The 144,179-nt window shown below is 40.8% G+C and overlaps 4 protein-coding genes and 1 long non-coding RNA gene across 16 annotated transcripts in view; 2 read left to right on the top strand and 3 right to left on the bottom strand.

Annotated features, from left to right (window-relative positions):
- kcnq1.2 (potassium voltage-gated channel, KQT-like subfamily, member 1.2) overlaps nt 1–20,217 on the top strand; it is a 176,037-nt gene extending 155,820 nt beyond the window's left edge. For both annotated transcript variants that reach the window (XM_026175315.2, XM_026175314.2), the window contains one exon: nt 18,214–20,217. In XM_026175315.2, coding sequence (XP_026031100.1) covers nt 18,214–18,360 — 147 coding nt within the window. In that variant the 3' untranslated portion in view covers nt 18,361–20,217. The remainder of the gene's footprint in view (nt 1–18,213) is intronic.
- Nucleotides 20,218–29,030: 8,813 nt separating this feature from the next.
- Nucleotides 29,031–32,734, bottom strand: cdkn1bb (cyclin dependent kinase inhibitor 1Bb). The gene is made up of 3 exons (XM_026177059.2): nt 31,942–32,734; nt 31,598–31,716; nt 29,031–30,367 (listed from the first exon to the last, which is right to left on the bottom strand). Exons 1-2 carry the CDS (start codon nt 32,381–32,383, stop codon nt 31,604–31,606), a joined length of 555 nt encoding a protein of 184 aa, XP_026032844.1. The 5' UTR covers nt 32,384–32,734; the 3' UTR covers nt 29,031–30,367; nt 31,598–31,603.
- A 1,436-nt stretch (nt 32,735–34,170) lies between these two features.
- Nucleotides 34,171–39,349, bottom strand: yars2 (tyrosyl-tRNA synthetase 2, mitochondrial). Its single transcript, XM_026175313.2, has 5 exons — nt 37,450–39,349; nt 36,910–37,077; nt 36,583–36,738; nt 36,141–36,311; nt 34,171–34,502 (listed from the first exon to the last, which is right to left on the bottom strand). Exons 1-5 carry the CDS (start codon nt 38,235–38,237, stop codon nt 34,343–34,345), a joined length of 1,443 nt encoding a protein of 480 aa, XP_026031098.2. The 5' UTR covers nt 38,238–39,349; the 3' UTR covers nt 34,171–34,342.
- Nucleotides 39,350–41,254: 1,905 nt separating this feature from the next.
- On the bottom strand, nt 41,255–127,031 carry pparab (peroxisome proliferator-activated receptor alpha b). 9 transcript variants are annotated; one of them, XM_080303798.1, is made up of 10 exons: nt 126,713–127,031; nt 102,912–102,980; nt 95,490–95,567; nt 85,479–85,612; nt 58,148–58,397; nt 55,821–55,984; nt 51,806–51,944; nt 46,482–46,681; nt 43,412–43,865; nt 41,255–43,315 (listed from the first exon to the last, which is right to left on the bottom strand). In XM_080303798.1, the coding sequence occupies exons 5-10, from the start codon at nt 58,353–58,355 to the stop codon at nt 43,071–43,073; spliced, it is 1,410 nt and encodes a 469-aa protein (XP_080159924.1). In that variant the 5' UTR covers nt 58,356–58,397; nt 85,479–85,612; nt 95,490–95,567; nt 102,912–102,980; nt 126,713–127,031; the 3' UTR covers nt 41,255–43,070. The 9 variants fall into 9 exon arrangements, with proteins under 9 accessions (XP_080159924.1, XP_080159925.1, XP_080159926.1 ...); XM_080303799.1 differs by lacking the exon at nt 95,490–95,567; XM_080303800.1 differs by lacking the exon at nt 102,912–102,980.
- On the top strand, nt 96,825–110,871 carry LOC113026475 (uncharacterized). 3 transcript variants are annotated; one of them, XR_013910082.1, is made up of 3 exons: nt 96,825–97,260; nt 108,079–108,197; nt 110,172–110,871. It is a non-coding gene; the product is annotated as an uncharacterized LOC113026475 (long non-coding RNA). The 3 variants fall into 3 exon arrangements; XR_013910080.1 differs by lacking the exon at nt 96,825–97,260 and adding an exon at nt 105,571–106,097; XR_013910081.1 differs by lacking the exon at nt 96,825–97,260 and adding an exon at nt 106,132–106,473.
- Nucleotides 127,032–144,179: the final 17,148 nt, after the last annotated feature.

The following is a 144,179-nucleotide window of genomic DNA, read 5'->3' as shown; positions in this document are numbered from 1 at the left end:
TTAAACGTGTTACACTTGGTGTTATGGCGTTAAGATATGTTACTGTCCTCATTGCAGACTTCCATGGATCAGAGGTCTCGTAGTTTAATTCCCTTAAATGTACATTACTATCTGCTAATCAGATTGACTCATACAGCACATCTCTTGCAAGTGTATTTTGTAATTCGTATTTTCATTAACTCAGAGTGTGTCTCAAAGTGTCTTCTTAGTTCATATCCACGTCCTGCTTCCAATCTTGTAGCATCCTTCCAGGTATTTAGTTGATGGTTCACTAGTGTTCCTGCAGGAGTAGTCCGGATGTTAAGGGTTGACAACAGAAAGGTTAATCAGCATCAAAGCTCAGACCCTCCGGCCTTGTTCAGAACCAGCAAAGCATGCTGCTCTCTGTTTTCACAATACGTCCTCACTGCCATTAGTGCTGTGTCAGCAGGCAAGGCCTTGTATATGTGTACGCAAGAGAGAGAAGAGTTTCAATTTTCAGGAATAGAGAACGCACACCGACACGCTTGCGTATTCGATGGTATGAATTCACCCAAACAGCACTTTCGTACAGTCTGATTAACTACGTCCTGACTCAGGTTGTGTTTTGAGGAAGTCGGGCCTGGTGGACCCCATTGCTTACTCATGCTGGAAGTGACAAAACAGAAGTGTCCTGTTCACTGAAAGGCTAATATTCCTGTTGTCCCCCATATAAGGCTGTGTTCACTTGCTTCCTCTTATTGTGGCTTTTGATCCACTGGTCGCCTAGTAAATATTAAACATAGTCAGAGGAAGAAGGAGTGGTCTGAATGTGTGTGTGTTGTGGGATAGTTGTCAGATTTATTTATTTTTTGCTATGATGTTCATCTTCTAGTATTTTTATTGTTTATATGTTTGATCTTGGCTTTGAAAAGGCTGGTGAGCTATAGTTTAAAAGCAAGCAGTTGCATGGTGAGCCAGACAGCAAAGATGCATCAGTAGTGAGTCATCTTACTTGGGGGCAGCTTATGTGGTGCGATGTGTGACCTGTACAGGTCCCTGTGAAAGGGACTGACACTCAGCCACCGTTGTCCAGCTTGGGTGGTTCTTTCTCATTGCATGTGCATACCCAAGAGCAAATTTGCACTACATCACATTAACCAAGTCTTCATATTTTCCATACTAAGTTATGAACACTCAGCCGTGCATGTGGAAGTTTGATTTTCCTCGTACTCTTTTCCCACAAACTGCCCTTTTTTTCTATTTATGGTCCCAGAATAGATTTAGTTTTGGGGGTGTGGGTGAGGGTTGTTTAAGTCAGAAATGAATGTTTCTCTTCTATTTCTCTCACCCTCTCTGACAGTGGACACTTTGTGTCGAGCTTGTGTGTTTGTTAAAAATAGAGTTTACTCAGCAGAGTACTTGAATAGATTGAGCTACCTGCAGACATTTCCTGACTAGAGCTGTATTTCCTACCCTCTGCTAGATCAACAGGCCATCTAAATAGGGACAGTGACCTGTCCGGTCCTGATTGTTTCCTTTTAGGAGGCTGGATCGTTGCTTGATGATGGCATAGGAGGAGTCGTGTTTGATGTTTACTACAAGCTAAAAATACTACCCAGCCGCATTTGTCTGAGGGGGTGGGGGTTCATGTGTGTGTCTGTTGCCCCAAGTCCAACAGCTGGAGACTTGAGAGAGCCTCCATGATTTCTGAGGGGGGACAACAGGTGGGAAAGTAGGCGTGGGTGTCTGTTGTACTGTGCATACTGTGTTTCTGAATGTGTGGAATGATTTAGGTGGGTCTGCGCGTGTGTGTGTATTATGGCAACTATGTGATTATGTGTGCAGAAATATGTGCTTACATGTGTTATTCACACAAACACACTATTAGTTGGATTACACATAAAAATGTCCATGTAATTTTGTTACATATGTACTGTGTAAAAGATCTAAAGGAATCTGCTCAAATGGAATTGGTTAATTCAGTTTCGGCCAAGCACATTTTCCTTAATGATTAATTATGTCAATAAATTGATCTGTGATTTCATATATTTCAGTTGCATTCTTCTCAGAATTATTCATTCATGTTTAAGGAGTGTGTCATGCAAAACCTGGATGTATAGGAAGGCTTGAATTGTCGTATTCATCGTCATATTTTCTTACATATTGAAACTATGGCAGTACTATGAATTAAAATGAACAATCTTATTGTTGATGCCAGTGTAAAACTGTGCAACTTTCTACACCTCTTGCTTTCACCCTGATGAAACCAGGCATTTGGCCTTCCCAAAGGACAGGGCTGTTGTGCCTTGGCAGCTATTCTACTCTGTCCCTCCGTAAAATTCAAGTGGTTACAGATTCCTTTGATTAAATACCTCCTTGCTTGTGTAGCAACAATCAGATAAGGGTTACCATGTAGGGAATGTACATGATGATAACAAGGTAAATCCACCATCTAGCAAGTGTCCCTGGATTATTGTGGGCATACCTGATGGTTACAATAAAGCAGGCAACTACATGCATATGGCAACCACCGACAGATAATTCATGTTTTAAAAATTTCCTTTAAAAATAAAGCCCAACATCTTAATCTTAAGTAAGTAGTTATCATTTAAGCTAGCATTGCTCACCCTCTTCATAATCCAATTTATTTTACTGTACACCAAATACAGTAACATTGTTAAGGCAGAGCTAGGAAGCAGGGGATCTTTGGCAAGCCGTGATGACCGGGCCAAATGTGTGGAATAGTTTCATCTGGTCTTATCAGTTTCATGTTTTGTTTTGTCTGCTGAGCCTGGCAGGCCCAGTGTTGGTCCTCAGTAAAGAATGTATGGGTCGTGAAGCAGAGCCGATGGAGTTATTATGAAATCTGGCTCTGAAATAACATCAACTATCCCTGTTCACTATATCTTGCTGGAAGGGCGTGGTTTCATTCACATTTTCGAATATTTCGCTTTTTGGTTACGTTATTGTTAAATTTGCACAATCCTGAGAACTCTCTGAACCCCGTGACCTCACCGCAGTTTCCCCTCACACCATCGCCGATCACATGTCTCTGAGCACAGTCACTGTCTAACCAGGCATCTGTGGTCTGCATACTGATTCTCCTCAGCTTCCCCATGACATTTGCAGACATCATCAAAACATCACTTCCCAAACGCTCAAGCAAAAAAATTAAAAATATATATGAAAAAATTAAAAAAATAAACCTCTACAGAGTGAGACTTGCCAAACAACACCACTTGGGCAAAATGCCACTGTAACAAAAACAACAGGCCGAGTGCAATGGAGAAAAAGCTATATTTGGAAACAGATATGCAGGCGGCAAGCCGTCTCTTTTTCTTGTTCTGTCTCTAGCTGACTGTTTCCTTTTGAATTTGTGTGTGTGTGTGTGTGTGTGTGTGTGTGTGTGTGTGTGTGTGTGTGTGTGTGTGTGTGTGTGTGTGTGTGTGTGATGGCGACTGTTGTAATATAGTATAAGAGTTTCAATTGCAAGTAATGGATTTAATGCTGGTTAAAAGGGAAGAGGTTTTCCAGGGTCAGCCTGGCTCCAGACCCTGTGGATCAGCTGGCACATTGTTGGGGCTCTGGCTCCAGCCATACGGCCACTGTCTAGGCGGGACAGACAGCTCGTTGAACATCAGGCATGGGGGATTCTCTATTTTAGATACACAAAGCCACTTGTTCTGCACGGTTTTAGTTTTTATTTGTTTTATGTAGTAGAGTGCAGTTTACTGCTATTAAATGTTAGTATATATAGGGTCTGGCATACATATTTAAGCAGGATTTTATGTTTTTATCTTCTGTATTAAGCACAATGAGTTTAGATGTAGTGAAATGTGTTGTATAAATAAAAATGAACATTGTCATACAATTTACAACAAATTGATTATTATTGATTGGTTATATATTGGTTTAATTTCAAACATTGAAATATAAATAATATATTTACAACAGAATACATTTAAATCTGAAAATAAGTTTCCATGAATAAATCAATATACATATATTAAGAGATAAGTTTTGCACTTATTTAGTCCTACTCCCCTTAATACTATTTTGAAATTTCCAAATCAGTGTTACTCCATATAGTATATAATCTACACACACAATACACACATAAAACAATATATACCTCGTCAACCAGGATAACAAACTCTATTTTTTACATTGAGCTAGATACCCTGTGATTAACAATCTCCTAAAAGAGCCAATCAAGGGTGTTGAAATGTAAGTAGAGGGAAGAAAGAAGATTGTTACAATGTCCCCAAATGTTTTGATCAAGTGGATATGGCTCAGAATGGTACAGCTACTAACGTAGATATGTTTTACTTTCATATATAAGTAGCTGTGTAGGAGTCGACTTTTGGACTTCTGTATTGCTTGCCGAACACCATACACATAGGCTTGTCTACGAGCACTGCTTCTCAACCATGATCTCAAACATATCTTTATTTGTTGCTATAGAAAGTTTAAACATTCTTTAAAAATTATCGACAGAACAACAAGACGGGGAGATTCGAGCACATAGAGATCCACCTTTGATTCCTTTATAGTGGGACAATGAAGAAAGCTGGAGATGGAGGGTGCCCACTTGAGAGCCTCGACCTGTCAGCCATCTGTCAATCCCAACTATAGGGCGAATCTCCTTAACATCACTACTATTACTAGGAATTTTAGTTTCCAGGTATTTATTTAGAATAAAATTGAAATAAATAAATAAAATCGAGTGCCTCCACTAGCACTATAATAGTAAAGAGTAAAAGAATCATTAAGTTTATGCTGGTTATCTGAGGTTTCAGTGCTACTGTATTTACAGATGCTCTATGTTAGTATTTTAGCTCCTCAACAAACCTGCAGTGTGTGTTTTGTCGAGGAAAATTATTTTCTGTGCACAAGACAAAATGCCATCTATTTCAATAGTTGCCCTCAACCTAGACCAAAGTGCTGGCACGCCCCCTGCCATTTATAATATCAGGCTGACTGGCCTATTGATGATGAAAACAAAGCCACAGTGTGACTGACCTACAGCAGTGGCTGTAGTAACATGGCACCTCCCTGGTGACTGACGATGCCACGCTGGCTACCACCACAGCCTGGCACAGAAGGGGGAGCATGTGTGTGTGTGTGTGTGTGTGTGTGTGTGTCTGTTTGAGGGGCTTGAGGGTCTTTTGGTAGTTGTGGCAGCTGGTAGTGAGAAAGGCGCAGGGGGTAGGGTGGGTGGGTTTCCCTCATTTATAAAGACACTCCTGTGTGAACACTGTGTGAGTCCACACCCTGGATGTATGCAGTCGCATCCAGAAGCCGACCAGCAGATTACCTTTAAACACGCAAACGAAAAATCCTTGCTAGAACTCTCTGAGGTTCATATCCGTATGTGTGCATGCGTGTTCCTCCTCTTCAGTAGATCAGTGTGGGTGATTCAAAGATTTGTCACCTTGAGTCACTGCCTGACTGCTGGTGAAATTTAGAGCAGCGTCGTGTTATTTAGCAGAATTCTTTTTTTTTTTTTTTTGCTCCAAGGACACTATGAAATGCCATCAAACTTTCCTGATAGAATCATGTGATGGCTATTCATCATCCCACATTAGAGAACAGTAAGATGAAGAAATCTTAGTGTTTGCGTCATGGTACGTGGCGAAATAATTCCTCAAAAGGAAGAGGCCTCAGAAAACTGGAAATTTTGTTTCCAGACAAGCACGGAGTTATTTGTGTTATGATCAAACATGAAAAAAATTACACTTATATGTTAATTTTTTTGTTTGCTTAATGTAAACAAAACGTATTCAAACATGCTTGCAGCCATATTCTGTCTTTGTGGGGGTCACCACACTGGGGACCAGTTAGGAGCAGATCATATCCAGCTGTCTCTGAAGACAAATGGTCCATCAGGCAACTGCTCACTCCCCAAACCTGTCCTCTAAACTCCCCCCTAGCCTTCCCCCTCCCCTTCTTCAAGGGTATTTACTTGACTTTATGTAATAAAAATCACTGTGAGTGCCTTTATCAGTTTGGTCACAGGATTAGCATAGGTGTGCGTGGTGTTGGCTCCTGCAAGCAGATTGGAGCAGCTTTAAGTGTTTCTAGATGGACAATATTTTGCTTTATGGGTTTCACATGTAATGGACATTTGAGGGGGGTTGTTTTTGTTTGTTTGTTTAACATTTGTCCCAACTCCAGCCTTTGATAGGTATCATTTAACATTCCACAGATTTTCATAGAAAATTGAACTTTCATAAAAATGAGACACAAACATTAGTCAAAGTAAAACCATTACTTTGTTTTCTTTCCATGTTTAAAGCAAAATATTTAAAAGAACATAAGCGCTTTTTTTTTTCTTCTGGCCCGTTCTACTCTATTTAAGCGCTCATTACTCATTAGTACCATTTTTTCAGTGTTTCAAATATCAACATATTCTCAGTCACACATTATGTGACCTATGAATCACATTTTTTTTTCAGCCAGTGGAGCAAAACCCAGACCTGTACTCCTTTGAGCTTCCAGGAGCAGTTTAATCTCTTCACAACTCATAATTCATCTCAATGAGTTTGTTTATGCTTCGCATATATTTTTTTCTGCGCGTAACATTCCCCTGACCCACACAACTCTCAATGGCGAAAACTCTAACGTGCCTCAAACGTGATATCAAAGCCTCTCCCACACTAGAGCGAGCGATTTGATTTATGAATTTTTTTAGCCTTTGTACAGCATGAGAAGCCCGTCTGTGTTCCCCACCAGACGTGCTTATATGGACACACTGGTGGATGTACGCTAACATGTGCATGTGCTCATGTGTGCATTACAAACATATCCAAACAGAATCATCAGTAAATCAAGTGAAACACCCGCTACGTTTCAGCGCACAAGCGTGAGCGCTGAACAACAGAGAGATCAAAAGGGGAAAAAAGAAGCGGAGGGGAGGAGTGGATGCAGGGGATTGTACGTCCTTGTGAAAGTAGCCCTCAGAAACAAAAGCAGCTTTGAGTGCGCACCCACTCAGAAGAGAGATTAGCCAGTACACACACCCCTCAACACACCACCACTATCACCAGCAGCACCACCCCTGCTGAAAAAAAAAAAGAAAAAAGCTTTGGCTGCAGTTTAGCGGCACGTGGCGCAACCCTTGATACTTACCATGTGCGTCAGGTGCTCTTGCTCGGTTTCCTGTTCTTTAAAAACATACCCACCATTTCCCTCTTTCTCTCCCTCCTTCCCTCAGCCAAAAGCAGTCCATTCACACTGCACCCATCCAGCCTTGCCCGTCATTTCTTCTTACTCTCTTTCTCTTTTTCTGTCCATCTCCTTTCTCCTGCTTTTACAAATACAAAGAACATATTGTATCTGCCAGCGTTAAAGTGAATCCATTCTCTTTGGCAGTGGCCCAGCCGGTGGTGAATCTGAGCTGGGCAAGCTCTGTTTTCCAGTTGGCACCAAGGCCACTGGTGGAGCAATTTGGTCGCTCATTGGGTTGGTGAATTTGAATCTAGCTGACACATTGGTTTGGGATTCATTCATGCAGTCTGTCATTTTTGCTCTCTCTTTCTCTCTCTCTGTCTCTCTTTTTTTTTCATTCATCTTGCAAATCGTGACCTCAGTTCATCTCTTATAAGGATTTTGAAATGTATGCTTTCTTGGACACCGTCTTTCTTTTCACAATGTGTTACAACATATAGGGATTTCTGGAGGATCACGAGCTCCTCGGGGTTGTACGCAGTTATTTACAATATTATTCAGTTCTCCAGGGCACGTCTATAAATGGGTCACATGAATTTAAACCCAACACTTTCACAGATTCATTGCATTAGTTGGTGGTTTTCTGTTGCCTTTTTCCATCTGATTGGAAACCAGCCTGTTGAGCCTTCAAAAAAACACAGAGGAAGAACATTTTAAGGTCATGGTACTATTCAGATTTAGTTGTGGAAAGTCTTGGAGAAGGTTATTGAATTTTACATCAGGGCCACATCAGCAAAATGCAAAACCCAGAAACACACGCTTTTGAATGTACTAAATAGAGCTTGTAATTACTGAAATATACTTACTATTGCCACTCCTCTTAACACTCCACATAATCCCGAAAACATTGCCAAAGCTGCACAGTTTTGCACAAAAGTCCATATAAACACGCACAGACACAAACATGCCAATAATGAGACACTATCATATTTCGTAATCATAGTTCAGGCCCAGAACTACCCTCTCCTCAGACATGACAGAGCCCAGAAGATGAGTCAACACACTCATACAATAGCAAAAACAAACTGGTGAATATTTGAAGTTTGTCTGACTGTCTCTCTTTTCTTTACTCACTGAATTTGATTCCCCTTCCTTTAATAGCTGGCTAATACTTGTCTTTTTCTGTCAGTAGTTCTCTTTTACTGCATGTGTCTGTGTATTGTTGAGGGTAGAATGTGATGATAATTCTGTTGCTTAGTTTTTTAAGGTAGCTTCTGTCGATTTAGGGGAATTGTGGCTTTTTTTAGATCAGCATTTTTTTCAAGGTGCTTTCAATAATGTTATAGTTAGTATCCTGATAAGATTTAATGTATTGTGTCTCGTACATGACATGTTTGTGTGTGTTCTTTCCTGGAGACAAAAAGCAGCTTATGTCCTTTTTTCATTCTGTATGAATTTATAATCTCGTTTTTTCTTGGCCTTTTCAGTTTCTCTTTCTCACCTCTGACTTTTATTCTCCATTCATTCATGCCCTGTCACATTGATGATAAAGATGACCTATGTGTAATGCTAGCTTATTATTGGCCCAACAGAAAAGCCAGTGTATGCCCCCTCTGCTGCTTTTCTGCATTGTCCTTTGTGTAAAGACAGAAATGCTGGAGCCTGTGTGTGTTCATATGTGTGTGTTTGTGGTGTAGGTGAAAGACAATGCACACGCAGTTTGGGTGAGCTGCTCAGGGTATCAATAGAGACTCTGAGAAATTCACCTAAACTGACCCATTGTTAATGTTTGCAAATATACAGTACACATTACAGTACACTACAGTATACATTACATTTTATGAAAACAAAGTTATAAAAATATTGCCAAATGCTGTCCTCAGTGTTAAACTTGTATGAAAAATATTCCAAAGTTGACATTTTAATATGGTTAATGTGGCATTTTTTTCTGATTAACAAAACTAAGTGACAACAGCAAACAGTAAAGGTTAACTTTAACTCATAGGCAGTGTAAAAGATGGATATAACCACTGTAGTATGTCACACGGGGGTTTTGCTCTCTGTATTTTTAAGCTCAAATGCTAGTATTTTGGCTTCTGTCCTGTTGTTGTTTTTTTTGGGGGGGAGACTGAAATTAACTTATATGGATTAAACAGTCTAGCTAACTTTAGCAAGCTACATAGAAACTGTGCAGGTGTTATTGTGCAGACAAACATATCAGCTAATTATTGCTCCTTTTCAACTCACCTGTTTTGTTAAACTGGATTTGATGGTTCAAATTTTCACAATGCACGATCTACTCTAAATCACATGTTGCCCAAGGTAATCAGTACAAGAACAAAGTATCTGTTACGATGATAAATCAGACAGGTTTTTCTGTTTGCTGATGCTAGCTCTGTTTCTACACCATGTGGGACTGATCTCAGAGCCAGTTACAACCATTGTTAATAGGAGATAAGTCCATAAAATAGAGACACACTACAGTTTCTAATGGGATCCAAGACAAGCGTACTTCCTGTACTTAATCGTGACCACAAGACAGCAGTATTTTAAAGAATAGATAAAAAACCAGGCAAGAAGCTTTATGACAGAACACTGTTTGACATGAAAGGAGAGAGATCACTTTCACTTAGGTATGTTTTAATTGACATCAATTTTTAGATTTTACTAGGCAAGTACTGCTTGCCTTGCTTATCCTCACTTAAATACGACTGCTAAAATTTTACTAAAACTTTTACTTGTATCAGGTTGTAAATATGCTTTTTAATACTATAAAGTTGGATCATTTAACATGGGGATTGACTTCTCTTTGGAGGCATTCTCAACAGGCAGCTAGAGGAACTGTAGTTTATGACACTTTTTCAGCTTCGGGGGTTGTCCCTTGCACTTTTTTAATGTCATTTTTCTTCTATAGCAAAAAATGCCACAAGTGTAATCCTGACATATCATCTTTAAAACATTTACATTTGTAACTCGTGTGCTTTTGGATTGATTTCAAGCCATGGTTGGAAACTGGACAACAGAGTGATCAGTGTCATTCTCCTTTTTGCTTTGCTTTAGCTGTGACTTGTTTGGTAGTGTACAGTTATAACAGCGGGGGGGGTTTTTTTGCTGAAGACAAGGTTCACTGTGGCTGAAAGCTGGTAGTGAGTGCAGTAAACAAAAACAATTAGCTGAAATGTGATAAATGTGAAACTAAGAGAGATAGCAGAGTCTCTCTTAGTTTTGTCTCTGCTGATGTGTGTTTATACAAAACATCTTTCACATTTTCTACAATGTATATGGACTAGAACAACTTTGATTGATACAGTTAGTTTTAAATAATATCTTTAATCAAAAATATGGTAAGTGTTTATTGCAGGGATAGACTGTATAAAAGTCATTTTGGAATGTATTTAACTGAGGATGCATTTGTGTTACACATTAAGAAAAGTACTGGCTCCCGGTGCGGTTATTGGCCTGATGTCAATGCTGGACCATTGGTGAGTTTTACACACCGTGCACCTCAGATCTCCACTGCCCCACTTTGAAACTTTATGCAGTCTGAGTAGCTTTGGCTCCTGATAAGTTCCACTTTGCAATAATGCCACTTTCAGTTGAGTGTGGAATATATAGAACGGAATACATTTCATGAACTGATGTTTCAGCTGTGAAATCCTATTACAATACAACACAAAAAATCTTTTTTTTTTTACAAAAATGTGTGAAGGCAGGCTGCATGGTTAGGCGCTTTAGGGCGATCATGGCTCAAGAGTTGGCAGATCGTCTTGTAATCGGAAGGTTGCCGCTTCGAGCCCCGGCTCCGACAGTTTCGGTCGTTGTGTCCTTGGGCATGACACTTCTGGTGTTGGCCAGAGGGGCCGATGGCGCAATATGGCAGCCTCGCTTCTGTCACTTTGCCCCAGGGCAGCTGTGGCTACAACTGTAGCTTGCCTCCACGAATGTGAGAGTGAATGAATAGTGGAATTGTAAAGTGCTTTGAGGGTCTCGAAAAGCGATATATAAATGCAATCCATAATTATTATTTTTTACACCTATGGCAATGGTCTTGAAACACTTGAATTAAAAATTTAAGAGGTGTGGTCCAGTACTTGCCCATATAAACTGTTTATGTTAGGCTTAGGTTCTAAGATTAGGCTCAAAACTTTGCTTTTTGTCATATGATTTGTCAATCATATAGTTAGGGCTGGATCAGGTGACCATAAACCATCTATTTGTTATGCTTCAATAGGCCTAGGCTCCTGGGGGACTTCCAATGGTACCCTGAGCATTTCTTCTTCACCCACCTGTTTCCATTCTGTGTGTTTATACGTCATTGCTGTATTTAATTATTTGTAATCATCAAATTAGAGCCTTTTGTCCTGTCTCTTGTTGCCTTCTTTCCCCTTACCCCATGCAGTTGTGGCTGACAAGCCTATTCTGCTGGAGGTTTCTTCGTGTCAAAAGGGAGTTTTTCCTTCCCACTGTTCCCAAGTGCTTCCTTATAGGAGATCATCTGATTATTGGGGTTTCTTTCCAATTTTGTAGACTCTTTAATGTATATTATAAAGCACCATGAGGTGCCTTTTGTAATGAATTGGTGCTATATAAATACAGTTGAATTGGGTGTTAACGCTCTTTGTTCCACAAGACTGTCAATACAATCTCTTGTAATATGAAAGTGTTTTTGTCGTAACAGTAGTCTTCACAATATTGTTATTATACAAGAGGGTACCTTTTAATTAGGAAAAAAATCAAACATATCCCCTTTTCCTGCCTCATTGAGCTATCATCAGCTGACTTCAGTTTCTGTAGTGGGAAGAGGAAATAATCAGTCATCAAGTTTTTGAGAAATGGAGTTATGAGCAACACTTTTATTTTTAGTCAAGCTCAAACTGCATCTAGAAAAGACTAGAAAAGTCTAGAAAAGACTATCTACTACTGCTGTATGCCAACCCCCAACGAAGCAGCCAAAGCCTGATTTTCAGCGCTTCATGTAGCCTAAGGTTTATATTGTAAACTAATAATAATGTGACAATGAATCTCAGGCTGTGAGAGCAAAGCAAAAGTAGTATAGAGAGCAGTGTAAAGACTTAATTTCTTCAGGGAGTAAATAAGTGACATAATGTATAACTTTTTGAGAAAGTAACAAGTGATTTGTAATACAATACCTTTCTGTAATGACCCCTCACGGTGATTGTTAATGTGCAATCTCAGAAAAAAATTAAACAGCTACTTAAAATCTAGCTTTGTAATTCACACGGATTTAATGGGAATTAGAAATGAATTGTGCTGTGCAGGTTAAGTCAAGGGGTTTTTTGAGGTCAGTGTGGTGGGAAAACACTACATATTCATTACAGCATGCGAGGATGGTGACCAGCACAATTGTTTCCCTCTTGTCATATCTGTTTTTCTGTCTCAGCTCTGGTGCTATTGTCTCATGCAACCAACAGCGTTTCAATGACAGGAATCTTGTTTTGTTGAATAGCGCTGCCTGGACTGACACAGATGCCAAGACATTCCTGGAGCTGGTAGTCTTTCCTTCTTGGCTACTCTACTTTACTCTCCTTCTGTTTTCTCTATTTTCACTCCTATTCCCTCCTCATCTTTCCCTAGTCCTCCTCAAGGTGACTGTCAACGTGAGAGAAACAGAAGAAGAGAACGCAAGTGGAATGGACAGGTTTATATTAAAGTTTTGTTCCCTTCTTTCTTTCTTTCTTTCTTTCTTTCTTTCTTTCTTTCTTTCTTTCTTTCTTTCTTTCTTTCTTTCTTTCTTTCTTTCTTTCTTACTTGTGTGTTAGGGTGTTGAATGCTCAAAGAAAAGCTGTGTACTCGGCAGTCCAGTCAGGATTGCGCAATACAATGTATATCCCAGTGTTGTTTTCCCCAGCTGAATAAGCCACGCCACTTCACAACACCTAATTACCATTCATTACATGTCAAGGTTAGCATACACTCCCTCGTTCGTACGTATCTCATGTCCTTCTTACATTTCCTACCTCCATTTGTCAGTAATCCTGCGATGGTAGAAGTTGGCAAGACTCAAAGAATGCAGCAATAGCAAGCCTGAGCTTTTCTCCAGGCTTTATAAAGTCCCCAACAGATGGCAGTGTGAATCATCCTATCGGCAAAGACCAGCTTGTGATGAGTGAATCATGTATTACTAGACTTCTTCCTATGAAATTGTAAAGCAGACACAAATCTTGTGAAATTATTAATTATACCTTGTAGCATTTTTAAACAAGGTTACAAAATTCTGCTTGAGACAAGCTGCATCTCCAGAAATAAATGAAAATGTAAAAAAATAATGAACATTCAATCAGCGTTAGGCCACATACTATTTGTGGTGAGAAGGCTTTATGAAGCTGACACATGTTAAACCAACATGTGATGTTATCTGTTCTCATTTCCATCCTGGGTGGTTTTTACTGCTCTTTGTGCTGTGGCTCCACTTTACAAGTTGATTGTCTTGTGTGTTATTTTATCTGATCATGAACTTGGTTTGGACCAGACTTTGAATATGGCCACAGGGAGCGAATCATCCTCTATCCTAAGCGGCAGAATGTTTCTACTCCAGCTGCAGTTAAGTCCATAAGTATTTAGACAAACACGCATCTTGTTTTTCTATATTTTTGCCCTCTCTACACTTCTACAGTGGATTTAGCTCAAAGGATCAAGATGCGACCGAAGTGTCGAAATAGAAGTCGCAGGATCAATTGTTGAGTGCGCAGTGCAGTAAAGGCATGGCAGAGGATCTCAAATGAGGAAACGCAGCATTTGGTGATGTCCATGTGTTCTAGACTTCAGGCAGTCAGTGACGGCAAAGAATTTGCATCCAAGTATTAAAAAAATATATAAATGTAAAATTATGTTTGTTCTATTACTACATACTACATACATTTTCCTGGACAGTCTGTTAGACTGGTGACATGACGACTTTTACGACAGTGTTAGCATCTCAACAAGGGCGTGGCTTCTTGTTGGCTCCATTTTTTTTGTTTGTTGTTTACTAGGTGACAAGAGTGGAATTTATGCACATTGTATGTGGCTGTACTTGTTATTGTGTACAAGACAACAGACAGTCCCAGGGGAGGGCAGGAAGGTGGTTCAGGAAGGGTGTTCCTGTGTGAACGGGAGCTCTATGCTCTCCTCACCACTGTGGTTCATGTCTCGACTGATTGTTCTTATGATTGGAAGTACATGAAGTACTGGTGAAAAATAGAACAAAGTGTACCTGCTTTGTTTGCTAACTTTATATAACATCCCTTTGTGTTCCCACAGTCATTGATTTTGACATTTTCTGTAAGTTAGATGATAGTCGACAACATTTACCAATTGCAGCCTTTACACTTTTTTCCTCTCTCGCTCACTCTCTGAACTGGCTCAGTCAGTCAAAGGGACCTCAGTGGAATTCAGGGAAAGCCCTGCTGCTGTAGTGTCAGGTTTGTGACTTATCCCATGTGTTGTCTGTGGTCAGAGGGCGAGGCAGGGACAGCTGGAGCATCACCTGTCACTGGATCGCATTTGTTTTTATGACACAGCAGTGGTTCGATCATGGCCCTAGTACAAATCACTTTGGACACCTATATAAATAATGGCACATTACAAAGTGTGCCACATTTAATTAGTATTTCTTCTGTATGTGCACTGTGACATAAACGAGCAGTGAAGCAGAAGGAACTTTCTCAAACTTTATAACCACATGGATTATTGTAAAGGCTAATGTCCGTATGATAATATGTAGATTCATATGTAAAAAGGAAATTTGTGTATTGAATAACTTTGTAAAAAGGCTTGTTATCATCTCTCATGGGGTCACGTAAATGGTTTTAACTATTATGTTTTTTTATTACACCTCAGCATAGATTCCAAAAGAAAAAACACCTCTGACATACGCTAGTGATATATTCAAACACATGCGCTTTGTCCCCCTCTCACCGGCACCGGCCCCCTTTCGACCCCATAAAGCGCACACATACATAAAGTCAGTTGCAATAAATAGGTCCGCCGTGTTTTGGAACACGCCTGTCTAATTATGTTTTTCTTGTCTCTCTGTGGGTCTCCTGGGCATTTCCTTTCAGATTCACAACAGGAGGAATTCCTGATCCATTTTAAGCTCCAACGAGAATGTTGATAAGTCTGTAGATTACCAGCAAACATGTTTATGATACCCTATTATTCTCTAAGCTTCATCCAGGCCCAGCGCGTGCTTCATCTACTTAGCACAGCTATTTAGGTCATGGGACAATCTCAGAAAAGTCCAGTGGGTGGTGAAATATAAGCAAACCTTAGCAGAAAAGGTCAAAATGAAGTTATTGTTGCACAGTCATACTGAAGAATATTGGCAACACAATTCAGAGCAATTCAAACTTTATGAGTAAGTGAAGGTAGCGCATTGAGGCACGACTGGGACGTTACTATCTGTGTAATCTTTAACTTGAAATGCGTATCATAAATTTAAGGGTAAAGCCATCCTGTCTTGATGTCTAGACTCTTCTGATTTGACAGTGTACAGTTATCTGTGAATTATGGCCATTGCCGTGCTGTGATGTGATTTCACTCTTCCCTGTGACCTACTCTGATATCTGAGATTTACGCTTCCTATTATGGCTCATATTTCAACAACAATAATAGCCGCTAAATGTCCTACTCTACCATAAAAATGTCTCGGCCATCAGACACACACAGTAAAAGATGGGGAGGGGGAAAAAAGGCACATACCCTTTATCCTAGAAAATGCCACTGATGTTATGATGTTAACTGCACAACTGTGCCTTGCCAGTAACACAACAGCGCTGTGCAGAGACCACAGTCTGAATCTGTGTGCTCTGCCTGATGCTTGAGATGCTCTTTGATGTGAGTTGCTGTTTAGGCTTTGATTTATGAAGCACAGTCATTTTCTACAGTTTCTTGAAGACATCTGAGCCATCAGAGGATTTTGGTTTGTGTGTGTATGTCTGTAATTGCTAGATAAGTTTAAAGGTAAAACCAAGGTTAAGGCTAAGAATATGTGAAGATATAATCTATCACATTTACTCACACAGTGACCAGGGCCTTTGTATGCTTTTAGCTGCAGAAGATATCAGGCCTTTATTTGAAGCAATATGCTTATATTTATAGGCTGGCCTTTTTTTTCTAATTCAGGCGACTAATAATAAGATATGTTAAAGCATATAATTTTAAGTCTTGATCTCCTTGTCAAAGTTACTTCTTAGTGCTGTTGATGCTGTGGAGAACGGTGAATCTTTATCAGAAAGAATCTGGACAAGGTGTTATTTTAGCAACAAGCAGATTGGGACAGAATGCTGTTACATGTGCCAGCACAACTGTCATCAACACAGAAGCCCGCTGCACTCATAGTGTCACAGTTGGCCTAGTCTAACACAAAGTTAAATAAAACACAATGTGAGGAACTGAAGTAGAGCATGTTAGGCTTTACACTTTATGCAACTGACTTAAATTCAAAGCTCAGGCTTTATTTCTTAACAGGGCTTTTTATAATTGCAGCATTTGCAGGCTTTAGGGGGCGGGCCTTCCCAACCACTCCAACCGTCATTATCAGACACCCAGCTTTTAATAGACTGTTAGTTTTTATTTAACTTCTGTACTTTTTCCCCTAAGTGTGGCATGCTAATGTCATTAGCAAGCTCCATATGCTCATTATTTCAGTTTAACTTAGTGACTGGGTGTTTCTCATATTTAGTAGAGTATTTAGACACATTGGGAAGCTAACAGAGAGTCTGGAAGCAAAAATTACATTTTAATTCATGCTCATTGGTACTGCACTGCTTAGTGTTATTTTTGACATGCAGAATGAACAGAAAAACATGATCTGTCAGAAACCAAGGTTAGTATTACTATTAGTAGTAGTAGTACTTTTAGAAGTAAGTGGTGGAAAACAGTGGTGAAACTATTTTTGAACCTCCAGCTCCTGCAAATAATTAAAAAGTATAAATAGAAGTTTTTCGTTTTTTGTATGTCCATGGATGGGTTTAAATCCATATTGTTGAATGGGTGGATGACTTTTTGTGTAAAGCACTTTGGGGTCCTTAGGGACTAGTAAAAGCGCTATACAAATACAGGCCATTTACCATTTGTTACAGAAAGAAAATTGCTTATTAATTTACAAATGGCCTGTATTTGTATAGCGCTTTTACTAGCCCCCCCTAGGGACCCCAAAGCGCTTTATCATCCACCCATTCACACACTGGTGGAGGCAAGCTACAGTTGTAGCCACAGCTGGCCTGGGGCAGACTGACAGAAGCGAGGCTGCCATATCGCGCCATCGGCCCTCCTGGCCAACACCAGTAGGCGGTAGGTGAAGTGTTTTGCCCAAGGACACAACGACCGAGACTGTCCAAGCCGGGGCTCGAACCAGCAGCCTTCCGATTACAAGGCGAACTCCCAACTCTTGAGCTACGATCACCCCAACTAGATGTAAGCCAGACAAGCCTATTTTTCATTCTTAATACCCAGTAATTCACAGCCTCTCAGATTCATTTATGTTCTTTTTGTGTATATGAAGGTATGTTTACGAGGTCTTGTAAGTAGGTGCTGTACATACATACGTCTGGATGTGCAGTGCTCACTGCATTTGCATGTCACCAGGCAGTCTGCGGTCTGTTTACTTGTGCAACTCAGGTGGAGACATTTATGTATTCACACCATGGCTAGACTGGCTACGCCCTGTTAGGTCTGGTAGTATCTTAGCATCTGTTGGGTGATACACCTGTGTTTACAGTTGGGAAAGCATGTAAATAACAGTGGCCTTAATGTGTGTGTGTGTGTGTGTGTGTGTGTGTGTGTGTGTGTGTGTGTGTGTGTGTGTGTGTGTGTGTCTGCCCACTTAAGGATCATATAGCTCAACAGCTTTTGTAATGAGTGCCTTTAGCAGGTAGATGGCGACTGGCAGACTAACGTGTCATTATGCAGTCTGTCATTGGGATGACGACTATATTAAAGAGGCAGATGGATATGAAACAAAAGAGCAAACCAAAGCTGGAATTGTTACATAGTGCAGGTCTACACTGTACTTATGTTGCGAGTGTTCATCTCAGAGGTATTCAGCTAACCTAACCTGTTTGGCTTTTTTGCTGCTTTCAGATCCATCAGATGGACGAGAAAATGGACTCGGTTCTACGGATCCTGTTGGAGCAGTTCCCACCCAAAGTAGAGCTGACGTCCAAGCCCTCTATCCGCAGGGTGACCATCCAGAAACGGATGGGTGGCAGCACCGACGAGGGCCCCTGATGTCACAGAGCGGCTCACGTTGGCTACGATGATGTCATCACCAAAGGACAATTAAAGAAGCAGGAGTTCACATAAACAGCCTAACCCCTTATGTGGGGACTTAATAAGGGGGTTCAGTCTTCCGAAATCACCCGTCCCCCCACCCTACCTCTATTCCTTTCACAGTTCCAAATTTTCAAATTAACTTTTGACCCTTGAGAAGAGAACAACTTCTAATTGTCCGCTTAACTGTGATTTTGGACACAAGGGCAAAACAATCACTCGAGTGGGATTGATGTGTGGAAAGCAGACTGACTGGCTGACCTCTTCCTTAGGGTGTATGAGTGTTTTGTTTTGTTTTTTAAGTTTTCTCAATGTAGCTTTGTCTTCTATACTAGTCAGTCTACCCCTGCAGCACAGTCATTCAAGCAGCGACATGCTGCATGAATTTATTTCACTACATTAGCCCTCATAATCGCACTACTCTGTGATGTTAATTTATGTGTGGCCTGTCAGTGAGCTGCATTCCTCTACTGCAAATATTATTCCAAAGCTAACTAACGCCGTAATGAAGTCGTAATGCAATCAAAGCCCTGAAGTTCCCAAAGACATAGGAAAAAGAAACCCAACTCAAAGTCCAGCCATGGTAGAGGAATTCCACAAATCCTTCTGATTACCTTGGCACCACCAATGCCGAGCACACAGTGGAGTTATATCCATAGATACATATCCATCTCGCCTAGCTGTACTCAAACTGTGGCAGGTGTTTGTTGGTAGTGATCGAATAACACGAGGAGGGTAGATGGTTTATCTGTTGACTTTTTCCTACGTTGGGACCGGAGGGGCTGGAGTGGAAGAAATTAAGCTAACCAAATGTGTATGGTCCAGGCTGGGTGGCTAACACGGTGCTGATTTGCAGCTGTGTTAGTGATAATAAAACAGTCAAACCTCTGAGACAAGATCGGACACTGTACAGTCAAGAGTTGAGGCATGATCTGTGTGCTTGCTCGGGGTTTTCCTGTAGGTATCAAGCTCACGCATTTTAACCTTACACCACTGCTAGGATTCTGCAGGACAGCTTCTGTTACCCTCGTCACGGCGTTCCCACTGCTGTATTGCATTTGAGATAAATTTGCCCCATTAAAGCTCTGATTATTTTTTCTCTCCTGAGCTAATTAAGTGTCGAATTCGCGGTAAGGAGAGATTTCTGTCCATAACCAGGTAGTAAAAAAAACACAGTGTAGAATTTAAACAGAACGCTTTGAGGAGCTGGAGCGCTAATTCTGTGTGAAAGCTTTTTGGGAAAAGTCGGCTACCACCGAGGGCGATCGTCTGAAAGATAAAGACAATGCTCTCATTTTGTTTCTACACTCACATTATCTATCTGACAGAGGCCACTGAGGCATGGAAGAAGTAGAAAATAGAAAATAACTCAACTATGGAGCTGTAGTATGAAAGGCCTCCCATAATTATAGCATGCACATTCCTAAAAAGACGAATGCACACACAAAAAGAAGGGCGAACAAGGGAAGCAGAAAGCTCTTTCTCTGCACAAATGTGTGTTTTCTTCTTCTTCTTCTTCTTTTGCAGTGGTTAAAAATGTACTATTATTTATTATCTATTACCTAAAGTGGGTGTAATTCTTCTCCTGTACAGTTTTATAGAAGTTGTAAATAGAAACATTGCCTTATTGTTCTGTATTTATTATAATGTGTAAAAAGAAAAAAGATCAGCCTGGAATATGTCTGCTTGTCTGATTGGTTTAACACATGGTGAGGTTCCTGTTGTCCAGATGGATGGACATGATTGTAAATGATACTCTCACACACCCTGTGCACTGTAGCTCTGCTGTAAATAATAAAACTCCATTTCATTAAAGCTCTGCCCTCCTGTCTTAGTTTGGGAGAATTTGATTATCTCATCTATGCCACAATATAGTTTATAGTTATATAAGCTTATAGCTTATAGTTTTTGTTGTTGTTGTTTTAAGCTAGTTCTTTAAACATCAAGCCGAGAATGGGTCGAGGTAAGTCACGAGCTGACGTTTCCATCCAAATAAAATGTCTCCAAAGCCTCATTTCACTAAATTCCTTTTTAAGCTGCAATCACCACTAAGGAGGAAGAGAAGGGGGAGAAAAAAAACATGACACTTTCACTGTACCTACTTTGAACTTCAATATTCCATAACCCATTGAGCCAGGCATGCAGAGGAAGAGGGAATGCATCTCGTATTACCACTCAATTATATTTTCCTTCAAAGGCCAAAAAATACTGGGGATGTCCCAAGATCAGCACACTTAGATGTGAGATTTAGAGAGCGAGAGAGAGGCTAGAAGAAGGAGGCAGGGCCATCCTGGGGGAAGGGTGGGGAATAGGCAGAGTAAAGTGGAAGAAGGAGGAGATTCAGGAGAACAGCGGGGGCATAAGTGACCTTATGTGAGGCGGAGAGCAGGGGCATTTTCAATTTACCAGAGGGACTACGGGGCGTAGTGCTCCGCTGCTTTTTGTCCTCCTTTGGTTTCTATCACTGCTAGGGGATTTTGGCAGAGAGAGTGCCGGGGGGGGGGGGGGGGGAGGAAAGAAAGCGAGACCCCATGGCTAGCTCCGTCTGCAGAGGCTGCTCTGTGCCTCCCCTTGCTGCTCTTTCATCTCGAGACTAGACAGAGAGAAGAGAGAGAGAGACTCCCACTTCAAAAGGCAGTTTGATCTCAGAAGTACACAGGAACGCAGCTAAAAGAGGATCTGAGGAAGCAGTTTAAAAGGAGAATATAAGGGGCACACTGTCACAGACGCTGGACAGTGAAATCTGGCAGTCCTGGAAAAAAAAACTGTGCAGAGGAGGAATTCAAGGAAGATCATGACCGGACTCTGAGCTGAATCGATGATCCGTGTCGACTTTAATCCCGCCTCCCGACAGAACCTCATCATGCAGCTGAATATGGCCCCGTACAACACAATATCTCAAATCATACAAAAGACTTGCAGTATATTATGTACTTTGTGTCTCAGACATATACAAATATCTGAGGATGAGCATGATCTTCTTTAATAGTGTTCATTTAAAGTAATACGATCTAATGGAATTAAAATAAAATTCCTGCTTACCCAAATCAGGGTCACCAGGGCAGGGGGTAGCCTATCCCAGCTGTCCCCCTGGACAGGTTGCCAGTTTGTCACTGGTCTAACACATAGAGACGGACAAGCATTCCCACTCACAGGCAATTTAGAATCACCAGAATCATCCTAACCTCATACATCTTTGGACTGTGGGAGGTGTCAGAAATTAAAAAATTTCTATCTGTTCAAGCAACTGAAAACTGGGGGGGAAAACAAGCACACTGAAACCCGAGGTTAGATTCATTACTCCCTCATATACTTGACCATGAGGGGCACTTCCAGCACGGTGGTGGTGGCCGGTGACTGGGTGGTGGTTTTCATGCTGGGGCGGCTGGTGGTGCATGTAGGCCACCTGTCTGTAGAGGCCCAGCAGCGCTATATGAAAGCAGATATGTTTCAACAGGTGTGCATGCATGTGTGTTTGTAGTGTATCTTTCAGGATTGTGACAAACAATGTCCGCAGCAGCTGATGCCAGCCACTCTGTCAGGAGTTGTCGCTAAATAAATGGGGCCAACAGTTGCCTAGAGGGCAGTTGCTGTAATTCCTTGCCCTCCCCCACCTCTCAGTCACCAGAGAATATTTTTTGACCTTTAGCATAAAATTTTCTTGGTGACCTAGTCAAGCTGTCATGAAACGCCTGATGTACGCACCCCTGTGATCCCATTAGAGTACAGCCTTTTTAGGAAATGAAAGAGGTTGCTTGGAAGAATAATTTTCATATTCACATTCATATTCATATTGTGTTGTAGAATGATTACTTGCCAAAAAAGTAAGTAAAAACAATGCACATAGCATAGCACATAGCACATAGCACCTCTCTTATTACTTAAAAATGTTATAAGTATGATAAAGCATGCGTAAATAAATAAATAAATAAATGAATCTATCAACAGAGGTTTAAGCACATTACTAGATAACTTGGTGCTGGGGAATTACGCAGTTTCCCAAATATCTAGCTAGCTTAGGCTAGCTTAGCTTAGCAGTTTAGCAAGAAAACAACTACCGCAAAAAATATATTAATGCCATTTGGAAGGTTTTTTTGGTATGGGTTGATGTGTCAGTTTTTACACTAAAGATCACTTTTGTATCGCCCAAACAAGCTCAATGCCCAGTTTATGTGCTATAAAAGCTATGTTCCACACTGTATTCTTCAACAGCTACACTTGCTTCACGTGCTTGACTTCATTCTTTAAATGTTTTAAATGGTAAATGTTCTAAAATGTTCCTTAGGCAGATTCTGCAGTGCAAACATCTCACTTAGCAAAGATATTAAGACTGCCAGTAACACTAAATGAGATACTTTCATTGCTATATATAGCTCACTTACTGCAAATACATGCATATTATGTTAACTGGTGATTCTAAATTGGCCAAAGGTGGAAGTGCAAGGCTGTACCCTCACACGCAAGATGGATAGCAAAATGGATAGCTCTTACATACTGACCCTTTAAGTACTTACTTGTTTCTATCTTTGCGTTGCAGCTGTGTGTTTACATAAGTGATCCCATAATTATTCAGTTGGTCTGTAGGCTTTTCTGCATCCTTTTATTCCTAACTGACAAAACCGTGTTGCTAAGCCGGCTTTCACAAAAGGAACAGATACAGTATGCCCTTTGACCCCTGTTCTGTTTGGTCCAAGCAGGGCAACATTGCCCCATGGGATAATAAATCAACCAGAGGCTAAGAGGTTAGCTCGACCCACTCTGACCTTTGGTCTTATGAGATTTTCCTCAGCCATATGTCTGTGGCTCAGCAGCGGCCCGCCCCTTGCTGTGACCAGAGGAAGGCCGAGCAGCCAACAACAACAAAAGCTCGGATCAGCCCTGTTCAGATCCAAAGATGTGTCTGAGCCGCTCAATTTCACGTCCTGGGTCCAGCCAGTCACAGAAACTCCGCCCAGGGCTGGCTCTGGTAATTGTGACTGGAGGTAATGCGTTGTTAACGGCTGCTGCAGATTTGAGGCGATGTCCAGGCACACTTCCAGGCCGAAGGTGGTGTGTGGGTGGGATGGAGTGGGGATGGAGTGGGGGCGGGCGGGGGGGGGGGGGGGAAGGGGGGTTACATAGGTCATATTATTGGGGACTTTTCTCCAGACAGGGAGAGAATTCCTGGCTGCAAAGCAGAAGGATTTCAGCGGTGCGATGGGGTTTGGCCAGCCAAGGCAGAATGTCCGGCATGGTGGACAGCTGCGCCGCTGAGCTACTGTAACGAGAGGGGTGGGGGTGGGTAGTTGTTGTTGGTGGTGTATTACTGTAAGACAACACATATTCTAAAAGCTTTGACCGTCACTTCATTGGTATGTTTAGATGTTCTGAAGTAATTTTGATTAGCAAGAGGAAGTGAAAACACAACATGAACACCAGAATTATTAGAAAAAATTTGCCTTGCAGTTCTTTGTATCGTGGTTTCACAATTAGACACAATTTCACAGACACAAAGGAGGTGTGGTAGACACAGCTTCTGTTTAGGTATCATCAAATGTATGTCACCCTCAATTTAGTATCATTTCTATTGTACGGCTGTAGCAAGCTGCCGAAATCCCAACACTGTCATTTGCCGTGAGTTAAAATTGAAAACAGAGTGAAGAATTGAATTTTGTGAAGTCAGTGTAACACATCTACAGCTGTGGAAAAGCAAAAGGTGGGTTTTCATATGGTGAAAAATCTGCTTTTCTCATCAAGGTCCGTGTTGAGGAACATGCTCATGCATTCTTATGACAGCAATCTTTTCAACACCATAACAGAACCGTGTAGTGTGGAGGCCCCGTGAGCCTCCTGATGATGAGGGCAGCAGAGAAAGAAAAAAGAAACTCAGAAAGGAGGTTACAAAGAAGTCTGGGTATACGGTCATAAAATGTGGGACGTGTTATCGCAAGTGAAAAGTGGAAAGTCGATGGATTTCTGGTTCGACTCCAAAGCAACACTGAAGACAGTTTTCCACTTGGTGTCACACTTTAACCAACAGTGTTCCCTGTGTCAAAGGTTTAGACATGCTGGCAGATCAGCTTGGTGGATGGGATCTAATTTGATGTATACTGTGGTCCGTGATGTAAGACATATTTTGAGTGACTGGAATTATTGCCCCATACAGTTCTTCAAGAGTTACGCAATGTTGCATCATATGGAAATATTTTTGCATCATGTCAAATACAAATCGCGACCTAACACACCCATGCTGCGATCGACTGTGTTCAAAGCTCTTCTGGCTTGTTTACACACAGTTACTGTACACATGTGTAGTTTTCCGTAACAACTATACATTCTTTTGGGGTTGGGGCTTAAATCTCACATGCTCTTTCACCTCAGTGAACTTCCACATATCGCTGCACACACATTTATTCCTTTGGTTATTTATGGACTGACTTACTCCTTTTACTAAAGGTTAGCAGGTCAACCCAAGTGTCAGTATTATCGATACAAACGCCAATATGGGTGTCAGATCAATACTAGTGCGATAGGATCGATACTTTGTTTATTAAACGTTTTAAAAAAAAGATAGACATCATGAAAAATGTCAGAAACCTTTTGTGGGATTTATAGTCTATACCAAATTTAAGCAATAGAAGTTGACCCAAAGTGTTTTAGAGACAGGCACATTGTACACTCCAGGTCTCCAAAGAACACAGTTTCAAAATACATGAAAAGTTGAATGGTGTTTTGTTGGGTAAATCTTAAGAGCTTTACAGTTTGATAACACCATTGTGTGAGATTCCTTGAGGTCAATGAAAAAGGATCTGATATGAAACTGATGAGAGGAAAGACTGTGCTCTGCACAGATGTTTCAGCGGGAAGAGTCGTCTCGATTTCTCAGCCAAATGCATCCAAATACACCCCTCAGCATTCCTGACAGGATTAGTGCGCCAGGTACTATCCACTGGTCAGAAGAGACTGGGAGAGGGAAAGAGATAAAGAGACTATGAGTGAGCATGCAGCACAGTCTGCTTGTTTTGTACGTCTAATGCTGCGTGCTTTAGCAGATTTCAATTGATAAGAGATAAAGGCTCTTTGATGGGCTGCAGGTGTGCTGCTTTAATGAGCATTACCCCCCGCCCCAATCCCACCCCCCGCCCCAAACTCCCTCACCTTTCTGTCCCCCCAAACTGCGCCGCAGATGCACATCTGTGCATCTGTCATTCAGAGCTCTGCAGTATCTCTGACCTCTTAACCTCTCCTCCCTGCCTCTCATTCACGCTAACTCTGCAGCATGCACCCTTTGCATACGACACCAGAGTATATGACATACTGAAGTTCTGACAGTGCATCTGCTATTCAACGAAGTCGTTTCCCTGTATTAAAACAGCCCTTCCTTGCTCAATTAATCAAATTCAGCAGTCCAAAAAAACAGTTGAAATTCCATCCCGGGCTGCAGCAAACGCTCAGCAAGTAAAGCAATTTGTATGCTTGCAGACTGTTAGAAACTACACTGGAGAAACCAAGAAACAGACACAGAACGAGACAGAGAGATAAATGTAAGGTGTTTGTTTGTGGCCACTTGCTTTCTCCTTATTCACAGCCTAAGGTGCCAGGGGAACAGCTCGATGACGTACGTTGTGGCCTGGGCAGGAAACACAGGGAGGAACTTGTGGCTTTATATTAAGTGCTGGGGCGCTTAACAGGAAAAGATAACCTGTTTCTGTTGATATAGCAAGGAAGTGTGAATTCTTGGCACATGCAAGATGTTGCAGAGAGGAACAGGCCAACGATGCCTTCCACATCTTTGATTGACTGGCTTACAGGAATTTCCTCAAACTCAGTGCGTTTTTTGTTTGGTTGGCTGTGCTGGAGTGTTACGGGAATGTTTTCTGGGACATTCCCGTTGTTGCAGAAAAGGTGTTTCCGACGCAGAGCTGGATGCTGCTGCGTCACAGCGGTCCAGGTGCACCCTTTTTACTGACCTTTTGAATAAGGAACCCTGTTATTCCCTGTCATTTAGAATATATATATTATTTAAGTGTTGATCCAATAGTTTAAACATTAGATTACATGAAATAGCAACAGCATGAGAAGTATGCTACAGATAAGGATGCTCAAGCTGTTATACAATTTATAGATATCTATATGAGAGTTTTACAAACAGTGTAGCATTTGGGAAATGTGTGCAACTTTTACACCAGCATTGTACAAATATACTTGAAGAAATTTGAAAAATGCACCCATGTAATACAAGGCTGGTGTGAATATGTGGAATGATGTCAGTCTTATGCATGCAAAAACACCTGCGACTGTTGCATTTTTCTGGAAAAAAAACCCAACAACAAAAAACTCTTTTGACATTTTTTTATTTACATTTCAGAACATGTCCCTTGAGTGCCTCATCAGCCTGCGTCATTTCACAACTTATAGCACTTTGTTTTTAAATGATCACCCTAACTGTCAAAATCCCATTAAAGCTAATGCATTTTATACATATTATGACAGTAAAAAACTTATTTGGTATTTCATTCATCATACATTTAACAGTATCACGTATATAAGTGACACTGATGTACACTGAGTATTACAGATTGCCTGAAACACAGTACTTCCACTCTTCTGCTCCATCCAATCAATCACTCAACCAATCAGGCACCCAGTCAGCCATTCAGTCAGTTAGTCAGCCACCTAGTCTGTCAGTCAGACACCAAGTCAGTCAGTCAGTCTGCTGTTTGGGTAGGGTGGAGGCTCATAGACGGGGCCTTTGTTTGAGCAGAGAAGCCCCAGACACAACAGTGGCCAGCCCTGGGCTCTTACAATGGCTGTCCACACAAAAGCCCACACACTGGGACAATGGGACAAGCTCAGAGTGGGGGTGCATGGCTGAGCTGAGGTTACCCACCTGCACACTTCAGGAGTGGACCCATCCCCCACACACTTTTACCGTACCACACCACTCACACCCCCACCATCTCTTGGGCACACTCAAATGCACAGCCTCCACCCATCCAGCTTTAAAATGCTCTAAGCACAGGTGTCTTCCTGTGCTGCTCATACAAGAAGGAAGTTGGGAAATTCTGTGCAGTGAAAACATTTAGTGAAGTTACTAGAGGTCAAAGAGCATCTCAGCACAGGTTAGGGCTCCACTTTTAGCATACATCACTCAGAGTGACAAGAAAGCTGAAAAGTACAACATTAAGACACTTCTGTTTAATAGAAACACCAATTTATTTGAAGTAGCATCACCGAGTCAGTTTTCTACTGAGTTTCAGACTCACGACAGCCAGATTGAACAACACTTACTCTGAGGAATTCTCTTTATATTATTATTACTATTATTATCAAGTACTGGATGAAAGTTGGTGTACAATGGCACATATGTGTTGCCTGATAGCACCTGTAAGAACACCTTTCATTTACTAATTCATCCTTTATTTGATCTTTTTCATGTTTCAAGTGGATTACTGTAGGTGATTTAATTACAAAAAAAAAATGCAAATTATAATTTTGACTGATTAAGGGTCAAACCAAATCAATACCTATGTGAATTAATTTTAAACATAAAAGACATAATTATGATTTTTCAGTTCGAAGATTAAAATGTATATAAGTACAATACTGAGCTTGTGTGCACATTGCATTGTACACATTCAAAAAAATTACTTGAATTAAATAAAAATTTATAAAAATAAAATTTTGATGAATTTGATATATTATAGAAGACACATGTATGAAAGAAAAGTTTTTAAAAAAAATCACTCTGGGTCTTCCAGTTACACACTCCCTTATTTTCTTACACACACACACTTTTTATAGACACAGACAGATGCAACTAAGCCCATGTAAATAGTGAAAAAGAAAAAACAAATGGTAATAAAAAAAAATAAAAAAAAGCCTAACAAAACAAAAAACCTGACTTGCCTTGTTTTACTTTGCATTCAAAAGACTCTTGTACTGAGATTAAAAGCAAATGAAAGCCTTACCCATAAATTACTAAATGTTACTGGCTGCAGCGAGTGGTCTGCTTTCCCCACTGTCTTTTTGATTGGATGACTAAAGTGTCAACCTGCTGCTCATAGTGCTGATGGAATTATATTGGGAGTGTCACTGTATTATTCCAGGAAGTCCACCCACACAGCTGTTGCAAATACTTTGTACGTCCCAATGATTTGGGGAATGAACAAAGCAAAAACTATTTTCATCCTATTTTTCTACAAACCAAGTGTGTAATTTACACCGAGTGTAAGAAGGAACCACAACTCATTTTTTTCTTTTTTAATTGATTGCAATACATTTTATAACCACACATTAAAAAAATGCACATCAAAATATTTTACCAGGCTCAGTTTGCAACCTTTATAAGAAAAGAAACAAAACAAAACACTACCAAAAATATGGTTTTACAAAATAAAACAATTATAATAAAGTAAATGCCACTTTGGATAACCGTAATCAAAAACCCATATTTTTTTATTCTACATAAAAAAAATAAAAAAAAAAAGGCTTGACATAAATAAGTTAGTATATTTCTCAGTGTTTTTACAAAATTATGTACAAAGGTACATTGCAAAGATTTACATAATACACAGGCATGGTGACTGCATTCCAGAGACGAGCTGTTTTCTGTCTCCATTTAGGTGTACCCTGGTCTTTTTCAAAAAAAAAAAAAAAAAAAAAAAAAAAAAAAAAAACCACACTTCAGGCAAATAAAGGGAAGCTTTTAGATGCTCATGTGCATCCTCAGCAGGCTAACAACATTGATGAGAAAAGTACAAACATCTCTCGGTTATCACAAAGTAACACAATGTGAAGTCAATTGAAGAGCACAAGCAGTGCTGGCAAATATATTGATGCAACCATGTATTTGGTATTGTAGGACATTCAACCCTTTAACAAAAAAACCAAAAAAAACCCAAAAACAAACAAAACCCCTCACAAGCCTTAATGTTCATCAAACAATAGGAACAGTCAAAGAGAACTCAACCTGTGCAGTTTGTATAGTCTTTGTCCTTCAATATCTGAGTACCTCGCAACTCCAGAGCGTGGGAGGGAAAAAAAAAAAAAAAAAAATCTTATTCCAGGATTAAGCTGATGCTAAAAGCACCTCAATTACAAAATAAATATCAAGGGACTTAAAGACTGTCCTTACACAAATATTACACTTCTTCCTGTTAAACTAGATCGTATAGGAGAATTTACACTTGGTGACACTAGACTTAGCAGAAAAAGGGGGGAAAAAATTATTAAAAATCAAAAAAACGCTACATTTGTACCATTCTTCAATGCTGAGTTAGGAAGATGACGAGGGAAGAAACACTATTAAGAAACCGTAAGAAGCCAAAATTTTTTGTTTTAAATGTAGCAATTAGGGACTGTGTCAACACCCCCCCCCCCCAAAAAAAAAAAGAAAAAAGAAAAAAAATTAAAACAAGAGAACAGCATTTTGGAAACATTTATCAAACATTGCAATTCAAGTCAAATCAAAATTCACACCGTTTTACATAAAGGATTTCTTTTTAAATCATAATGTCTTATGTGCTACATATGGAGAGAAATAATATATGTTTATATATTTATATATATATTTTTTTTTTATTTACACACAGGTAGTTAAAAAAAGAAAAAAGAAAAAAAAAAGGAGCAAAAAAGTAAATTAAACCTAATTGCACACTGCTACATCGACTGCTTTTAGAGGAAGTAACTTTTAATTAAGTGCCAAAAAAATTTAGTGTTTCTATTCAGTGCTTCAACAGCGTCCTTCCCAATCTTCAGGAAGGTTGATATGTTTCGGATGCTGTGTAGATCCTCTTCCAAAAAAACAAAACAACCCCCCCCACAAAACAAAACAAAACAAAACACTAGACTAAAAGCAAACAAACAAAAGAAATTACAAAAAAACAAAAACAAACAAACCCTAAAACAAAACCAAAAAACAAACCAGCCAACACTGAGGTTTCTCCATGTTAAACAAGGAGGGGGGAGGCATTCATCTTCAGTTCTGTGAGACAAAACAGATGAAAGAAAGAAAAAAGAAGCATAAGAGGTTGCAATGATGACACTAATGTGGGCATTGTGCAACAATTTCTGCAAACAAATAAATGAATAAATAAAATAAAATAAACTTAGTGTGGTCTAAGGGGTAAACCTCAGAGCAGCAGGAGACCTGAATGAACTAATTAGTTTTGTACATGTATTAATACATAAATAAAAACTGATATCAAAAAAGAAAACCTGGTATAGTTTTACATTAGCACCCCTATTTAATCATGAAAAGATCTGAAAATGCCTATGAGACAGCCTTGTTTGGGGGTATTTTTTGATTTCTACAATTAAAAAAATAGAAATAAATAAAATGCATTAAATAGAAGTGACCACCCCCCAGCTTTGACAGTTGACATCCTGCCATAACAATGCTGATTGCATGCCTATTGGCCGTCGCCCTGGCCAGTACACACACACCCACACACTTGCTTTCAGACCTGCACGACTCTTCTGCACACTCTCCACCGGCAGGGACAGATGTGTGTTGTAACGTTAGTGTGCAACGCGTGTGCAGCACTGCACAGAGACCAGCCCCTTCCCGTCCCTGCTCTCAGTTGCTGACGTGTTACACTACTACACTGTTGTTCAGCACTTGTTTACAAGTTTCGACGGAAACTCAACGGACTCACCGTGTCAGACAGCGGTTAAATGTTAAAGATCTTTAAAATGTACAGGCATTATTTGTTCGTTTGTTTTTCCTTCCCCTGTTTCACCTCGATCGCAGTGTATCGACAGAGCTCTCTCTGTCCGAGTGGAAAATTAAAAACCAACCCCCCCCCCCCCCCCCCCACAACCCCTTTTACTCCCTCATGTTTCTGTCCCCGCTCATTAATGAATGAGACAGACTGACAGCACATTTGAAGGACGTGCACAAAAGTATGCAGACTGTCAAAGCTGTGTAACATCCAAATCTTATTTAAGTGAACTGAAAGGGTGTTTAAGCTGAATTAGAATGCCTCCTAATGGTTTAAAAGCGGTATCAATTTTTCAGTAAACGAATAACCAGATGTTTTTGCAGATTTACTCGTTTTCCAAAGGTACCCCCAGTTGGGAGATGGAGTAGCCAGTAAACAGCCTACTGTAGTTACACTATGCACAGAGCTTTTTTTTTTTTGTTACGAAATCTTTGCTTTTCCTTAAGAAAAATATGATTAAAAAGGAAAAATATTGCATGAACAGTCTTTACCTTTTCTCACGTTTTCCTCTTGGGACTGGTCTTTCTGGGCGTGTGCTCTGCAGAGTGACTCCGACTCGGACAACTAACATCTGAGCTGCTGTGTGACCTCTTGCTCGGAACAGGGGAGTCTGCAAAAAGCAAAAAAAATAAAAATAAAAACAAAAATTTCGTCATTTCTTAAAAAAAAAATAAAAAAAAGTGGTATAGTGTTGCAGGCAAACCCCACTCTTTACAGTGCTTTTTGGGGCCATGATTTTCAAAATTTTATTTTCGGTGCACAAATCAATACGCGATCAGCTGCGTTGCTCAGAAACAACTGATGTAAACGGGTTAAACTGGAGCGTATGTAGTACCGTGACACGCGTGTCTTTTCCTCAGCGCTGTACACTGTTCCGTGCACTCCATTTGCCCGTCAGCCCTGTCGGGATCTTCGCTCGGAGGCACCACAACACAACTGTGATTCCCGTTAAGATCCACATTGTTATTCCCAGTGGAGCAGACGCCTTTCTTCGTAAGCGGCTGCCGAGTGTAGAAGCCCGGCAGGTCTCTGCAATCCACTAGTTTCCACTCGAACCTGGAGTTGGCCCTCGGCGTGTCAGTGGCGAAGTCGAAGCCCCAGTGGTCGGAGGCGCGCTCTTCCAACTCCCGCAAATGTCCCTTTAAATCCCTCTTTAACTCTTCGTGATCCACCGAGCCGAAGAGGCTCCTGCAGGCTGACGGTTTCGGGTGTTCAGACAGCCGTGAGTCCGTCCGCTCCAGCGTCGGGCTCCCGTTTGAAAGTCGAACATCTGACATTTTGCTCCAGCAAAACACGCAATTTTTTAAAACAGCCTGGAGCGTCCAGTTTTTCACGAGGAGGGAAAAAACAAAAACAAAAAGGCAGCGCACACACACACACACAACACTCAAAAACAACGGTTATCTCCTCGTCGCTGAGAAAGCTCCAAAAAAAGCGTGAAACGCGTTATGCCATGCATATGTCGGAATGCAGACGCGAACAGCCGCCGTGTTGTGAAGCCCTGCGTAGTCTCATCAAAACAAAGTGCTCAGGAACTGAAGGCGCTCTGTCAATTTTGTCCCGTAGCGAGAGAAACTGCAGACAGCCCTTCTCTTTCGCCCAATATGGCGAAAGGTTGATGTGGGGGTAGGGGCATGATTGACATGCTGAGCTATTTAAATTCCCGAAGAGGTCGCTCATTGGTCAGAGTTTTTAAGCCCGCCTACTTTTCTTAAGGTGGACCGGCTAAATTAAGCCGCTCTGATTTCTTTTTTTCTCCTTTTCCCTTAAAACAAAAAAATATCAGCGTGTGAGTGTCATGTATATATGTAACTCTGTATTTAACGTATAATAAATAACTGAGTGGGGGAAGAGGATGTACAAAAAAAGGTTATTGATAATAAATGTTGTCATGGCTGTGCCAAATAAGAAAAATTATAATCTTTGAAATAAAAAATAGCATAACAAATCATTCCTAACAGGTGCAGAACAATTAACTTAAAACAAAAAGAACAAACAAAAAAAAAATTGTGCCAATCTGGCTAATGTGTATCTTTATGACATGCCATTTCCACCAATTATCTGCACCTCAGTGGTTAAGGTCAAGGTCAGCACACATCAGACTCTGTCCACACTGCCACCAGAACCCAGAGCGAAAAAACAAAACAAAAAACACAGTGCTAAAAAAAACAAAAAAACAAAACAAAAAAACCCCACACAGTATCAGAAGTCAGCAAATTTAGAAATTTTTTTTTTTTTAAAAAAAGAAGCCGAAAGTACTCAATGTTAAAGTTTTTCCCCCGACACCTCAGGAAAAACTTGGCAGGTTCGCACAAATCCCTAGCGTTATCCAAATCCCATTAGAAATTACCAATAAAAAAAAGAAAAATATGGAAAATTTTAATTTTATGTTTTTAACCCTAATCTGGAAAAAAGTAGGCAGGGTGTGCCAAAGTGCAAAGCGGTGATTTCTAAATTTACACTGACTCTCATATTGAGGACACTAGATTAAATGTTTTGATCATTACCTGCAAGGAGGAGGGATCAGTAATCTGCTAAAAATGAGCAGATGTGTTGCTTTCAACACAAGTCAGGTCAACAATAATGTACAAATTCCTGCTTTGAATTGAATTTGAAAATAATAGTCCAAACTTCTTTGTTTCTTATTTAAGGCTCTATTTAAAAATGTGATCTTCAAGCAAAAGTACTGTTTGTTTTTAAATTTATCAAGCTTTTTTTTCCAGCTTCTTTTTCTTTATCGTCCAAGTTTTACACTTTTCCACTGAAGGGGAAAAAAACAAACAAAAAAAGCCCCCAAAACAAGAGTGATGTCAAAAAAGATGCTCGCCTCAGGTTCTGATCAAGATGAAACAAATTGGATTTGCTTAAAATAGAAGCAAGCAACCTGCAAGAAATGATGCAATTTAATTTTACTGTGAGCAATTATTTACTTAAGAGGTCACAGCAGGCTATGTGCTGCAGCTGTGGCTGCTGGCTGGCCACCATTAATTCTGGGGCAATGATGCCCCCTAGTGGTCATCACACCGCCTCTCAATGTCCATACAAAGTAACCAGGAAGCAATCGTGATATCAAACGCTTTTAATAGAAATGTTTTAAATAAACATTTAATCTGTACATACACATATTTATATCCAAAAAAATGGAAATGATCCTTCCTGACTCTGCTGAGGTGTAGTCGCCTACCTTCCCAGTTAGTCCATTATAATATAGTGGTCTCCTGCTTGATAAGGCACCGTCAGAGGCTAAGCCACTTGATAATGTAGAAGTTCTTCTTGCCCACTCTGAGCAGCGTGAGTCCATTAGCCAGGATGTGGAGTTTGGGGATCAGTACCTGCTCCGGGTTGTCTGTACGTGTGTGGTTGATCCACACTGCTCCATCTGAAACCATTTGATACCTGCACACAAACATTTACACCATCAGTTAGGACAGGGTTTCATCTTGAAAAAGAAAATCTAAAAGTCATGTGAAAAAGAAAGTACACCCTGTATTCTTCCACAGGAATTTAGAGAGTGAGGAGGATCCAGGAGCTGCTAATCAAATGGACTTAACTGATCTACAAGTGTGAGCACCTCTAAAGGTTTTGGCAGTTTACTGGTCTGAGGCATTCGGGCACATGTTAACATAGTGCCAAGGAGGAAAGACAGCAGTGGCTTTAACAAGGTCATAAGGTCAAATAATTTCAACTCCATCTCTGTACAGTCAGAATGATTATTCACAACTCGGAAACATTCAAGGGAGCTATCAATCCTCAGATAAGTGCACATCCCAGCAAAGGTCAGACTATGCAATGTTCAGAGAAACTCCAAAAAACCCCAAGAGATACATCACAGACAGTAGAGGCCTTTGTTAGCATTTTTAAATGCGGAAGTTCATGATAGTACAATTAGAAAAGAGTTAACAAGTCTTATTTGGAATCGTTACCAGAAGAAAGCCTCCTCTCTCCTTAAAAAACAAGCAAGCTGTCCTTTGAATAAACAAGACCAATGTGGATATATACTTGACCTTCACATTTGGAGTGAACCAAATACAGCAAATCACAAACACCTCATACTGACTGTCAAGCACGGCGGTGGAGGGCTGATGATTTGGGTTCATTTTGCAGTTTTGCATGGCTTGGGTAGTAGCCAGAAGAAGGAAACAACGTACTTTTCAACAACATTTTTGAAAATACGTTAATCTGATCATGACATTTTTATGCTGGTAACCTATAATTATGACACATTTAACTGTTTACATGTTGCAGGGCTGTTGCTACATTATACACCTTAGATGTGGCAGTTATCTTGGCTGTAGCTACATGACAGCAGAGCTAGAATCAAAGAAAACGCTTTTGTTTTCTACAAAAGAAGCTTTTTGAAATGTGGCGGCGTGAATGTGACTGGTTGCTATCGTTGCACTAAAGGCACACATCAAACTGTTACATGGTTACAGGCTGTAGGGGCAGCTGCAACCCAGCTAACACAAGCAATGCTTTTTTTTTTCCTCAGGAAACCAGCTTATGAAATTTGACTGCGTGATCGTGACTGGGTGTTATCGTTACACCTCGGACACAAAGAAGTTGTTGTGGCTACCTGTGAGCGTTATCACTGAAGAACAAAGAGACCACAAACTCCTGCACCTGCTGCAAAAAAACACTACTCTTCAGCACTTGTGTTCTACAGGATAGAAATAAAATAGCTGTGACAGTCAACTCAAAAAGGTTCAGATGTTTTTCATTGAAGATTTTAGCTTCATTTACTAAAAAATTATTTGGTTAACAAAATTCAGCGGGCTGGAGGATAGAAACAAAGTATCGATCTTATCTTGCTACTCTCGTTCTGATACAAATACCAACTTTGGTATCGGTGCTATCGACATTTGGATCAATCCCCCCACCTCTATTTCCCAGAATGTGTAACTGCATTACACACCATACACAAAAGATTACACTGTGGATCTCTGGGTGCATGTATGCTCACACTAACAAGCTCTATCAAAGCACTACATACCACTCTGGTACCGCATTTAGATAAAGGAGAACTGGGGTGCTTACCCTCTGGGACCCTCAGGGATGGCGCCGACCTTGCGGCAGGCATCTATAACAGTTGTCCCCGGCTCCAACAGCAGCTCATGGAAAGGTGCCTCCCTGAAGAGTTCCTGAAGCTCCTCATCACTCATTTCCTCCAAGGCTTGCACGCTGCTGTGATAAAGTGCATTGGTGCATCTGCAATGACGACATTAAATATGACCATTCTGTCCACATGGAAGACAGAGGACATGGGCAGCCACAGCAAACAAAGACTACAGCAATGAGCACTTTCCTCTTACTGTACTGCAGGCATAACATTTTCCACTTTTTGGCAGAGCATAGTCCTGCTGTTCTAAACACAATGCACTTTGACTCTAATAAGTTACAGCGTAAAAGAGCTCTAGATGAGGATTCAAGAAAATAAAATGTATAATTTAGGGGAATAAACACACAGATCAATTCTAACCTCTTTGCAGTCTCCAGGCCCTCCTTTCCATGCACCAGTTTTGTCACTTCAGCAGCCAGTCTTTTGTGGGCGAGGCGTTTACTTGGATCTTCTCTCTGTTGCTCCATCAGTTTCTCTACCTCTGCCAAAGGCAGAAAGGTGAACAACTTCAGATACCTACAAAAAAAAACAAAAAAAAAAAAACAGCCCACACAGTACACCTCAGCATCCTATGACTGTGCACCGAATACTTACTTTCGGATAAAAACAGGGTTGCGATGAGACGTTTGTGGATATTGCACTTTCATTAAAACTCAACAAACATGATCAGCCTTCACTTCCACATACCCTTCCACACTGGCATCAGGCTGCCTGAGAAAGAACTGGTAGAGTTCAAAGGGTGACGTCTTATCTCTGTTGAGCCACACTGCATTGCCTGCAGTTTTCCCCAGCTTGTCCCCGACAGTGCTGGTAACTAACGGGATGGTCAGGCCGTACACCTCCTCGCCGCTTACTCTGGAGAAAAATAACGTTTTCAGTGTTTCAAGGCAGCCTTCAGGGTAAATCTGGCAGGCATGTGTATGTTTTGGTTGGTAGAGAGACAGGCAAAAAAAAAAAAAAAAAAAACCCAACCCAAAAACATCTTGGTGGTATAATTGGGTGTAGAACTTAATGTCTCAAAAAATTTGATGTATGTGCATCTAATGATCAAGAATATATAGTGAATTTGCAGATTTTATAATGGAGTCTGAAATACATGCAGGGTTTATCCACACAAAAATAGCCTAGTCCTGCTTCAAAAGGTGGACTGCAGGCTTATCAGGGACAGGTAATTGTGAATTAATTAGCCCAGTACTGTAACAGTAGTGGGCTTGGAAAAACATTTACTTGTGAATGTACTCATGGCCAGACATCAAGTTGCCCAGTTGGTCGGTGCCTCCAAGCTGAATCTTGCAGCCGTATATTTGGTTCAGGTGGTGGAAGTCATAAGCTTGGAACAGCTGGTAGGTGAACTCTGTCAGGCTCATGCCCTCGGCGCTCTTTAGCCTGGACTGCACGCTGTGGCGGCTGAGCATGGTGCCCATCCTGAAGTGTCTTCCAGCCTCCGACAGAAACCCCACCACGCCCCAGTTCTTATACCAGCTCAGGTTGTTTAGAACAGTCACGGTTCCCAGCGGCCTGGAACCGTCGTGAAAGTGCAGCTCGTGGTTGGTGAAGATCCTCTGAATGCTCTCCCGGATGCTGTGGGTGTTCGCCTTCACCACGTCCGCGGACAGCTGCTCCCGCTCGCTCGTCTTCCCGCTCGGATCTCCGATTTGTGCCGTGGCTCCTCCGAGCACCGCGATCACATGGTGTCCGGCGCCTCGGAAGTGCAGCAGGCCGATGAGAGCGAGCAAGTTCCCCACATGGAGACTGTCGGCTGTGGGGTCAAATCCGCAGTATACCGTCTGAGCACCGGATTGGAGCAGCCGGGGGAGCTGCTCTTGGGCTGCGTTTTCTGGGAATGAGTCTTTCAGAACGCCGCGTTTGTGCAGAGAGAGAAGCAGCCCGTGGTGCGCGGAAGAAGAAGAGTGAAATTTAGACCTGAGTGTGAGGCAAAGAGTGGCCGGCCCGAGAAGATTACAAGAGCCACGCCGCCACACATAACAGCAGATACCCACCATGGACGCAGCCATGTTGGACAATGTGACAAGAACACGGAGGTGGAACTGAGTAGAAGCTTAGGTCGTTTGGTAGGAGCAGAGCGCCCTCTGGTGCGGTGGTTCTCAAGGAAACGCTTGGGTGTACTACCCGCAGTTTACATATACTCATCGTGGGCATGAATGCTGTGGTCAGTTTGGACTTTTAATGATTTCTTTGAGCTATTTTCCCCCTCTGATGCGCAGGGAAGCAAAACAACGAAATGACTTTGCTTGGACCAAGAGTGTTCATCTTTAATATGCACACAGAGGAATTTAGAGTTATAGGCTCTTTCAACAGCCTCTTTGTTGATGTACACAGGACCTGTGTCTGTTCTCTTAGACCAGGGGTGTCAAACTCAACTACACAGTGGGCCAAAATTCAAAACTGGAACAAAGTCACGGGATAACATTAATATTTATAAAAAAAAAAAAATCTTCCTCCAGATATAGGAATGAATCTTTTCTTATGGACTCAAATAAGTTTTGCTGGAAAACTGAATATGGAACAAGCAAAGCTTAATACTAAACAATATATATATTAGCTGTATAATACCAGTAGGCCAGCTCTAATAGTAATTTGGTATGGCTTCGCGGGCCAAATGTAATTAGGCTGCGGGCCAGAGTTTGACACCTATGTCTTAGACGGTCTGAAGTCCACCACAATCTCCTTGGTTTTGCTACCAAGGAGACAGTGTGTGTGTGGTGAGGTTGTTAGTGGTGCACCGTGCCATTAGGTTCTGCACTTTATCTCTGTATGCAGTCTCATCATAACTGGAGATCAGGCCAATGACCGTTGTGTGAACTAATGGTGTTTGTCACACGGGAAGGTTGACAGTCATGGATGAATTGGGCATAAAGAAAAGGCTCAGCAGCAAATCCAGGGTTCTGCAGTTTGGACTACCAGTTTGCTGGAGTTACCCGTTTTAAAATGACCCACAGGATCAAAAGTATACATACAGCTCATCTAATATGTGGTTAAATGTCCCTCAGCAGTCTTGTTGATGGCACCTTGGTTTTGTATGTGCACATCTTGGTGTCGTAAAGATGCATCTGAACTAGAAACCTAGCTCTGGTATAAAAAGTAAATAAGGCAATGTTATAATAAAAATAACTTGCACTGACTGGCGTTACCTACTAAAGTCTGAACACACGATACGTAGCAGATTTTAAAATCACTTTATTTTTAAATCCATTCAATCTCAATTTGTTTCATCGTTTAAATGACTAAATATACATTCATCAAACATTTACAGTATTGTTATCAAGCCACAGTACACATTAACAACACATCGAAAGGGAGACTCCATGGTCTCTTTGCATGACACTACAGCCACAGAAACAAGTTTAACTCAGGAGAGAAAAAAAAAATCACGTTTCTAAATCCTATAACTGCTGCCCCAAGTAAGCCCAAGTTTTTCTTTTCTTTCTTTCAGTTCAGGAAAAACAAAAATAAAGGTAATCTTAATCTGTATTGTTGTTGGTGTATGCGTATTGTAAGGCAGAGCACTCTATACTCACTCCAGAGTGAATGAGGAAGGGAAAACAGTACTGTCCTATATCCTGAGCTAGTTCAACAAAGGAAGACTACGATTCCCTGATAAAAGTTTAAAAGTCCCTTGACAGTTCAACACACAAAAAAACATTCTTAAGGGAAAGCTGACTTTGCAAATTTACATGACATCTTGTTGACATTTTAAGTTGCCTTGTTGATAAAGTTTCTAGCAGTTTTTTTTTTTTATGTTTAACATTTAAAAAGTCTGTATTTTTGAAAAGCAAATCCTTCACTGTTACTGCCCAGAAGGGTGCACATTGTATAGAATGTACAGTGACATTATTTTCCAGCCTGTGGGACCCTTTTGTGTCACAAACAGCTAAATCTAGCTGAAGATGCCAACAGTTTACAAGTGTGTGCGCAAGAAACTGTTTTTATTTTATTTATTTTTTTTAAATCTGGTGTTTTATGGCACACACTAAGGCACACACAGGTTTGTGGTTTTTCCCCGAGCACACCTGGGATGAGCGAGTCCCAGGAAATCTGCAAGGTTAAAAACTGAGCTGCGCTGAAGTGGGTCTGACATTCTGTGACCAGATATATGCAAGTAGAGGCAGTTTAAAGATCAGTAATCTACTTATGGCATAAGAAATGCTTGGTAAGTTATTACAATATAGCAGCGAGTGAGAAAAGTCAGACAAAAACAAAGAGAAAAAGCACGATGAGATCAGAATTGTAAAACAATATACGTGTTTTTCTCATTACTGCAACACATTTACTGCTATAGCATGTGATTTAATGGCAAATTACATTACGAGTGCATTCAGTTTCTCTATAAACCAACAGAGATATTATGTGACCCCCCCCACCCCCCCCAATCTGTGCATATATTACCCCCTTTGTTTTCTTATGTACAACCTGAGATAAAAGCATTAGAAGAAGGGATTAGTACTGGATGATCAGTGCTAAGCTGTGCCTTCACATTTCCTATGAAATGTTTTGTTCCTTTTTACTCTTCATGGTAATCAAAAGGTCACAGAGGTCAAGTTTATAACTAACCACTCAAACGTGTAAGCTAGTGTAGCCCTGCGCACACCACGCATGCTTGCAGTTTAAAATTCTAGTGCTTAATTCGACAGATAAACGAAGTGCAACTTGAAGGAACTGAATGCACATTATGGTCTAGATGACTCTCCATTTCAAAAATTCAGATCTATGGATATGCAGATTACCAGTTGCCCTGTTACACCTTAAGTCTATTTACAATGTACTCTTCAGCTGTGCCATTTCAACTAAACACATGTGAGATTTTGTTATTTTATATATATATATATATATATATATATATATATATATATATATATATATATATATATATATATATATATATATATATATATATATATATATATATATATATATATATATATATATAGTCATACTTCAGTATAAAAATACGATTCGATTCAAAGACAAGCATGACGCATTTAGACCAAAAAAAAAACAAAAAAACAAAAAAAACAGTACATAACTACATTTACTGTAAATGTTCAAACATCTGAAAGTATTCACCCAACTTACGAATACAAAAGTCAATCATCATTAGTACCTTGTTTACCACGAGAGTTAAAAGCTGGGGTGAGCAGTCAGTGTGAAAGCTTCAGTTATGTAAAGCCTGCTCTGATGTTGCGATGTGTTACAAACATAAGGAACATTTCTCTGAATTCAATGATCATTTCAGGACAGTGTGAGTGATGAGGCAGAAAAGGAGTAGCGCCCTCTCACAGAGAGTCAGATGTGTATGATCTGAACTATCAGAAAACTATGCATGTTTTCAGCATTCCCTTAACATAGGTCCTCTGATGTCCACCGTATGTATTTTATATTAAAGGCAGTGTGACAACAAAATGCAGGAGCGGCACTTTCACATGGAAATGTGCCTATTTTGTTAGATAGCAAAAAACACCAAAGCCAGAGAATAACTGAGTAGGAAAAGGGCTACAGACTCATTTTTCTTTTACCTGCATACGTCCAGATTGACTGTCTTCTATAACTGGCCAAGTGATTTCACAGAGAAAACTAAACAAATGAAAGTGTGACAACCTTTCAACTAACAAACTAGATGTTTCACCAATGAGGCCTCATCACTGTGGTTTTCTCTTAGCTGGGAAAAATAAAAACAATTACATTTTCATCAGGGAAAAATGTGCACATAAGATTGTTAAATCTTAACTAACACGTGTGTTATGAGGACCAAACAGACAGTTAAACACAATAACAGAGAGAGAGATTCGCTGAGTGAATTCATGTGTCGCCCGTGTCAGAGTTGTATTGTGGTTAATAACAGTGTTAGCCCTTTAATACCAGAACACACATCAGGAGGGAGTGCTAAACACCTGTGTATGTCTTTTTTGTCCTTTGAAACCTCCATTAGAAAAGTGTCACATTAACATATCACAGGCATGCTTGTGCTTCAGTGCATTGTGGTGCATGTACACAGTGAGTCTGAACTTTGGGCACTGCTACCTAATTTAAAAAAAAAAAAAAAAGCATTCCCAGTACAGTTTGTGGACAACTTAAGCACTAAGTCGTATTTCTTGTTAAGAATATTAAAATAAAAGAAAATAATAATAATGATGATGGCAATTTCTACTGTGTCATTAAGAAGTATGACTTCGGGGACATGACGTACAGATAAAATGGTTATGTTCAGGACGTGACTCCACAGAAAAGCTTGAGAATCACGGTGGCGGGCTGGTGTGCTCATAACCACTGGCTCCTCAACCGGCCACATTTTGGTAGCCAATTGAGGAGAAGCTGCCTTGATTTAAACTGCATAATTGCTGCTGTTATTAAGTTATTCGGGCATATGGCTCGTTGCTGTAAAACATCCGGCTGGAGTGGCAATTATAAAGTTCACTTTTGTTCTTCAAATTAGGGTTACCTCAGGGTTTCACCAAGGAGGCGACCTTACAGACGTTTTAAAAAAAATATGGAAAAAAGAACATTTAGAGTTTGGTCAGAGATTGCATTCAGTGGTGTCTGGACAGGGGCTCAATCAGCTGTACAAAGTATCTTAGCATACATGATTCTTCTGCCTGATAAGGTTCACACACAATGAAGTGGAAAGCACTTTGTCAAATCAAATGAATCATCAGCCTCCTTTTTCTTCACCTTTAGGTTCCCTTACACTGGACAGACACCAAAGCTAACCCTTTAGGGTCAGAGGTTAAGTGGTTCAAACCCAGTATGTGGACGTCTCCTCTTCTTTTCAAGTCCCCGCTCAGAAGGAGATGGTTTCTTGTTTTCCTACTGTGGTTATACCTCCAAAGTCTTCAGTACATGTCTCTGTAGATCTCCTGCAGGAGCGGATGCAGTGAGGTGTCCTCTGTCTTTTTGATCTCCTGCACAAGCTGTGCGTGCTCAGTGACTAACTGCCTCAGGTCAGCTAGTTTCTGCAGCAGCTTGGGGAAGAGGAAAGTGTCATCGGGGTGATTGGCCAGCAGATGGAGCTGCAGGACCTGGACGATGCTCTCCTGCATCACGTCGATGTGTGCCACATTCACCAGGCCTGGCCGGTCTAGCCAAAATGAAAATGAGAGAAACATCATCATCTTTTGTAATGTAAAAAGGATTTTATAGGATACTGAAGAATGCATGCAACAAATTTCCTCACCGCCACAGCAGATGATGGCAGCCACAAAGAGAGCCAGATCACTGTCGTCCAACTCCAGCGCATTAAACTTCATGGCAAACTGGAACTTTGGCTCCATCATGTCGCTGAACGGTCGACGCAGGCTCTTGAGGAATTCCCGGGTGATGAAGCCTGAGCCGTACGCTACAAGAAGCCCGTCCTTGTTCATACTGGAGGCGAGCATGGCGAAAATGGCTTCGTACACTCCGTATTTCAAAAGAGTCACCTGATCGTTGAGGTCCAAGCTCGAGAACCCGGGGACGGACTTTGCAAACTCTGTGAGCTCCGTGACGGTTTCCACCGACGTGCACTGGCAGCAGTGGAAAATCCGAACCTCCACCTCCTTGTCCTTCATCGCTCCCACGGAGCCGACCATCTTGGCCGCCAGTGTCTGCTCTGCCAGCTGGAGGGTCTCCATGTCGTGAATGACAAAAGGCTGTGGATGGTAGGGAAATAAACGTCACTATAAAACTAAAAATATAATGCTTTGTTAAAAATGTGTCTCAGCTGAAATGCAACACAGGTTATAGAAGCGAGAACTGGGATTTTGGCCTGTTAACAAAAGACGATTCGTGACAGACGAGACCTGACATGGAACATGCCGACTCAGCAAACTTGTCAACGTGAATAACTGACTGACTGGAGTGTTTACAGATAATAATCTTCACTGAGAGGAAAGGCTAAGCCTAGAGCCCTTATTGACATCTGAATGTTTTGTTTCCGCGATGACACGCGTACTGTCCTTCATTTTACTGCTACACACACACACCAGCCACATCATTAAACCCACAAACAGGCACAAAGTGCAACAGTGATCATCTCATCACAACGCAATGCTTGAATTCATGTGAAAGTTACTTGAACAGCTAAAACTTACTTAAACTTAGATGCTGATGCACACATTCCACTAATTCCAAATCCGAGTGAACCAAGCGGGGACATGTGGCCCAGAGGATCCGTCGCCAATGTTCTAGTGCCAAAAACCGCTGGACACCCACAAAGGTCCCATATCCATGCCCTGAGTCAGAGCTGTTTCGGTGCTTGAGAAAAACCAGCTCACTATTACGTGCTTGAAGTTCTGCTGAATTCAATTATATTTATATAGAAAAATAAGAAATATATGATTGTAGGTAACTATAATTATAAACCTCGCACAAAAAGTAAGGAAATTTGTGTTTGATCAATTATTTCTTTGTTGTAACAACTGTTCTTGGCAGTAAATCTGGAACGTAAAGATTTGGCTTTTAGGGTTTTTTTTGTTTTTCATATGCGCAACCCACAAATGCATTTTCTGTCATTTTCTGGCGCCATTGTTGGGCAAACAAACAGGCTTTCCAACAGTATAAAATTTATTTCCAAGAAGCATTGTCACAACAACGAAATCATCGACCAAGACAATTAAAAAAAAAATTTAGATGTTACTCACAATATCCACAACTGAAGGCACAGTTAGAGCTCAAAGAAATGCAGCGTGAACACAGAGTTTAATTCAAAATGTCTAAAATTTTAAATGTTGACACTGTGCCCAGTGCCCTGTCAAGAGGTCTGTTTACAGTGAGTGTACCTGTACAGAAACCATACAAAAGCATTGTGGGCAGTTAACGGGTGTTTCGGTTATGTCACTGTTCCCACAGAGGACAAGTTACAGCATTTCGATGAACAGATTTACACCTGCTGCTGCACATCGGAGCTCTGACTCATGAATGCTGCTCTAACTGTGGGCTAGAGTAACAAGGGAAGGTATGCGCAACACAACGCTGAGGTGGTTAATTTTGTACTTTTACGTCATGCTAACATTCCTTGATTTGATAACGGAGGTTCAGATGAGGAGAAGATCAAAAAAGGTTCACAGCTCCAGAAGTCAAAGCGTGTATACTCTGCTTTTTGAGCACAACATATTTTTGAGTAAAACTCGCTAGAATTATTATTGTGATGCATTAAAAGAAAGACTAAATAGGTGGAATTCTTTTGAAAAGCGTCTTTCTATTTCTCTTAAGTGAAATAGCAAAACTAGTGTTTTCCACAACTTGTTGCTGATTCCAATTTGTCACACGATACACTTTTCAGGAACTGTCCTTATATTATATCACTGCTTGCCACATGAACTACACAAATGTGTACTGGCATTGCAATCATTTGAATTGTTTTCTAAACAGAAGACGCTGCAGTGGAGTAACACGTCAAAGCAGGGGGGGGATACTAATCTACACTTATAAAGTTTTCAGAATGCAGAAACTTGCTATTTACTCATTGGTGAGACCTTTAGGCCTGGGTTGAAGTGACAAGCATTTGTATCCAGATCAAGACATATATATATACATGTATATTTAATAGTCTCTGTATGAGTAAAGTTAAATTTGACGAGACTTATTGAGATGTACATTATTGAAATTACAACAAGACTTTTATGGGCAGTTACGAGTTGTGTAAAAGCGCTGCGATAGCAAAGGTAGGTTAAACAATAATCAGTCACTGAGTACTTTCTACCCACTCTGCTTGTTCATCAGGAGCTTTGAAGCAGTGGATAAGATCTGTGCCTGAACTTGGATGAGCACTTGGACCGATCTGTCCCTCTTGACCTATTTTACACCTACACATCCATCCATGGAATTCAGACTCTCTGGGCTGCAGTCCATGAACCTCTCCTTTTCTAGCCCCCCGCTTTTTATCCCCCTCGGTAGGAAAGAAGCACATTGGAGGGGGGAATGCTTTTAGGGTGAATGGGAATGGGTGATAAAAAGAACATACACATTAAGGGAAATGCACAGTGAAAGGCTAAGTAACAGGCTTAAGTAAGTCCTTGCCCATCCTGTGTGCTGAATTGCTCCGCTGGTTGAGCAACTTATTTTTGTCATTGGCTGGCTGTGTCTAATCTCTAAGGGAGCGATTGCCAGGTCATATTGAGACATGAAAAAATAAATTAAAAGTTACAAAACCACATGACCTCGCACTATGAGGAAAAGCTGGAAATGGAAGAACGTGCGAATATGAGGTCCACATGTGCAACACTTTTCACTCACCAACCCATTACTTTACTCACTAATCAACGTACAGCAGTGTTGGTCTTGCCCATGAGAATGGATCGAGCCTTGGCCTTGTTCATGTTGAAGTTCTTCAGGTAAGCCTCATAAATGTGCTTGGCCAGGGTCTTCTGGTCAGCTAGCTGGGGGTTTTCCACCTCTTTGTCCACCGTCACCATCTCCGCCTTTAGTTTGAGCTTCTCTGACTGGGGCATCCGACCAAACCGGATGGCTGCGGACGGCACACAGAGAGATGGAGATGACTTTGTGGTGACATAAAAGTGTCGAGTCATAGATTTATTTCAGTTACACCAAGTGCAGTTCCAGTAAAAGCACCTTGCTAAATACAACTGTTTCAAGCAAACTTAAAAATGAAGGCAAAATATTAAATGTATCCAGAAAATATAAACAATTTCTGCAAATTCAAAAAGCTAATACTTTAATATGGTAGTACTGCAGAAAGCATATCTGTTGCCAAACACCACAGAGGATGTGCAGACAGCCTTATATTGTATTCTAAAGAAGGAACTCTTGAATAACATACAAGCACAGGATGAATTTAGTGGAAGAGAATACACAGATGGAATGGACAAGTTAAAACGGCATTTATAGCTGAACACAACAGAACACATTCCACGATAACACCATAAACGTCCAATGCTGAGCTCAATCAAAGATGTAATTTAACTTGTATCTGCCCGTCTCAGTGCCAGCTTAAATTCAGTGGCTTATAGCCGGATGAAAGTACAAACATCGAAGAAACAAGAGACTTGTTTCATGAAGTCAATTTAGTTCCCCTGGCTTTTGCCAAAACATCTCGCTATGCCTGAACACGTACAATAAATCTACAGCAACAAAAACAGTTTAAAAGGTCAGGAAAAACACTTTACCATAGAAGGTTCAGTCAAATATGTAACAATTTTCAGTGCATCAGAAATATCCTGTGCTATATGAAACATTGTGCAAGGATAAGAAGAAAAAAAAAGAGACAGTAAACATGTCTGCTTGCCATTATAATAATAATAATAATGGATTGGATTTATATAGCGCTTTTCAAGGCACCCAAAGCGCTTTACAATGCCACTATTCATTCACTCTCACATTCACACACTGGTGGAGGCAGCTACAGTTGTAGCCACAGCTGCCCTGGGGCAGACTGACAGAAGCGAGGCTGCCATATCGCGCCATCGGCCCCTCTGGCCAACACCAGTAGGCAAGTAGGGTAAAGTGTCTTGCCCAAGGACACAACGACCAGGACAGAGAGCCCAGGGATCGAACCGGCGACCTTCCGGTTACAGATGCGATTCCCAACCCCCTGAGCCACGGTCGCCCATTGAAAGGCAAATGGACTTTTTATGCATTACAGTAATGACATAAGTTAGCACAAATTACAAAGTGGGCAACATTTGCTTGAAACGTTCTTCAACAACATGTGTTAATAAGCGCTATTTCTCTATGAGAGGATGCTGGCATCGCTCAGACTGTCTGATCCCATTTGACTAATGAGATTAGAGGTGAACTATTTCCAACCCCTCTTCACTAGTTTAAATGTGCACAAGCTGTTTTACTCACACACAAATCTGCACGTCTGTGTGAGGAGACCAGCTGTACTAACTGCCTGTTTTTTATGAGCCCGTAAAAGCATTAAAAAAAAACATCAGACATTTATTGATGGTTGCTTACAAAATGAATCCGAGCATACTGAAGAGGACTGCGAAAGGATGAGACCTTGAGCTGGCAGGCAGCACGAGGGCCCGTTAGATTACTGCTCAGAATGTGGATGGATCATCTGAAGCTAGTAAAGCTCCACGGTGGGCGCCTGGCCAGGAGCCAAGTCCAATTAAGATGTGAGGAAGTGATTGATGCTAAGCTTCGTGTAAGTCTAATTCCTAAGCAACAGTATGAGGGGATAAGCGTGGAAGGGAGCTGAAGGTGGGCAGGGGTCAGTCCGTCAGTCTGCTGAGCCGTCTGCGTCTTGTCAGCAAATGAAATGCGTGAGGAAATAAGTTGCTGGATTTGAGAAAACTTTCAGTCCCTTTTGCTAATAAAGAGTTTTTGTGCTGTTGCAATGCTTAGAAACAAAGTGTTTGGGTAAAGAAAAGTGCGATGTGTGTATTTTTGGGTGAATGAAGCTTGTATTAAAAAAGTACTTTGAGTGTTCATTTAGAGTAGAAAAGCACTATATACCATGATGAAGGATAACATTATGACCACCTGCCTAGATATTGTCTTGGTCCTCTTTGGCTGCTAAAAACAGCCCGGCTCCTCAGGGAAAGACTCCTGAAGGTGTGGTGTGATATCTGGCACCAAGATGTTTGCACCATATCCTTTAAGTCCTCAAAGCTGAGAGGTGAGGCCTCCATGGATCAAACACCTCAAACTTGTGCTCAAACCATTCCTGAACCATTTTTGCTTTGTGGCAGGGTGCATTATCCTGCTGAAAGAGGCCATCAGGGAATTCCGCCTCCATGAAAGGGTCACGTGGTCTGCAGTATTGCTTAAGTAGGCGGTATGCGTGAAGTAACATCCACATGGATGGCAGGACCCAAAAGACAAAAAAAATCTGACTGCCCATCCCTGACTCATTTGTGTATTCTGACACCTTTCTATCAGAATCAGCATTAAATATTTTTCACCAATTTGAGCTACAATAGCTTGTCTGTTAGACCGGACCACACTGGCGATCCTTCACTCCTCATGTGCGTCAATCATCCTGTCACTGGTTCACCACTGTTCTTTCCATGGATCAACTTTGACAGATACTGACCGCTGCAGACTGGAAACACCCTAAAAGAGGTGCAGTTTTGGAGATGCTCTGACCCAGCCGTCTAGCCATCACAATTCGGCTCTTGTCAAACTTGCTCAAATTCTCACACTTGCCCATTTTTCCTGATTTTAACATGTCAACTACAAGGTCAAAATGTTCATTTGCTCCCTGATATATCCCACCCACTAACAGATGAGTCTGATCACTGCCTGATCGGTGTACCAGTCCTTTTTTCGATTACCGTAATTGTCGGGCTATAAGCCGCTACTTTTTGCACAAGCTTTGAACCCTGCGGCTTTTAGTCAGGTGCGGCTTTTCTATGGATTTTCCATGATTTTTGTCATATCGTAAGACGATTTGTTTTGTTTGTTCCGCTGTTGTACGGCACTACGTTGCCTGGCGGAAGGATCGGGGTTCAAGAGTGGTATGTTAGTCACATGTCCGTCCGCCAGGCAACGTAGTGCCGTACGAAGTAGCGCGAAAAACAAACTTCAAAGTAGCGCTACGCATTCAGCGGGAGTCGTGGATGATGAGCGGCGATAAACTTGCAAAAAGCAAGTTATGCCCAAAAAGCAAGTTATGCCCAACTCCACCGGTGGATTCTGACAGCGTGGAAAAGTGTGAAAACATCCACGATCACCAACGGATTTTGAAGGGCTGGACTGCTGCATGATGGAGAGGACACCGCCACGGCCCTTCTGAGGGTGTTCGACTCTGACACTGACAACGAGGATTTCTTTGGTTTTGAAAGTGACAACGAAGGAGAGAAGCGGAGAGTGGATGACGAAGCCATCCTGAGCCTGTTCGTATCCGACACTGGAGAAGAGGACTTTGGTGGTTTTAGAGCGCAGGAAGAAGAGAAAGATGGTGAATGACTGACTTTTCTTCTTGTTAAAGCCGTGTCACTGCACCTGAGCCTAAAAGGTAGTCCGAATCTATTTTTCTGTTGTGCTGTAGGTTACTGTTATGTACTACATGTGCAAATATGTACCCATAACTTGTTTTTCAAAAATATTAATAAAAGGGCTGTGTCTCCAAACAGCCATCTCTTTCCTGACAATTCCCTTTGTGCATATTCTCTTACATATGATAAGTCAACATTGAAACACCTGCGGCTTTTAGTCAGGTGCGGCTAATGTATGTACAAAACAGGATTTTCCCCTGATTTTAGCTTTTGCAGCTAATATTCAGGTGCGCTTTGTAGTCCGGGAAATACGGTACGTTTTGGAAATAAAGACTTTTACATAAACTACATGCTGAGACTGAAATGTAAATGTAACCATTTTTATTCTAAACTTCTTCACCTTTCTGTTGACGCTTTAACTTTGAATGTCTGATCAGTTTACATTTGAAATTTAAAAAAATAAAATAAAATGCAATACTTGTGGCTACTGTAAATGACTCTAAATCGATACAAAGAGACATACAAAAATAGCCGTGCTGTGGTCCTCTGGTGTCACCACACCTCCAAAGATCAGGTTGTAAGGTTGCGACGGTCTCACATACCCTCAAGTTCCTGTACTCGCTTACATTTTGCTCAATGAAGTCAATAACATAAACCATAAGAGGAGGGGTAACCTAAACTATATCTCAACAGAGAAGGCTATATTCGGTCAATCTCTCCAGAGAGAAATCAAAGCTGTTACACACTGTGTGCACGGACTGGCTGCATTGATACCTTTAGCAGAAGTCCACTCATACAAACACATACACTCATGTTTTCGATCAGCACAATGACCTTAGCCCAGGGTCAACATGACGTGCTATATTTTGAGTGTAAATATCATTTCACACAATATTTTTGTATTTAAAAGAAAGACAGCCCACACCAAGGAGGGAATCTTTTAAGCTTTTCCAATTGTGAAATCCTTGTGTTCCAACATGCATATCTCCCCTCACACACAGACAGAAATAGAGGTTATTGCTGCAAAACACAAGATTTATTTTCAGTGTCCAAGTGAATAGAACTATGCGGAAGTTCAACGAACTAGTAACGGTGATAAATTAGCAATAGTGAGAACCACTTAAACTCTTAATAATTTGCTCTCCTGATGTTCTCCATGTGCTAAATTTGCACAAAATCGGACTATTAGTGAGCGCCAGGTATTTGCAAGCTGGAAATAAAAAATAAAAAAAATCGGGTGGAGGGACGCACAAGGTCATGTGATTTTTCCCTTCCTGTTTGCACATCTGCACCAAATGGGTCAAGCAGTTTCAGCCAATGTAATTATAATGCAATGTGATACTAGCACTGCCAAGACAGAACGGGCGTGCCTTCCATCTGCAGGTTTGTTTCTGGTCTATTTCTGAATAAAAAGAGTGGAAATTGTCCAAAGGTTAAATGAAGACGACATATAAATCTATATTCGCCTGAATTAGGTGTCAGTTAGGGACCTGCCTTAACATGCATCTGAACACCCAACTGTCTGATGGCTTATTTGTGCTAATTATGTGGGTACGTGCCTGTTCAATCTTCCCTGGCAGCAGCACAACTGTGCTACTCTGTTAAGTAGTCTGTGTTTACAAGTAACAAGCAAGATGGACGTGTGGATGTGTGCTTCTGAGCTCGAAGCACTGCCCAGGACTCACCATTGTGGGACATTCCCACTGACAGGCACTTCTGGAAGCGGCAGTATTGGCACTTGTTGCGGTTCTTTTTTTGGATTTTGCAGCGACGTTCACACTTGTCATACTCCAGCTTCAGACGGATGGTCCGGCGAAAAAAACCCTGGGGGGTTGAGGGGAGGGGTTAAAAAAAAGAAAATAAGAAATGTAATTAGTGCTCACATGAAGCAAACGTGTTTTCATTTGACCAGACTGCTCAGACACAAAGTGAAGTATTCTTTGAGAAAGTTCATAAAAATTTAAATAAAACAGAGTAAAGTTTACATTTTACTTTTAATAAAGTTAGCCGTTCAGCAGCCAGTTTCAGAAATAAAATTATCGTCTCCCCACTGTATTAAGACGATAATCATGGGAAAAGCAGCTCTTTGTTCACAAAGCAATACCACCAGTTTCCTTCTGTTTACACAACCTTAACACAAAGCAATATTTAACTTTGGTAAGGAACAGATGGACCAAACAGCACTTATAGTTCATCGAAGGGTAGGAAAATGTCCTGGGGAGGTGCTTCATAACATATTTATCCTTTACTTGCTAACAGCAAGCTTCAAAGATTTCATCCAAAACTCAGTCAATCAGTTTGCTAGAGTATGTACGGAGCAAGAATACACAGACGTGTGACAGTCATGTGAGCTCGCAACACCGGCTGACTTTCACCTACTAACCCTGAGCCTGACACTGGCACACAAACAGGTATACAATAACACGGTGATGGAAAAGAAATTCAGATTTGCTCAAGTGGGCTGCATGCCGGCTTTGGCCATGTCCTGACTGGTGAGGGTCATGTTTCTATTACTGATCGCTGACCAAACATCAGAGAAGAACTAAACAAAAACAGGTGGTTTCCATGGTTGTTTCCTCCTTATTTTTTTAATTAATTAATTTTTACACAAATAAAAAAAATTATATTTAAAAAAAAAAAAGCACTTCTAAATCAGTATATGGATGAGGCAGGGTGCTTAATGGTCATGCTTTACATTAAATATGGATATTTGTGTATATAAAAAGCAATACTTTTAAATACTATGTGTATTTAAATAATTATTGATCAGTGTATACAGATATATATATAAAGATATTTTAACACGTTGACGCCGTGAAGCCCCACGCACGGGGCGATCCGCAGTAACTCGCTAACAGAGATTTGCCACGTTAATGCGGTTATGGCGTTTAACGTCATTTTAATGAGATTAACGCTGGCAGCACTAATATATATATTAATCTAAAAAAGCCTGTGTATTCGATAAGTATATTTATTTAGCACATATATGTATAGATTTGATTGTATAATGAAAACTTATACACATATAACAGGGGTGGGGGAACTCCAGGCCTAAAGGGCTGGTGTCCTGCAGGTTTTAGATGCGTCCTTGATCCAACACAGCTGATTCAAACGGCTGAATTACCCCCTCAACATGTCTTGAAGTTCTTCAGAAGCCTGGTAATGAACTAATCACTTCATTCAGGTGTGCTGACCCAGGGTGAGATCTAAAACCTGCAAGGCACTGGCCTTCAAGGCCTGGAGTTACCCACCCCTGGCATATAATGACCTAAAGCACGGGTGTCAGACTCCAGTCCTCGAGGGCCAGCGTCCTGAAACTTTTCTATGTGTCCCTGCTGCAGAACACCTTAATAAAATTAGTAGGTCATTAGAAAAACTTGACTACATGCTGAAGTGACAATTCAGTCATTTGATTCATGTTACAGCAGCTCATTAGTGAATGAACATGGTACAATAATAGTATTTTTAGAAATACAATTTTCCAAACACTTAAATTTATTTAGCATGCAGTCAAGTCCTACAGAGTCTTGTTAATGAGTCATTTTCACTCAGCTGTGTTGCAGCAGAGAGACATTTAAAAGTTTGATGTGAAACGTGAATATGATAGCTTTCTTTTATTTCATGTTCATTTATTTCTTTTGTAAATTAACATTTCTTTCTTATATCTTTGAAATAAAGACTTCAATTCCATGGTTTGGCTGTGCAATCATCAGTAGCTTGTAACAGAAAAACCTTTATCAACGTTAAACAAAGTAAAAATCTGATTTTCATTCATTCATATTTTTTTCTAATTTTGGCTAAACTACTGCTGTTTTTCCTCAACTGTAACTTTGATTGTGGCATATTTAGTCATCCATATTTCAGAATTTCATTAAATTTCTCGAATACTTCCTACAGTTTCTTCCCACATCCCAGTAACCCTTTCACTGTCATCAGTCACTCACTCAGCTCATTATACAAGGTGACAGAAGGACTCACTTTCTTCTCACAGCTGTCATCAGCAATGTGAGAACTCCTGCTCTACATAATCATTTCTCAGTTATTGAGTGCTTTAAGAGAACGTGAGGATAACGCTGTTTAAATTTGTAATTAAAGGCACAATTTCCAGATTTTCTGGTTATGATCAAGAAATGTTGACTTCTCCCATTCAACTCATGTTCAAAGTTTGGGGTTTAACATTAACCTTTAGTACTTTCAGGCCACCTCTTATAGATATGCACTGACATGACTTTTTCCTAAAGGTATAGGCTGAACAAATTTACCTTGACTTCGGAGAAATTCCTTTGATTTATTGTTTTACAGCCTTAAGACTTGCTGTAAAACAACTCTGGCTGACCTGTGGACTGACCTCAGGTAGCATCTACTACAGATACATCTGTATCAAAGCACTGATCTACAGTCACGCAACATGATTATTCCATTTTATCTGAGTTTTTCTATCACTTCTATCACTGGCTGACACATCTAAGTTAAGTGTATTTACAGAGCGCAGAAGTACAGACGTCCCCCGATTTAATCGCCATGTCTTCCAGATCGTTTACCTGAAGTAAGTGACAGCCAGCAGTAGCTGAAAAACATCTCAAGTCACACCGTCTTTGACCCTTAGTTTATCTTAAGACGGCCTTGGTTTCCTCTTCAACAACTGGTAAACAATTAACTGAATGACTAATAAGCAACCATGTGTAAAGGCCAAATGTGACATTTACGATGTTGTTATAAGCCATCATTAGTCACAAGACACACACTGCACCTGGATTCAGTCTGGCTTTTCCTTCTTTTTTTAGTGTTATACCTAAAAATAAGAAATAATTTACTCTATTGAAACTGGTTAAAGTGGGTTAAGCTGGCTTTCTGTGCCTCACTGAGGGTGCCGTATGGGGAAGGAGATTGGATGGATATTGGTGGTAAAGATTAAGCAGGGCATAGGGTGAAAAGATGAGTGCGCTCATCTGGCAAAAGGACCTATGAAGTCTATCGAGCATAATGACAGAACCACTTTTTCGACAATAGCTACATTCGCCAAGGGAGTTTTGACTTTGTTAGCATTGCATTATTTATTAAACATTTAAAGGAATTTTATACAACAATTGCATGAATGCTACACATGTAGTGTAGGCACATATGAAAAAACTAATTACAGTACTCCCGCAATTATCCGAGGGGTTACGTTCTAGAATGTAAAAACCATGTTTATTTTATTATTTTTATATATTCAAAACCATAAAAACCCTCCGCACACTCTTATAAAACTTTTCTACCCTCCTAAACACTTTTGAGATACATCCATACGTATTTTAAAAACATTTGTATGTGCAGCGGCACAGTATACCTATAGGCTGCAGAAACCCGCGATTTAACAAAATTCCCGTGATATAAATTTATAGATAAATCCGGGATTGTAGAGAGTCCGCAAAACGTGAACCGCGGTGTGGCGTGGGAATACTGTACACTCAAAATCTGAGTATGTCAAGCATATTAAATTCAAAAAGGAAAATAACAAAAGCCTGCACTTTACATTTGTTTTTACAGCACTATAAACGTCTTTAAGTGCATTTAAAAAAGACCGAAGAAAACAAAATGAATGTATAAAAAAATACAACACAATTCTCTTAAAAGTAAATACTGTCCAGAGAGTGAGCTGCCTTGCCGTGTGCGCTCTCAGAGCACTTCTTCTTTATTTTACAAAAATCTTTATCTCACCTTGCAGCCCTCGCAGGCATGGACTCCGTAGTGGTAGCCCGAGGCGCGGTCAGAACACACTCGGCACTCCAGGTTCAGTGATGTGGATGAAGATGACAATTCCTCCTGGCCAGCCACCACGCCGTAAACAACCGATGATGGGCTGGATGCTGGCGTAAGCGCATCTAATAAAACAAGCATGCACATGATTACATTTTCTCCTGATATATAATAATATATTGCTCTAAATGACACTAATATTTAATGGTAACTAAAAAGATCTGGGTTTTTTACTATTTGTCGACAAATGCTATTATAATTTTAACTGAAGTAAGGAATGGCACAAAAAACTAAAAGGAAATGAATATTCACAAACTTGTACAGAAGACGGAATCACTGAGAACCAAAGACAGAAGTGGCCGAGTGTCTGAAGGTCACAAAATGAAAAGAAAATGCTTTTCCAAAAATCCTAGTTTTTGGATCCTTGCATTATTTTACACACAAACAAAACCCTAGTTTCATCTCATCTGACCAAAGGTAGCGCTTCCAGTTTGCCCGCATACTTCAGTCTGGCTTTAGGGTGTCTCTTCTTCTTGGTCTGCAAGCTCTCAGTCCATTCCTGTGCAGGATTCTGGTGACTGTCTTCTTTGAGACTACAGATCCTGACTTAGCTACGTCTCTTGCTAGTGTCTTGGCAGTTGTTCTGGGGTCTTCAAACACATTTCTCACTAGTTTTCTTTCAGAGTCTTTGAAATCTTTCACTTCCTACCTCTGCCAGGCTTGTCCTGTACTTTGTGGCTCTTTGAATTTCTTGATGATACTTCTCACTCCAATTCTTGTTCACCTGGAAATGCTGTGATAACTTTCTATATCCATCTCCTGCTTTGTGAGACAATTCTTTTTCTGCTCTTTTATTGTGTGCAGATAGAAATAATTATTTCTAAAGAAAACTAGTATATTTAGAAATGCTATGTTGAAAATCCCTCGATCTCTCGATAAAAGCACTGCACAAAATTTTGACCCAAAAAAATGTACATTTCACAGAGCCGCCTCATCCTATGTCTAAAGTTGAAAGCTTGAGAAATTTGAACTACATATGATCATTGACATCTGCACATTCACCTCTCTTTGCCAAAGAGCCGGTGAATCTGAAGCACAGTTGCACCTCTATGACCCAATTAGGACAGCCCGTTCCATCACAGCATTTACTTACAGATATTAACACGCTGTGATGTACTGCCTGTCACAAACATAGGATCATTATGTAGTACTATTACAGATCCTCGTCATGGATGACAGGTCATGGGGTTTGCTGCGTGTTGCCAACAGCTTTCCATTTCCACACTGCAAAGGGAACGTGGTTGGTAGAACTTGCTTGGTACACAAATAGCGCAGATGAAATGGTACAAAACAGTGGCACTAAGTCAAGCCACATGAGTTTTGGCGATAGATGCCAGCACAGGGATAAGCAGCATTTGGCAGTGAGCTGTGTTCCAGCTTGGGGCAAGTGCACATGTTTTGACTGAGAGCAGAGAGTGAAAGCATATGAGTTTCTGCTCCTGTCTCTCACCGTGTTTGTGCTCCTAAACACCCATAAATCGCATGCACCCTCACACTGCCTTTTCCGTGATGTCATCAAATGTTTCTCCGATGCTCAGTGCTCTTCCACCCCCCCCTTCTTCCCTGTCTTACATGTACTCTTCACAGCTCCTTCACTTGTTGCATTTCTTCTTTTTTTTTAAGCATGTAAATTTACCAGACCCAGTCTATTCAGGAGGAAACACAGAAGAAAATTGGATGTTTCCTGATAGGTTTTGCATGGTGGTTTAGGAATGTGTAAATTCCTTGTTGGATATGGGGCAAAGAGAAAGGCTGGAAGGAGAAGGAAAAAAAGAGGTAAAACTAGAGAGTCACAAGGATGATAGGTGAATAAGGCCAGAGGAGAAAAATGGAAAAACGGTGGAAATACTGAAGGAAAGAAAGGAAATCTCTCAGGAGACTCAGATATCACACCAATCGCTAAAAGGGCAATTTCTCAAATCATTAGGAAGTGTTTTAGTCTGGACAGAGGAGACTGAGAAAAAGTTTGTTAAGATAACAGATAATGTAGTACAGCCTTTTAAGAGAAAAAAGTTAAAAAGGCCAAAGTGAGTTTCTTATCTAAACCTCAATTTGGAGCAAAATAGGGATTACGGGGCTAAACTGAAGGACTCCTGGTTTGACAACAACAAGAATGGCAAGGAGATTACACTGAGGTGCTGGGACATTGTGAAACCAGAGCGAGAAAGCAAACCATTCATGGTCTGACTGTAACTTTGTAAACAAAAAGAAATCACACTTAATTTTACCGAGGACGGTGGACCCATCAGAGCCGTTGCTGGAGGATTGGTATTTTGGGACACCAAATGAGCTAAGAGCGTCGTCGCTGATGGATTGGGAGATGTCCTGGAGCTGCTCCATGCTACCCATGAAATCGTCATCAGCACACAGGGGACTGCCCAGCACCGAGTCCTCCAGGGGAGAGGGGGGATGGTAATGGGTCTCCATGTCGACCATTGTGGTGATGGGAGGAGGCTGGCGGCACTCTCACTCATCAAACTGGAGACCAAGGACAAGGGTGCAAGGGAAGGGAAACAAACAGAGGTCAAAGAGGTCAAATACAAACACGGGCTGGCCGACAGAGATTAAAAAGTCACCCCGATTTTTACATTTGTATTTGTACATAAAGCTCACATGAGCTTGCCAATATGGCCACGACATCACGACATATAATGCTTATTATGTTTATCATTTTTGGATAGCAGTTAGCAGACATTGTTAACAGAATTTTTTTGACTTGATAATACTAACCAACTTTTTCTGGTCATTTTGGTTTTTAGGGTCTGCACAAAATGTAAAATGGCAATCTAAAGAAAAGTAAAGGCTTCTGAGTAGATATCTCAGTTAATGAGTTGACGCTGAAATGTCCGGGGACTGCCAGAGAGCGAGGGGTCTAAGGATTTAAACTTTCACTGTGGACATCTATGTAAAACTTTATAGCACTCTATCCAAAGGTTGCTCAGATATCTCAGTATGCCAACAGACTAAGAGACCAAACACTAACAGTACCTTTATCATCATCAACACAGCTGAGTAAAACTCCATTATCTTTCAGTGCAAATGATTCAAAACAGCTCTGAATAACACGTTCAGGCCTCATGAGAAGGGCTGACGCAACATGTGGCCATCAATACGCTGACCCATGTGCAACAGCTGTTGCACATGGGTCAGCAGGCCATGAAGGAATGAAGCACACGGAGTATCTTATGACACAACACGGGCCTCTCTACTCCCCTTAGCTATTCACCGCACGTAGAGTAACTATATCCACACAAAACCTTAGTGCTGAAATAAGACAAAGACTGAGGGTAGAAATATAGACTGAAGACATGTGGAGGCACGAATGTAGGACAGTTATTCCAGCTATAGGCTGTGCTGTAATAGGAAGGCTGAGTCTGAGGTTGGCTAGAAGACACATAAGAGACTGGCATGGCGTATTAGGGGTGGGGGAAAAAAATCGATACTGTGTAGTATCGTGATATTTTGTTTGCTAATAATGTATCGATACAGGGACAGCAGAAATCGATTTTGTTACAAAAAAAGTTTTTGTGGACTGGAACTCTGACTTCAGAGCATGTTGATCCTTTTTCTGAGCAAGAGTCCTGACATTCCTTCACTGTCCAAATGTGTTTAACTTGTTTTTTGGCAGCAATAAACATGACAGTTTACTTATTTTAATTTAAGACATGTTTTATTTTAATTAAGTTTAAAACTTTTTTATTTAATGTAAAATTATATTTTATTTTAATTTACTTTCAAGTTCTTCAGTTGCTGAATGGGCTGCATAGTTTTCATAAATTGCATAGTTCAGAATAGCTATAATTGTACCAGATGGTTGCATTCAGTTAAGTTGGACTAGACTGTAATATAAACCGTTCAGTTTGTCAACAATAAAACTGACTGAAATGAGAGAAAGACTGAGTGTGAGACTTTGATATTAGATAAAATGAATATTGATAAAGTTTACCTTTATGTACAGAATCTGAATATCGCAAAATATTTTAAAAATTGCAATAATATCGTATCGTGCGTTAAGTATTGTGATAATATCGTATCGTGGGATGTATGGTGATTCCCACCTCTATGGCGTATAGATGGATGAAACTTTGCTGAATTGCACAGTGGATGCTGGGAGGAGCTACACAGTTGCTTCTTAGGCTTAGCGTAAGAATGGTATTGGGAATGGACCCCCAATCGCATAATTCAACTTTGTAAAGTGGGTCAATCTTTAGTAAGTTCATTCCATCAGGCCATGCTAAGGACATGAAACAAGGGGAAGAAGATGGTGACAGTGAGATAAGGGTGAGGATATGACCACAAGACAGCAGCTGCTGGATGTTCTCAGCCAATCCTCGCCTTAACACTTGACTGCCTAGAGTTTAACTTGAACTTGTCCTTTAGTTTGTTAAGTACTGGTGGTTATATTGAGAAGAGAGAGGGGCTACATACCCACACTGACTACAGAGATCATTTGCATACCGTTTTGTCTTCAGTGAGGCAGACATAAAAAAACTAAACTGGTTATACATATGATCTTGCTCTTTTCTTCTATCTGGTGCTTCCGGTAGGGGTTGCTACAGCGAATCATCTGTCTGCATCTTACTCTATGCCCAGCATCCTCTTCTGTCACACCAACCCTCTGCGAGTTCTCTTTCATTACATCCATGAAACTTCTCTCTTGTACTCTTGCCTGGCAGCTCCATCGTTATCTTTGATTTATATATCCACCATCCTTCCTCTGTGCAAGTCCAAACCATTTCAGCCTTGCCTCTAACTTCCAAGTTCCAAGCTTCTGCAAACCACTCCCGATGAGTTGCCCGCCTTAAGGACTTAAGGCCCATCCTGGTCACTCCCAATAAAATTCTGAGCATCTTAACTCTGCCACCTCCTTTTTGTCAGTGCCTCTGTCTCCAAACCATACATTATAACAGGCCTCACTACCAAACTTCCCTTTAAGCCTTGCTGCCATCTCCCCATCACCAATTGCCCCTGACACTCATCTCCACCTACTCCACCCAGTTTTCACCCTGTTTAAACGCATCTACCTCCTTGCATTTTTACTTTTCCACCTGTCTCCCTCTTACTCACACACACATAGTCTGGCTTGCTCCTACTGACTTTCATTCCTCCTGTCCTCTCTCCACCTCCACCTCTTCAAACGTTCTTCCATGTGCTCCTTACTCTCATTACACATCACAATGTTGCCTGCAAATGTTGCAGTCCACAGAGACTCCTGACCTCATCTGTCAGCTTGTACATCACCATGCAATCAAGAGTGGGCTCAGAGTCAATCCTTGATGTAATCACACCCCATCTTGAACCCTTTTGCCACTTCTACCACACACATCGTCACGGTCTTGTTGTCCTGATAGATCTCCCAAACCACCCTCACATACTCCTCTGCCACTCCTGACTTCCTCATGTAGTACCACAGTTCCTATCTTACCAACTTATTATATGCTTTCTCTACAGGGAGTGCAGAATTATTAGGCAAATGAGTATTTTGTCCACATCATCCTCTTCATGCATGTTGTCTTACTCCAAGCTGTATAGGCTCGAAAGCCTACTACCAATTAACCATATTAGGTGATGTGCATCTCTGTAATGAGAAGGGGTGTGGTCTAATGACATCAACACCCTATATCAGGTGTGCATAATTATTAGGCAACTTCCTTTCCTTTGGCAAAATGGGTCAAAAGAAGGACTTGACAGGCTCAGAAAAGTCAAAAATAGTGAGATATCTTGCAGAGGGATGCAGCAGTCACAAAATTGCAAAGCTTCTGAAGCGTGATCATCGAACAATCAAGCGTTTCATTCAAAATAGTCAACAGGGTCGCAAGAAGCGTGTGGAAAAACCAAGGCGCAAAATAACTGCCCATGAACTGAGAAAAGTCAAGCGTGCAGCTGCCAAGATGCCACTTGCCACCAGTTTGGCCATATTTCAGAGCTGCAACATCACTGGAGTGCCCAAAAGCACAAGGTGTGCAATACTCAGAGACATGGCCAAGGTAAGAAAGGCTGAAAGACGACCACCACTGAACAAGACACAAGCTGAAACGTCAAGACTGGGCCAAGAAATATCTCAAGACTGATTTTTCTAAGGTTTTATGGACTGATGTAATGAGAGTGAGTCTTGATGGGCCAGATGGATGGGCCCGTGGCTGGATTGGTAAAGGGCAGAGAGCTCCAGTCCGACTCAGACGCCAGCAAGGTGGAGGTGGAGTACTGGTTTGGGCTGGTATTATCAAAGATGAGCTTGTGGGGCCTTTTCGGGTTGAGGATGGAGTCAAGCTCAACTCCCAGTCCTACTGCCAGTTTCTGGAAGACACCTTCTTCAAGCAGTGGTACAGGAAGAAGTCTGCATCCTTCAAGAAAAACATGATTTTCATGCAGGACAATGCTCCATCACACGCGTCCAAGTACTCCACAGCGTGGCTGGCAAGAAAGGGTATAAAAGAAGAAAAACTAATGACATGGCCTCCTTGTTCACCTGATCTGAACCCCATTGAGAACCTGTGGTCCATCATCAAATGTGAGATTTACAAGGAGGGAAAACAGTACACCTCTCTGAACAGTGTCTGGGAGGCTGTGGTTGCTGCTGCACGTAATGTTGATGGTGAACAGATCAAAACACTGACAGAATCCATGGATGGCAGGCTTTTGAGTGTCCTTGCAAAGAAAGGTGGCTATATTGGTCGCTGATTTGTTTTTGTTTTGTTTTTGAATGTCAGAAATGTATATTTGTGAATGTGGAGATGTTATATTGGTTTCACTGGTAAAAATAAATAATTGAAAGGGGTATATATTAGTTTTTTGTTAAGTTGCCTAATAATTATGCACAGTAATAGTCACCTGCACATACAGATATCCCCCTAAAATAGCTAAAACTAAAAACTAACTAAAAACTACTTCCAAAAACATTCAGCTTTGATATTAATGAGTTTTTTGGGTTCATTGAGAACATGGTTGTTGTTCAATAATAAAATTATTCCTCAAAAATACAACTTGCCTAATAATTCTGCACTCCCTGTAGATACACAAAGACACAGTGAAGCTGCTTTTGACTTTCTCTATACTTCCCACACTCCCGTCAACACTCCAGGCAAACATCACATCTGTAGCGCTCTCTCTCAGTATGGAGCCATATATCTTAACCTAGCTTCAACAACTCTTTCCACAGCTTCATGGTGTGGCTCATCAGCTTTAGGCCTCTGTAGTTACTACAGCTCTGCACATCACCCTTGTTCATGAAAATTGGTACTAATATATATATATATATATATATACACACTACTTCAAGGCTTAAAATGTCAGTAAAAGGGGGATGACTTCTGTTATTACCAACAGTGGCTCTATATATATATATATATATATATATATATATATATATAAAACACCCAGCACGCCCCTGCGGGCGGTTTATCCTTCAAGCTCGGGTCCTCTACCAGAGGCCTGCGCAGTATCTTAGCTGTTCCCAGGACTGCGCTCTTCTGGACAGAGATCTCCGATGTTATTCCCGGGATCTGCTGGAGCCACTCGCCTAGCTTGGGAGTCACCGCACCTAGTGCTCCGATTACCACGGGGACCACCGTTACCTTCACCCTCCACATCCTCTCGAGCTCTTCTCTGAGCCCTTGGTATTTCTCCAGCTTCTCGTGTTCCTTCTTCCTGATATTGCTGTCATTCGGAACCGCTACATCGATCACTACGGCCATCTTCTTCTGTTTGTCTACCACCACTATGTCCGGTTGGTTAGCCACCACCATTTTGTCCGTCTGTATCTGGAAGTCCCACAGGATCTTAGCTCGGTCATTCTCCACCACCCTTGGGGGCATCTCCCATTTTGACCTCGGGACTTCCAGGTTATACTCGGCACAGATGTTCCTGTACACTATGCCGGCCACTTGGTTATGGCGTTCCATGTATGCCTTGCCTGCTAGCATCTTGCACCCTGCTGTTATGTGCTGGATTGTCTCTGGGGCATCTTTACACAGCCTGCACCTGGGGTCTTGCCTGGTGTGATAGACCCCAGCCTCATATATATATATATATATATATATATATATATATATATATATATATATATATATATATATATATATATATATATATATAGAGCCACTGTTGGTAATAACAGAAGTCATCCCCCTTTTACTGACATTTTAAGCCTTGAAGTAGTATGAACTGAATGGAAAAACCCAAGGACAGTCCCTACTGGCTCCAGGGTTGGTGAGCAACAAGCCTGAGGCAAAACAGATCAAAAGCAGAGGAGTAACATAAACGAAACCAAAAAAAAGACAAAATGTAAAAACAAGAACACCAAGATAACCACAACGAGCTCAGACTTCTGTCATGTTCAACAGGAAAAACCACATAACAACAGTTATAGGGAAAATATTTCAAGATTCAAGATTCAGTCTAGAGGAACTAAACCCAATCGGATAGTAAAGACCCCGTAAATTCCCACTCTTTCAAAGCACTTCCAAACATGAAAAGAGGCCTGGCATCTCAGCAGGAAACTTTACTAAGCTACTCGGTCTTCTACTTTTATCTGAATGGAGGCAGTGTTAGCTCTATTAGCACAAAGTAAACCTATTTAGCATTCAACTTCTCACTCCTCACCCTCAAGTCTTCCTTCCGAGGATATCCTGTTTCATAAACTATTTTTTTTCCCACTCAGCATCGTCTTATTGTAATTCCTCCTTATGGGGAAACAATAAAGAATCCTCTTGACCACAGCTCGACTAAGATCTAGACAAGCTTTTGTGTAATCGAGTAATTGAGTGACAAGATAAAAATCCCACTTGTAAAAAGGTCACTACTTGCAGCTTCTTCCACAGTGCAGACATTGATCAGTCTGCAGTGGACTAAATGGCAGGGTTTTGTGTCAACATGCCCAGAGCATGCGTGGCTTTGTATTTAAATAACATAGAAAAAAGGAGCCCTTTACTGAACTCGTGACCTCTCAGCCAGTAGCTTAGATGTAATGGACCACACTAAACCTCATGTTGCCACCAACATGCATAAGAATGTAAACACAGAGAGCGCTGATTAGCATCAGACTGCACAGCTCTGGTGGACTCAGAGAAAAACAGGAGGGTGGAGAGGAATGTCTGTTAAACTACACTTGTGGGTCTGTATCAGCAGTGTGTGAGACAGAGTGAGCATATGAGGCATGGAAAAAAGGAAAACAACGGTCCCTATGGTAACAGAATACCTTTGTCTCGTAGGTCAGGACCTCTCTCTTGTGCTCACTCAGCCAAGCCTACTTGAGGGCACTCTGCACACAAGGTCATAAGTATTTTTGTGTGTGTGAGCGCGTCTGTGCGTGTGCATGCACTGGGGTTGGAATTAGGGCCTAAAGCAGACAAGAGGGGGTTACGCTGAAAAAGAAAAAAAAAAGGCTGCCAACCTCCCAGGTTGCTATAGCAATGCCATGGCAATTATGACACACAACACATGCTTTGAAATCAGAAGTGTCAAGCTGATATAAAAATCAATCAAAGCCATTGTGATTTGCTACAAAAGAAAGAAAAACAAGGGTTGTGTGTAAGTGTATTTGCAAACTGTGATCACACAGCTGGATGTGCGGGCGAAGCATAAATAATCCATACTGTCTGATGGCTTTCTGCTCAGCAGTATCACCCAACCCCCACAAGGCAGCAAAGGGCCACGTTAGACAGACAGGCCATGAAAACTGCTAATAAGCTTTGGCTAAAGTATTTGAAGCTCTGAACATCACTGAGGCGTGCAGACCACTTTCTTGCTGGCAGGTGTGCACAGCCCTCTGAAATCTGCAGGAAAACTACCAATGACCTTGAAGCCTCATTAGTGATACCCATCACTCAGGGGGATCACGTCATCTAATCCCACAAACATTATATACACGAACAAGCACGAGCAACGTGGCCACAGTAAATGTAAGCATCCAGCCTCCATGACTAGCTACCTGGCTGAGAGACACTCAATGAAGCTTTACAAATCCCACATTAGAGCACGATGCCAAGAAAACACGAATTAAACGGGCAATAATCCAAGACATCAGGAGGTGTGTATGGACTTGTCTCACTAAGGGGTGAAGAAAAAAATATGTAGTTCTTTGAAAGGCCAGAACAACAAAAACCTGCGATTGGAAATGGAAGAAACCGCCAAACTGCTCACATACAGTGGTAGAACAAAAATGTTTAAAAAAAATTCAGACTAGCTGTTATATATAAAATATGGATATGAAAGTAGAAGTATATGAAAACAGAAAAACAACAAATAAAACATGACAGAGCCCCTACCTTCCTCATCAGCAAAACTTGAAGTCTTCCATGCAGATTTCCAGACAGCAGTTTAACATCCAGCTCTAACAGTTTGTATGATCAGAGTGTGTGCATTTCAGTGTACATGCATGTATGTATGTATGTGTGTGTGTATTAAAGAGTAGTCCACAGGTTTAATGCTTAACCCATCTATCTCACGGCCTGAAAGCTGTCATGCCTGTAAGGAGGAGTCTACGAGCTAATGGTGGTCATAGAGGAAGAAAATGGGCTGATGGGGCTGCCCCGTACCCCTGCCCCTTTGTTTAAAGAGTTCACCACGATCTTAGTCTCAACCATGCCTGCAGTGTAAACACTCGAGTGAACCCTTATCGCTTGGAGCTGATATGCAGGCCGGCACCCTCTTATCGTTATGGTGATTGACCAAAGTACAGGTCGTGGAAGTGATTGACATTGGACTTTAGCTGTTCCCTGTGACAGATGAGCCACATGACAGCTAACAAAGCTGTCCTATTATTAGGTAACTGACAGTTAAATACTCAGCTAAAGCAAATTTTGTCTGCTATTTTTAGTCCTGAAGATCAATACCAGTGTCTGATCTAATTATATAAAGTTTAATAATTTTGATAGTGACCAAGTGCATTGCACAAATTTTACCTGTTCTGGGGCACATTTCTCCAACCTGTCCATTGTGTCCATTGATTTTTATATAACAGAAAAACCAGTCAGCAGAATCACGGGACACATTAGCTTCTTATTCAAAGCGCCTATTTGAATGTTTGAATGAAAGCAGAAGTTCACTTGAAAATGAGTCAACAGCAGAAGGTGGGTAAAATAGTCCATTACTTTACCTGTTTGTCAGACATGTTTATGGGCAGATAACAAATCCACTGAGATGTTTCTCACTCTTTTGTAAATAGACAGGACGGGAGGGTTACTCAAGATATTGCCTTGGCTGTCAGCTTGCGAGCTCACGGCTGCACAGAGTTGAGAAATAAAACATCAAGTTACACAAACTCTTCTGGACTCCGACCTCTGCGGTGACAACATGTTTAGTGTCAGAATAATAATCAAATGCCACTGCACACTAAAATGAGACAAGCCCTTACGATCTGAAGAGACTCTATGGGCACAAAGCTGCGGTGTGGCATTGTATCAGGTTACCTCAAAGGTCTATGTTGACCTGACCCTTGACCCTGGCTGTTAATATTGCACCACTACGTGGCAGTAAACGTGCCTGCATGCATGTGTTTGGTAGCGTTCAAACAAGAACATGGAAAAGAATGAAATTTTAGATTTGCGGGGCAATCAACTACTAACCATGTTTATTCCTTCTAAAGAGACAGGTACATATACAATGGAGCTGTCCTATAAACTTTATGATATGTGAATAATGGGAGTTTTGGCCAAAGGTAGCTTTTACTACCAGTACCTTTGTGTGTTTTGCTTCTGATAAGGCTTAAGTGTTTGCTATGTTTACATTTTGATACATTTTATTGTGTAACCTGTTAAAACTAGGGATGGGTACTGGTATCGCACCGGTTCTGACATAAACGGTAGTAACCAGACCGAAAAGCAGCGCACATTTCGGTGCTTTATTTCCCCTGAAATGTCATACACTTTGGATTCTAGCCAATCATTTTACCTTTGCAAGTGTAGTAGGCGGGCCCAGGTACGTACGTTTTTTTAGAGCAGAGCTACAGATTAAAAATGCCCAAGGCAAAGTGGTCAAAGTCTGGCTGTACTTCACAGCAAAAGATGCAAACTCAGCAGCCTGCAACAGGTGCTTTAAGGTGATACTGTGCAAAGGAGGTAACTCCTCGAATCTAATGAAGCACCTGGCGACGTATAGCGTATTTTTAAAAGATGAGAAATGCACCGTATTTGATAGCTTGCTGCGAGACCTCACATCGAGCACATCTACTGTGGGTGGGTTGCCTGTTATCGGACCTGGAGTTAGCAACATCCCCCAAAAACCCAAAGAGTAGAGTCCTGGCCCCTAGCCCTGCCAGTGTAGCAGAAATGATGACGGATGATGATGGCAGCAGCAGCCGTTCTTCTCTGCGTGAGTAGCTTAATGTTGTTTGCATGTAATTTACGTTGAGTAGGCTAACCACGTTATTAAATTAATGCATGTAAGGTGAACTAGCAAACACTGTCATAGTTACATGCGGCTGTCTTCTTGTTTGATGGCAGATACTTGCTTCACCCTGGCCAAAAAGGCTAAAATGACCAAAGAAAAAGTGGAAAACAGTTGAACATGAGAGGTTTAGGACAAAGTTTGTGGTTTTTTTCCACTGATTAAGCACTGCTTCCAGCCAAGAGTGATGCCATAAATCCCCTATTGCTGCAGAAAAGGCTAACATTGTTATCTTTTTACAAAAAACAGCTGAACATGAGAGGTTTTTGGACCAATTTTGAGTTCTCCATTCTTTAAGCACCGGTTCGAGCACCGTTTAAGCACCAGCACCGTTTCAAAAGTACCGGTTTGGTACTGGTATCGGATAAAACCTAAACGATACCCATCCCTAGTTAAAACTACAAATGCCAAACCAATAAGATCAAATCTTGAAGCATTATGAATTTATCAGGGAGTCAACTTTGCAAGCATGTGATTTGCAATAAACTGATCTCATGGGACATCTTTGGCTCAGAGAAATACATCTAAATACTATTATCACATTTGAAGAATTTCCCAAAATATGACATAAAGTATTTATTGTCATGCTTTATTATTCTTAAATGACAGTAACAGTGAGGTTATATTGAGCAATGACACAGCTGTGCTACAGCCCTGACCTGCAGTATAGGCACAGCTATGACTCCCGTATTCCAGTGAGTTAAATGCATTAACAGCTGGATCAATGGTTAAAAGACAGCTACTGCTTTTTCCAGCTGTTAAGATGATCAACAACAAACAACGCCGTGGTTGTCCTTGAGCAACATTTCCTTTCTTTGCCAAAGTCTGACTGCTGGCTGCCACTTTGTACCTATTTCCAAATCAGTCACAAGGATCAGACAGGCCAGTATTACAAATCTTCCCCACAGTATAATGCAATCTTTTCCAGCGGCGTTTATCACTTGACAAATGCTAAGCTGGGGGGTGAAGAGACACCAGGGAAGACTTGTATTTATTAAACTAGGCTGAGAATATCACACAGCTCCTTACTGCGTCATGTGTATTCCCTGTAAGATTTACTCTTTTGAGTTTGTGATCTACACTGTTGTTGCTGATTTGCTGCCTTCCAAGATCCTTTCCAGGTGTCAGAAAGTAATTGTGGATCGGTGACTATGCTGGATGGCCGAGATGTACAATGCTATCACAGCTGATCAATCTATTAATGCCCATGACAAGCAAACGTGTCAACATTTTCACAGTGGCTCATAATATTTTAAGGTAAAAATGTCAATTCTGCACAACTTTTTAGCTGCGATTTTTTTTCAATTAAACAGCAATAAAAATGACCAAAAGTGGGATCTCCACTAATAACAGACCATCAGCAAGCACAGCCCTCCCCCGTCACCGAGCGTTCTGGGGTTTTAGGGTTCCCATTAGTGCACGTGTCTATGTGTGTGCACTTCAGCAACACTGTCACACAAAGTATTTCTACAGACAAAAAACCTGCATTTAAACATTTTTAAACTTTAAACCTGTGCTTAAGATTATTTGACAGACTGCACATAAAATATAACAGTGACTGAGCTCTGCTTTGAATGTAGGAGTCTGAAAAACCTCCAGCTAATAACAGTAAAACTTTTGTGTATGACAGTGACTGCATAGTCTACTGTCATAGCTTTCCCCTGATCGCCCCAACAGCGTAATCGAGGGAAATCAGGAGAAAAACATGAAGCTTAACTCAATCGAATAAATCTGGGGTTTTTTTAAGGGGCGTGGGGTCAAGAATTTTTTGATGCTAATTTTAAACTGTATGTCACTAAAGTTCAACCCGAAGGCTTGTTTTTCATTGTAGAGATGGATGACAAATTAAAGTATAAACCAGAATCCCTGACCCCAACCTACTACAATAACAGAATCCAGCTGATGATATTTTGGTGGCCTGCTTTGGGTCAGCTCTCACCTGCTAATAAATATAAAAATTATTCACCTTTGTACTATCACTATACGTTTCTTTGGTGGTGTGACTGGTTCCTTCTAGGCTGACAATGGCATGTTTCATGAATCAGTAGGAATCCCTGAATGAATAATCCGTTGCCTGGCCTATAAAAGAGGACCTGATCTGTAGGGTGGCAGATCAATAAGTTACATCCATTAGCAGTACAGTAGAACATTTGATATTCAAAGCCTCTTAGAGTTAGTTGCAGTTTGTCTAGAGATTGAATGGTACCATTTGTCAACATAACAGCTTTAGTCGACTTTAATCAAAGAGTTTTCTGGTAAACAAAGAAAAGTTGATTATTACAGTTTTTCCACCAAGTCTTAACAAACCCAGTGAATGCACGTCCTTCAAGGTTCTTGCAAAGCTGAATTCCTGCATTATTTAGGTCAAATTTACGAGCAGGCAGCCATCTTTCTTTGCTGGTGCATTGCTGCACCTATAACACCACCTGTAGCTAAGTGGAAGTGGTATCTTTGTGCATGGAAACTCTTAAGCCTGTGGATTACATAAACCTGAGACCCACATACTGCTACCACAGTTGTAAAATTCCACAGGCAAAAAAAATGTCTATTGGAGTACATAAAGGTAGTAAAGTGGTTGCTTAAAAAAACAATACAGTGATGAGTACTTGAGTACACGTCAAATCTAAGGTGAAGCTGGGAGTATTTCTCAGGCAGCTGTGTATCTCATTTCATTTTCCAGCTTGACACTGGAGTCCTGAGTTCCCCTTTCTGGCTGCCAAACCAGCCTGCGTGTTTTGTGGGGAGGCATGCAGAACACAGTCCTAGTGACAGATCAACACTGATTTGCTACTGTAGTCCAACAAAAAACATAAAGCTCTTTCAGCTTTTCTTATGGGCAACCCTTAAGCAGGAGCTGTAATTAGCAAATCCTAAAGAAGATGTGCGCAGCGCGAGGACAAAGAGTTCATTTTGATCTGCTACACAGCTGACATATTTGTGGATAAGTTGTTTCTTTGGTAGCAGTAGTAGCAAGCAGCAACCTTCATCTAAAACCACTCTGCACTGCATTTACCTTTGGTCATCTGTCATGTTAAAAAGCTCTGCGAGGTCCCATAAATGTGTCAAACACCTCTGTCATACCAAAACAAGCAAAAGTAGTTCAACCAAAAAAGTAAAAAAACATTTTGTTGTTAGCAACGCAATTCCAATGGGAGAGTAGATATGGTCAGTGACAGATGATTGATAAGGATTTCTGCATATCTTGTGCCTCCTACTGAGGCAGTTGCAGTGGGAGTGGAACTTGTCAAAATGAGACAAGATAGTTGGCAAGAAAGAGAACACCTTCCAGCAATCTGTCTGTCTATAAGAATACAGACGTGTGCAAATGTGACACTAACATAGGAAGACTGGAAACAAACAAAGATATTGTTCAGGGAATCAGTCAAATCCTCTTGTCCTGTCAACACACAAATTCAGCTTACATACGGCATCTTTTCTTGACTATTAGCAAGGACGATCTCCTGTCCAGAGCTCCTTACTGTAAATCTGGCAGGAGGGCCCCAATCCTATTCAACCCAGAAAGGCTTTACAATAAAGAAGGCTCAAGGGGAACAGACCTGGCTCAGAGGAAGGTCAACCCTGACTACGAGAGGACGAAAGATGCCAAACAAACAGACCATATAAGTGATTAGAACCAGCCAAAGTGCAGTGATTCCCTGCACTTCATAAATGCACACTATATTTACTTTTGTATTTATTTTTGATGGTGCAGGAACTTGAAAAACAGGCCAAAGGAGCTATGTGGCGTTTCGACATGTCTCTTTTATGTCCACAAAGAGATACAAATGATAAACTTCTGAACCTGAAAGTCCTGTTTGAGGAGAAAACGTTGAATCTCCCTCTGTTCTTTTCTCTGTCTCTACAAGCTGTGAATGCAGCCAGGCAGAAGCAGATTGCAGGTCTCAGGTTGCCTGAGACAAACAGGGTGCAACAGCTCAGCCAGACAAAAAGTAACGATGGAAAAAACAACTGACGCACAAGTTCTCCAAGACTGACATAAAGAAGTCTGAGCAGGAGACATCATAAACTTTTATGCTGTTTAATGTCTTTTTTATCACCATAAAAACTGAGGTTATGCCTTCTATATTTGGTCCATTATTGTTACAGCAGTGAAAATAGATCACTAGCACCATACCAGATCAAAGCCACAAAAAATTACATGTTAGTGTTTGTCAAGTGGACACAAAATTAAAGGGGAAAAACACATAATACATCCCTGATACACGGTACTCACTCACTTATATTTTGTACTTTTAGCAAAGGGATTTGCTTTTATTATTTGATCAAGGTTTGGCTAGCAGTATTTGATATGATCTTTTGAAACACTTTTAGTCAATCAATTAGCTCCCGCCCATAGGCAGTGCCCGAGATACAAATGGAATTTTAGCGATACACACCAGAATGATACGACCTTTGTCCCTGAGGTAAATGGCACATCAATGCATAGATTTAGCACACAGCTACAAGTCTGGTGTGCAAAGAACTTCACGTCTCACAGTGCAGTTACAAGTGGATTTCAGAACAGAGGATCTGTCTTCGGTTCATCCTCAGCAAAGATCCAAAATTTCAGATGTGATTTTTTTTCCTAGCCCTTACAAAAGATTCGGAGGTTGGATTCTCTCTTTAAACCATGTGTATTTCTATCATAAACAAATCTTAAAGCATCGCGCATCAGTCATGATTCAGTGTGGTGTCTCAGGCGGCCCCAAAATGCATAGAAGAGTGGACTGTTGCCACGGTTACAAAAGAGAAAACTGTAATTAGTCACAACACAACAACAACATACATTATTATTAATCTCAGACAAGGACATTTATCCTTAGTGCACCACAGGAATGGGGGTGCTTTAAAAGTGTCCTAAACCTGGTATGCCACAGCGGGAGTAAAAGTGGGATGGCAGTAATATATGCTGATTCTACAGTGAGCATCCCTTCCTCCTAAACTGTGTATCTGTTGGTATTTCTATTGGACTGTGATGGCTTGACTAACCGTAGCCATGTTAACAACAGTGATATGAAATTTATGAGTTTTTTTACGCTACAGAATTTATGCCACTAACAATAAATCACATGCTAACAGGCCGATTTTATCATGGGCGGGCAGCGGCGGTATCCGCTGGTCAAAAGTGGCTCATGTGTAGAACTGACACATGCCACTCAACCACGAGTGGGTGGATGCCTGTCCGTTTTTCAATCTAACAACTGCTGGGATTTCAATCAACATAAAATAGTGTTTTTCAGAAATGAAAAGTGCCAGTTGGTCCATTTCCTTCACTAAAAAACAGATCATCTAACAAATAATTTGCAGAACAGCGACCAACTTCTGATTTTTAATACATTGTCCATGTTCAGACACATAAATGAGAAGGAGAAAGGCAGAAAAACTAACTCAGTGTTACTTTAGGAGTTACACAGCACCTGCAGCCACACACTAACCACTGCTTCACTCATTTATTCCCTCCACCGTTGTGCTATAAAGGTACTAAACGCCGCTAGTGGGCAATAAAAAAAAACCCCTAATATTTCTTGGCTGCACATCAAGTCTGCAAGTGAGGCCTCCGTAAGATCACTGTTACTCATCCAACCATGATCCTTGTCACACCTGACCGTCACAGTTATTTTGTGTATGTAATAAAATGGCACACGATCCTGACTGCACAAGCAGTGATCCCACCTCTGAAACAAAACCTCTTGATTGAGTCTATGAAAACAATATTTACATTATATGCAGATGTTTACCTTTCATTGTGCTGAGTATTGAACACAGCATTAACCCTTTGGCATTACTCTTCCCATCACTGCATCACATGCAGTGATGACCAGACCTGACCAGAGGCCTTTATAAAGGACTGCTCTGACAGCCGGAGCAATCTCTGCTTCTTCAACCGCTATCTTAGAAATGGGCCGTGCAAACAGGACAATAAACAGGCCGTTGTGTTGAACTAAATGAATAGCTTACATCACAGGGAGATGATGCCTATTGATGAGCAAGAGCTGTTCTCCCTGCGCAGGCGTGCAGGCTAAAAAAAACCCCACAGCTTACCTTCCCCTCCTCCCCTCCATACAATAACAATAATCCTGGAGGAAATTAGTAACCCCCCCACCTCCCTGTGACTGCAAACTAATAATGTGCATATAACAGTTGGGCAGAGTGTCAAAGTGGGAGACACGCACTAGTCTGCAGTTTGCGCTACACAGCATTCCCTCACAGTCAATGTCAGCTGCTGCAAAGAGGACTTATAAATAAAAGGCCACATGAAGACATACATATATATGTATATACCTGACAGCAGATAGCGCAAAACGTCGGCGCCATATCTTCGGAAATATCTCGGTGGGCTGGGAAGCGTTCAATGCAACAGCGAGAAAAGGAGCAATGAAGGAGCGAAAACGTCCCCCAGACACCGACCGCGTCCTCGCTGGCTCCCCTCGCAGTCCTGCCGCTGTCAAAAATCCCCCAGCACGTCCATACAAAGCAGAGCCATGGTGCTCACGCCCGCAGGAAGTGACCTCATGACTGACAGCTGGCAGAGAGAAAGCGCACACCCCGACACACCTATGGTTTCAGCGAATGGAAACAGCGCAACAGTTTCCCCTGAGAAGGACGCCCCCTGAGCCTGGACAGAGGGAGAGCGAGACCGACCGGAAAAGCCTCTCCTTCTAAAAGTGACCCTGCGCACTGCAGCTCACAGAGAAACTTCTTCTCCTTCACTGGATTCCTTTATTCCTTTATTGTGTTCAAGTGCACAAAAATGCGTTGTTGGCGAATGTTATCAAATAACCTAAGCAGCAAAGGATTATAAAAAAGTACACACAAATAAATTAATTAATAAGAATAAATAATAAATAAATATAAAAATATATACATTTTTAAAGTTAACCTGGCTATTTTAAATGGGGATTATTGAATATACACTGTTAGTCTTTGAGGGTTTTTTTATTTTTATTTTTTATTAAATAATATTAAATAATAATTACATTTCTGGAAAATTCTGTCAAGAAAAATTGTAGCAACTGCAAACAGCGACACGTTGCAAAGGGAGGAATTTACAGATAAACAGTGGTAAAAACAAATAAATCAAATCAAATAACACAATAATAACGATAACAATGATAATACAGTTGTGTTGAACTCAAGGGCGTAGATTTGGCATGGACAGAAGGGACATGTCCCCACCAATATCCAGCGATTATTGAATTGTCCCCACCAATAATTTGACCTCTTCGAGTAAAGAAAAACAAACCCGATAGTAAGAAAAAAACGATCTGTCAACGTCTCATTCACCCAGCGGTGCAGAAATTACGTTCTCCACTGGAGTCCTACGTCATGTGACAAATATGGCCAATGTGATTGGCTGTGCCTGTTTAGTTTTAGCAGCGGCAAGCCTGCGCTGCGAGGACCTTCAAGGAGGAGAGGAGGATTGCAGCAAAAAGGAAGAACCTGGATATAAGAAAGTATTTTTCAAAGAAACCTGTAAGTCACTTAAAATCAAGTTCACTCATAAAATGTGTCCGTCATAATAACGTTACAGGCTATGCTAGGCTTTGGCCCACATCAGTCTAAAATTGTATGTAACCACGAATAACGTGTTTTGGAAACTAACTGCACAACAGGCAGCAGTATTAGTTCTCTCAGTCTCAGAGTAGCATTTCTAATTTTGATTGAAACTGTCAGAGAAAACGGCAGCCTCGAGCAGCCAGGATATTAGTTTACAGAGGCTGTTAGAATTATATGTCTAATGTTAAATGGTGGTGACACAGAAATTTCATCCTAATGGCACTGACATATTCATAGGTCATAGTCATGAATAGTCATGATTTTGCAAATATTCCACCTTGTAGTGCAGTTTGCACAAATTGTTTTAAAAATGCACTCACCCTGCAAACATTACTGATGAGTCAAGATCTGCACAAATTGACAGAAACACTGAAGCAGCTCCACATTTTATTCTTATTGTCATGTATGTCCTATTTGTCAGGTGACAGAAGAACCAACACAAAGCTCAGAGAGTAATGGTGATACAAGATCACAGGTGAAATTGGATGATGACCTGGTGGTTCATGACTGTATTTGAAGCACATGTGTGACTGCATGTATTTGGAATGACTCACTGTTATTTATCAGGTGACAGAGGCAGCTCTGCCATGTTGTAGCTCGGACAGAGGTGAAGAGGCGAGGTCACAGGTGACTGACTGATGATTTGGTGCTATAAATTAACTAGTATTTATTATCATGACAATTGTTAGGCTGCTGATGTAATTGATTCATTAGTGAATATATGACAAAGAATCTGAATTGACATGTCTCACTTTTTATATGGAATATGGCTGAAGTAAACTAAAGTCTAAAATACTTAGTCAGTCATTTGTTTAATAGTAATTTAACATTATATAATTCACATATAAAACTATGAATTGTAATTTTAAAAAAGCACGTAGAATAGCATATGTAGACAAGTATATTTCTCCTTTCATTTAATCAAGAAGCAAAGACAAAAAGGAAAAAAATAAGAAACAGGGCAGAGTTCGGTGGTTGAATCATCCGTCCCCACCAATTCCAAACTGAACTGAAGGAACATAGAATGACAAAATTTGCCCCCCCCCCCCCCCCGGTACTGTCCTCACCCCCCCCTGCCCCACCGCCCATGTGGTCATCCAAGGTTCCTTCCACCTTGGCCTTCAGTTCAGTGTTTAATTCAGTTCGGCGAAGCTGGGATGCCCCCTTGAATTGTACACCTCGCTGCAAAGCACTCAGTAAAAAGCGAGTGATAATGGTCAATATGAAAATTGTAGTGATGCATAAAAAACACAGATGCAAGAATATAGAGAAAAGCCCAATCACAACCATGAAACAAAAATGCAACATGACTTCTAAATTTATCCTAAAAAATATCAGTTTCATGTTGGTTGAAATTCAGTAAATGGTAAAATATGAGCATTCAGCCAAGGCTGCTCAGAGCTATGTGACCTAGATTTGCCCAATGTAAGCACTTAATCACAATAAACTTCATCTGAGTCGATTTTAATCTGATTCTCAAACTGACAAACAAATACCTACAGTAGCGGGGGTGTCATGTCTTTTACTTACAAATAATAAAATGAACAGTACCTTACTCTCCTTCACCTTAAAATCTAATATGTTGCCAGTAAACAAATGTATGCAAACTCATTGCCATAGAATGACAAACTACTACGTACCTAAGATGGTCAAGTTAGGACAGCTTGTTTACTGTGAGTGCACAGTACTTAGAATATAGGGATATTGTGTCAAGATGTGGGAAAGTGGGGGAATGATTACAAATGCTGTGCAGTCCCACATAAAGAAGGACATGTGGTCACCTTACATGACAGTGAGGAGGCTCAATTTTTTAAAAAGGTATGGATGAACTTTATCCTCGTGCGGTAGAAAATTAGTATTACAGACCAGAAAAAAAACCTGAAAAAAATCCTGACGACAAGAAAGAGAGAGAGAGCGAGAAAAAAAAGTTTTTTTATTTGACAGTTCTCAAAAAAAAAGAAGGAAAAAAAAAGAAAGAAGTTAGTTGAACCGATGGGGTGTTGATCTGGTCAGTTGAGAGGGTTGTTGATCAGTTTCTGCTCCTTTGGTGTTCATGAAGTTAACAATAGATGCCCTACAGGGTGAACAATGAGACAATACACAAATCAGGAATGGTTTTACAGGTGGAGGCCACTAAAATTTTGTGTGCGTGAATGTCTCTGACCAAAAAATCAAAAACGGACTTGATGAGAGTGGCCCAAGGGCCCGACGTCCTCTAGTGGGCCCTGTCCTCACTGCCCTGTCCTCACACAGGTTCTTTAAAGCCAGATTACGAGCTGGATCTTCCCTCGAAGATCTTCTCATACAAATTGGACACTTGTTTGTTGGGTCTGCTCTCCACCAGCTCTTCAGACAGCCTCTACAGAATCTCTGGCTACGTGACAGAAGAACAGGATCTGTGAAGATGTTCTGACACACCGGACAGTGAAGATCCTCATCTGATCTTGAAGCCATCGAGTTTCTGAGTGAAGCTGAAAACTGAAAGTACAGTCAGTCCTGGTTATTCTCGCTCCTGCTGACTTAAACTTCTTCTGAATAATATTTTTCAGTCAAACTTACTTTTAGTGTATGCAACATGTTGTTGTCTTCCACTTTTCTCTCCTGCATCTGGGCTCACTCAGTGGAAACTGGTAATTTAATCGAATTGTCTTTGTGTGTGTCTTTATTGACGAAGAATAACGAGGTGTTTCCTGGTTTCTGTCATGTGAGTTATGTGAGGGGCTCTAAGAAATACGGACCAGAACTGTAAAATCTGTAACTTTACCTAACATTTTTGATGAATAACTAATTGTCTGTAAAAGTACCAAACAACAACTCTATGTAGGCTGTATAACAATACATTAGTTCATAATAGTTAATATGATAATAATTAAATTATTTCCAATTACAGACAGATATAAATAGTAAAGAATTTTGTTCCAGTTGTGTTTATGTACTTTAAGTAAAGCTAAATTTAGCCTAGCTAGGACTAGCTGTTAGCCTAGCTGAAGAAGATGGTTTGAATTTACATGGTACTGACATTAGTGATTATTACTACCACCAAAGAAGTGTTGTTTTTGGTAGCGTTTGTGTGCGTGTCAGTTACTGGAGGATGTAGGAATTGATACTATTGACTGGTCTCCACGCTCGCCTTACCTAAATCCAACAGAAGATATCTGGGACATTGTGTTTGGCTCCATCTGACACCACCAGGTTGCACCTCAGAATGTCCAAGGTCCAGATCTGTTTTCTTTAAGTTTTTTTGAGCAGTGTATATGTGCTTGGACTTCAACTTTCCTCATCACAGTTATTAAAATTGCATTCTGGATCATGATAAAAATAGTCAAGTAAGAAACTCATGCTTGTATTAAACTCATAGTTGAGCACAGGGAAACTTTCAGCTTGGAGAAACTAAATGTTTCCCAGTCCCGCATGAAAATGACAGGAGTGGAAATCTTACATGATCCCCCTATTTGTGAGAAAAAGGACAATATCTTTGCATTTCCAGATGGCTTGGCAGCATTGTATCTTTTTTGTGGGATATTTAGCTTTTCAAGGTTGTGCTAATTGTGCACATTTTAGGACGAGAAAAGCAGCTGGAGAAATCCTAGTCTTTCACACTGACCTCAGGCCAAGTAATCAGGATTTCCAGCTAAACTGTTGCAATAAACTGCCCATTACTGTAGCTGCTCTGTTTTCCCAGCTCATGCCAGATGCTGAGTGTGTGACCCTGGCTGTCAGTTGCATCTCTCTGCTCTACTGTTTCTTCACCCCCATTCCCTGTCCCAGCTCGCCATTACACGTCTTTGCAACGTGGGCGTCACTCTCTGGACTCGAGGTCTGGAACCAGGCGCTGGCTGCTCTGCATGTGTCTTGGGACTACAGTGGACTTTCACAACCTCCATGCACACTCAGCATGTACAGCATAAGTTCAGTGATGGCTGGTGTTCATATTATTCAACAAAATAATCTAACCCCGTTCATTTTTAAGACTGTAAGTTGCTAGCTGATGGTAATCAGGCATTTATTCTACAGTCCTAATCTATAACAGGGTTGTTAATGTATTTTATATCGAGGAGCCCACTTTAAGCTTAAGTGTGCTCCTTTCTGTCAGCTTAAAGGAGTTTAACTACACATTCAATCCCTAAAATACGTTAATATTAGAAAAAAAAAATGACAAAAAAGGTCTTCACCAGGCTGATTCTGACCCCTGAGCCCTATGTTTGAAACACCAGATCTCTAACAAGGCCACATTTGCATGTTTGTGTATGTGTGAACAAGCTCGTGCATAATCTGTTTTCATCTAGGTTTTCAGTAAACCTATTCAATTCTTTATAACCAGTGAAGTTGCATGAAGATACCAAAGAATATTGCAATTATCAAACGCAAAACTACTCAGTGCTCAGAAAACAACACAAACAAACATATCCATTAAAAAAACAGCTCATGGCTTCTGTTGTGTAATATGGTATTATACTGGTTCTTAATTTGTAGCAACAGCTACTGTATATGTTCATGCTTGGTCTCAATAATAAATGCCTAAAAAACAACATAACCCGAAGGCTCACTCACTACATTATCTGTTTGCTTGGAGCATGTTCAACATTTTAATCAGTCATTTTTTGATAACTGACCAAAATCTTGTTGGATCTTTTGTTTAACACAGCGATTTAATTTATGACATAGTTTCAGTGGGTGTGTCAGCCTTGACCTAACCTATCCCATGAACTGCTACACCTGTAAACACTATAACGTTTGTTTTACCTATGTGTGCGTCTGTGTCTTATTCTTGTCACCCCATTGCCGTCTTCCACGACCCTTGATATATCTTTTTTCTTTTTTTTTTAGCACCCACAGCTAAATCATACCCTCCACTCTCAGTCTCCTGTGTATCAGTATAACTGTGGTGCCGTTTTAGTGACTCAGGCTTGGCTTACCTTACCTAACAGCCCAAATTATTAAGAGCACTGTGCATTGTTAGTCCAGTTATTCCCAGGTTACTCACTTCTGGGAACAGTTAAGGCTTCAGAAAAGCCAAATATGGTAAGTATATTATAATCTTTAATCACGAGAAGCTTTTAAGAAACTTTTAAGCTTTTAAGAAAAAAAAGTCAAGTTATTACATGGGAATGACTTTTTGCTCCTATGGACATCCACACTGATACCAGCTCCAGTTTACCAGGCTTCTCCACAACTGCTGGCGACTTCACTGTGTGAGGAGGACATTGAGAAACATTAGACCGAGAAGATACGGCTCGTTGCAACACAGCTCAGTAGAGCAGACAGAGTCCACAGTAATGGGCTCCGGTCAAGACTCTCTGTCTGGATCACAGCTGGTTTCCTAATTAAGGGGAGACTTTCCACATCTAGATAATTTAATGACAGCTGCTTACAACATGTCTGTCCATGAAGTGAACCTAGCTGTAATAAAACAAACTCTGAACAAGCAACTGTGTGATGAAGTACTTTGTGGTTACGAAAGAGAACCCATCCTTAGAATTACAGCTCTTTCGAAGACTCAGCGCTCCACAGTGAACATCATGGATTTGTCTGCTTAATACTGTGTTTTCTTCCCCAACTGGAAATCAGGAAGAACATGATCAAAAATGAGTCTGTAATTACAACTACATTGTGTTGGTGTGTTAACAGTATGACAGTATGATTCTATGACATGTGACCCAATGTTGGAGGTAAAACGACTGAAAGAAAACGTGCTAGTTGATGCTAGAATTGTTGGCCTCGATATCAACAGTTACACAAGTTAAGTTTTAGGCCCTGGATGGGACTTTCGACAGCAGGCTGGGGATGTTTTTTCGAGTCCTTATGGTAGTTTTACACGACCTCTACTGCCACCTGCTGGTAAGAAACAGCAGCTGAAGAACTTGCAAGGACATGACATGTTTTTTAAGCATCTTCTAGAAAAACTGCAGACTTTAACAAATACTTTGTAGAAAACACATTTTATTTTAATCAACCAGTTTTGTACTATGGTGCCAAAGATCACATCAGGCTAAACTGCCCAAAAAGTAATCTCCACTATCAGCAACAACAATGTCTGTCTTTGTTTTCCTTAGCACAAACATTCACACTGACAGAACACTGACGCCCGCAGCATTCATTTCTTGTATTTATGATGTAGGTGCATCACTGTTGTCTGCCCACTCACGAGAACTCAACAGCCGCTTTCCCAGGCTGCCTGCATCCAGTCATCCAGTCACAATCACCCCTTTGTGGTCAACTTATTGGAGGCCTAACTGGTGTTACTGCAATAATTACTCGATTCACTCATCAATATTTGGAAAGAATATGAATTTGCAAATGGTCAAATAATTCAATGTGGCCAAAATGGTTCATATAGAAATAAAATATTCAGCAAATATGGCACAAAGAAAAGTGTAGAGCGTCCACTAGGTGGCGCCTTTGCCATGTCTTTAAAGAGTGAGAGAGGTCTAGTGACTGGAGGGATCAGTGTTAAATGTGATTAATTAGAAATGACTCTGTGTGCAGAAAATATAAATACGCAAACAAAATAATTTCATTTCCTTGGTTCTATACTTCAAACTCATTTTATCATCGCATATTTAATGTGGTGGCGGAAGCTATTTTGAAACCACGCTTAGCTTTGCTTCATTTCAGCAAATGTAAACTGCTCAGTGGTTTATTTGCAGGACCTGCCCACACAGAGCTTTCAATCCTATCCACTTACACTCAATCAATAACACCATTCCATTTATACAGGAATGACATCATGCAAGCTCTTATAAAAGCGCTGCTGCAAGTATTCTTCTTTTCAAATTCCTGGCAACTTTGGAAAAAGCAACAGTATATTATTGAATTCTGACTCATATGTGTCAGCCTGAGCCTTGCAAGCATTTCATTAGTTCCTTATTGCATTGACATGGGTGGGGGTGGGGGGTATCCCAAAGCGGATGTCAGAGCTTTTTGTAGTGTTTTGGGTGAAGTGGCAAAGCAGGAGGAGATGAAGGATGGTGCATGGCCTTTAGAGATGCAACCCAAGAGTCAGGATGCACACAGAGTCATTGTCTCAGCAGGCTTAGTATTCAGCTCCCTTTTGCTCCATCACCATGGCCGAGGACCAAATCAATTCAGCCTGTTGGCTGGCAGGGGTACAGCTACCCAGTGGGTGCAGCCCACATACAAATACACCCAACACTGGTCTAGACACACAGAATGCAGTGCTGTGGTAGACTTCTTCCCACGCTACAATGTTACAGCTCTGAGCAGTGTTACTCCAGTGATGTGCTGTCAAGCCATTCCCCTCTTTGTGTCAGAGACATCTGGTGGCTGCACAAGAAGCTCAGCATGGCTGCTAACGTCTGATATGTGTGAAACTCTGACATAGGAAATGATATACAGGTGGCAGTGCAACACGCTGGAGTTTTAGTGCCTGTAGGGACTGGATTATGTCAAAAATGAGAAATAGTTGCTTCTTGCGCAAAGCTGTCACTTGTTATGTGACAACTGGCTAAAAAAATCCAAGGGTGTGCAAGAACTCTCGCTGTGAGTGACAACCTCAAGCCTGACCTTGATATGAGATACCGGGCTGCAGTCTCAGACAGTGAGCTATGTCTGATGTCCACGTTGGGATAGCGGCTGGCACTCACCTTGTTATCCATCTGTGTGTGTGTGTCTGTGTATTTATATGTGCTGCTGGCCAGAAAGAGAACACCATCTACTACCATATGCTTCAGCCCCCTGTAGTGCCAAGGTTCTTCTTTCCATATCTTGTGCTCTGGAGTTTTAGAACACACCGAGGTCCCCGGCTGATCCCAGGATGCCACTTGTGTTTCCAATATTTCTCGAAAGATAAAGAGGTCAGAACAGACCAATGGCGTTCCACGATTTTGCATAGTGCCGTTTAAGTTCTGCCTTTTCTCATAAGAGACCAGCACTGTATGTAAACTGTATGTAAAGTTTACCTCAGGAAGATAGTTTGAAAACCAAAGGAGCTTCAAAAGTTTGAAACATCCGATGAGAGAATAAACCAAAGAAGAGAACACCAAGGAGCAATGATCAATCACCTTATTTTTTATTATTAATTTTGAAGCAAAAAAATAAAAAAAAAATCTGAGTCAAAGACATTTTCCTTACTGCACAGACTTTACCTGCTGGTTCCTTCCGCTGCTATCGTCTGATTTGACATCTTTGTATAAAATTTCTTAGACTCAGGTGATTCATGTGGTTTAGTTTGTCAATATGGAGTTTTTTTTAATGATATGAACAAAATGCCTCCTGATGTGTGTGAATGGTGAAGTATTGCTGCCCTTCAGGGAAGGCAGTAGGTTGTATAGTTATCTCCTGATTGGGCAAAATCACTACCCTGAAACCACACAACCTACTACCTCACCCCGTACGAACATCAGTAAAGGCCCTACAGGCTGGGTAAAATCTTTGGTAATGATAAAAGCGTTATGATGACATATACAATCTGTAAATGAATATACAGAATTTGACAAAAACCATACCTACATGAAAAGCAAACACTGAGATTTTTGTCGAGTTTTAATTACTAAAACCCCCCAAATTGTGATGATTTCTTTTAGATTTTTACAAGTGCAAAGAAAATGAACAAAGAGACTGGCGGCTAAACAGGAGGAACCTTTGGAAATGATTATGCAGCGCAAAGTGTCTGCTGAGATATGAAGAGGACATTTTTGCTGTTGTTGTGTTTTACACAAAAAGAATGAACGCTTACAATGAAAACACAGTTGTACTTTATTGGCAATCAACGACTTCCACAAAGCGGCTACAGTCCTTAATAACTTTCTGCTATCAAACTCGGGCTACTGAGCCGTTAGCAAGCAGTGCGTCGATCTGGATCCGTGCACTCCACCAAAGGCATCTGACGACATTACAGCCACTTCAGGAAAGACAGTAAGTTGTATAGTTATCTGACAGGAAGGGTACGACCCTAAAACTATACAACCTACTACCTCACCCCAAAGGACAGTCTTTAAAAACAAAGTCCTTTCAGGTCCCCGTTCATGCAGGTAATCCGCTTTGACAAGGCTCACTGAACACAGAACAGCGGTTATGATTCACAGAAACATGCCACTCTCCTCTGGGACACCTCACCACCACGGCCAGAGTCTGTGCGCTCAAAACACAATGTGACAACTGGGTCTCCGGGTTCATGGCCCGGGCTGAGGGGGGTAATTCAAATGACCCAACAAGGCACACATGTCTCAAGCAAATTGCGCAGCCAAGACATTTCCATATTCAAATGCAACCAGTAAATAACTTAAATGGTATATTCATAATGAACATTGTATAGCAAACACGCTAACCTCAAAAACACTCAGAAACATTATTATATTCACAAATATCACATAGCTTTTAGAAGCTAGGGTGGGTGTGGCCAGTCACATGACAAATAAGCAAATATCATTTTAGATCAAGTTCTGGCAAACCTATATACTATTAAGATCAGTGTTCAAAGTAACGTATATTAAACAGAGCTATGCTGTTTCCAGTTTGGCAGCACTGTTTCCTGTGGTTCTGAGCGATAACCTTGCTCACTAAAGTTGAGAGTGGGAGAGCTCAAGCTAGCTCATATCCTGGCCCACATGTGTGGAGCAGAGGTCTGCAGCTGCTGCTGCCTCCGTTAATGTTTCTCACCTGCTATATAACATGCATCGAGAAAAGGGGCTGGAAGGGCCCACTGGCCTATAACCTCCTCCCTCCATCATGGTTTCAGCAGCATGTCAGGTAGTCTCCATGTGGAAAAACCCAAGAGGGAAAATCTGTTACTTCTGCAACAAAGACAAAAGGGGAAACAGAAAAATACTCCTGCATGATGACTTTTAGATTTGACATATGTGAGATCAATTGCAAACACTGCAGCCAGTTCAAACGCTGCATTTTGGACCTTTGGGTGAAGACGTGTCTGGCTTTGCTTGCAGTTTGTATATGGGGGTTATATTTATTTACAGTGCGGTTCATGCTCATGTGTTCTTTGATAAAACCACACCATTGTGCGTGTTTCGTGCCATACAGTCGGCTGATTACTGTATATAATCTAATGTACTGGGAAGACAGAAGTGTACAGCACAGCACAATACAAAGCAGTATGTCTTGAGCTGAGAGGCCCCATTGCGTCTGCTCAGTGGTGAGTCTGAGGTTCCCTGCATTATTCAACACCACCTTACTTACACCATAGAGCTGTGGGTTGTAAATATGCGCAGGCACACACCTGTACAGTATAACAGACACAAAAGGACTAAACAGATACTTTGCAGACAGAAACAACCTGAGAGAAGAAATATGGCAACCTACAGTTAGCACACATATACATTTGCACACACATTTAGTAATGACAAACGGAGCTTGCATAATTTACAAGGACTTAATTTACTTATGATGGACAACACTTAAATTCATATATTTAGATGCTCTAGAATAACACTGCTTTGCAGAAGGCCTGAACTTAGAACAAACTCCACTGCGGAGCTCAACTTGCAATGATTTTAGGACCTAAATCATAGAGAAAACCGTATGCTAAAGCATATACCTCATTTTATTTTGCAGTCCTGCAAAACTCTCTGTGGCGCGGGGCCCAGACTTCATAATGTAGGGTCAAGACACATTGTCCTCTACATCTGCTGATTGAACATACTTTAATCTAATATAGTATATGACCCTGGGGTCCCGACCAATAAATAATGAAAAATATCATTTTCAAGTGAAGTCAGAGCCAGTTGCTATCTTCCAGTGACAGGAAAATATTCACGCTTACACCCACGCACATGTACTGTAGAGAACTAACATGAAATGCAAGCATATATACACACACCCACAGGTCCATACTCATGTTGCACACTTGTTTTTTTTTTACCGCAGTTATAGAGGACAATCTGGAACTCTTCTTTGGTTGTCGTGCAAACTCAACAAGCTGGCTCTGTAACTAAAGTACTGCTTCAGCCTCACACTTCCCTCAGCTCAAGTTCTGCTTTCTGCACATCTTTGCCTCACAATGTCCCATAAAACACATATATGGATGCACACGTGAAACCAAATCTCATACAGAAGGTCACAGTTTGAAACACATGCACATAAGCTTGGAAAAAGGAAGTAAGGTAAAACATTTTGCTGATTTATCTAATCATATTTTCACACAGTGTTCACAGCAAAGCTAGGCGCTGCTTAAAAACTCACTTTAACTTAATCACACTTGAGTCTAAGTGCTACATTGCCAATCAGTTCAGCTATAACCTTGCAACCTGATCTTTGAGGTTCTGGTGGTTTAAGGTCAGCGAGTGGGTAGATTTTTTTTAAAGACCACTTTAATGTAATATCCAACCTCAGATTCTTATTATTCATTCCTGCAAATTACAAATTTCCATCATGTTTTGTCGTTTTACTGACCACTCAAAGCTTTACTGTATCTCATCTATTCTGCACTTATAGAACATACCAGCATGAATATACTGTCGTTCATTACCAGAACCTTCTGGCTGTGAGGCAGCAGTATTAACCTCAACAACATTGTATCACCGACATAAAAGATGGTTACAGAAAGAAATGTTAGTATATATTAAATGCTCTTCATTTACCTAAAATAAATAAATGATAATACAAACCACTACAACAGTAAAATCAATATTTAAACCTTCTCGCCTTTTATTTGGTCACAGTCAAGACTGACTTCTGATGTTTCACCATAAAAGCTAGAGGTGACAGTGCAGTAGCACTAGCAATGTAGTTTTTACTGCAAGGGGATATTTCTGGCACTCAGAAGGATCTACAAAGTTCATTAAAGTCATGCAATTTGCATTTTTTGTTTCTATACTTATGTATAGAGGCAAATAGTTGACTTTTGGCCAAAGATGTAATAAAGTTTACGACGCACAAGTACAACTATGTTGCATATCCAGTGACCTAGTCAAACCGACGAGATCTGCAAGTAGCACGAAATTTCAAGCGGTAAATTTGAAATCATATGCTTACTTATTGGCTAATATCTAATCAGACAATTACTACATCATCTGTACTGAAAGTCAATGTGGACACAGGTTTTCTATGGCATTCATTTAACCGTTTGTTTGATAACCAAAAACTACCAGGCCAACCTTCAAGAATAATAAAATAAAACAAAAAGCTTCTTACTTGCCACAAGGGGTCACCACAGCAGGTGGCTCTGCATACTTTGTCAGAGTTAGATGCTAGATACAAGCCCTAAAGGGATGTATGTCTCCAGCTGGAACTGAACAAGTGCCCTTTGACTTCCCAAGCATATGTGTTAACCACTACACCACTGGAGGGTCTTCCTCGTGTACAAAAATCCTGATGGGTAAAAAAAAAGAAAAAAAGAAAATACAATAATATCTATAAAAAACATTGTATTCAGGGTAAAAAGATCACTCACACACTACACTATAGTTCAACTTTGCAAGTACACCCATACACACTCAACATGGTGACATTAGTGTACAGTCTCTAGTCACAAATGATGTGGTCAGAAATACCTGTTTTTCTTTTTATGTCCTGCTGCAGCAGAAGTGGTGCAGACACGAGGAATCTTGTAGATAGACAGGGTGGACTATTCACCCCCCACCACCCTCAATACAGATAGCACAGCAGTCATGACCCATCTATTTATACCAGGGCCAAGGGGCAGGCAGCAGTAGGAGGAGGACAGGAGCTGGGGGAAGAGGAGAGGCTGCTTGGGCAGGTCCTGTTACACATGCCAGGGGGAATGGCTGGGGCAAGCCACAGGGGGATTCTGCTCAAAGTCAGACAGGCTGACCTCCCCGTCACCTCTGCATGAGGCAGATACTGAGCTTGCAAACCTTGTGCAAGTGTGTGTTAGGAATGAAAGAACAGGGAGTTCAAAGTTCACATCAATAAGTTTGAATGTACAGTGTGTGCATAGCGCGTGTTTGTGATGCTGCAAGAACACATTAGCGCATGTGCACTGAACGCACTTGACACTTGTGGTGTTTGTGCATGCAGATGAGCAAATGCATACATGTGCAAGTGTGCATGTACTCACGCCAACGTGGTTAAAGTGTGTGTCTGCCTGTAAGACTGCGAGATGAACTGGCCCCACTGACTTATACCCCTCCAACCCCTCCATCCCGCAGCAGAGCCATAAACATGCCAGGTGAGGAGGGCTGGATTAGGCAAACTTAGCTCATTCCAGTGTGGCCCTGCGGCCCCAACTCTAGGGGTAAAAAACAAATGAGACCCCAATCACTGTAATGACAATGTACACAGCAGGGGTTTCCCACACCACTCAGCCCAACCTTGCCAGCTGCTTCTCATCTCTCTCACGCAGTGTACAATTGCACATACACAAAGAAACATCCACACATTTGCATGCATATACACACAGGCTGCAGGATGCACAGCAAGACGAAAACGGACTTTTAATTCATTTGAAAGCCTGATGCTTAGCCTTGCCCACCCCAGCTGTAAAACTCAGAAACTAGTCTTACTTGTTATCACATATCGTCCACCTGGGCCTCACACAGAGTTTCTGTCTGATTTCTCAGACTTTTTATCTGATTTTAGTTCTCAGCTCAGATAAAATAATTATTGTGGGTGATTTTAACATCCATGTAGATGCTAAAAATGACAGCCTCAACATGGCATTTAATCTGTTATTAGACTCAATTGGCTTCTCTCAAAATGTAAAAGAACCCACCCACCACTTAACTTGAAAGGGGCCTTTAACATATGGCATAGAAACTGAACATTTAACAGTGTTTCCTGAAAACCCTCTCCTGTCTGATCCTTTCCTGATAACATTTACATTTACAATAATTGATTACACAGCGGTGGAGAGTAGACTTTATCACAGTAGATGTCTTTCTGAAAGCGCTGTAACTAAGTTTAAGAATATAATCCACCCACTGTTATCATCTTCAATGCCCTGTACCAACATAGAGCAGAGCAGCTACCTGAACGCTACTCCAACAGAGGTCGATTATCTTGTTAATAATTCTACCTCCTCACTACGTACGACTCTGGATACTGTAGCTCCAGTGAAAACTAAGGTCTCAAATCAGAAGTACCTGACTCCGTGGTATAATTCTCAAACACATAGTCTAAAGCAGATTACTCGTAAGCTGGAGAGGAAATGGTGTGTCACAAATTTAGAGGATCATCATTTAGCCTGGAGAAATAGTTTGTTGCTTTATAAGAAAGCCCTCCACAAAGCCAGAACATCTTACTATTCATCACTGATTGAAGAAAATAAGAACAACCCCAGGTTTCTCTTCAGCACTGTAGCCAGGCTGACAAAAACTCAGAGCACTGTTGAGCCAACAATTCCTTCAACGCTAACTAGTAATGACTTCATGAACTTCTTCACAAATAAAATTCTTATCATTAGAGGAAAAATGACCAATAATCATCCCATAGATGTAATATTATCTACAGCTACTCTTAGTACCATTAATATTCATTTAGACTCTTTTTCTCCAATTGATCTTTCTGAGTTAACTTCAATAATTACTTCCTCCAAACCATCAACGTGTCTTTTAGACCCCATTCCTACAAAACTGCTCAAAGAAGTCCTGCCATTAATTAATTCTTCGATCTTAAATATGATCAATCTATCTCTAATAATCGGCTATGTACCACAGGCCTACAAGGTGGCTGTAGTTAAACCTTTACTCAGACCCAGCAGTCTTAGCTAATTATAGGCCAATCTCCAACCTTGCTTTCATATCAAAAATCCTTGAAAGAGTAGTTGTCAAACAGCTAACAGATCATCTGCAGAGGAATGGTTTATTTGAAGAGTTTCAGTCAGGTTTCAGAGCTCATCACAGCACAGAAACAGCTTTAGTGAAGGTTACAAATGATCTTCTTATGGCCTCTGACAGTGGACTCATCTCTGTGCTTGTCCTGCTAGACCTTAGTGCAGTGTTTGATACTGTTGACCATAATATCCTATTAGAGCAATTAGAACATGCTGTAGGTATTACAGGTACTGCACTGCAGTGGTTTGAATCATATCTATCTAATAGACTCCAATTTGTACATGTAAATAGAGAGTCCTCTTCACACACTGAGGTTAATTATGGAGTTCCACAGGGTTCAGTGCTAGGACCAATTCTGTTTACACTATACATGCTTCCCCTTAGGCAGTATCATTAGAAGACATAGCATAAATTTTCACTGCTATGCAGATGACACCCAGCTCTATCTGTCCATGAAGCCAGATAACACACACCAATTAGTTAAACTGCAGGAATGTCTTAAAGACATAAAGACCTGGATGACCGCTAACTTTCTGCTTCTTAATTCAGATAAAACTGAGGTTATTGTACTCGGCCCTGAAAAGCTTAGAAATATGGTATCTAATCAGATTCTTACTCTGGATGGCATTACCTTGGCCTCCAGTAACGCTGTGAGGAACCTTGGAGTCATTTTTGACCAGGACATGTCCTTCAACGCACATATTAAACAAATATGTAAGGCTGCTTTCATCCATTTGCACAACATCTCTAAAATTAGAAATATCCTGTCTCAGAGTGACGCTGAAAAACTAGTTCATGCATTTATTACTTCCAGGCTGGACTACTGTAATTCATTATTATCAGGATGTCCAAAAAACTCACTGAAAAGCCTTCAGCTAATCCAAAATGCTGCAGCAAGAGTCCTGACAGGGACTAGAAAGAGAGAACATATTTCTCCTGTTTTGGCTTCCTTTCATTGGCTTCCTGTTAAATCCAGAATTGAATTCAAAATCCTGCTCCTCACATGCAAGGTCTTAAATAATCAGGCCCTATCTTATCTTAATGACCTTGTAGTACCATATCACCCTATTAGAGCACTTCGCTCTCGCTCTGCAGGCCTACTTGTTGTTCCTAGAGTATTTAAAAGTAGAATAGGAGGGAGAGCCTTCAGTTTTCAGGCCCCTCTTCTCTGGAACCAGCTTCCAGTTTGGATTCGGGAGACAGACACTATCTCTACTTTCAAGATCAGGCTTAAAACTTTCCTTTTTGCTAAAGCATATAGTTAGGGCTGGACCAGGTGACCCTGAATCCTCCCTTAGTTATGCTGCAATAGATGTAGGCTGTCGGGGGATTCCCATGGTGCATTGAGTTTTTCCTTTCCAGTCACCTTTCGCACTCACTATGTGTTAATAGACCTCTCTGCATTGAATCATATCTGTTATTAACCTCTGTCTCTCTTCCACAGCATGTCTTTATCCTGTCTTCCTTCTCTCACCCCAACCGGTCGCAGCAGATGGCCGCCCCTCCCTGAGCCTGAGCCGGAGGTTTCTTCCTGTTAAAAGGGAGTTTTTCCTTCCCACTGTCGCCAAAGTGCTTGCTCATAGGGGGTCATATGATTGTTGGGTTTTTCTCTGTATCTATGAAGCGCCTTGAGGCGACTTTTGTTGTGATTTGGCGCTATATAAATAAAACTGAATTGAATTGAATTGAAGACAAAGGTCTACCCAGAAAAAAAGCTTGAAAGCAGGTGTCTCACACTGTCGCAAATCTGGGCCCCCTGAGTAATGGTGCCTGTCTATGTTTTCAATGACTCTACAGATTATTGCTCAAGACATTCAAAATTACAGTTATCAGAGGGCACTTAACAATGAGAATTTATTATTTATTCAAAGGTGGATGGTTGGTTTTATTTTGCATAGGTGGTACAGAAGTGCATGATTTCACTTTAAAATGATGTTAACCCTCACGTTATGCTTTGTGGGGTTATTTCTATGTATGCTCCCTCACCTTCTTCTTCTTAGGACACTGGTATTTTTATAGATACAGGTCTTAAGAAACTTGAACTGTGTTAGTTTCCCATAGTGGGTTACGTTGATACCGAGTTAAATAAATGTATAAAAATACAAAAAAAGTAACCTTTTTTTGCTCATCGAAGTCAAAGTCTTAATCTTCGTATTGCCACTCTAAAGAGCTCTGGTGAAATGTGCACTGCCATGTGGCTGCTGGTGACCTGCAAGGCCTCTGTCTATTAGAGGAAGGCTATAGCTCTGACACGTCTACATGCACTGTGTTCAGCGCCGGCCTGCTCGCAGGGCCCCTTTCAAATGGGCAGTGCCCCTTTGAGCGGCATCTGTCACCAGCTATATTTAGAGGGTTGAACAAATACCTTTCTCCCTGAATATGAACTTCAGCTGACAGACAGCAGGCCAGAGCAGGCAGACGGGGATCTGCACAGTTTGTAACCTTCAAGAGCCTGTAACTCTCAGGCTACAGCTGCGTTTAGTCAGGCTCACCGCTGAAATCTAACGCTGTAAATACAGCGCAGTCAACCATAGTTAGCATTGATTTGGCAGAAGGTTTTAGCACCAGTTCCTACAGTTCCAGGATAGCTGCCAGCATAAATGGGAATATACAGTTATATATCCTGATAACAACTTTTAATACCCCCCCCCCCACACACACACACACACCTACCCACACCTAAACAGTGAGGTATAAAAGAAAAATGACTGAATGAACTGCTGTGCCTTCAATCGCCTTCAATGCTTTGAAGATTGCTACGTTTCTGCCTATAGGGGTTTGTGCGTGTGACAGTACAAGTGAGGCAGCCAGTGTGTGACTACATGACCCTGTTGCATGGCCATCTGCTCCATATAACCATAAACAAATGCAGGCAGGCACAGCTTCACAGTATTATTTCCAAGAGGTCTAGGCCGGTAAATGTATTCAAGCTTTGGTCTCTGGGTAGATGTTGTAGTGATATGCCCTAGAAGCAGGCCGCGGTTATGCAACAGGATTCATAATTCATACTACAAACACAACATGGAGGCCTCTCTGTCCCATATGCAAGCACATGGGCAGATTAAGGAGTGAGCAGTCAAAGGGTACAGAGTGCATTCGGAGCTGCCGCTGACTGAGTGGCTGTCTCATAGAGAACGTGTATGTGACAGGCCTAAATAGGCCAGGTTTTACTGCCAGAGGGACCTCTGCTATATTTTGCACCTACTGTCTAAATCAGTTACATGGCAGCAGTGAGGCACAATGATACAGTGAGGGAGGTTTTATAACACTTGACGCTATTAACAGGTACAACCCGATGAATGGTGTCAATCTGCTCATTTATTTTCTGGTCATTTACAATATAGCTGATGTTTGCTGTTTTTCCGTGGAACACTTTAGCCCCTTTCTTCACACACACACACACACACACACACACACACACACACACACACACACACACACACACACACATGTATAACAAAGTTCTTGGAGCTGGTGCGATGAGGTTCATCCAACCTTGCAATTTCAAGCAAGTCTTTTTTCCCTCTGCTTTTTAGGTCAATTTTGCTTTTTCTAACATAATTTCTGCTTTTATGACTTTACAATAATTATATTATGTATGATTTTTTTTCTCCCAACCCCAGACTTTTTCTTCTTCTTTTCTTTAACTCGCTGTTGCAATACTGGGCTGTTAACCTGAAACAGTCCCAGAAGCAAAGCAAACAAAAATTAAAAAAAAGAAATGGTGTGTGTCATTTCAGACTTGTAGTGGGGGATCAAGAGAGCTTTATACACCTACTGAACACCTGCTTTAGTGTCTGTGGGCTGTAAATGAGAGAAGGGCTTTAATAAAATCTGCACTTATAATCAAACGTGGAGCGCACACAGAATTCCAGAGCCGCAGGCAGCCAGTCACTATAGCTATAGATTGCAGGGTGGTGCCTGGGGTTACTAAGTCCGTACAATACAGCCGCAGTTATGGGCTGAAGCTCCAGCTCGGTGCACTGTGGTTAGGGTGGAGACAGGTTAAAAAGCAGAGGTTAAAGATTTTATCCATTCACTGGCTTTAAGTAGCTACAAGACAGCAGGTTATGTTGAGAGAAAGCAGGCGGGGCTTGGAGGCAACGCGCAAGGGTGCGACACAACTGTGGCCACTGCCAGCGCACATTTGCCCCTATGAAAAAAAAGGCCCTGTTTATGGTGTCCACTCGAGGTCAGCTTGTTGAAAAGAGGAGCTGGAAGTGATCCAGAGTGGAGGCCGCTTGATTTTTATCTAATCAGCCAACAACAATTAAAACATTTCCCCATAAGAAATAGGCACGCTAATTGTCCTGTCACTGTACATTAGAGCGCTACTCTTCCTCAATTTGCACACCTTTTCACAGTTTATTAGACTTTATTCCCCCCTTTTCCCCCTGAACCCAGCATCCAGTTGCACCCACTTTGTTCTTTCCCACTTTACTCTGTTCTTCTGCTACCTGACTACTTTGGCAGCGATGCACAAAATGGCGGCAGGGAGCTGAGAGCTGGAAGGCACAGAGTGGAAGCCATTTTCCAACAGTTTCAGGACCATAGGGAGAGAGAGGGAGAGTCAAGTCGTTGTCTAGCAGGCAGTTCGGATAAGTGTTTTCTGCGCATGTGCGCGAAAAGATTATCTTTGCTTTGTTTGTTTTTTCTTTCTTAATGTGCTGCGCTAATAAAGCCATCGGGACCTTGGCCTTTCTAAAAAAAGGGATAAAGGCCCAACACATTATGATTTTAATCTGTTCCAGGCTCACAAAGAGAAAGAAAATACATGTAGACAAAGCGGAGACGTAATCTGCACTGCGTTTAATTACAGGCCCCTATCTCAATGAAATTGAAATGCAAGACAATCCAACAGCATCAGAATACATCATCCTGCACAAAAAAGCCCAAAACATTTCTAACACGTTGGGGTACTTACAATCGGCAGTGTGTGTTTGCATAATTTCTCTCTCTGGCCAAAACTGTTTGCGCTTGGAGATCAAAACTGTCTCACTGCCTACGAGAAGGAAAGACAGAGGGGGGGGGGGGGGGGGGAATGGAGTGAGAGACAATTTACAGCAACGTAAACAGAGAGGAAGTGAAAAACACAATCGAGAGGAGCGGAGACAGAGAGCCTGATCGGTTGAGTAGCCAGCAGCAGCAGTAGCAGCGGCAGAGGGCTGTAGGGTCTTTTCTCTGTAGCCTGTTTACTAATAAGCTCACCTTACACTTCTGCCTGGCCAAGAAAGCTCATTAGCGAAACATGTAACACACCGCACCCTCTCTGCTGGCCTGTACACCGGCCAACTCTTACTGCCGCATGCTCACCCTACACCAACACACCCGCACACTTCACACGCACACAAGCTCCTCTGTGGCCTCGGCCTCGCCCGGTAGCGCCCACTCGCTGCATACATGTGCACGCTTTGGCACACCGTGTTACCGAAAGCCCACAGTGTCATATGCGTGGGTGAAGTGGTGCATCTGCACGTACTTGTGAGTCTAATAAGTCTTTTTTCGTTTTTTTTCTTTTACACATGCAGCATAGTATGCTCGGTTCGCAGAAGAGGGCATGTGCGGGCTGCGCAGAGTTAATGTACAAGGTAGCTTTTTGGTTATCGTGCGTTGTGCACATGTGACGCCATCACGTGGAGGTGGAACAGGAAGCGAGGCGACAGAGGTAGGCGTTGTTAGCCAAATCTCAGATTGTGGTACAGAAGAGAATAAAGAGCAAATGTGACAATTTCGCGGGCCCAGGAGGACACTGCCGATTTAAGGCCTTCACTCGGTGCGGCGGCAGCTGCCGAAAGGTGATAATTCTGGACACGGATGCTAATTGCAACGCGGAGCACGGCCTTGTCGGGCAAAGGGTCTTTTATATATTGTTTCTAACGTTTGTAATTACAGTGCAGTACCTCGGAGTGTTGCCAGCACATGTTTATGGGCTCATGAGTAACCCAACTCCTCCAGCCTCCACGGAGAGAGATTCATGTCCGAGCTGTGCACCCACTGCACTCTGTGCATGTGTGGGTATGCTGTTTGTGTGCATATACATGTTGATGACTCATGAACCTGGCTGTGTGTGTGCAGATGGGACAGTCAACATGATATGAGAATATACCACATGAATGGCTGTGAGTATAGAAAGAAAACTACACATACATTATGTCGGTGGGTTTTGTGTTGGTATGGAGGCTTTTGTCATACTTCACTCGAAATTCTAAAACCTTTTGGTGATTGCAAGCGAGGAAACCTGAGTATATGCACATTACATAAACATCAAGTGCTGTATTTGCTGTATTACATGGCAGAAGTCAGCAGAAACTGTAGTCAAACAAAATGAGCAAAAAAAACAAAAAAAAACCCAGCCCAAACCAATCCAGTTCACTAAACGTTGCCAACAGTAAATGCAGCCAACATAATTTCGCTCATCAGTGACGAGCAGTAGAAAGTGATGGAGTGGAGGTGAGCTGAAGGAAAGGGATTTACAGTATTTTGATAGTCGGGGGGGGAGGGTTGCAGGCGAGGCTTTTCAACACTTCCAATTTTACCTCCGAGTGGAACGAGGTTGCTGATTCTGCAGTTTTTCTCGGACTAAATTGCCTTGGCGACAGCAGAGGCCAAAAGCTGAAGAAATATATGAGTGCTGGAAAAGAAAAAACCGAGTGGGTGCAGCTGAGCATTATCTGGAATATCGCTTTGCCTGGCAGGTACATAAAACAAGCATCTGTCCCGACGATGTGTGCCGAGAGACACTCGCACGTGATGCTGTGTATTACAGCCTCAGTGCGTTTGATTAGGGCAGGAAGAGAAAAACAATGAATATTTACAATGCTCAGATATTACATGTGTCAAACTTCTAACAAACTCTCATGAGAAAACAGTTTTCAAATGTGAGAGTTGTCCAATTGAGGGGAAAAAAGAAACACAAACTTTTGCTCATGGTGTAAAGCATTTTTTTTACTTACAGAATGTCTGGAGGAAAAAAAAAAAAGAGGGATACGTACAGGGGAGGAAAATTCTAATTTTCTGTCATGCCTTGAAACTTTGTCCCAGTCCAATATTATGTCATTATGACTGTACTTACCGTCTCTGTGGAATTGCTGTGGTTTTGTGGATAAATTACATGTGACACTCCCAGCTGACATCCTGATTAACACAGGAAGGAACAAAAAAAAAGTCCAGTCCTCAGTAGTCTGCAGGGTAATGGACTAATGGCTTCCATGTATGATGAGATGGGTGAGAAAAAGCAGGATTTTTTTTTTTGTTGGTGCAGGAATATGAATGTAAGAGCATCAGCATATGTGCCTGTCATTGTGTTGTAGCTGGGTACTGTTTGTAAATGAACAGAAAGAGAGAGACAAAGAGCAGCAGTGATCGAGCAAACTAAAAGGTGAAGAAAGCGGCGAATTAGAGAAATGAAACAGTAGTTTTGGATAGCTTCACGTTGTTAAAGTAGAAGCGAACGAGCAAAATAACTTGCGCAACCCTTTGAAAAGATGCCGCGCTGCCAGATTTCGCGTGAACGCAGCGCATGCTTCACAAACAGGAAAGGACACACGAGCAGAAACACAGACTTGGAGATACATTCAACCCCGCAAAAATGTAGCAAACTGAAGCAAACACAAGCATCAAAACCGTGGAGGTTGCGCATTGTCTCTGTAACACGAATGGGTCTGTATGTTTTAGTATACCGAATGTTCTCGTGGTCGCTGTGTTATCACAGAGTCCCGCCCTCACACCCTGCCTGCAATCACTGCCCGAGGACTACACACCGACACAGACTGCACAAAGGTTCCGGTGCAGAAACATCCAAACATAACCACATAAAAATAAAATACGGATAAAGTAGGAGTGGTGCTGCAGATAAACACACCTCAATACACAGCTTAGGTGTTAATCTATACATAGTTTGGGTTTTTCCCCAGCGTTTTATAATTTTTTTTTAGTTTTTATGACATAATTTCAGCACTTATATAGTTGACCAGAACACTGAAAATTCTTGTATATGTTTTTTTGTGTGTGTGTGCGTGCATTGAGGACTTTTTCTCTAGATTCTCTCCTCTCTGTTTAGGCCTGGCCTACTTTCTCGTGTACTGTAACTCCTATGTGTGCCACAGCCTGTAGTGGCCACTGTAGATCCACTCATGGATTCTTCCACGTTGAGGAGAGCAACAGGGGGCCTGGTCATCTTCTAATACAGAGACTCGGCATGACTGCACTAAAGGGCCCCCTTTAAAAGTTTTCTAACTGTAATGTTGAAGGCGCTACGATGCCTACACGAGCACAGTGAAAAGCATTTTATTGCAGGTTTTGGTGGAATTCACCTTGACCTTTAGATGCGCTGCAGTAAGACTATGCAGACCTGCTGCATAGTGTTACTGCTTCAGTAAGAATCCTGCACCTAAATATAGGATGGATCAATATATTGAAGCTTTGAACTCATTTTAGATCGACATAAAATCACATCAGGTTTAGTTTTTTATGTATTTTCTTTAATATACACAACCATTTACTAAAAAGTGGGAAAGTAGTGTAAAAAGTTTAATAGAAACAGACATGCAGTTAAGAAATATCTGATCACATAATAAACAGTGAGATAAACGTGCTAGAAAATTTCCATTCTTTAAACATAGAAAACACTTTTACAGTGAACCTGTGAATACATTCAACTTAAGAGTGCTACATGCGTTTTTGTAGAGCAAGCCCAGACAGCAGAGTAGGACAACACAATCCCAAACCCTGACAGCTCTCCAGAGAGCTCAGACATACAATATAACTTCCATTATGTTGGCTTTCTCAGTTTTATTGTATTTTTAACAGCACACTGAAGCCGCTTTAAGCAGCAGAATTCAAAGCGGCTTCATTATTATGGCACAAAAATATATTTACAGTGAGTGGTGACTTGGCCCCCATTCATCACTCCAATCTGGATTTCATATTAGCCAGGAGGAAATTGGATGAAATTCACAACATCACAGCAAGCTCATAAATGAAACAAAATCACATAATCTAAAATACCAATTTATCCACTTAACAAATGAAGCACTGTGTCGGTGGCTTATTGCTGTGTTGTACTCATGAATGACTCATTTTCACTGAGTTGCACTAGTAAGAATACGCTGAGCACTCACACACGACCTCAACCACATACTCAAAACTTCAAACTCAAACACTCAGACAGCAGTCTGCCTCACCACACACACACACACACACACACACACACACACACACACACACACACACACACACACGAGCATCAAAATGTGCAAAATGAAACAGCAACACAAAAGACAACAATATTACACTCCATGTATTCTTGCTGATGTGAAACACATATTTTTTTAAATTATGTACGATTCAGAAATGTGAAAATGTCCAAGTGTGTATAAAGAGATTATTGCAATTTTACACACAAAAGAAATTATGTATTACTGCTACTATATAAATGATCATTTGGAGAATACTTCATACAACAATTGCCTTTTTTACACTATTCGAAAGGTAGAACTAAATGATTATGAACGACTATTATTATTAATAATAATTTAATTCTGAGAATTGTCGCAGTTATAAATACATTTTTTTGTGACACTTGAAAAGCCATGGGATAATAAAAGGGTTTTGTGGTCAAATATATATATACATATGTGTGTGTGTGTGTGTGTGTGTGTGTGTGTGTGTATTTTATATATATATATATATATATATATATGAATGTTTAAGAAACACAATCATATACATGATGCACCAACAAGTAGAAACATGCTCAATCATGCCTTGCACCATTGTTTTACTGCAAACACACACACACACACACACACACACACACACACACACACACACACACACACACACACACACACACACACACACACCAAAAAAGGCTGCTGCTGTGACTTAGCCATCCGTAAACTGATCTCTACAGTAATGTAAATACTTTAAAAACAGTGTTTTAGCATACACATTTTTCTTTTACGCTTTCTGTTTAGTTTCCTCTATGAAGACGTGTGCTTACAAAAAAACTTCACGGGACAAACTTTTGATTTGTTTTAAACAATTACACTTGGCAGAAAAAAATGAGGACGTGCACATGTGCACATATTCGTCCGTTTTTATATTTTCTTCTCTTTTTACTACGCGTCATGACATTTTTGAGTTTCACATGGACAAACTCAAATATAAATTAAACTGAAAGTGAGTAATAAATTAAAAGTAGCAGGGTTACCTCAGTATGATACATATAATAAAAACAGTAATAAATTACTTACAGAATTGCTGCAAATATTGTAGAAAAATAACTGAACATGACAAATAATCTTTTGCATAGTGCACCCCCCTCACACACACACACACTTTCTTTTTGCTTATCTATTAAAAAATGTCCCACGTTTTTTCAGTTGGATTTTTGTTAGCACCATATGTTTTAACTAACATACTAAGACTAAGAATAATTGTTGATTTTTTCCCCCCCATTCAAGTTCAAGGACAGTCAAGTTCAAGTTTGAGAACTTGGTGTTTTAGCTGTGGCATGCAGTTTTGGTGTCTGCTTTGCTTCTGCATTATATTAAGTACATATTTCCATTTACATAAAATAAAAATTAAAAATTAAAAGAAGCCATTTGAGCCACTTTGCTGTTGGTAATTACATGAAAAAATGCTTCTAACCAACTATTTGACTAAACCTCACATCATACACCAAGAAAGCATCAACAAAAAAAAAGTACAATTATTATGAACTACTATTAACTACACAAATACATTTACGCGCACGTTTGACGGTAAATTTGTATTAGTGTGTATGTGTGACTGTGTCTGTGTGTGTCCCATTGCTAGCTCTGCTGTGTAGATGCAATAAACTGTTAGTTTGCTTCAGTGCACCCACTGTGGGTTGTACCAGGCTGTTGTGTTGTTGTAGGTATGCTTTTACACACAGAGAGAAAATGCTGAAAACCCTGCCATCTGCCTCTCGACATGCAACCTTCCACTGCACTCCTGCCATTCAGTGCCAAAAAGGCCTTGGGGTGGAGTAGCGAGATACTCCTCCAGCCAAAACCATGTGTCCACAGCTAGTACAGCAAAGCTTACATTCATATGAATGAGCATAATAAGCTACATATGCAACAGTAAGCCTCACTCTTGAAAGCTTTGAGTAATCATTTTGACTTTGTCCTTCAAAAAAAGTCATCTTCTATGTAAAACCCGACACCCAACATAACACAGCACATCTGAAATCCAAAGCAGAATATTCGACAAATACGCAAACTTTTGTTGATTAAACTAGAAAATTTCCGCAATTTTCAAAAAACGCAATCAGAAAACAGCTTTACTGCAAATTCGATTATACTTTCAAGCGACACCTCGAAGAAGATTTTTCTCATTAGACTTGGGAATATACTTTGCTATTTTAATGTCTTAAAAACATTCAAGCAGTACAGATTTCCCATGATCTTGATCATTAAATTCACAATATCCACAGTCATTTTTTATAAATTCTCTTGTTGGTGAAACTGCTGCGTTTGTTGCTCATTCAGGTTTGTTCTTCCATCAAATCAAGAGAAATGCGATTAGTATCAACATAATAACAAAAGCATCTGTAGTTGTATGTAAAGCGCTTCTATCAAAAGCACAAGTCTTGTAAAATCTGTATTCAGACATGTAAGGTATAGATCCAAAAGTGGGGAAAAAATATGAAGGAATCCTCCGATTAACAAAAATTATGTATACAAAAGCAAATGGTGAAGAAATGGTGAGTTATTCTCTATTCCGTTTTCTTGAATAAAATATAAGCTTACCAAGTACAAACTGTAAAAGCACGAACTCAAAGAAATTTGCCATTTAAAAATAAATAGTTGTAAAAATTAAGACGTCCTCCAAAAGCTTCTGAAAACATTAAACTGATCGAAATGATCAGCGCACCACGTGCTTCTCTTCATACAGTGCATTCTAAGCTCGGACAGCATCACTCATATGAAATACCTCCACAACTGTGGCCTTGCACTTACTCACTGATTGCATTAAAGTAGGATTATCCGGTCAACAGAGTGCTTTTCTGCCTTTTTTGTGCGTATTGCTAAACTATGAATGAGTTTGTAGAAATTTTTAGTGGGGAAATGTTCTTGAAATCATGAGAATAGCTGTTAACGCTCTGATATCTGCTGTTCTAAGTGCAGGGCTTTAAATTCAGATGCATAAATGCTCGCTCAGGTGAAAAGAAACTTTGTGCAAAGACCTCAAATTCATCGAGATGTTTATTTGTACAGGATTCCTGCGAAAACTGAACGTCCAAAATGCAAACACATTGATAAAGTACATCGGAAACCATGCATCCATAGGCATATTTTAAATGAAAATTACTCACCAGTTACCAGAGCAAAGACGCTAAATGTCCGGTGAGGTTCGGAAGCTCTTCCCGCTTTGATCCACATCTCTGTCAAGAAGAGGAGAAAGCCATAAGCTCCAGTTTGGTGCTTCTTGCATAACCCCGTGATTTCCCTCAGAATGTCCCGTTCACAGCCGTGCCTCAGCCTCAGCTCCAGCCTCAGTGCCCACGTCAGTCTCACCTCCAGGCACAAATCCCTCCTTCAACCACAGTCTCAACCCAAAGCTCAGGGCTGCATGGCTTGCCTGCAACCAGCTGGGTCCAGGCCCGGTGAGGCCTGAAACAATAGGAGGCCATGAGGCTGTCTGCGAGACTCCAGCTAAGCCCGGCTGCTAGTTAACAAGTCTTTGAATGAGGAATGTTAGCAAACAGACAAACAGCATGTCTGATGCATGCAAATAGCACAACCAGTCCAGTCTCAGCCTTGGCTGAGCACATGAATAATTCACAAGTCTATATGCTTCTCTCTCACATTACTCCCTCCCTCTTCTCAAGTGAAATGCCTTCACTGGAATAAGTGAAGCAAAGTATTCAAACCTCTGTTTTACTTTAATACTTGATAACGTAACGCAACAATAATGCAAACCGGTCATGCGGCGACGTAACGTGCACAGCTACTGGTGACATCTCAACAACTTGCAATTCGACAATTTGCTTCCCCCCTTTTTTTTTTTCGCTTATTGCCTGTTAATTTCTTTTGTTTGCAATTGGCACCTGTCCCAGTAAGAGCTCCGGCTCAGCGCACCACTCATTTGCCCTCGAGAGCGAGTCGGCGTGAAAGAGAGAGAACAAGAGTGAGAAAGAGACACAAGGAGACAGCGAAGGAGAGAGGACATGGAGAGGAAACAGGAGGAGAAGCAGAGTAAATACAAACAAGGTGCGGTACTTCACGCCAGTCGCTGGCGCGGATTACGAAACATCTCCTTTAAAACGCACACGTATACCCTACTGAGACACTGGTCACTCTGTGACTGCCATCCATGGACATCCCGGCCACAAGCCCACCACCACAAAAAGGTTACCCGTCAAAAATGGCGCCCCTGGCATTCCAGGTGGATCAAGGCCCATCAGATGGAGAAACACCACCTTGGAAAATTTTGATCCAAAATGAGAGAAACCAAATAAACATGGCTAAAAACCAGCAAGGGGAAAAAAAAACCTAATAAAACTAAACAAACAAACAAAAAAAGAAGAGGAAAATGAGGTACAGTTTTAGAAAATAAGCAACAGAAAAGCAGATAAGTGATCAAAAATCCAGAGCGGTGCAAAAATCAATGTGCCAAAAGTAAGAAAAGGGCCCCTAAAAAAAGCCACTTGTTGCCAGGTTTTGCAGAGCTGCTGTGCAGCTAGTTGGAGGCAGAGGGTTAAAATCCAGCTAGTAGTGAGTAAAAAAAAAAAAAGATCCATCTATGGCAGGGCGGGCTGCGGGGAGGCCCTGACTGTAGAAATAGCAGCAGACTTTTTGTCTTTTTTTTTTTCTCCCCTCGCAGAGCTCAAGTCTCCCCCTTGCGTGTGGCTCTAGCAGAAAGAGAGGAGCGACCGATTCAGAGAGAGAAGACGAGGAGAGGGGGAGAGAGAGAGAGGGAGAGAGAGAATCCGAGAGGAGGAGACAGACATGCATACAGTGAAGGGGTAGAAAAGCTCGGCTGATGATGAAATAGGAGGTGTAGCAGAGCGCGCGAACCAGTCACTTTTTCATCACATGTCCAACACGGCAAGGAACTGTATTTGCACTGGGGCCTGGGGAGGGAGGGAGGGAGCATAAGATGGGTGGGAGATGGAGACACAGAAGGGAAGAGAGCGAGGCAGAGTGGGAGGGTGGAAAGCACTAAATGTGGGAGGGGTGGAGGAAGAAGAATGACACAGAAATCCACTCCTCCCAGGCAGCGCGCAGGCTCAGTGCCTGCACTCACACGCCATACTGGGATCCACTATAACGTACGTCAGCAACTATATCAGCAAGTGCAAAGAAAAGCAAGGAAAACGGGAGAATACAGAGTCATTCAGCATAAGCTGCCCCCGCTGAAGGATCCTTGAAATATGCAACACTTCTGAGATCTCCTTGAATTATTAACCTCATCTCTTACCGTGGTGGAGCTTTACAGATCTGGAAGTACACACTGAAAGGAACACACGTACACACACACTCAGAGCGCATTAACTCTTTGGCATGCCTGAGCAGCCTGAATGGATAGAATAGACCATGACACACACACACACACACACACACACACAAGGACGCGAGCACACAAAGTGAAAAAGAAAAGCACGGAGAGTGTTAATTTCAGTAACATGTGGCAAAGAACGCATGGCCAGGACGCCTCCTTCTTGCCCCGGCTCTGTCACAAAGCAAAGGCTGTAGCCGAACCTTCGCAGCTATTTTGGCACAAAGTCAAAAAAGGCTGATAAGCATTTTTGGGTGAGACTCTGCTGCTTTTTCCTCGAGGAAAAACAGCTGCTACATGCCCCGGTATTCAATGTTCAACAGTTCGGAGAACATTTTAGCGAAACCCCCCCCAGAGATGCCGATTTGTCTTGTTTAAAATGGAGAACGAAAAAAAAAAGATAACATAATGGTCCACGCGTTTAGTTTGAACCAATTTCTTGCACAGATTTACATGAAGCATAAGTGAGCCTCAGAGGGAACTAGGAGAGGAGAGGAGAAAGGGGGGGGGGGGGTCCCTACTAAACAGCAGGGCTGTTTCCACCATCTTAGATTGCATTGATTATGCTTTGCTTCTCACACGCTAGAGCTCTTTCTCTCCCTGCCTGTCCCTCCCTCCCTCTTTCTGTCTGTTCTGCCACCTTCTCCACTCCGCGATCAGCATTTGGCTTTTTCCATTTGAGGCAGATTACTGTAACGCTATTGTACAACAACTTCCTGCCTCTTTTGGCTCTGGTTCTAAAAAACTGCAAAAGGCAGACCTCGTGGCTTTAACTTTTTTCCCCCCTCGGCCTTGAACCAGGAGCTCTATAAGGGAAGAAAAGGAGGAAGGAGATATGTAAAGTGTATTTATTACTGAGGAGCTTTTTTTTTTTCTCTCTTTTTTAAAAATAAATTTCATTTCTGCTTTATAAACTGCTGAGAATTAAAGAGGGGACTTCATTCCTAGCAAGAGACAATGAGAAAGAGAGAAAGAGGGAGACAGAGAGGAAAAACATAAGGTGGGGGTTAAACTTTTTCTTACGTTTTACTCTGTGAAAACTTCCTGTCGGCTTTGGAGAGCACAAATACATAAGCGGGGCTCGAGCTCACGGAGACTTGTTTAACATGGCTGCTACTGCTTCAGGCTGCACAGCTTGTGAGGGCTGCTTTCACTGCACGGCCACCACCCCGTTCCTCGCCGGCTCTCTCTTCCTCACAGCAGCACAGGCTGGATTGCACAAAAAAAAACTCTTCTCCTCTCTCCGCGCACTCCTCTTTGCTAGACGGGTTTTTAGTAGAAACACATACGGCCAAAGACAATTAGAGAGAGAGGAGAAAAATGCCAATATTATTTAAACTAACAAAGTGCAGGAAAAGGCCGCTTTGCACTGCAAGGTATTTGTTCGCTTTCTTTCTTTTTTCTTCCTTTCCCTAAATGAGATACTAGCTCAGTTCAGTCATGCACTTTGGCAGGAGCTATAGAATCCTATTAGAAGGAGTTCAAGTTATACGTCACATCTCGCCATGCGTTTTAACCAATTGAGAAACTCATGACTTCATTATGGCTTCAATGTATAAAGATGTCTTGGGTATATGTTAAGATTTTTGGGGAATAGCTTGTAAAAAAAAATAAATTAAAAAAAGCATATGTTAGAACTCCAAGGAGTATTAGTCATTAGTTTTAGGGAAGCATGCTCTGTGAATTTATGCTTAGTGTGCATACTGTACTTTGCATGACATAAAGTTCATCTGAGGATACAGTTTTGGCTTTGGGACTGCTGCCAGCTCTTGCCGCTGTGTTGCGTGTCTACATTGCCGCTACATTGTGCCTCTGTTGCGTGTCGTAATTACCTGTCACATCTTAATTGTGGAGTCATGACTAGTCGGACTTTAGAAGCAAATGCAGACTATTTAAGGCCGACTGTATAAAATCGGTTTCCGTTTAAAAAAACAAAACGCACAAAGCAGTTCTTACTACTGGCAACATCTTGCTTTTTTTTTTTTCAGATTAAATGATCAAAAACGACTAACATTAGATGAAGCACTAACAATAACACACGATGCAGCCGCACTTTAACTGACATCCGGGAGGGAGAAAAGGCAGGGAAAAGCCACAGCTTTCCTTCTGGAGTACTAGGCTGCTGCAGCTGTGTGATACAAAGTCAGTCGATCAGGCCAATTGATATTGCAATGAGAAACAAAATGGCAGACGGCGCCATGTTATAGCCTCTGCCTGACAATTATTTTACTCCTAATAATTTTAACGTATGATTATGCTTCTCTGTTTCATCGAGGTTTGATGCAATGAATCGAGTTGGGAACACAATTTTACGACAGAGAAAAAAACTGTTTTGAAGCGGTTAAAATATAAAAATAGCATAGCAATAGAAATGCAGCGCATACGTCTAACGCCGTTATAAATAAGACACATTTTTTTGTGGCTTAAACAAACTGTCTGCTGACGGGCACTGATTGCATTCAGAAGACGGCACATTAAAGTGTTTTAAAAGACGTCTGCAGGCATTTGTTAGGGTAAACATTGCATTACAGAATTTAAATGGTGGACTGGATGAACGTTCGTCCTACTGCTACATGAAACAATAAAACAATGAGCACAGCAAGAGCGATATGGAATTTCACTGGGCAGGGAATCCACAAAGACAAACAATATTTGCTCTTAGAAACATCGAGGAGGCATTAGCAGGTGGGAGTAGGGGTGTGTGTGTGTGTGTGTGTGTGTGTGTGTGTGTGTGTGTGTTGGGGGGTGGGGGTAAGGGATGGCTGTGTGCTTGGTCAGCAACCACTACAACGTCGACACTTAGATATGATATGCGGCACATAAAAACAAGGTTATTCTAATGGACTTATTGAAGGGGATAAAAGCTAACCACAAAGTATCCCTTCTGTATGAGGGGAGAGTATACTCTCCAGCAGAAGAGTCCATAAGGTGGTCGAGCTTAAACCCTGCACGTGTCTAAACAACTTCTCTATTACACCCAGGACCTTTGAGGGCACTCCCCATCGAGGAGGGAACAAAGGCCATGACCCCTGGGTCAAAAGCGTTACATGGGAGGCCAAGCGAGCTCATTGAATGCTCCACTGTTGTTTGCTTTAAGAAGGTAAAGATTACTAACACATTAACTAATGCTGATTAGGGGGTTATCCCTCATGGGACCGAGGTCCCGGGGGCAGCACATCACGTCGTATTAACACAGCCTGACCTTTGACCCCCACCAGTCACCTTAGGCAGCCGACTGTGACCGCCACTTTCTCCGTCTGTTTGACATTTATACGCATGCATGCACAGACAGGGAATGCAGGCTAACCTTGCAAGGTGCAGCACAGCTCAAACAGAATTATTTCTATGTGGAAAAATCTGAAGAAACGACTGAATGCTCACTGCACAGGATTTGCAATGTTAACACACCCCGGTCCAAAGAGTTTTTAACTTTACTTTAGCAGGCTGTGCTTCATCCGTGTACCCGTATTTCCAATAAGTACTCCTTCCTAAGTAAACATTGTCAATTCAAGTATGTTTTCAAGGCCTCTGACCTAAAAGACTGTTTTATGTTGAAGTTCATAAAATGGTTGCATGTGCAATGAAATGGTGGACAGAAGACATGCGCAGTAATGATGTTTCTAATACAAGAAAAAAAGAATCGTAATATTGGTGATTGCAACCAATAAGAAAAAAGCAGCTTGTTCAGGATCTGTTTCTGTGACTCCCTTCAACGTATACTTTGATATTAGTACAGAGGTGAAAGCATGCTGCACAGCTGAGCTTACCTAACACTGCATTTCCTGCAAAAGCGAGCCGATAATAAGTTATAATGAAACATAATTCAGCTATATCATTTTGGAAATGTCTGCTAACAATCAGCTCCTTTGGAGAATTTTATGGAATAAAGCACCTTGGGAATATCATTTTATCCGGATTAGGGATATTTTTCCAGCAATGAGTTCCCAAAAATATCAAGTTCAAGTTTTTCCACAAGTTATCTTCATATGCAAAACTCTTGACTGAGCACTTATTTGAAAACACATTATCCATCAATATTTGAAATGCACTGTGGCATATATAAAAGCATGTGTGCAAAATATTATAGAATATAAACAGAATGGACTTTTGTTTCCTTAAAATGCCGCCTGCTTATTACAGAAACCCAAAAAGACATAAATAAATAAATGATTAATTAATAGTTAAACTTAATAATTTTATCATAAATGTTGACTATTTTATATATTAGCTTCGTTAAAGGAACACACTGCCTAAAAACCAAAAAATGCCAGGGATACTAATTTAATTTTAGGAAATGTTTAATAATGCCTGAACTTTATGAATTTGGTGTAAATTATTGTCACGATTTATTCAGGGGAAAAAACAAACTTTTCCAGAAATGCATTTTTTGTTCACTGAGTAAAAATCCACATTAAAATGTTAATATGAACTGTGCAAAAATATGCTTTACAAAAGGCAGCTCATCCAGCCTTTTGTTATACAAATAATAAAGAACTGATATTCAGTCACGGCGCACACAAGTTGATTTATTTAACATGAACCTGTCACTAAATTCAAAAGTAAGAGAGAAACTGTTAGAAATCTGTTTTGGGTTTAAATAATACACTTCATTGTGTGTGTATAAATCATTTTTTTACACTAGTATTAGATTGTTAAACATGGTGCACTTAAACACTTCATTCCTAATAAATAGTTTTATATGAATAAAAATATTAATTTAATTTTAATGTATTTGATTTCTGTTTAATCAGCTTTACCTGATATGTTGTGCTGATATGAAAGCACAAAAACAGAGCAGTGATTCGCCCCCCCCTCCCTTCATCTGCCACATAGCTCAGCAGGCATTTGATCCGGTGCTTTCATGAGAACAATTCAAAAGCACCGCAATAAATATTGAATTTCAAAATATTTCTGAGACATATTGCGAAGAAACAGAATTTCTAGATATGCCACATGCACAAAGAAACGATTCGTCTTAGCAAAAAAAAAGAGAAAAAAAAAAGAAGAAGAAGAAAAAACAGGAATAAAGACTTTTTCAAGAGCAGGAATGAACTCACCTTGCTGTTTCTCACAGGATTCTGAAAGGAGAGGAGGAAGAGAGAAACAGAGAGAAAAGAGCAAAGGAGAGCTTCTCCTGGGAACAAGCTGGAAATTATGGACCTATTCGATATCAGACCTCAGAGTGGACAACCTATCCTAAGAGGGACGCGCCCTAACTGTAACTAACAACTACTTCTGGCAGCCCTTCAACAACCAGACATATTGTCCTGGATCAGGGCCGTTTTCGAAAAGGCAGCAATGAGCAAGGGCAGCCTAGGCAAGAAATCAACATCGACCTTCAGCCTCATTAATATCAATTAATACTTTTTTTCTCTAATAAAAATACAGAATTTTAAACTATGATCCCAATGAGACGTTAATTATCAAATGTAGCATGTTAAGGTGATACATGCTATAAAAAAGAAGGATTTCCACACTAAAGTGGGGCAGCATTAAGGGGTCAACACAGCACTTTAAAAAAAATTTTTTTTTTTTAAATATATAATGCGTGAGTTAATTATTTCACCTACTGTTTTAGTACTGATATATTAAAAGCTCAAAATCCAACACAAATGCAATGTTGCGTTACTTTGTACTGTGTAGGTCTGAAGATCTGCATTTAAAGTGTGAATGCAACAAAACTGCCTTATGGTGGAAACGAGCACAAGCAGGGTTTGAATGAGTGTAACAATGTAATAAATATTCAATTAAAAAATATTTTTGACTGAGTATAATACCTGTGTCATTTTTGTCATTATAGCACAGATCACAATGTAGTAACCAATCATTTTTAGACATGCACCAAATGTTTATTATCTAGTTAAGCAGCAATGTAAAAATACTGATCTGTAGCACTAAATAATGTACTGAGACAAATTTCAATAATCAGTGACACATAAAGTAAATTCTCCTTTTCTGTCCACTTAACTATCAGGTCTCTGCATACTTCTACTCTTCCTTCCAGTTTTCTCATGCAGGTTATTAATTCCTATTTAAAACAACAACAACAAAAAAACCTTGGCCATTTTGTTTTGTTCTCCCTAATCACTATGCCAAGAGTGCACAGCCCTGGCATTTCAGGGGCCACGTCACAACGGCTGTTTCTGTGCCGCAGGGCTGCAAGGAGTCCAACACAGCAGAGTCATATGCACTCAGCGGTTCGCTGCCTCAACAAACACTTTGTGCGCACTGTTTTGTTGTCTTACACAGTCTGTCTAGCATCCTTGCTCCACTGAGAACAGCAAAACATGTAACTAATAACATTTAACAACACGTGTGCTTTTCTTTTTCCTGGTTCCTTTTTCAACACGACATCACACACCTTTCAGCTTCCGAATCACTTTGCAGCACTTTCCTCCTTATGATTACTACAGTAAAGTAAGCTTAGTGACAAAAACAGAGTTACTCGAGCACAAAAAGTAAATATTTGAAATATTCTAGATATTTACCACTTTGATATCTGTTGTTTGGCAACCTTGAAAAAGGGGAAACAGCTGATATTGATGTCATGGATTAAAAAAAGGACAAAAAAAAATCACTGATTAGAGAAATCACACTTGGGTTACTGATGAGTAAAACTGCACTGAATGGCTTTTATCTATGTGGGAGAAAAGCAGTGATTTATAGGACAGTTGCATAAACAGATGTTATACTCTGTGGGCTATTTATGCAAATTCAGTGATTGGTGCAAAATATTATTAATATTTATTTTTTACATAGAGCAAAGTAATATGTGTTTGAGACATAAATCACTGTTCCGGCAAACCAGACCACATGCCAGCAATAAAAGTAAATGTCCACTTACTACTGTGAAAAGTCATTTCAGTCTGCTCATTTGATTGCATGTACACATGTGTGTAAAACGTTTGTCTTCATAACTTTCCCTTAAATAGATTTTTCATGTAATCCTGTGTGCTGACAACTAGTTGGTTTATTAGTTTCATGCAGAGGCTTGTATCAAAAGCACAGAGAGCATTTAAAGTATACACTACATTTATTTTGTCTATTTTGACTACAAGTGTCACGCATTGTGTGTTTTTTCAATTTCATGTCAAGCGTGTGATAAAAACAATGTTTATTTTTATTACTCTCGTTATCATCATTATAATCATTATGCCTCGTTATATAATACTTTTGTGGGAACAAGCAACTCTGTTCCTCGTGATTATGACCGCAGACACTTAGGAGGGTAAACACTTGTGCAAAATTATTTCAATGCTAGTCTGTGATTCAGGGACCCTCTGTGTAAAATCTGTGCTCTCTTTATGGTAAACTGTGCTGACACTGATGGGGTGTAACATGTTCTGGTCCACCCATCAGCATAATCATCATCAAGCTAAAGGTGTTGACAGCACGTATTCGATGGTGTGACAGCCTCTGACCTCTCACACCAACTTAGTAAGGCAGAGGGTCATGTGGAGGACATGGCTATGGAGGGAGAAGTCAATCTTATCCTTCCGTTCCGCCACAGGCCTGTGTGCAGCGACAGCAAGATGAGCTCGAGGGCTTTCCAAAATCCACACACGTTTGGCCGGGAGTAAGGCATCGGGGCCGTGTGTGTTTCAAAGGAAACGCTGAGGAAAGCGCTTTTTTGTGGCAGCACTCGTGCACTTGACACTGTGTATTTGCCTGCCTCTATGTCTTTGCTCCGTCCCCACCCTGACTCAATATCCCTCAGCACCAATATGTGTCATCTTTAGTAGCCAAAATGGCGTACAGCCCACTTGTCTCCCAAAGGTAGAGAACACTACCTTGTATCTCTTGATTTGGATCTCACGTGTGCAGTCAATTTTTTGCCATTATCGCTACACATTACAAATACCTCGGGCTCTCCAGAGCAGCGTGGGACTGAGAGGTTAAAAGGCAGGAGGCACGGAGATGAGAGGCACTGAAAAGCCTCAGCTCTCGGACTGTCGTCAATTGAGCCTGTGCTTCTCTAATGGGGGGGGGGGGGTTGATAACCTGGCACACAACCAACCACTAATGCCACTTAAATGTCAGAGACTGCAGAAAGGAAGGGAGACAGCAAAACTGGGAGCACATTCATATTTCAGCATGGCAGATGCTATAATACGTTCATGCCTCACAATGAGGACAAACAAAGACCCCAGAAGTTTGAAAAAAAAAAAAAAACCAAATAAACAAAACAGAGAAGGCAGGCATGATAAAAGGGAAATGAAAAAGAGGAAAAGGGATTTTGTAGAAGTGATGGAGGCAGCTCCATCTAATGGTTGTCTCTATTCGACAAAGTTTGGAGTAGATCTGTCTCACTCTTTCTCTCTCTCTCTCCGCAGATGAAAACCTGACTGGGTGGGGGTCGGGGACAGGGTTGAGTCTGGTGTTGGGGGTGGGGTTGGATTGCTGGAGAGAGTGATCTTTTTTTCCAGCGGGGTGAAAGGCGGACGGTCATGTGTGCAGAGCTCATGACAAAAGGCCCTTTTATGTGCAGCGTATGCAGATAGAGGAGGCTCCTTTGTGCACAGATGGAGATCCCATGCCTGGGTCTGCCTGCGGCAGAGAGGGAAGGGAGGGCGGAGAGGAGAGAGGAGTGGTGGTGAAGGGAAGAGAGGGGAGGGAGGGGTGTCTCTGGCACTGAGTGCCATCACTATGTCTGGTGGGGGATGGGGCACAGAAAAGAAGGACCGAGCGGTCCCGGTCCTGCCAGGTTCATACACAGCGAGGAGGGGCCACGAGCCTCGCTAAGAGGATACAGAGACTTGTAACTCAATAGTGGAATCGAAGAGAGTCTATCAAGTGAGTAACAAGTGGCCCAGGGTCAAGTATTACATACAAATAATCTCTGATTTTTGCTTCTATTTGCTGGCTATGGAAAACACGGTTTGTCACATATAGTGCCAGAGAGCTAATACAAGTACAGTACAGCATGCAAAACTTATCTGATACCAACTACGGATTACAGGCTTAGAAAAGCTTAACCTAGTTTTTTTTAATGCCAACTATCACATGTTCCTAACAGGTAAAATGTTCAAACATATCTACAGTTGCACTTTTGACCCAATAACGAGGGGTCAATCATTCACGTGAACCATCGAGCCCCAAATGAAACTGACTGCCAAGTTCAAGTTCTAGTTCTATCTCAAATAAATGCCTCTTCATCTGTCTCAATCTCTATTATCTCAATGTTGCTGCTTTGAACCCATCCTGACTGTTATCTATCAGTGTCTGGATAAGAGCATTAAATGTGTATCCTGGTGGCAGCTCTCCCCTGGGAGTCGAGGTGACTCCTACTGACATCTAGTCTGCTGAGAAGACATCATATCCTTTAAGTAACCTCCTTCCCTTGACCAGCACATCACAACACTCAAGTCAGACAGCTTCCTATCCTCCTGGAGGCCCACGGCTCTTTTCTCCAGTGGACAGATAGATACCACACAACGGCAGACCCTTAAAACTCTTCACATTGGGCTGAAGCTGCTGATGGATGTGCTGAGAGCTGCTACTGTTTGAATATAAAAGAAGAGCAAGATGGAAATGCACAATTTCCTAAAGAAAGATTTCTGTCAAGGGATTTATTAACTAACATGCTTGATAGCTAATGAGTTAATATTAGCTACCTATTGGGTTCATTATCCCATGATAGTATGCTTGTTAAGTTTCCCAAACACTGAAATTCTTGCTGAGTAAAAATGAATATAAGATACAAACGAGTATTATTCTGTATTTCATATTTAAAGCCATTTTTACATTTTTTTCCTAAACAGCGCTGTATAAATAAACCTTATTTTCTTACTAAAATAGTTTTGGGGTCCAAATTAGAGCCAATCAGACCCAGTAGAACAAGGTATGCTTTCAGGTAGGCCTTCCTTGTGATTTACACATCATTCTGAGTCAAAGTTCTCTTACTTCCCATGTCTGGTTTCAAAATACTAACACAGCAACAGGCAAAATGCTGTTCACTGAACCAATGGGTGGCATCACAGTCCATTTTTATATACAGTCTATGCTTCTCCCCAGGAAAGACTTTGACAACCTGCCATACTGAAATCAGTGGACCAGGGAAAAAATCTGGAGTGAAAAGAAGCTGAATTATTATGATTAATGGGGAAACAAAGCAAACAAGACGTTGCTGATGCTGTTGTGCTGATCATTATGCCATTAAATTACAAACTGTACCCTTTTTACTGGTAATGATGACAAAAACTGGATGTGCAGTGTACACTTTTCTGGTTTATAAGAGGAGCATGCCAGAAAAAGTGTGAGAACCACTGGCTCAGGCTAATTAAAGTGATCAGGTGTTTTTGTCTGAGTCCTGTCTTAACTTTGGCCTAACTGCCCAGCCTGTCTGCCTGCACTCTGGCTGCCAGAAGGCCAGGAATGAAAGCCTGGCACTTATCCCCCTCTCCTCTATCTGATCCCCTGTTGCTACCCTAGATGCCAACAAAGGTATTTCTGGCCCTAATCAACATGGAGTGGTAGAGAGATATGAATGCATGCGTGTTTTTTTCTTTTCTTTTACATAAAAGCAGAAAGGACTTAGGTAAACACTAGGAAACATTTTCTCAAGATAAAACTGCATTCCCAAGAGCTACTACAATACATTACGTTGGTTTATCAAGCTTTCTTCTCTATTCATACTTAAATTCATGAGTTGACGTTATGTCACTTATGTTTTTAAAATACGAGGAAAGTCATCCCTTTATTTCTGTCCTTTCTCCAACAATTTTATACAGTAGCACATGCGTGGTACATTGTGGGAACAAAAAGATAATTTGGGATATGTTAACATCATCATGTGAAAGCATTGTACCTTGTGTTAACATACCAAGTTGCTAACTTATACCGTACCTTACTCTGTTTTGATGTAATGTCAAATGTGTATAGTTGTAACAGCCATAACGGTTCCTCTGTGTGATATTCTGGCCATTTTATCTCTGACACCCACAAGAAAGGCATAACTATCTGTTTGAAAGGGAAATGGGCAGCAGCAGATAAAACCAAGGGGATATAGGCATGATAGATTAAACAAACAGTGTGTTATTATAAGCTGAAATATGAAATGTGAGAGTTTCATAAACAGGAAAATACAATGTGTGCCCTCTTAGTGTATTTACTGCCCTCAGCACATGATCTGCTGGATCCATCGGATCGGAGGTTGTTTTTTTTTTTTTTTTTTACAGAAAGGCAGATTAAAATGACTAATTTACTAAACTTCAGTGAAAGAAGAGGCAGGAAATCTGGGAAAATAATCAGAAATCCCGACTATGAAACAAAGACGAGGGTGATGAAGATGATGGTGAAGAGAAAAACTGTAGCGTGTTCAACACGTGGCTGTCTCAGCTGACCTGTTAAATCTTACAGACAATACAAATAACGATGATTTTCTTGCACTCGAAAGGATTGAAGGATTTTCAAGTGAGCTCACTCTCACAATAGTGGGGCGTCCAGGACAGGAGGGATACGCGGCCTGGACCCCGAACAGCACAATGCGCAAAAGCAAAATGGGGAGCATGAAATGAGGGCTCAAAAACCTCCACACCGCTTAGCTTTGAGTGCTTCGTCATAACAAAGCTGACCACCACTGCTCACCAGGATTGAGACAATACATTCAGCAGTGACAGCCAGTGCTATTGTGTAGGCCTGTGTTAAAATGAAATTTAAAAAAAAAGCAATCATGAAAAAACGGAACACAACTGTGAGCGAAGGCACAACCTTACAGTAGGATTGCAGGACCTCTGTTTTATTTTTGAGCGCCATCAGAGTGGATCAGTTAAAATAAATTCCTGATCAACATCCTACAGTGCCTGTAAAGTCTCTCAGCACATCCACAGTCTGAAGCAAGTTTTAGCTCCCCTCCCTAAAAGCTCACTGTCTTCTGACTAGCAAGCTTACTGAGACCGTCTCATCCTCGTGTCATGTGGAAGCTTCAGAAGCAAAATAGAAAACACTGTTTCTCTTTCTTGGTTGCAAATTGCAATCTCTCAAATTCATCTTTGCCCGTTCAGATCTGATCTGGAATACAACCAGCATGAATACCAACAGCAAGAAAGATTACAACGGGATCTCTTTTTAGAGAAGAATATGTATTTTACTCTTTTACTGGAAAGTGAGCAAATATACATGGAGTGCCCACTTGTTCACAAACCTTACAGTACATAAAACACAAAATTGTACTAGAGCCATCCTTGGTTTTTTGAACTGTCTTCCAGTCACTACAGAAGCAATGAAAAAAAAAGAAGAAGCAAATACAATCTCTCTCCTTTTATGACCAAACAATTTTTGTAATTTCAAAACTTACTAAAGAAAAAGGGAAAAAAAAGATCAACATTACTGCTTCTCTTTAACTGCAAATTTTAAAGCAAACAAGTGCAAAATTTAATTAAAACTAATAATTGAATGCCCGATTAATGACAGGCAATTCACCTCTAATATTTATACTACATGAATTTATTCTATCTACCTAACTACATGCTCATAGTACATATGTTTGAGGTAAATAGGTAAAAAAAAGTACATGAAAATCCAACATTTTAATATCACATTGTATGAGATGGAACTTCTACTTTTAAGAATAAAAGAAAATGCAAAATTTCCAAAACAAGAATTACAGATGACAAACATAAACATACATAAAGCAGTTCAAAAAGAGTTACAAAGATATGATCTTCATGAGTTATAAAGAAAGGGATCATGTGGAAATTCAGTCGATGTCTTTGTTTAGGAAATTGTATTCGTGCTTATTCGACAATTAACTGGAGGTATTGGTGTGCAGGCAAAGTTAAATATGAAAAACATAATGATATGACGTGGTGCATAAATTATATTAGAAATATGTTTGTTACTATTACTGCAGATTATATCAGTAAGGAAACTGCTTAAATATTGACTGACAACTTATGGCAAAGGGGTGGGATTAAATAAGTGTGTACTTCTTCCCTCTTCTTTTCGATATGTGAATCAGAACAGGTGAAGCAATATTGAAATGTATTAGCTTTATTTTGTATAGGATTTCTTTTCCTCTTTTATTTGCTAAATGAACTTTGAATATTGTTTACATTATTGAAATAAATTAACAAACAGCAACAACTTTAAAATCATAAAGAAGGATCTTTAAATTAAAAATGGTTGAGCTCTCTTTGTCTGTTAACTCAGTCATAAGCGATACTTATTTTAGTGTCCTTGACTAAGGCTCTGGAGCTTGTCTTTGACAGCTCATTTTTTAATAAAATAAAGCAAAACAAAAATGTATAATATATAATATAACAAGAACATACAATCACACACACAACCTTCGCTTCATTAATTCAGTTTCCTAATACTAAAACCAAGCTGTAATACTTTACTTTCTAATTCAGTGCAAAAAGGGTCATAGCAAATTACAGGAGAGCAATTTAAAGCGATATTTGCTGTTACTGTGAATGCTGGCACGACACCATATGAGCCATCTGCAAAAATGCCCCGTTTCACAGTGCATTTAACATTTCCAACTTTCATGTCCGTGTCCCTTTAAGAGAAGGCTGAGTCTGCAGCTGTGAAAACTCTGCATTGTTGCTTCTCTTACTTCTACTTTCAAACTTCATTTTCAGCCCTTGCAAAGATTTTCGGAGCCACTCTCTGGACACTGGCAGGTACTTTCACCAGGAGCCAAACTTCCCAGCATGCCTTGTAGCAGGGCAGGCTTTGTTCCTAAAGTTAACTGTGAAGCTGCACTGCTTAACATGTGATACGACCCTGTTTCATTCTTACTCAAGCGGGTTTACATAAGATGCATACTATACTGCCAGAAAAATGAAGTTTTCATTCTTTAACTGCACCAATATTGAAAACTCGTGCAGAAACCCTTTACAGCTCTCGAAGCATGCGTGGCTATAATTTAAAAGCCAGGCTGCTGAGAAAAAAAAATCATCAAACTTCAAAACAGCGCTTAATAATAGCCATATAATGTTTTATATCAAACATTTCCTTTCATCATCTCTCCAGAAACTTGAATTAAACTACTGGAATTAAAGACACATCTTTAATCACACTGGCCTCAGTGTACTTTCTGTAACAGATGCATCATCAAAGATGCTTAATAGCTTAAAATGGGACCCATTTTCTATGATGCACAGCTAAATAACATTTATTCCTAATACCATGGAAACAGTTCCAATCTTTGCTCCAAAGTGGATATTACAGCTACGCTGGATAACATGTGAGGGACAGTGCAGGCTGCCTGCAGCATCTGGTGGACACCTGTAAGACTGCAAGTCACTAGATTAAAAAAACCCCAGAAGCCTCTTTGATTTTGCTAAGTCACTAAAATTCCTGGGCGAATGTACGCTGACCTTCAGTGGTAGTTCTGCGGACATGTGGGGTTTTCTACCTATCACTAAATCAAAGGCAACATACACAACGATGAACAGTCAGTGAAACACAAATCTGGTCAGCCAGACTAACCAGAATTCATGCTAGTTTTTAGATTAACATTTTATTTTATTTTATTGATGTTCAAGTCATTGTGTTCACCTTGTGTATATTAAAAAAAAATACAACTGTTCCTGAGCTTCTGCTTCTTTCATCACCATCTCCGGATAAGCTCTGATGTGTAAACTGTTTTAAAAAGTATGTCAACATACGTGGAAGGTTTTTCTTAATGGCTCTAAAAGACAAAAAAAACAACAACATTATAATGTGTGTTTAACTCAAGCACTTATGAGCTATATCTAGTGAGCGTTGTGAACTCAATCACTGCGAGTAAAGCTGATCACAAAGGGGCAATCACTGACACCAAAACAATTAGGTTGCATGGGTCTAATCCCTTGCACAGCACTTAGGACACTTTTAAAAGCCACTAGGGCACACTGCAGAGTTCCCTTAACTTTTAGGGTTCAGTCTGGTCCATTTTTAAAGTCACTGGGGCACAGGCCTGATTGTTAAGACCAGGGAAAGTAATCCCTGGAGTCAGGCCACTAAACCTGCTCTGTCCTTGTAACCATAGCAGCAGACAGGTAGTGTCTGGGTCACAGGCAAACATGGCCAGGCTTCAACCCCGGCTGATGCAACACGTTTACACATTCATTTATTTGGTTCTAAGACATTTAAAAAGTCACCTTTAATAAAAATGTACATGTCTGCTGTATGAAGTGGGTTTTGCTATCAAAGTATGACAAACTTTCAATCAGTAAAACTCATATCATTATTAGATTACATAACAAATTATATACTGTAAGTTCATAACTCTAAGTAGTTCCTCTGTGAAGAAAATATTTTAAGACTTTGCAGTGGACTTCAAGAACATTAGAAAACAGATGCTTCTATTCAACAAAATTATAAATCAGCAAATTGAAAATAACTTTCACATTGATAATTGGTGAATATAACTGTCATTAATGCAAAATTACAACTCTACATCTTTCACAAGATGATCTTTGTCACTACACCAAGTCTAATTATCTCTGTTTATTAATACAGTTCAATTCACTATTCCATTATGTTCATGTACAGCCTCATAAAAGTCATAAAATACCAAAAATATATATTTACAAAATTATCATATGAAAAAGATCAAATAAAGCAAATATAAGAAAACACATAATGTCACATGAGGATGAGACAAACTGTCCAGTTGAATTTTGCCTCTTCATAAAAAAAATGCCCAAATGATGGTCTTGCCCTTTTGAAAGGAACACATGATCTCCTGTGGCCTTTTCAGCTTTCCCTCTCTCTTTTCAGTTGCTATGAGACACTCGAGATGAAGCCAAGGCTTCCACAATTCATTACTGGAGGAATAAAAGCCAAAGCACTGGACAAAGCAGGGCAGACCAACTCAAACTAGCTCCCACTTAACACACACATCACACCTCTGAGTGCTCTGCTGACGTACAAATGGCCAATTCAAGACTTCTGTCTCTCTTTTTTTTAGTTTTATTTAAAAACAGGGATATGGATGAAGGAAAATGGCACAGGTACAATGTGAAAAGTTATCAGGTCAAACATTTCTTACATTAGAAACCAAATAAGACATTTTTCACATCAAGATTTGGGGGTTTTTTTTGTTTTAAAAAAGGTTTTCAGGCAATAATTTTTATACGTCCTGAATAGTGTAACACACCGCTTTTTATTGAGTTTGCGCCAAAGGTTGAACAGGCTACAATGCAGCATCACCTGTCTCTGGCTTCCCACCAGCTCTGACTCGCCAAATCATGAAACATCTCTTTTCTCTTCAACCAATCAGATCTGAATCTCTAGCTGTTCTCATGCAAAGAAAGGAAAAGGAAAGCCAATGAGAAATGTCCCTCCTCCTTCCCCTCATACACCACACACACACACACGTACACACACACACACACACACACACACACACATACATAACAATCACCATCTGAGAAATGCCAACAGACGGGCAATCAGTCATTGTAATTAGGCTTGCTGCCATTCCCGGGCCTTCATAATTCAGGCTAGAGCTGGAGGACATAGGTAGTGAGATCCTAGCTGCCATAGCCTACCGCTGGTTCACCCAAGCCTCGAATCAGGCCACTCCCCTCTTCCATCTCTGCTCCCTACATTGGGGGGGAGGGGGGGGGGGGGGCAGCACAATTATAAGGGGTAGCTGGATTACTGCAAAATTACTCCGCTCACCCCAGTCCCACTCCCACTCCTTTTTCACTGCACTGCAGTTTTTTTTTTCTTTTTGCCAAACTGAATTAGAGCAGATACATTTGGCTAAGAAAATGTCTTTTAAAAGAGAAAAAGTACTAATCTAAACACATAAAAACACTATAAAACACAACTTTGTGACATTTAGCCCATACAACTTTGAAGACGCAAAGGTGTAAGGGGGACACTGGATTTACAGTACGGACACAGCAGACTGTTTTTCCTTGGAATTCAAAGCTAAACAGGAAACTATGGCAGTAATTTGCAGAGATTTATTTTATTTGCTTACAGGCTGTGGTTTACTCAGAAACTGGCTTTGCCTGTTCTATAGGACATGAAGTTTTTTTGGCAGTGAAGTGAAGAACTGCAAGTTCAGCCAAAATAGACAATAAAGCAGAATGGAGAAACATGCCAAATTGCTCGGGCAATTCAGTCCAGAGGCTCATTTTCCCTAAATGATTCATACTGGAAAGAAAAGCATTTCCCTGTCCTTAGATGAACTTAGTGTGCTTGCCGTTGGCTTTACAAGGAAGAGATGGGGGAGGGAGGCGGATGTGTTCACACTCGGTCCCACAAACACACGTGTGTGCACACACACATATGACTGCACAGCCATGACTACAGATTCTTTGCTCACTGGGGAATTAGGTAATACACATGTAAGTCTCAAACGCAGACGCATATAAATATGCTACTTTAAAAACATATTTTTTACATAACCAAATCGAGTCCATCCTCATTTCTTTATATTTCGACTTTCTCACAATTTTAGAAACTGTCTTGTACAATAATTCTCCAGGCTTTCTGCAGGTCTTTCAAAGTTTTTCTTTGGACATTGACTGCTATTTCACTCACTTTCAGTCCAGTCTTTGCACCAGAGCATTTTCAGACAAATGTTTCATTTTTTGTCTGTTTGCTGAGCCACTGAATACTGACTTATGATTAATTCAAGGGCTGCACGATTTTGCATAAAATGAGAATCACGATTTTTTGGCTTAGAATTGAGATCACGATTCTCTCACGATTTTCTTTTCCAGTATAAATATTTATTGCACTTATTAACTGCACATCAACTTCGTAACAGTTGAGACTGAACATAAAAACAATAAATAAACATAAAAACAACAAATGTCTCACATTTTGTCGTTGCCACAAAATATCGTACTGCTTGAAATTCCGTCTCCACCGTTGCTCGACACTGCGTGTATAGAGCAGGTGGTGCAACAATAGAAAAATAGTTGCGGGACGGCACTGTGTAGCGTTTGTCTAGGGTGTTGATCATTTTCCTAAATCCCTCGTTTGCACAGTGTTGATGGGAGCCATATCTTTGGTCAGGTGATAAGTGATAGCCTCCGTAATTTCTTTGTGCCTGCGGGAGTTCGACGTGTATAGGGAAGCGCTGTATAAGGTTCCCGTTATTGATGTTTGGGTGGTTGACAGGGACGGATTTTCTCCTGTCACTTTCTCGTCATCCCTGACGTGCTCTCCGTTGTTTTTTCCCTGCTAATTTTAGCATCACACGGCACAGCTTCTGTATCACGTGGTATAAGGCTCCGCCCTTGTCATTTGTTGAGCAGGAAGAGTGAGCGCTTGTTTTCATGCAGATTACGTCCCGGATCAAAATGCGGTACAATCGTCGTCGTCTTTTTTTTTTTTTTTTTTTTTTTTTTTTAATCGTTGTCATTTGGAAATGAGATCGCACATAAGTATGAATCGAGATCGCGATTTTCTAACGATTAATCGTGCAGCCCTAAATTCAAGCATAAAAACGCACCCAACTAAAAGGATGAACCCGTATTGCATGAACACATAACAGACGCCAAAGACCCAGTTTTAAATTGCATCTTTAGATATTTTGTTATTGGCAACCTGTCAAAAGAAATAATATGTTTAATTTTAAAAATTAAACAGTGATTTAAACAATATTTAATTTGTTTGGTGTAATGTATTAGTTACGTCTGCAAACGGGCAGAAAATAGCATGTCTACATCAACAAGGTGAATCCCAAAGAGCTATTAGCTGAACATCTCAGCATGGTGTGCAGCGTGTCCTTAAAAACAGTGAGGAAAGTGGAGGACAAAAGAACAAGTGGCAGGTCTAAAAAACTATGTAGAGCAGGTGAACAGTATGTGAAAGTCATGTAATAAAATAGAACAAAAAATCTGACAGCTGATCCCTCCACAAAAGGTAAACAGAGAGAAAAGGCAAACATAACTAAACCACAGACATGCATTTACAACAATGAATCCAAATCTGAAATTTTCAATACAAATTGTGCCTATATAGGTATGAAGGTCAGGAGAGAGGTACAACAATGAGTACCTATGGCAATCTGTAAAAAATGGTGGAGGCTGTATCATGGTTTGGGGCTGAATTTCAAACATCCTGTCCAAAAGTGATTAAATTATGTTGGTAAATTACTTAATTTTTCCCTATGACAATGTTGGCATTGCAGTACACACATACCTGAACAAAAAACCCCCACACCAATCAGTCATGGACTGGACTCCACAGAGCCAGGATCTCGACAATATTGACGTAGTGTGGGATCATCTTGACAGAGAATGGAACAAAAAGGCAGCCAACATCCAAAGAAGAGCTTTGGGTGTCCTTCAAGAAGCCTGCAGAACTATTCTCCTAGACTACTTAAAGAAATTCCAAGAAAGCTTCCTAAGAGAATTCAGACTATGTTAAAGAATAAATATGGTTATACGTTCAAACAGTGTTTTCTGCTTCCATCTATGTTTGCATGTTTCAATAAACTGCTGTACAGAACACAAAGAAATGAGGAAATGACTTCTGCATATTGTTGTATTTTATTCAGCTTGAACCATGACTGCACGACAAACAGCACTTTTTAGACTGTACTTCAGTGTTCAGTGCAGTAGCAGTAGAGTTTAGAAATGAGAGAAAACTAAAGGCAAGTTTTGTATCAGTCAGCAGTGTCCTGAGGCTGGTTTATTGGCCTGTCTGGCTCAGCTGGCTGACAGTGTTCACCTGTTCCTTCTTTCCACTGCAGGATGGCAGCTAATAGTCTGCTGCAGCACAACAGGGATTAGAACCTAAAACTCTTTTGTTAATATTTGCTTACTAGGCGTGACACTTTTCTGTGCTAATTAGCTACTTTTCAATAAAGAGAGTCAAAAAGACATGATGGGAGCATGCTGATAACTTGTTGTATATGCATCAAAATTAGACCATGCAGTAAGGAAACATCTAAGCATTGGGTTACATGAAAAATCCATTATGCTGCTCATAAGGATACTTATGAATCTGTTTTGTACATCATTAGTGTTATGCAGCAGATATTAAAAAAACAAACAATAATCAATAATGAACAGAACAGAATAGAAATATCTAATTGTTATGATTTAAAGTTATCACACTGTTTTTTACTTTGAGACTAAATCATGTCTGCAATGACATTTTTTGTGACCTTGGCTTTCCAAATCAGGCTTAAAATTGATACTCAGAATGTAGAGTGCAGCAGCATTAAGGGACAAACATAAACATCTCGCCTGTGACATATTTGGACAGCGGTATGAAGGTTGAAAACGAGAATAAGCCGGCTGTGTTATTGCTGACTCGTGCAAAATTTGGGCAAATATGTAACAAAGTGGCTGTTAATAAGACAAATTCACTCAGGATCAGTCGAATGGCAGATTTAAAATAGTAACAAATCTATGAGCGACACAGTGGCAGAAAAATGGCGATGAGGTCTCTACACAAGGGTGTGACACAAAGCAGGAATTTATTTCAGCCCCGAGTCTTTCGAATTGTTGCTCCAGATGTTGCCATTCTGCAAATGTAAATAAAGGAAGAAAGCAGCACTTGCCATTTAAGATATAAACTATGTTAGTTTTCGTTAGTTTTCAGCTGTTTCTGTAAAAATCCAGCAGTCAGGCATTAGTGGCAAGTCCTTATTCAGACATTAGATTAATTCCACTGCTGGTGAATCACACAACTTTTGTTTTTTTTTTTAGCTTCATACAAAGGTCACAAGTAACATCTAGCTAAACCTGATGTGAAACAAACCAAGATGAAGATAAAGCTACAATGACGAAGCCAAGACTCGTGTTTTTTTTAAACCTCGTGAGTCCTTGTGAACATACGTGACATACTTAGATTTCGAGTGACTGCGTTATGAACATAATTTCCTTAGGGATTATTACAGTATTCTGATATGCATGAATTTATTTACTGATTTATGACCAAGTAGTCTCCTTAAACTCCCGCAAATGATGTTTTATCCTGTATAAATCTCTGTCTCTTTTATATGAAATGCATTTTAGAATATTGTCCCTTGCCAGTACTGTATCCCTCTCCATATTGTCCAAAAATCACAAAACTATAACCCTACATATGGAGAATTATTATTATTATTAATATCATCATTGTTACACAGAAACCAGACAACTGTTGTGCTGCATGAACTTCACTTATCATCATCATCAGAGTTCAAGTAAAGCTTGTGTGTGTGTGTGTGTGTGTGTGTGTGTGTGTGTGTGTGTGTGTGTGTGTGTGTGTGTGGTTTTTTCTCCCTTCCCCATGGCAGTGAACCTGAAACCACATGACACCTAGCAACAATGGGCGCCTGTGTACAAATAGAGGAAATAATTTTTTTTTAAAGAACCACAACAGAAGTAAACTTTATACCACAGCAGCGTTCAAAGCCTAGTTTTAAATATGTGTCAAACTTGAAAACAGTTTAATGAATAAATAAATAAATAAATCCCACGTAACCCACAGCAAAAATAAAACACGCCACTAAATATAACACAAACCAGTTATCAGCGCTACACAGGAGTGCTGACACCATAAAAGCCACCTTAATCATGGCGCTAATATACAAGCCACGCTATAAATATTACAATATCACTTTTTTCGCCCTCCGTTTTAGCTCCTGTTGATATAAAAGGTGAAATCATTTCTGGGTCTATTTCCAATCGTGCTGCAGAACAAAGAAAAGTTTCGACTCACCACAACAACGCACCATGTGCTGCGACTGTCCACAGCGCAACAGGCGAGAGGAGGGGAACCGAGAAACAGCCTTTCTTTTAAGGTGTTTAGTCCAGCCTGCTGCAGCTGCTTGGTACTGCTTTTGCTTCTGAGGGAAACTTAAGAAATATCTATGTCACCGCTGCGCTTCGTTAAATACAGATAGCCCGGGGGGGGGGGGGAGAGAGAGAGAGAGAAAGAAGTGATGATCCGCCGGGTTATAATCTACGTAGTGGTCTGACGGCTTTGGTGAGGACAGGATTATACACATCCCAAAGAAAGCTTTTCATCTGTTTCATCCGCTGCTGCTGTCCCTAATATCCCCACAAGTCTGCATGCATGGCGATCCTGAATCAGTTTACTGTGCTGCTCAGCAAGTTATTACAGCTGGTTGTTTTATGGGAAGTCAAAAATATTTTTTTGCTTTTTTATTATTTTGTTGTTGTTTTTTAATTGCTCTGTTGATATTTTAGGTGATGTATATGTAGCTGCAGTGCATTTCCTGCTGGAGCACTTGCATGCCTTGTTGCATGCAGTGAGCGACCTGCAATACCTGTAAAGTTTGTGTAAGCAGAAGTAGTATAGTTTTGGACTCTTATATTCAGACTGAGCAACTTTAGCTTATTTCTCTCTCTATATGTGCTCATTTTCACTGGGATTCACTACTATTTTACTTATTTAGATTCCAGTTAGAGCATTTTTACTCTTGCTTCTGTGCCCTTTGGCAGTTTGCTCCGAGATTTTGGGTGGAAGTTGTTTTTTCTGGGGGGTGGGAGGGGGGGGGGTCATGTTTTGCATTTTAGAGATTTCAGCACCAGGTTATCGTTTGTCATTAGTGGAGCACTTAGCATGCTTCTTGTAGCTTGCACTTGAGCAGTCAGTAACTCACTCTGCAGCCGTTTGAATGCTGATTTGAGCTATCACTCAGAATAGCTCGCTTTCACAGAATCTTAAGTTGCACCTGTTGCATGAATAGCTCTGAAATGCCAGACTTGACAGACGGTAAACACAGGCTGCTCTGCACTTTTCCATCCGGGGCGCTCATAAATGACTTTTGCCCAGCAACATGTTTTGTGCCCAAGCCAGGCCGCTTAGGTCTCTCGATAGCAAACAAACACCACCTTTCACACTGAGGTGACTTTAATGATCACCTTGATCCTGGCACGGTGCGCTGGCACAAGCAAGGCAACCCTGTTGACCCCATACTGCATAGAGACAAGGGTAATGAGATTAGCTTTGCATGAGTGTGGCTTTTGTTTGTGACGTGTCCTCTCCAGATTGTGCATGCACGGCTTTTCAAGCTCTGCAGTTCATGTGACAATATAACTGCAGTTAAGGGAGTAAGGATTACTGGGTGAGGTGATCGGGTTCACAGAGCTGTGCGCTCAGGGCAAGAGTTAGTTACTGTGAGTGCATGTGGGGAAGGAAATGATGTGAAATGTCCAGGATTTCTCACCGTTTCCAGAGAGAAAGTGGTGCAAATGGTTCACCTTTGTGTTAATCCCTAGTTATGTTTCAGTGTGTGTATTTTTCCTTTGCTGCACCCAAAAATGTTAAGAATGGTCTTATATCTGTCTTAACTTTTTAAATTTGGAAAAACCTGTTTTCCGTGTGACCTCATATCTGCTTTGTTTCAAACTAACAAAAAAATATGTGGTTAAAATCACACTTTTGTCTTTAGTTGTCACCAAGACAACATCGATTACATCAAGTAGTTACAATATTAATTACATAAGGTAGCTGAACCATTTGCTGGTCTTCAGAGCACTTGCTGACAAAGAAGATATGTTCAGACCACTTACACAGAGTCTGCACAGACTGTCTCTGGTTTTGCCTTCAACAGTTGCTCGTCAGGCTGTTCCAGAAACAAATGCAATGACAAAGACACAACTGTGATTCTGCTTGTCAAATCAAATGAAGTTAAACTGTTTAAGAGAGACTTCTGTTCTACCACGTGACAAATCGCACGTTATAGCCGCCGGATCAGGAGAGCACTACCATATTTTGAATTCAGCTTTGTTTTGTCAGTGCACATCATTGCCCTTTTTTATCCTCTGCTGCTTGATCGAGAGTCCCAGCAACAACTGGCTTACATATACAAAACAAAACAAATACAGATATTTTGTTTGGGGGTTAACCGTGTTAACCGTCATCCAGGGGCATGTGAATTCCCGCTATGGGGTTCTGCTGAGATGCTTGACCTTGGAGGCTCTGGAGGCTCTGAGTTCACTAAGAAATGCTTATTTGTACACAGAGTGTGTTGCTCAAGTTGAACAAGGCTGCTTTGCACAAAGAGACAACTCTCACTGGTGTCTGGACTCCATTTCTGCTTTATATATTTATAAATTTGTAGCAGAGCTGTTAATTTGGTTAGGATTGTGAAAATGGGACTAATGTTTTTATATAAAATATGCTTAAACTGGAATTGCCTCTGAATGGCTTAAAGGTAGCTTCAGTCATTTTTTTCAGTGCTCAGACCACCAACCTTACAAACAAGACATCCGCTAAAATGCTGCATGAAATCTAAAAGATTGTAAAGCAAAACTGGCGTCAGATTTCACATTTCTTGGCTGTCATTAACTTTCACCCATTCTCCCTCGTGCTAGTCTGTTAACTTTTAGAGGTACCTCTGAAGGAAAACATGTTCATTAAATTCCCAGCAGGATTCCGTACACGGGCTTCACCCTGTCATTGACAGATTCATGAATGACTCAATATGTGTCTGGATTTGTAACCTGCGAGGGCTTAACAAAAAAGTCTGGGAACAATGGCAACTGAGGCAAAGCTGGAGAGCCTTCAGTCTAAACAAAATCTCATTGTTCGTGTTTTCCACAGTCAGGGGGTTAGGCATTCCCTTACCCACCCCCCACACCATAGGACTCCCAGAACCTTAGTCCGCTGTTCCATCCCAGTCTCAGTACTACACCAGCTTGTAGTGGGGTTAGTAATTAAACAGGCTGCCTCTCAGTTTCTGCAGCTCCACAGGGGGAGTCCCTGCATGAAATGCACTCCTCATTCTGAGTCCAGACAGCAGCTGATGAGGGATTATCTGCTGGCAGAGGCATGGCATACTCCCCACCATAATCTTCAATTAGTTCAGTTCACGGTCATATGTTGGGTGGACCTGACACTACCTTTCCCACGGCTTTTTCATAAACAGCAGCAGCGTATTAAAAAAGGTACATGTTTTACATATCACATGTCATCTTTTTAACGTACAGTTTTCAGACCTGGTATATTACATGATATGTGTTTTAAAAAAAAAAAAAAGTATTTATATATCCTATGATAATTACGTGCAGTATATTGAATCACAGAATGATCACCTCAGATGGCAGATGGATAACAGGTACTTTTCTCTTACTTTTTATTTCTTCAATTTCTTTTATTTATTTCACCAAATCTGCAACTCAAGGCTCTACTTCCAGTTAGTAATCACGTGTATTCATGCTAATAGTACCTTAACCTTAATAAGACTGAAATATCGACTACTTTGATTGTGGAGCTATTGGACTATTTAGGCAAAAATCAAAATCTGACAAATTTCATTGATCTCTTGAGAATTCTAAAAATAAACAGCTTACTTTTAAACATGCTGTTGAACAACCTCTTATAACTAAATTCAAAGTTAGAACTCATTTTATGCCTTTGCCAGGCAGTCAGAGATGACCTTGACTTTTATATAAATAACTCAACCAACTGACGATTTGATTTCATTTGATATTTGTTGGATTCTTTTGAGGTATGTATTTTTGGGCGGGTATGGTTAACTTATGAATTCTAGCTCTGAAAAACGTGTGTTTCAAACTTGGAAAAGGTATAATCAATCAACGCCATCCTCTATGGATAATGAGGTGAACATTGAAAGTATATTCTTTCAACGAGAAAAGGTTCAGTTGGAATCCAGCATATTTAGGTGTGAATCTATCCAGGACTACCAAAGTGAAAGTGAGTATAGTCCCAACAACAACATGGTATCACAGTGTGATATTTGGCTGCATAAGTGCAAAAGGTGTTGGGGTGTTTATAGAAGGCACCATGGATGTTTTTGGATATATCAAAGTGCTGGTGGAAAAGATGACTCCCAGTCTCTCGAAGCTTGGCAGAATATAAATATTCCAGTGCCATACCGATCCAAAGCAGACTCCCAAAAGCTTTTGTAAAGAAGAAAAAAGTGAAAACTGTGACCTGGCTAAGCATACTGTGTGTCTTTAATAGACCTTGGGAGTATTTTAAAGCAACAGAGCCCCTAGAAAACAGCAGCTGAAAAACAATAACGTCCAAAAGGACTGAGTCTTGTCTATTAAATGTCATGTAATGGGAAAATATCTATTTTAATCTGATACATAATGTAATTATAAGATTTTTTTTTTACTTACCTAAAATTAACAGTGCAGCGTGTATCTTTTTTTAATACTAGCTTGCATCTTGTTTCTTGTGTGTCTAGCATGAGAGTAACGGCACTGAAAGAGCACTATTCTAAAGGCATTTCACATCAATACCACTGTTTGGGTCTAGCATCATCAGAAAGTGCTACAGCATGAAAATCATCCAAAACCCACCTGCATGATGAACTTCAGTTTGTTGTAGGGACCAAGCTTCCAGTCTGGAGATAAGCCAGTGGCTGGGGAAAGGAAGGTAACAGGCATGGTTTGCCAAAAGCAGAAGTACAAGATGGCTAAGCCAAAAGGTGCTAGGCTAAAAACAAACCCTATCTGATCAGCTCTCCCATTCATCCTACTTTCCAATATCTGCTCCCAAACAATAAATTGGACTACATCTGACTTTAGCAGACTACCCTGTGGGAGTTTACAGAATGCTGGTCCTTTGTTTTCGCAGCTCAGTTCTGGATGGAACTCCATTCGCTTACAGGGGCCCGCCTCTTTCATGCTGATAGAAATGGAGCTATGTAAGGCAAGAGTCGTGCTGGTGGCACAAATGTCCTTGGAGGTTTTCTTGGAGTTTTGCTGTGATGGATTCTGCTGAGTAGCAGATCAACTTTATGACCCTTTCCCGTGCACGTGTTTTTTTGGAAAATGTAGCTTTTTCTACTTGGTCTTTTGTCCATACATAATTACATCCATACATTTTAGATAATCAAAATTGGAGCTTTTTAAAAAAAAAAATACCTTCTTTTTTTCTTGCAACATCAATGTGCTACATTATCTGCATGAGACAGTTTTGTCCAGTAGCAGAGACAAAATGCTACTACTGTTTATATTTCTATCAGCAACTTTTCCAGCTTACACATATACTCATAGTTACTGTACCGACATTTAAAAGATGGAGGTGTTAGAGTGAGCTCCAGATGTTGGTACTACATTCAACTTAGAGACAGTTTCCCAGCTCAGGCCCTGCTGCTGCAGTTTGTCCAAATGCTCATTCCTTCCCTTATACACCATCTATGTTTGCCTAATAATCCCCCCCCCCCCCCCCCCCAAGCTTCTGACTATTAACATACGACACTACTTGTTTTTTTCAGATGTTGACATCACATTATTTGACATCACATTATGCTGTGATTGCAGCCATTCCCCAACTCTCTGTGAATGGTACTCATGGCCATTGATCAGTGGTCTTTGATCAGTGGGTTTTGGTCAGTGGTTGTTGATCAATGGTCATGAGAATTTGCATAATAAAGATTAAGGAACTGACCTCCCAGCCCATTGGTCCTTCAATGGGCTGGTTTCAGTCATTATGCAAATGCAAAAGAAGTCACTTGGATGATTGACGTAACGTTTCTCCCACAAAAATGCTACGTCCAGATGAACAGAATCAACTTTTGGAGACATCACATTATTGTTTTTTGTTTTCGTGAGGATGGAGATTTTTTTCAAAACAGTGCTGATGGACAGGATTTTTTTTAAAATTAAAAAGTGGAAAATGCAGATTTTAAGAAGTGTTGAAACACTTACAATTTTAACACTATACAGTACTGTCTAGAAGTCTTGAGTAAGTTTTCCTTTCGTTATATTTTCCTTCCAAGGAGACAGGCCTTCTTGTAATTTTCAGAGTTCTAGATGGAACTTGAAAAATTACAGTACTTCTCATTGGTTTCCAAAGATCTTTCAAAGTTCATATTTGGACACTGGTTGCTTTTTCACCCATTTTCAGTCAAGTCCTTCTACCTGACCATTTTCTGCCCTATGAATCATTTAAGTATATAAAGGTCTCTAACTCAAGGGATGAACTAGATAAAAAATTTTAATTCTGTCATTAGGCACTTTGTTACTAGTAGCCTGTTGCAAAAATACATAATTTGCTCCCATTTCGTTAGTTAAAGCTATGAAAACACCAAACTTAACACAACTTCACATGCATAAAACAGTATTTCTGCACCTAAGTTGATCCATCTACTGTCTCATCAGAAATGGTCTCAATGGAAGAGTTGCTGTCAAAAGCCATTCTTAAGGAAGGGAAATAGAGAAAAAGGCAGAGGTATGTCAAATTACACAAGAACCGGACTGAAAATCAGTGGCAACAGGAGTGATGAATCCAAATTTGAAATTTGTTGGTTGAAGTCCTTGTCCTTGTATGAAGAAGGTCAAAGGAGAGGTAAAACGGTGAGTGGAGGCTCTGTCGTGGTTTGAGGCTGCTGGTTTCAGCCAGTCATGTTGGGAATCTTGCCAAAGCTGATGGAATTATGATCGTAGAAATGTATTGTCAGATTTGAACCCATCACGCAACAATATGAAGTAGCTGATTTGCAACAGCTTCATTTTTCAGAGTGACAAGGGTCCTAAACTCACCATCAATACCTGGATAGAAAAATACTATCAGTCATGGATTGCCCTCCCCAGAGCCCAGACCTCAACATTATTGAAGCAGTGTTATTTATTATTGAAGCAAGCCTTTTGTTCTGTTGACAGACAACAGAACAAAAGGCAGCCAACATCCAAAGTAGAGCTTTGGATGTCATTCAAGAAGCCTGAAGAACTCTTCTGTGTTGAAGAATAAATGTGGTCATAACAAATATTAACTGTCAAGCTTTTTAGCCTTTCAAGCTAACAAGCTTGTTAGAATTATACAAAGATTGTATTTGCCTTGTATAAGGCAAATACGTATGATGGTAAACATTTTTAAAAAGGACTTAACCTATTTCTTTTTTTCCCAGTAAAATTGTAAAGACATGAGGGGCGACTCAAGACTTTTCAACAATGCTTTAGTTCAGATTGGTATTACTATTTTCTTACTGGTATGTTGTTCTAGTGAATAATAATTTATATAGGCACTATGGTGGCTCAGTGGTTAGCACTGTTGTCTCACAGCAAGATGTTCCTGGGTTCAAACTTGAGTAGGTCCCTTCTGTATGTAGACTGCATGTTCTCTCTATGTTTGCACCAATGAAAAGCATAAGAGCTACAAAAGAGCTTCACTCCCTGGTTAAATAAAGGTTAGAATAATATGACTATACCTAGAAATTTAAGTTAATCCACTAATGTCGTCATGTGAAATCCAGAAATGCCCATCTAATCACGAAAAATTGACATAATAAAGAAACCTGTTTATAACTAACTAACTAAACTAACAAAGAGAGATAGCATGTGGAAAACACAGCAACCCTACCAGTCTGAATGCATATAGCTCAAGTTACAAGTTATTTTGCAATAATTACCTGACAGTTTGTAAGATAAAGCCTTATAGCATGCATGGTTTACAGTCATCAGCAGTCTGCTCTAATTGTTGACAGTAGCTCTCAAATGACATAAGTGGAAACCTGTTAATTACTTTGACTTAAATACCAGTTAGAAAGTTCACATAATGAAATCCGTGTGCAAATGCAGAGCAAAAACATCAATAGTTTAAATACAAACCTCACCTATTAATAGCATACAGCACGGATCTGAGCTACTGTCTTTGTATTTACTAGGAAAAAACTGTAATTGTGTTTCTGATGTAAATGTCAAATTATAGGCTTAACTTAAATTCCTGCTTAAAGTATTATCCCTTATTAGCCTTAGTCGATATATGATAAACCCTTAATATTCTGTAGAAACCATCCAGGAGACAAACCATTTTAATCATGTATGTTTCATCAAGCACATCTAGTTTTTGGAGGGCGTACATGTTAAAGTGCAACTGAGTCTGAGTTTAATTAAGAGCAGTGTTTGGAAAGTAACACTATATTCTGTTGAGCCACGTCTCTGTGCTTTAACATAACTTAAGCTAATAGCTCCAGTGCTGAAGTTAACTTCCAACAGCCTGCCAAGAAGCTGTCAAATTAGAAATGGGGTCTTTCAGTACATAAAAAATAAGATCTGGATCCACAAGTCCATGTTGTCTCCGTGAATGTTATTTAATCCAATCATGAAACCTCTACCTTGTCACTTATTCCTCTCTCTTGTTCATCAGCTTGAGCTTGAGAAGATTAATTTGACTGTCATGCACAACCAAATACCAGACACATTTCCTATAGCAATGCAGGTAAGAGGGCATTAAACTAAACTTGTTTTAAATATTTGTTTTACAAAAGGGAACACAAATTTAGTCAAGACTTATTAAAAGTACCTCACAACTGATAGACATTTATGGTCCTGGTGCAAACCAGTTAGTTTCGTTTAATCTGGAGAAGTTCATGTTACATCCTAAAGGAAGCAAAGTCCAGTGTGAGTCATGTGTATGTGGGGAAAGGTCATCTCAGGTAAAGTGATCACATGGGCTTTCATGGTCTTGCACTTCACCCTGTTATTGTTGACAAAAGCTGCACCATATGCTGTTTCCTGCAAGAAGTCAACCTGACACAGACACAGCACCAGAAATGTCGTGACACAAACAGACAATGGGATTCCCAGTTCATCTGTGACCTGCTTTTAAGGACAAGACTGAAAGGATGAGCACCTATGCTACCAAGTGCGTTTGTGGGTGTGTGTATGTCGGTCCTGTTTGTTGCGCAGTGATAGGCTTAGATGGGCTGGCAGACGTGCCTTAACAAGATGTGGGGCAGGCCTTGATAACACACTCAGTTGAGCTTTCTATTTTCGGTCATGAGACTCCATGAACTCACTCACCCCAGCCAGTGCAAATGAAAAACAGTTGGTTTGACATTGAAATATCAAAATGTAGCAGGAAATTTTGTTTTCTTTGTTATATTCATGCTATCATGTGCAGCAGGAATAACATTTAGGCTCAAACACGTGTACGTGTGTTTAGCATCCATTCTTACGTTGCATGTTTGTAGCATGCTATATTCTATTGTATGACATTTGTGTGGACACACACACTCAGAAGATATTTTTGCATGTGGCATACAGTTCATTTATTGTTGAGTGTTTGTCAGGGCATTACCGCATCTAATCCCTTTCAGTGCACTGGGAGGGTCTCTATTTGGGGTTTTTATCCCTCTTTGCTGTTGCAGATTGTCTGTTGGGCCATCCCCACAACCCTGCTGCAGCTCTGTTATTCATCACGGCATATGTTATTCATCACGTTATAATGAACTGTCAGAAGGAGCCTTGACAAATGCTGCCTTTCTGTTTATGAAATGATCATGTTGGCCTCACACTTCAAAACACTAGTATCATCCAGTGGTTACTGCACCTCACTTGTAAAATCTGTTTTGTGGGCATGAATCACCATAACTCAAAGGTAGGAAGGTAGGAGGATGTTATATTTAAAAAGTCAATGAAATACAAAATCCTTCATTGCATACCAATGGTCTAAAAAAAAACAGGAAAGACTCAGTCAGGCTTGTGGATTTATCACTGGACAACATGCTTTCCTTTACCAACGCTGCGCACTGCACAATACAATACTGTATATCTCTTGCACTCTTACTCCCCTCGCCTCCCGGGCCATAAAAAGACCCCCCCCCCCCCCAAACAAACACACACACACACACACACACACACACACACACACACACACACACACACACACACACACACACACACACACACAGATTCCTTCCAGAGATGACAAACACACATTGTCCTTGTGCTGAAACAATCACTTCCTTTGTGATGGAATGCTCGCAGGTCAGGCAAGGTCAAGGATCTTTTAGGACTGTAAAGCACTAAAAAAAATGCACATATGTGTGGAAAGGAAAATGGGACTCATTCACAAGAAGGCTATTTATAGGAGTGTTTTCAGTGTATGTTACTGTAAACACCTTATCACCAGAGGAGATTGAGCTTCCTTTTTGTGGACCTCCATTTTATTTTTGTATTTAAATGCCCAAAGTCTTGTTCATACAGAGCGCCATCTCTGGCGCAGAGCTCAGCTCGAGATTTCAGTTGCTGCATGGAGATGGTTTTGTTCCTCCCTACCTCTGTCTTTATTCCCCTTCACCCCTCCTCTGCACTGGCTGAATCAGCACACTGGGCCTCCTGGTGTCACTTTGCAACTTTGCACTTTGTCCATGTATCAGTGGCAGAAACTTGTCTCCCCCAGTGACAGAGCTAGAAGGGGTACGGTGAACCGGAAATGACTTTGGAATGGGAATGGTGGCACAAGTGAAAGAATGATCAACAAGAAAAACCTTTGCTTAACTGAGAATTGAAGAGAAAAAGTCACAATGAATCAAAAGTAGCCCATGGAGCCTTTACGTAACATTTTGGCTCTTGTTCTCAATTTAATCTTTAAAAAGCATCTGCATTCACTTTCAGCTGCATAAAGTGCAGCATTTGACATGGTGAAAAGTATGGCCAAAGGGTACATTTTAACCCTGCGCAGTGACTAAACAGCAAAGGAAGGAGATCAGCTTAAATTGGCACACATGTGAATATTACTCACTGAACTTTTATCTGACCCGTATGATTAGAAAAGAACTTGAGCAGTGGAGTTTACACATGCATAGTCGAGCAGTTTATAGCTCCGGGGTCTGCTCTGTTAAGAGGTGCAAATGGGTCTAGACGCAGCAAGATTGATTGTATATGGATAGAAAATTTGGTGCACACTCAGAAAGTATAATTTACTGGGTCAGTGGACCTTGATTTTTATCTTCTTGAAATCTTTGAAGCATTTGGACAAAACATAATCTAATTAGTATCAGTATATTTTCCTGTCACTTGCATCAGGATATCTGCTGACACATACAGAAAAAGCATAGGGAGAAAGTTTTTTGATTAAAAAAAGAGTGGGAAATATGACAGTTATGTACTAATTTGCCTACTACGTTAAAGGGTGGTTACAATTTTTCACAAGCTTGGGTTTATCCTTTGTAGTTTTGGGATTTTTATTTATTTATTACCGATTCAATATCATTATAATTATGCACGAAACAGAATAAGTGAAATGGATTGATAAACTGTGATGAATATCTACAGTGGGAAGACAAGCCGGAAGTGTTTTTGTTGTTGTCATTATAAAGAGTGATTTAAAAATATCTTACCTATTGAATGAACCATGAAAGTTGATATTATTGTTTTGAAAGGGAAACAAGCTGCTATGGTGTAGTTCCTGGAGGAGTCGTAGGTGTCCATTACTTTGTTGACTTTGGTGGTAGTTAACGCAGGCCTTGGTGATTGAAAGAGCCCCAGGAGAGCCCCTTGTGAGCCCAAGTGTGTGCATGAGTTCAAGAGATATTAGATAAAACTGGGCTCAAATCATTGTAAAGTTGCCCTTACTTATATCCCTGTGGCTTGAACATTGGACAACCCAGTGAACATAAGGGTTGCTTACCTGTGCTTGTGGGCTGGGAAGTGTGTCCTGATTGTTGTGCCCAGTCTTCTGCGAGTTCCTCAGGCAGAAGACTGCAGGTCCTGCTGGCCTGTCTTCTTGCATCCCACCCAGAAACTCAAAGTAAATGGTCCAAAAACTGGACCATATCCTGCACCTCCATTGCTGAGGCACTTGGACAACTAAAGTGGTTAGTCTTGTCGTGGTGACAATCCCCAGACCAAATAGTACACATCAAACATCCGTCAAGTTTCCTTGTCTTATGGGATTCTGGACAAAGGTACCAACAGCTAAAGCAGGGCACAGTTCTGGAATCAAAATTTGGGAGTGGGATAAGTTATGTCAAACTACAAAACGGTCATCCTCAAAGCTTTTCTGGGAAACTGGCAGGGAACTCAGGAAAAGAAAGAAGGTTCCTGCTCACACTCTATGTTCTAGTGATGGAGTCCTGCTGACCTGAAATGAGGCTATAATCAAGTGTTGGAAGGAATACTTTGAGGATTTCTTCAATCCTACTGACACACCTTACATAAAGGAAGCAGCAACTGGGTAGAAGGGAAACGACTTGCCTATCATTGTGGATGAGTTCCCCAAAGTAGTTAAAAACTATTTGTTGGCTAGGTTCCTTGGGCAGATAAAGTGCGCCCCAAGTTCCTCAAGGCTTTGGTGTGGCTATAAAGGTTGACAGGTCTTTGCAACAATGTGTAGAAGCTGGGAACAATATCCCTGGATTGGCAAGCTTGGGTGGCGCTCATTCTTGTCAAGAAAGGTTACAGAAAAGGGTATGTACGATATCACAAGGATAACGCTCTTTACCCTCCCTGGGAAGGGCTATGCCAGGGTATGATTGAGTCTGGGATTAAGAAGTAAAAAAAGCCCTGGTCTTAAAGATATTCAAGGATATGAGAGTTTGCCCAACAAGTTGACATATGTTTTGTGAAATTGGAGAAAACATTTGACCCCATCTTGGGGTCCCATAAGGAGTTCTTCATGAGACTGGCCTATAAGGCCTGTAGTGAGAGCTTGGTTCACATTGATATCACCAAGTAAGATTTACTCCTGGTGGGTGTTGGTCAGGGCTGCCCTTTGGCACAACTATGTTCAGAATTTTTATGGGTAGAATTTCTAGGGACAGCCAAAGGGTAGAGGGTGTTGGGTTCAGTGGTCTAATCTTTTATCAGCTTTTTACTAATGATGAGGTTCCCAAGTCGGTTTGTGCCTATAATCTATGTTACTTTTAAAATGATTAATGGTAAAAAGTATACACCATTTTCAATGCACCATTGAGTATGCAAAGCAGGAGTATCTGGTATCTGGAGTAGAGCCAACGTAAGCAGAAGTGCCTTGAGGCGACTGTTGTTGTTATTTGGTGCTATATAAATAAAAGTGAATTGAAATGAACTGAAGTGAATTGAACCCCAGAAGCATGCCATTCGTTGTAAAATTGTTGCTTAATTGATTTAAGATTTAGAACTTTGCTTTGAGACTTTCAGAAAAACTTTAGGTCTGATCTTGGCTACTCAACCAATACTTTTTGATTTTAGTTTCTTCATGAGATTGTGAAGAATAAGTGTAGATAAAAATTTAATTTAATATAGAATCTTTTCTATTAAGACACATACACAGAGGACAGTTTGTCTATAATGGTTGAGGAGCTCTTAAGCAAGCAAGCAAGTTCCTAAGTAGTATTGTGGTTACAGAAAGGCTGTAGTTAAAATGCATGGTGCTGATAAGAACCATGCTGCTCTGCAATATTTAAAATCTTTACTTCATGCACTCATGGACATGAGTGACATTTCCTCACAGGGGAATAACCAGGTCACTGAGTGCACTTGCGGTTGTTATTTAGTTAGTGAAAGTTGTGTATAGCACTATATATGTATATTCCAGACTTTTTATGTCAGTTCACACACTATGAGAGGAGACAGGTTCAGCTCTTAATTACAGTCAAGCTCTACCAGAGGTTTATCTATTAAACAGAGTATTAACATATGTTTGATCTTTAAGTGGTTTGTGCTCCATGCTAAAACAGAACCCGGTGCTAAAATGCACTTTGATTCAGAGCAATGGCCACAATGTTTATCTCTGATCAAGCTCCTTTTGAGTTTTAATAGGGGTACAGTTACTGTACATTGATATGTCTGGTGGGATTTGGAGTGTGGTGTGTCCGAGCCAGACATTGTTTCAATCACACGGCGAGGCTGGAATTGGAGGAGATGTGTTCCTCTGAATCTAGAATGTGGTATGCAATCAAGATTCAAGCCCCCACCGCCAACCCCTTACAGTTACTTACACACACATATACAATCAAGTTGGCAATCCACTCCACAGTGGTGTCGGCCATAGTCAGGAAGTGCTAATGAAGTTATTAATGATATTCATGTGTGCAATAGCGTGCAAGCAGGGACTGGGTCTCCATTAGCCAGCTGGTCAATCTGTCTCAACTTTAGTTCATGGTGATTAATAAAGTGGGAAGAAAAGAGTAAAAGAGGCCTTTTCTCTGAGCCTTGTCAAGTAAAAAGCAGACAAAAAATGTGATCAAGACAAGAGAGAATTCAAAAAGTCATATCGGCACAGGAGCATTTCTGCCATTGGATCACAGACTAATAGCAAATGTCCCGATATAAACTTTAGTTGCATAGATGGCTTTTTGCACAGCTGACACTTTTCAATACTCCTTTTTATTTACAGATTTAATTTAACTTTACCGATTACTTTGAACAAAAACACAATTGCAGACCAGTGACGAACAGATATACAAATATAGCATTTACATGTTGTCACAAAGCTTCATTAGCAGCGCTACAGTGGTCTGTTATCATAGTCATAGTTTAAGAGATGGCAGGAGTTAAGATGGAGAAAGGGCAAGAAGTGAGTGGGCTGGATCCAGTTGCTCTGCTATGGGGACTGCTTAAGAATCTCCTTCCCACTTGTAGCTCTAAGCTTGTGCAACATCTCCCTCTGCTGGGCGTCCACTAAACCTTAGCGCTGAGACAAGCTCTCTTTAACTTTACTCCTAAAAGATTTAATGCATATAAAAAGTAAAGCTCTGTGATCAGCTCTCTTTCTATGGAATCTGTGTCATCTCTTTTCTGTTTTGTCTAACAGCTTGTGTTCATAGTTCTGATTTAAAAATCACTTCAGCACCATCACTGCTGCGCTTTTCCTCAATGGAAAAAAACTCTTTAATTTCCTGTTTTCTCTCTGTGTCCATGTACTTTATAGTTAACTGGAAATTAACAAAAGTAGAAAGTAGACTGACTTTCAAATAACAGCTTATCTGGCAGGAGTTTGTGTTGCATACTTTGTCTCCACCTACTGGAAAGGCTCAGTTGCCACTTTGCTTTGCGTGTCTTTTTAATGGGGGCTTATAATGTTCACAAAATCATTAAACCATAGATATTCGACCACAAGTAGAAAGCAGAGAATCAAATTTGCATTGCCTAAAGCTTTACAGATAATCTCGGTAACATCTGAAGATAGAGAACTATTTTGCAGTGTTCTTAAGGGTCATGTGTTACTCAACATGACTGTTAGAGAGAGAGTCTTGCAGATAACACCCCACAGATCAATATTTTAACAAAAGTTTTTTTTTTCTACGTCATATGTATGTAGATTATAATGTCCTGGACGGATTCTTGACATATTGCTCTAATTTATTATACCACACACAGATGGGCATGGATTCCCAAACACATCATCATTCGAATGGGTTCCTGATGACAGCGGTCAAATCTGAATTTTATACAGGAGTGCCAGGATCCAACCACCCATTAACCACCAATATATCCCTAAATATATTTAATCGCTTGGTTATGAATGATTTATCTGTCCGACAGCATGAGGCGCCAGCACTGTGTACGCTTGGGAGCCATTATTCTGTTCGAGCTAAATGTAGATAAAAGACAGACAAAGTTATTGCTCTCGTGCACCATTGATATAATAGGAGAAATTGCATTGTTCACATGTGCTATCTGCCACTTTCTCTGAGCTTTATGTGCATCTGTGTCTCTGCCAGCAGGCATTTTCTACAAATTCTGGTAGATTCCAGTAAGCAGTGTCAGACAGCTTTCCTAGGCTTAACGGGAAATCTGTCTTTGGGGTGCAAGATTATAACCTCTGCAAACCGCTGGTCAATGGAAAAGTTCTAATCCACTCATACACCAACCACTCCGGGGTGTAATATTGGCTCAGGGAGATACGGAGGTGGCCGATTTGACCAAAAACAAATAAATTCTGTGAAGGATAAAATAAATGCTCTGAATACTCAGCATATGGGGAATGGAAGAACATTTTTTGGTCTCTGTTTTCTTAGAGTCACTTTTGATTATGTCGCAATTGAATTCGGAGGCCGGAAAATGCGACGCGGTAGATGTGGCTCTAATAATAATAGTGATCTCCAGTCTACTCCCTTTAATCCCTTTTGTTCAATAACTAATTCCAAATTACAGTGTGATCTGAAGATTTTTCGAGTCATGCCTATATCGTCCACATCACCACAACACTATATTACCACTCCACAGTTACAGTGCAACAGCCTCTAAAAGAATCCCCATAATGACTTTTGCTCTTGGATGTCCTAAACGTTCTAAGATGGTCTAAACAAAGGAGACCTTCTGTTAATTCTGAAGGAAAGCATGCAGTAAAAAAAAAAAGTGTTGTACCGCAACAAAATAAAACCAAATGGAAAGCCTTTCATGTCTCTGCAGCTATAGTTTATAAAAGGGTTTATGCTAAGACTGAAAATATCATTGTCATGCTGGTAGAGGCTGAGGTAATGGCTCTAGCCTCAGTGTGGAGTATGGTTTCTCTTCTCTAACTGTTGTAATCTTCACCCAAAAAGCCTCACACCAGATGAAAGGAGGACCTGAACGAGGTTAGAAGAAAGATGGAACTTCTCAGAGCAACCACAGACTCAGTCCGAAGGAGCTGTGAAGTGTCTCCCCCCCCCCACAATGTTGTCAAGCAGCCCAAGATCCTCTCTGTTTTCAGTTCCAGTGGAGATGAGAATGCTGACAGGGAGCTATGGCTTTAGCAATGCTGCCTGTCACTCTTCTGTCTCTGCGGAAATGTCTTCTTCCTCTGAGTGCTGAGGGGAAACTTGAGGGCAGACACACAGACCGACAGACAGACAAACCGCAGACAGACCAGTTCTCGAGTTGAAATAGCAGTCACTTTTTCACAGGAAGTCATTCCTCACTGCGATGCTTCGCTGCTCAGACACAACAAAGTGGTCTTTTGCAGACACAAACATGCAGGAAGAAAAACGTAGGGTTAACGGGAGGCCAGTGTGAGAGTTGAAATGGAGTGTGTGTTGACAGCATATGCAAATTGTGTGGAATCGTGTGTCCTCGAGGCAACTTGGAAAGCGATCAAGTGGAAGCAAACAGAAAAAGACGTATATATTCATTCATATTTTTTTTCTTTAGGAAAAACAACATCTACGCTGGGTCTGCTTACCCTTGAAATGCATGACAACTAAGCAAGACACCAATATTCCAGTGTGTCTGTACCAGTGTCACCAGGGCAGTCGTTCACTGTTGTTGACAATGATTTCTCTCTCTCGGCGTCTCTGTCTCTAGAATTCTTCTCCCAGCTCTCTCTCTCTACACGCTGTCCAGCTTTTAGGAGCTACAAGAAGTTCCTCGACCCAGTTTAGATGTCAGATTACTGTTGTGGAGTCAAACAGGCAAACAAGCCGTGTGTGGCTGTGTAACAGATCCATCCAAACATTCCTCTGTGTACGTGAGGCCCCTGCAAGGTTCAGTGTGTGGCTGACACAACAAAGAGAACCTGTGTTTGACAAGCAGCCCGATGCCAGGATCAGTCTGGG

This window comes from Astatotilapia calliptera, chromosome 7 (assembly GCF_964374335.1).
Source record: "Astatotilapia calliptera chromosome 7, fAstCal68.1, whole genome shotgun sequence".
NCBI lineage: Eukaryota > Metazoa > Chordata > Actinopteri > Cichliformes > Cichlidae > Astatotilapia > Astatotilapia calliptera.
Note: the sequence above shows the minus strand (reverse complement) of the source record. Positions and strands in the feature narration are given on the sequence as shown.

Bases quoted from the DNA above. Each gene is read 5' to 3' on its own strand.
- cdkn1bb (XM_026177059.2), bottom strand. From the start codon at position 32,383: ATGTCAGATGTTCGACTTTCAAACGGGAGCCCGACGCTGGAGCGGACG. The intron at 31,717-31,941 runs GTACTACATACG...TGCTTTTTGCAG, and splicing joins GAAAAGACACGCGTGTCACG to ACTCCCCTGTTCCGAGCAAG.
- yars2 (XM_026175313.2), bottom strand. From the start codon at position 38,237: ATGGCTGCGTCCATGGTGGGTATCTGCTGTTATGTGTGGCGGCGTGGC. The intron at 37,078-37,449 runs GTAAATGTTTTT...ATTTTTCTCCAG, and splicing joins GGCCATGAGTACATTCACAA to AGTAAGCGGCGAGGAGGTGT. The intron at 34,503-36,140 runs GTAAGCACCCCA...GTTTGTGTGCAG, and splicing joins ATCCCTGAGGGTCCCAGAGG to GTATCAAATGGTTTCAGATG.
- pparab (XM_080303798.1), bottom strand. From the start codon at position 58,355: ATGGTCGACATGGAGACCCATTACCATCCCCCCTCTCCCCTGGAGGAC. The intron at 46,682-51,805 runs GTGAGTCCTGGG...TGCCGTCCGCAG, and splicing joins AGTGGGAATGTCCCACAATG to CCATCCGGTTTGGTCGGATG. The intron at 43,866-46,481 runs GTACGTTGATTA...TACCATCCACAG, and splicing joins TGGGCAAGACCAACACTGCT to CCTTTTGTCATTCACGACAT.